A 144,179-nucleotide genomic window follows, 5' to 3' on the forward strand; every position below is an offset into this window, starting at 1 on the left:
TTGCAATTGCAATGAAATGTTCTATTCTAAAGTTGTAGAGAAGTAAACTGGACTCTCCTCTTGTTGCAAACAAAGATATTAATATTCCCATTGTAGGGTTGTTGTGAGGATTAATGAGTTGGTACATATTTAGAACAGTGTCTGCCAATAGAAAGGGCTCTGCAAATGTTAGATATTTTTTATTAATTTTAATGTCATGGTTTGAGCATGCTTTTAGACTAGCTTTTCAATCTTTTTCTAATTTCTCATATAGACAAGCATATATATAGTTTTTGCATAAATGCATACATGTTATCTCACACGTAAAATTATATATTATTTAGATAAGTATTTTAAAACTTTTGCTTAGCTTCTCTTCCCTCTCTTTCCTCCTTTGCACCCCTCTCTGCCATGTAACTCTTGTTTGTGACTTGATATGTACTTTTACATTGTCCCCCTTGCTCACATAATCATATATACACATTTTACACTTACACACATGTATAAGGGAAGTTTTGGTATTGTTTGTTTTATGAGCATTGCATAATGTATACTTTTTGCATCTCTATTTTTCATGTAAAGCTTAACTGTACAGAAATCTTTTATAAGTGCATATTTAGCTCTAATGAGTCTAACTCCTTGGAACTGCTGCCTAATAATCCATGGTGTGGATGAGCTGTTACCTATTCAGACATTCCCTATTGATTGGCATTGACTTTGATCCCTGTCCCCTCTTCTTTTCTTGCTATTATAAGCACTGACATTAGGTGCGCTTTTACACATGCTCTATGTAATGTTGGTCTGGGAGAGTTGCCAAGGAGAGAGATTGCAGGGTTAAATGGCGCATGTATCTTCAATTTTTTTAATGTATGCTGCGAAATGGCTTTCCAAAATAGTTTTTACAGTTAAATTTTTCTCAGCCTGTATGAACATCCGTTTTTCCATATACCTACCACTAATAGAGATTATTGATCATTTCAATTTTTCCCAGTCTGATGGATATAAAAAAATATATATCATTGTAACTTTAATTTACATTTCCCTGACTATGATTTAATGTGAGAATATTTTCATTTGCTTGTTGTTCATTGCCCCTATGTAAATTTCCTATTTGAATCTATTTGAATTCCCTTTTTTTTGAGATGGAGTCTCTCTTTGTCGCCCAGGCTGGAGTGCAGTGGCGCGATCTCGGCTCACTGCAAGCTCCGCCTCCCGGGTTCACAGCATTCTCTTGCCTCAACCTCCCGAGTAGCTGGGACTACAGGCTCCTGCCAACACGCCCGGCTAATTTTTTCGTATTTTTAGTAGAAACGGGGTTTCACCATGTTAGCCAGGATGGTCTCCATCTCCTGACCTCGTGATCCGCCCGCCTCAGCCTACCAAAGTGCTGAGATTGTAGGTGTGAGCCACCACGCCCGGCCTTGAATTCTTTATTCTTTTTATCCATTTGTTTATTGTCTTTGTTTTTGTCAATTTGTAAAACACAACAAATCTAAACAAAAAACCCAACTGTTGTTGACGTCACAAATATTTCCAAACCTATCATTAGTCTACTGACCTTGTTGTGGAATCTTTCTTTTAACAAAAAAGTTTTAAATTCTTATATGATCAAGTAAGTCTGTCTTTTCTTTTCTTTAATATTATTATATTTTAAGTTCTAGGTTACATGGGCACAACGTGCAGGTTTGTTATGTATGTACACATGTGCTATGTTGGTGTGCTGTACCCATTAACTTGTCATTTACCGTAGATATATCTCCTAGTGCTATCCCTCCCCCCTCCACCCACCCCAGTCTGTCTTTTCTTTTATATCTTCTCTATTTGGACAAGAAAGCCTCTTCCCACCTATAGATTATACATATATGTATATATGATATGCTAGATTTTCTTGAAGTGTTTTTTGTGGTTGTCTTTAATCCAGAAGGCATTTCTTTTTGTACGTGGCATAAATTGGGATTTGTTAAAAAATCAGTTGAGTAGCTAGTTGTGCCATAATCAATCAAATACATATATAAATGTGTATGTATATATGTATTCATACATGTATGTGAATTTCCGTATATGTACATGGATATATCCATATGTGTGTGTATATGTATATCCATGTATGTATGGATATGGAATATACTTTCACTGGAAAAGACTGGTTCAGTTTGAGAAGAAGGTGTTGAGTATGGTGTCACAGGATCAAAATATTTGAAAAAGAGAATTAGGAAACTAAGGTTAATTTGGAATCTATAATTGCACGTAACTTTCTTCCCCTCCATTAAGATTCAAATCTCTCAGACTCCTGAATCAAATGGCTGGTGGAGCCCATAAGTAGTAGTAGAAGTCAGTGAAACTAAATAGAGGATCAATAATTGTATATGCACATACATATATCAATATATGTATATATACACACATACATGTATGTATGTGGAAATGTATAAATGTATATATATTTATACATATATAGAGAATAAACATATACATATATGGAGATTATAGATACACATAAAGAGATTATATATACCATATATGGATACACATATGATACATGTATATCTCTAGATGTACATACCAGATATATATTTATATACATCTAGAGATATACATACCATACTTGTGGAAATATATATATGGGGTGTGTGTGTATGTGCGCATATAGTAAACACATATAGATATATACATATACACACCATATGTATGGATGCATGGATATACATGATATATATGTGTGTATATCTATAATCTCCATATATGTATGTGTTTATCTTCAATATATACATATAGTCCTGGCATGGCATGGCGGCTCATGCCTGTAATGCCAGCACTTTGGGAGGCTGAGGCAGGCGAATCACTTGAGGCCAAGAGTTCAAGACCAGCGTGGCCAACATGGTGAAACCCCGTCTCTACTAAAAATACAAAAATTAGCTGAACCTGGTGGCGCATGACTGTATTCCCAGCTACTTGAAAGGCTGAGACATGAGAATTGCTTGAACCCGGGAGTCAAAGTTTGCATTGAGCCGAGATCATGCCACTGAACTCCAGCTTGGGCAACACAATGAGACTCTGTCTCAAAAAGAAAAAAATATGTATAGATATATATCTGTGTATACACTTCCACATACATGCAGGAATGTGTGTATATACACATTCATATATATGTGTGTATATAGACATTCATATATATATGTGTGTGTGTGTATATACAATTATTGATCCTCTAGTTTCACTGACTTCTGCTACTACTTATGGGCTCTATCAGCTTTTTGATTCAGGAGTCTACGAGAGACTTGAATTGGTTGTAGAGGGGAAGAAAACTGTGAGCAATTGAAGATTCTAAATTAACCTTAGCTTCCAAATTCTCTCTTTCAAATATTTTGATCCTGTGACATTATACTCACCCTCAAAGTGAGCCACAGTCTTTTCCAGTGGATGCATCTCTTGTATCACTTAATAGGACTAGCCATTGGAGAAGTTTCTTTGTGTTCAGTTAGATACAAAAGACTCCATGCATCTCATGGCCATGTACTCTTTCTGTAGTAAGTAGCTAGAGAAAGCAGCAGGGTACCATGTTGCTTATCAGAGAAGATAAGAATAAGTTAACACATCCATATTCTCTCCCCTCATTTCTTTTGCTCAAATGAAATTTGATATTTTGATAACTGAGACACAATTTTACTTATATCTGTACTAAAATTTGAATATCAGTTATGGGGATTTGCTAGCAATTATGCCAGCAAAATAGTAGAATTACATCCATGCATATCAAAAAAGCACAACTGACATATTTAGAAACATCTCTGATCAATCCAGTTCATTTCAACCTGAATTCTATTTAAAGTCATGGAAATAAAAAAGCAAGACACAACAATTTAATTGTTTAATCTGCAATGTGATGTTCAGTAATGATTCTCCTTCATCCTAGGACGACACATTTCATACGCGTAAGTGACTAAAGGTCAGTGACTCTTTGTGGATTTTCTCTTTGGTGACCTTTACAGAAAGTCTAAGGGAAAGTTCTAACTCAGTTCATTCTACCTCCCCCACTCACTGCTCTAAAAGAAGTATTGGGGAGGTATCATTTCTACAAATCAAGTTCTGACTCAGTGCCAAAAAATTTTTAAGGAACAGAATTCTATATGCAGATTGCCTAGCCCAAGACAACTTTATAGTCACCAGGACATTTTTTTTTTTTTTTTGGAGGTGGGAGGTTGCAGTTCACTGTTAAATTTTATTGTATATAAAAGGTAGCCTTTTTTCTTTTTTTTTTTTTTCTGTACTTAAGAATGCAGATTTGCTTTTCTTCATCACATAAACTTTTGGAATCATAGAATTTTAGGATTGTAAGGGACATTATAATGTAGCCAACATTAGAAATCAGCTACTTTAAACTCTTGCTAAATGCTCCCACTCCCCAACCCTGCTCCTCAACCTGACAGAGAATACTGTTATATTATTTATTTTACTATTTTTTTTTTCCTGTAGCTGAGAATTTATTTAGGGAAGGCAAGATTCTGTGAATGCCTGAACTCTGTTTCATGTCCTACTTCTGTCTTCCTCTGCACTTTGTTTAAATGACTTTGCCAGGAGGACTTTCCAGAGGTGGAGTTTTGTTCTTGAACACATGTGAGAACCCATTCGTGCCCTACATTCTGGGGGGAGGTGATTTCGGGGGGGATTTTTTTTGCTCATGGAAGAAAAGTATATGAGCACATTTTTTTCTGCTGGGCACAGCTGGTAGTTCCCTACTGACTGGTGTTTGTTTTGAAGTCACGTGGCAAAGGGGGTTTCTGCCAATGTTTACTCATTACACATTCAAATATGACACCCTGACGCGCATTCACAGTAGAACTTTAATGTTGCTATCCAATTCTTTTGCCAGAAACGGAAAGTTTATTCCCAGAGTGAAAGTTGCTCTCTTTGCAAATGCAGAAGGTTTAGTGCTCAACAGTCACATTTGAAAATTGTTGATTTTTAAATATTGAATTTGTTTAATTATTTAATTTTTACGTGATTTAAGAGGACTGCTTGGCTCATTATACCTAAAATACTTCTTCTCCAGTACCGCATTTATTAAAGAATAACTTTATGCTACAAGGAAGGGAGGCTGACAACCACTTTATACATTACTACCCTGATAGAACTGAAATAATTTTATGCCTATCTGGGGCCCTTCCCTGTAAAAGGATGATACACCCCTGCCATATTGCATGTGGGCAATTCTGTGACTTGCTTTGGCCAATGAACTAAGGGTGAAAGCTACTTTCTATCAGAAGCCCTAGGAGCCAGCGCGAAGTCCATCAGTTGCACTTTTCACACTGCCACATGACTAACACTGATCCAGATAGAGGCTGTTCTGTCAGCTAAGTCCTGGACTAAACACAAAGCAGACCAAACCCATAGCAGACAAGGAACATGAACAAGAAATCAACCTTTATTATAGTGAGCTCCTGAGATCTGAAGGACATTTGTTACTGCAATACAACGTAGCTCATTCTGACCAATGAAGATTGTACATTGGAAAGAGCAGAAAGATCCTAAGATAAATCCTGGTTCTGCCATTAAATAATGATGTGAACGTGGACATTTGGAAAGTACTAATGACTTTGACAACTTGAACCTCAGTTTCCTCTTGTGAGAAATGGACATGATAACCATTCCCTTCCTGATCATACAGAATGGTATGGGGCTAAAATGGCATCATATATGTTATAAATAGTACACTGGAAAGAACTATTACCTATATAAAAGTAAGGCACTACAATTATAATTTTCTCTTTTAGTGAGTTGCATGTACTGATATTCACCTCTTTTCAACTTTCTAGTAAATACATGTTCTGAAATGTATCTTCGTTATACAATTTTAGAAGTAGTCAAACACAGGTAGTCATACTTTCCCAAGAATGGCACTTCTGACTACAGTGGACCATTCGTTTTTAAAAATCCAGCTTTGAGATGAATGAATACATGTGGAGTGCTGCTGAGACATATGAACACTTGCCCGGCCAGGCCAATCTGCCTGATCATCTTCTCTGAGCCATGAGCATATCATGTTCTGGCCAAACTGCTTTTGTGTTCTGAAAGAACGAGAATACTGTTATATTATTTATTTTACCAGAAGAATTAGATAGTGAAAAGAGCATTAGCTTTAGAAACAGACAGACTTAGCACATAGTAGTCACTCAATAAATATTTGTTGAATAAATAAACAAGTCAGTTCAAAGCTCACCAACAATTTCTAACAGTGTGATCTTGTGCAAGATATTTAACCTCTCTGAGTGTCAACTTTCTTATAATTCCCACCTCAAAAAGCTTTTTTTCTTTAAAGATTAAGGAAATGGTAGATGTACAAGGTCTATCAAAGTACCTAGTACAGATTGAATAAATGTGGAACTTTAGTTAATTAGCCATGTTCTTTTCTGGAGTGGGTGACAAATTTATAGAAAAAAAGAGTGGGCTTTAGGGCTTGTTTGCAGGGCTTCTTTGGTGAATGAAGTCTCTAGATTCCTTCTGAGAAAATCAATAGCATTTTGACAAGACTATACCTTCTTTGCCACAGAAGCAATACTATATAAGTGCACCCGAGGAAAGCATTTCAAATGCTTTTGATACACAAAAGCTTCAAGGACCCTGTCTTTGAAAAGCTTTCCTAACAAAAGGAACCACACAGCCTCCCATTGCCTGGTTTCTAGATTGGTTTTCCATCTCCTCTCAACCGTACTGCCTTTATCTCTCAGTTCCTGTATCTGCCTCTTTAATATAGTTGCAGGTGCTTGAAAGACCCTTCTGCAGGTGTTTCTTAGTATCAAACTTAGGAATTCATATGAGCAACAAAAAGGCAGATGGCAAACTTTTAACTGATCTGCATCAACAAAGGGAGAAGAGAAGAAGCATTGGCCGGAAGCCTGTTATATACCTGCTGCTTTTCCAGATATTTATCATTTCATTTAATCCTCACAGCAGCTCTATGAGATTCATGACTTTATTTATTTATTTTTGCTGTGGTGATTTTAAAATGAGGATAACAAAATACAAAGAAGTTTAGTCCAAGGTCACATAACCAGGAAGTGGCATAGCTGGGAGTTGAATGCCAGTCTGTTTTTTTCCAAAACCATGGTCTTTTCCTCACATTACCCTTCCTCACTGTTTACTGACTATTCACTACCTCAATGCATGATGCGACAAAGACATCTGACTGCTTGCTGTGTTGTGGAGAGAGCCTTCAGAGCCAGGGCACCTGGGTTCTTGCACCGATAATGTCGTTTACTAATTATGTGGCCTTGGGCAGGTTACTTATCATCTCTGAACTGCAAGGCCTTCATTAGTAAAAAGAGAAAAATTACCTCTTTCAAGGCAATGTCATTGTGAGAACGAAAGACAGTATATGTAGAGTGCCTGGCACAGGGGAGACATTCAATTAATGGAATTTACTGATATTACTATTATTGTTACCCTTAATAAATGAATCCCTGAATAGGATGACCAATTTGACATAGCTGTACCTAATAAGTGTCCAATAGGTGAAATAGATATCATGCATATTTGAAAGGAGGTGCAAGCAGGGAGATTGTTTTCTTGTTAGAGTAAAGTAACTGGGACGAGACTGAAACTTAATTACTAGACACTGTAAAGTCCACCAGGGCAGAGATTGGGCCTGCATTTCTTTTTCTTAGCATTGTCCTTCTAGGACCTAGGACAATGGGTAGCAAGCACAAAGTAGGTGTTCAATAGAAGTGTGTTGATTGAATGAATGGAAGTTTGCTCTTAAAGGACGGATTTTGAAGAAGTATGAAGGAGGCTGAAGGGAATGCAAAAGGTAACTTAAAAAGGTAGGGTGGTGATATGGTTTGGCCATGTCACCATCCAAATCTCATCGTGAAATCTCACCTGTTGTGGGAGGTACCCAGTGGGAGGTAATTTAATCATGGGGGCAGGTCTTTCCTGTGCTGTTCTCGTGATAGCAAATAAGCCTCATGAGATCTGATGGTTTTATAAAGGGGAGTTTCCCTGCACAACCTCTCTTATTTTGTCTGCTGCCATGTGAGATGTGCCTTTCACCTTCCACCATGATTGGGAGGCCTTCCCAGACATGTGGAAGAGCAAGTATGTTAAACCTCTTTATTTTGTAAATTGCCCAGTCTTGGGTATGTCTTTTTCAGCAGCGTGAACACGGACTAATACAGATGGTCAGAAAACATAGCATTTACAGGAGACAAAAGTGAAACAATATGGCTGGAGAAAGGTATGGTTGTATAAGTAAATTGGGAGGTCATGGAAAATGGGAGTTTCAAATACAGCCTGCCAAGTGTGCGAAGGAAGCATAATTCAATAATCCATCAATGCAGAGACCAGTGGTTGTCCTTATTATAAATTAGTTATAGTACTAGCTCATCTACTTATTGTGGGAATTAAATATTACAGGTAAAAAGCCTGGCATAGAGCCTGGCACATAGCAGGCACTCAGAAAATTAGTTTTTACTAATGTCAACTTATTATTTTTACTTATGATGACATTTCAGTGAGTGATGTGAGCAGAAGGCACATTGTGGAGATTGGAGAAACAGACCAGAAAGACCATGGATGCTGATATTTATCAAGAACCTATAAGTATAAAGTACTGTCCAGGCCATCCAGAGCACACAGAAATAAAACTTCCTCCTACTCTTTCTTATAATACCAAGATGGCCCTCAAGGACCTTGTTGCCGTGTGTAGAGTTAAGGTCTGAGCAAAGGATATACTATTAATAGCCAGTTTCATAAGTTGATCTTGGGGGCCTATTCCCATGACATCTCCCGACCCATCAGTTTCTCTTTTGCACCCAGCTGCCATCCTAGGGATAAAAATGGGAGTAGAAACAGGTAGGGCCTGGCCTTTATCCAAATGTGTCTGAGTTACCTAAAGTAACTATTTAAATTATGTGATCAATTTGAGATTACAAGATTGGACTAAAATTTATTTCGGTATTTTTCCTGTCGGTAGCAGGTCTTGTGAGGAGGAACAGAGAAGTTGTAGACTAAATAAAGAACAGTTTTGGAACAAATGTTCTCTGCATAGTTGAGTATTACCTTAGCTATTTTATGACCCACCATGTGAGTATTTCAATAACTATAATACAAAGTAGAAAGTGATAAACACAGAGTACATACATGCCGTGGGAATCCAGAGGAATTATTTCAGCTAATTCAGGAAAGGCTTTTTGGAGGAGACAGAACTGGAGCTGTTTTTCTCTTCAATGTTTGACTTTGAAAAATTTAAAACATACAGAACAATGAGAACAAAGCATCAAATGAACACCCACATACCCTTCAATGAGATTCAACATTTAGTAATCTCTTGGTATATTTGGGGTCCCTCTCACTATACAAATATATATATTTGTACATATAAGATACAAATGTTATAATTTTCGGTACCATTTGGAAATAAGTTGCAGACGCCATGACACTTTGTTTCTAAATACTTCAGAGTGCTTTTTTTTTTTTAAATGAACAGTGACTTTCTCCTATGCAACCACAACATCATTATCATAATCACCAAAGAAAATTGAGGAACCATGACCAGAGTTAGATTTTGAAGAAAGGTAGAGTTTGGATTTTTGATGACAGTGTTAAGTGCCTCGTGGGTGGAGGACACAGGATGCTTCCAGGCACGGATATAGGGGCCTACTTTAATCCCTCCATTTGATGGGAAACTGCTGTAGACCAGAAAGCTGAAGTTATTTGCTAAAGTTTGGAAAGAGCTGGGACCAGAAACCACATTTCCTGATTCCTTTTGCATTGCTCCTCACTACCCTCCTCTTCCGGCACGGCACTAAATTTAGAATAGGACACTCTTGGTTTCTACACAGCAGAATCTTTAACTCAATCTCAGTTTAGAAGACATTTTATATGGCACCTTTCTGCGTGCCTTTCCAAGATGTTGGCAATTCGAATCCTGCCAGTTCTCCTGGAAGATCAAGGTTTAAACAGGGGACAAGTAGAAGTAGGAATGACTAAAAGCACAAGTCATCGAAAAAGCCAGGTGAAATGTTCCAGGTCACCCCCCGAAAAGTAGCACTGTTACTTGCTCTGACTTCCACGTTCTCACCCCGTGACCTTTATGCCCTGAGTCCCCCTCCCTCTCATTTTGCTTCCCTCTGCAAGAGAAGAGGAGCCAGCAGACGCAGGGATATGGCTGAGCTGTGAATCAGGACACTGTACGCGGGTATGTCTCCACTCCTGATGCTCCCTGTGACTTTAGACAGTGATTCTCACCTGGGGCGATTTTGCCTTGGCCATTTCTGAAAACACTAGGCTGTCACACCTGAAGGGCTGCTATTGTCATCTGCTTGGTAGAAGCCAGGGATGCTGCTAAACGTCCTACAGTACCCAAGACGGCTCCCCACCCTAAAGAATCACACAGTCCAAACTATCAATAGCACTGAGGTTAAGACACCGATTTAGACAAATCATTCATTTTCTTCAGGCTTTAACATCCTCACTGTGACATGGGAACACTCAGGTTGGCTTGGTGGTTTCCAATCTTGAGCATGCTTTAGAATCTCCTGGGATACTTGTTTAAAAAAATGCAGTTTACAACCAGGCACGGTGGCTCACGACTGTAGTCCCAGCACTTTGGGAGGCTGAGGTGGGTGGATCACTTGAGGTCGGTAGTTTGAGACCCGCCTGGCCAACATGGTGAAACCCTGTCTCTACTAAACATACAAATATTAGCCAGGCATAGTGGCATACACCTGTAATCCCAGCTACTAGGGAGGCTGAGGCAGTAGGATCACTTGAACCCAGGAGGTGGAGCTTGCAGTGAGCCAAGATCGCGCCAGTGAGCTCTAGCCTGGGTGACAAAGTAAGACTCTGTCTAAAAAAAAATACAATAAATAAATAAATAAAGGTTACTGATCCCATCTTTAGGGATTCCATCGATGGGAGGCAGAGTCCACATACCTTGAGAAGTGCTACATACACTATGGTTTCTCTGTTCCTTCTCAGCCCTCTCATTTTCTAATTCTGAAAATGCTGATAAGTAAAAAATTGTACTTAGAGTTCCTGCCTGAACACAGGATGAATATAGAAACAGGAAGTCATAATCCTCTTTAGGCTCTCACACATACATATACCTCCACTCTCCTGGGCCCACACAGAGTGGCCAGGGGTTCATGTGCTGAGACTGGAGGCCAGCTCTTTTTGACCTTCCTTTGAAGCCTATGAGCCCACCGATACCTGGTGTGAATAATTCTGTAGACATCAGTTATTCTGGAACATGTGATGTGATAGAACAGCGGGACACAACTGACACTACTTTAAATTCAAGTGTCAGCTCTGCAAGCATCTTCATTTCAGCAGAGGTACTTTGTAATGCAAAGCCATCATCTGGCATTTTCAGGTTTGGATTGGCTGGTTTACAGAGCATCAACAAATAAAGCACAGACATGTTTGATTGTTTGTTGCTTATCGGATTTGGAAAGGAAAAGATGGAACAAAAATGTCATTTTTGGGGAAGGGCAAGGTTGGGTGTATTGCTACTGCCAGCAAAAGCATGACTCCATGTGTACTGATAGCCACTGAACATTGAACACATTCAATGTGTCAGATGAGGTGCTTATGTGGCAGTGCTTAAATTTCATAGAGACCTACAAGAAAGAAATTATTTTTTCATTTTCCAGATCAAAAGACTAAGGTTCAGAGAGATTTAGTAACTTGCCCAAGATCATACTATTAATAAGTGGCAGAGTCTACTTATTAACCCAGCTGTGTTTGATTCCAAAGCTCATCCTCTTGTAAATATGTTTAAGTTCCTTATAAATTCTGGATATTAGACTTTTGTCTATAGAAATTTTCTCCCATTCTGTAGGTTGCCTGTTTACTCTGATGATAATTTCTTTTGCTGTGCAGAAGCCCTTTAGTTTAATTAGATCCCATTTGTCAATTTTGGCTTTTGTTGCAATTGCTTTTGGTGTTCTTGTCATGAAGTCTTTGTCCATGCCTACATCCTGAATGGTATTGCCTAGGTTTTCTTCTAGAGTTTTTATAGTTTTGGGTTTTACATTTAAGGACACTACCTTAGACAAATCTAAATCCATTTAAGTCTTTAATCCATCTTGAATTAATTTTTGTATAAGGTGTAAGGAAGGGGTCCAGTTTCAGTTTTCTGCATATGACTAGCCAGTTTTCCCAGCACCATTTACTGAATAGGAGACTCTTTCCCCATTGCTTGTTTTTGACAGGTTTGTTGAAGATCAGATGGTTGCAGATGTTTGGTGTTATTTCTGAGGTCCCTGTTCTGCTCCATTGGTCTATATGTCTGTTTTGGTACCAGTACCATGCTGTTTTGGTTACTATATCCTTATAGTATAGTTTGAAGTAAGGTAGCATGATGCCTCCAACTTTGTTCTTTTGCTTAGGATTGTCTTGGCTATATGGAGTCTTCTCTAATTCCATATGAAATTTAAAATAGTTTTTTTCTAATTCTGTGAAGAATGTCAATGGTAGTTTGATGGGAATAGCATTGAATTTATAAATTACTTCAGGTAGTATGGCCATCCACCCCATGTAAAAGTGGGCAAAGGATATGAACGGACACTTCTCATAAGAAGACATTTACATGGCCAAAAATCATGAGAAAAAGCTCAACATCACTGATCATTTTGAAATCCAAATCAAAACCACAATGAGATACCATCTCATTGCCAATCAGAATGGCGATTATTAAAAAGTCAGGAAACAATAGATGCTGGTGAGGCTGTGGAAAAATAGGAATACTTACACTGTTCATGGGAATGTAAATTAGTTCAACCATTGTGGAAGACAGTATGGTGATTTCTCAAGGATCTAGAACCAGAAATACCATTTGACCCAGCAATACCATTACTGGGTTTATACCCAAAAGAATACAAATCATTCTACTCTAAAGACACATGCACACATATGTTTATTGCAGCACTATTTACAATAGCAAAGACATGGAACCAACCCAAATGCCCGTCAGTGATAGACTGGATAAAGAAAATGTGGTACATACACTTCATGGAATACTATGCAGCCATAAAAAGGAACGAGATCATGTTCTTTGCAGGGACATGGATAAAGCTGGAGGCTGTCTTCCTTAGCAAACCGACACAGGAACAGAAAACCAAATACTGCATGTTCTCACTCGTAAGTAGGAGCTGAATGATGAGAACACATGGACACAGGGAGGCGAACAACACACACCAGGGTCTGTTGGGGGTGAAGGATGAGGGGTGGGAACTTAAAGGATGGGTCAATAAGTACGGCAAACCACCATGGCACGTGTATACCTATGTAACAAACCTGCAAGTTGTGCACATGTATCCTGTTGTTTTTTTTTTTTCTTTTAGAAGGAATACAGAAAAAAAAAGTAAAAAAAATAAAAAATAAAAACTAACTCAGAAAAAAAAAAAAAAAAGCTCATCCTCTGTCATTATTTCTAAATTGCTCCTGTGAGTATTGGAGTTGACCTTGGAAGGGCAGAGACAGGGAAAGTAGAGGTCATAAGACATAAATAGCTTCACATGTGGTCTGTCCCTGCAGCCTCTCTGTGTGTATGTTCCTGGGCTTGATTTTTGTTTGGAACTTATTTGGTTATTTCGGGGTAAGATGAAATGTTTATTTATTTAGTCATTCCTTAAATATCCAAACTTCCTTCCCAATATTAGTATCTTCTAAGAAAGGAGAATATTACAATTTTTTAGATAGATGCATTTATTTTTCAAAGATCCCTCATCAGAATTACTGAGTTACACTTTCTGGGTCTAGATTTTTTGATGTTTTATTTTGTTTTTGGTCTATCATATCCAACACTTCCACTAACAGGGTCATTATTCTTTCTTTCAGTTAAGACATTTTCTCTAGAAAGCTTCAGTCTAAATGTAAACATGTTACCTGGAAGTGGTGACATGGTGAGTCATTGCCTCTGTCAATATTCCGGTGTACGCAGGTATCAGATCATGTCTTGTGAGAAAGAAACCCATACTAGGCATAGAAAGATGTAAAGATACATTTGGGAGAACTCCACCCATTTTACCCAACACTTGGTAAAGAGACAGAATTTAGGTGGGTCCTTCAGTGGGACTTCAGTACTTCAGTACTCTTGGTACTAAGAAAATGGGGATTGGATTTTGGAAATGTTCAAATAAATACTAAAGAGGTTGATTAGAAGGGGATGCTGATGGTGACTTTCTTTTATTAAAATAGGTTGATGGCAAGGTCATTACAATATGTTTTAAAGGGATTTAATACTAAAAATTAAAGTTTTATCTCTGACTTGTTAGGTGCACTTTTTAAAAAAATATGAAAGTCACAGCCTTTAATACGGTTTTGCCACTGAAAGGATAATAGCAAACTTCGCGTGCTTTCTCATCAAATGGATCTTCCTTTTTGCAAATAAGCATGTATTCACTATTGGCTACAACATACTTTTTAGTTAAAACAGTTAATGCTGAGGCTTTTGTTATTTTCTTTCTTGTATTTAGAATCTTTAAACTGACAGTTCATTCCTTTCTGCCTTTATGTTCATATCTCTGTAATAGCACTCACCATGTCTTATTGCAATTTATCAGCTGTGCATTTGCTTCAAAATACGGTGAGGAATTTCTCAGGAACAGAAACTGGGTACCACTGAGCTTTGTATACTCACTGAACCGAGTGGAAAAAGCATTTAACAAATGGATCACCTGACCAAATGAATGCATTTACTTTCCAGTATAAACCACGCCTTGCTTTGGTAGGGTCTTATTAGCAACAAACCTATTAGAAACACAAATCAAAATGTCTCCTGTCTGTATACGAAGTAATGCCATTGATCTGCTGTTAGTGTGGAATGACAATACAAAGTGGGGTGATTCACCAGGGGCCGTCATGGATTAGTAGAGATTAAGCTACACATCTAATGCAGGTTTCTTATAGTCACATGCTTTTCTGACCATATCTTTTACTATTTTAGGACTGGATCTTTAATTTTTCATTTCTTTATTTTGAATATAAAGACAAAATATGTTTATTGTAGAAAAGTAGAAAATAAAGACATCTATCAGTTAGAGTTCTTTGGCTCTAAGTAACAGAAACCAATAAGAGATAGTCAAAAAAGAAAATTTGTGTATTTACTTTTTAGATAAATGGTCTTGCTCTGTCACTCAGTGCAGTGGCACAATCACAGCTCCCTATAACCTTGAACTTCTGGTCCCAAGCTATCCTCCCATCTCAGCCTCATGAATAGCTAGGACTGACTACAGGTGTGTGCCACCACACCTGGCTAATTAAAAAAACAAATTCCTTTTTGTAGACATGGAGTCTCGCTGTGTTGACCAGGCTGTTCGCAAACTCCTGGCCTCAAGCAATTCTCCCACCTCAGCCTCCCAAAGTGTTAGGATTACAGACATGAACCACTGTGTCCAGCTCAAAAAAGAAAATATATTAAAAGGTTATAAGAGTGTTTCCTATCCAGAATGAACAGGAGACCAGAGGATCAGTTTAGAAATAGGACAAAAAGAAGGGCAGCTCTAGCCATCAATATAGTAAAAACTTGACTGCCTAGTTCAGGTGCAATAGGATTGAATGAAATCTATCATTTGTGTGTGTGTGTCCCAGTGTAGCTCAGCTAAAAAGTCTTATTAGCTCATATTAGGATGCAGCAAGCTCTTTGGCTTATAAGCAAAAAGATCTGGATAAGGAACTGCCAGAGATCCTTTTCAACTTCGCTTACAAGGAGCAAAGAACCTCAATTATTATCATCAAGATCCATAAGTGAGGAAGAAGTGATTCTCTAAAAGGAAATTGGAGGTACTAGCAGAGAGCAGAAATGAGCTGGTAGAGGGAAAAAGAGGATTATTTAAACTATAATTATGATATCACATAATGATACATTTAGTGTTTTTTGTTTTCTTTCCAGACTTTATTCTAATCATAAGAACCAGATTAGGATCTTAATATACATAGTTTTATGTCTTGCTTAAAAAATTTCAATATATGTCATGAGCATTTTTCCCATTAAACATACATCAAAATTATCCTTTCTATTAAGCAGTGTAAAATGTCATCTTTTGGCATTTCATCATACATGGAACTACTCTCTAGAAAGATATTTTGGCTATTGTCAGCTTTCTACTGTTGTAACACAAGGACAAGGTAACATAGTGGAACAAAATGGGCTTTGGTGACTGGGAGAATTGTATTTAAATTCCAGCTTTACTGTTCCCCAGTTAAGTGCTCTTAGGTGAAATGTCTAACTGCTAAGTCTCAGTTTTCTTATTATAAAATGGGGGTAATAACTCAGACCTTACGGAGTTGGATATGCTGAGTTTGAAGTGATTGTGGGGTATTCGAGCATATACGGATTGGGGCAAGAGTTCTAGACAGGAGGTACAGTTTTTTAAAAAATCTGATTTTAGGGGACATTTGAAGTCCTAAGAGAGGAGGAAATCAGGTAGGAAGAGAGAGTAAAGAGAGAAGGGCCATGAACCACGAATTCAAAGTAACCTGAGCCATAGGACAATAAACAAATGGTAGAGGGCTGAAAGGGAAATCGTGAAAATAGTGTGATGAAGTCAAGGATGTTGCTTTAAGAAGAGAACCGAGAGGGAATAGTCAGAGAGGTACAAATAGGAAGAAGAGTTGGTAAGCGGGTCAAGATTGGAAGAAGAGACACCATCTGATACAACAGTGAGGTACAGTAATGCAAGGGCTGAAAATGGCCACTCGATTTGGCATTTAAGAGGCCTTTTGTTTCCTCAACTGGGAGAGTTTCCACAGGGTGGAGGGCCAGAAGCTAGAGAAGAACATACTCTAATTGTAGAGTATGCTTTTAAAAAGTTTATGTAAACAAGGAAGAAGAAAGGATGGAGAGAAGCTAGAGAGGATTAAAGAAAATTTTTATTTTTGAATGATGTAAGAAATTTTGAATGATGTAACAAAGTTTTAGGCTGGGTGGTGGGAGGGGTGATAAGAAGACAGTGAAGAGGAAAAGATTATAGACGTGAGAAAGAGGGAGGAATTCACTCATTTGTTCATTTCTGCATTAGTTTATTTATTTAACAAACTAGAAGAAAGTGCTTACCATGCATTAAGAACTGTTCTACACCCTGTGTATATACAGCAATGACCAAGGCAAGTTAGGGTGCTGTTTTCTTTCTCTCTTTTTTTTGGAAACAGGGTCTCACATTGTCACCCACACTGGAGTGCAGTGGCACAATCTTGACTCACTGCAGCCTCAACCTCCTGGGCTCAAACAATCCTGCCACCTCAGCCTCTTGAGTAGCTGGGACTAGAGGCATGCACCACCATGCCTGGCTAATTTTCATAGATATATATCTCTCTTTTTTGTGGAGATGGAGTTTCATTCACTATGTTGCCCAAGCTGGTCTTGAACTTCTGAGTTCAAGCGACACATCTGACTTGGTCTCCCAAAGTGCTAGGTTACAGGCAGGAGCCAACATGCCTAGCTGGGTGCTGCTTTCGTTGGAGGGTATGTTCTAGCAGGAGAAAACAAACAACAACAACCAAAATAACAAAAACACGGTAATGACACCATGAAGGTAACTAAGAAAAAAAATGCGAAAAATAAAAAGTGTACACAGGGCATCAACATAGATTGACTCTTTTGTAATGAATGGCTTATTTAGGTTGGATGTTCAAGGATGGCCTGTCTGAGGGGTCGATATTAACAGTGAGGACTATATGACAAGACAGAGACAGTCATGCAAAGATCAGTAGGAAGAGACTCCAAGTGATGGGAGGGGATAGTGCAATGACTCGAAGATGAGCTTGGCATGCCTGGAGAGGGTAACAGATAAAGAAAAGAGTTGGAGATGTGATTGGAAAGGAAGGAAGCTGCCACATCCTAAAGGATTGGTAGGCCATGGCTTATTCTGAATGGCATTAGAAGCCATCAGAACAAAGTAATATGATTACATTTATGTTTTATAAGGAGCATTGCGGCTGTGGTGAGAAGATATTGTAGGAGGGAGGAGCAGAAGATGGGGCTAGTTAAGAAGGTATCACTGTAGTCAAAACAAGTAATGATGTGGCTTGGACTAGAGTGGAAATGATGACAAACCAGGCTGTATTTCAGAGCAGAGTCAAAGGACATGCTTATGGATTGGATGTGAAGATGCAGCACCTGAGAGAAAAGAGGAATCAAGAAGGGCTCCTTGCTGGGGGACTTGAGTGGATGGCAGATGATTTTCTTGAGATGGGGAAGAGTTGGTGGGAGGGATGTGAAAATAGGAGTTCTATCCTGCACATAGTACGGGGGATGATTAATGGCTAAATGAGTGCAGAAACATGTTTAATGCCAACCTTATCTCTTTTGCAGTTGTAACTACAAGTCTCTGGGTTATTGAAAGCATGTAAAAACAGTTCAGAATATCCACTTTGTGACCTCACTCACTTTCCTGTGCTTATTTGCCTATCCCTCTGCTCTCTGGTTTCATACTCTAGCTTCTGACTCAGCTGCCTGGTTCTAGAAAATTATTTATCCTTTTTTTTTTTTTCTTAAATATATCTATCTTTGAGACAGGGTCTCACTTTGTTGCCCTGGCTGAAGTGCAGTGGTGCAATCTTGGCTCACTGCAGTCTCAACTTCCTCGGTCTCAACTGACCCTCCCATTTCAGCCTCCTGAGTAACTGGGACTACAGGTCTGTGCTATTACATGCAGCTAATTTTTAAATTTTTTGTAGGGACTGGGTCTCACTACATTGCCAAAGCTGGTCTCAAACTTCTGGGCTCAAGCACTCCTCCTGCCTGGGCCTCCTAAAGTACTGTGTAAGCCACAGAACCCAGCCTATCCTTTTTCTGATTTGTTACTCAGGTTCTTATCTGAGTATCAGCTCTGCACACTCCTTTGGTCTCAGCTTTAGCCTTGACTTCAAGATACTCTATCACAGTGGTCCTCAACCACCAGGCCATGGACAGTTACTGGTCTGCGGCCTGTTAGAAACTGGGCTACACAGCAGGAGGTGAATGGCAGGTGAGTGAGTGAAGCTTCATTGTATTTACAGCTGTTCCTCATTGCTCACATTACCGCCTGAGCTCTGCCACCTGTCAGGTCAGTGGCAGCATTAGATTCCCATAGGAGGGTGAACACTATTGTGAACTATGCATGTGAGGGATCTCAGTTGAACACTTCTTATGAGAATCTAATGCCTGATGATCTGTCACTGTCTCCCATCACCCTCAGATGGGACCATCTAGTTGAAGGAAAACAAGCTCAGGGCTCCCACTGATTCTACATTATGGTGAGTTGTTTAATTATTGATATTTCATTATATATTACAATGTAATAATAATAGACATAAAATGTACAATAAATATACTGTGGTTGAATCATCCCCGAACCATTCCCCCAACCCTCCCCCAGTCTATGGGAAAATTATCTTCCATAAAACAGGTCCCTGGTGCCAAAAAGATTGGTGACCGCTGCTCCATCAGATATCACCAGGTGTTTTTTATTCTGTTTCACCATTCCATAGACCCAGATCCCAAAACCATTGCTCTTCAGTACCCCTTCCTTCTCAACCAATGGGAGAAGAATTCAGCTACTTAGACTCCTTTAAAATACTGGGAAAATTCAGACAATAGTTTACACATTCTGTGATTGTTATTATTCTTTAAATCCTTCTTTGTTATAAGTATCAATTTATACTAATTCCTTGTTAGGAATTTTTATAAAAATATCTGCATTAAGGTGTTCATTACGCTGGATGCTGACACCTTCATATTCTAAGCCACCATCTTTTCTTACTTGAACCTTTGAAAAACCTCCTAACTAGTTTCTCTTTGTCCGACCATTTCATTCTCCACAGCATAGCAGGTAATCTCTACAACATGAACTTGATCCTGGCTAGTCTTCTGCTTGTGGTTCTCCATTACTTAGGATACAGCCTGCTAAGACTTGCATGCCTTAGAAGAAACATTGGCAATCTCCAAATGGCCCCTCGTGCTCTCTACATTTTCCTGCCTTTCTTGTAGTTAGCTGGGACTTTGTGGCTATTTCTGGCAAGCAAGGGATGAAATGAATGTGTTAATTTTGAACCTACACATGTAAGAGGTGGTGTGTCACTTCCACACATTGTCTTCACCTGCTGTGGGGATCTTGAAAGCCACATGTTGAGATGGCAATATCAAAACATCGTGGGATCCTGGGTGTCTCAGTTACATCATGGAGAAGAACTGCCCTAGAATATCACCTGACCTGCATTAGAGTTTATTTGACAGAGAAATAAACTTGTGTTTGTTGAGTCAGCAACCTTTAAGGTTTCATTCCTGCAGTACAACCCAGCCTACTTGGCTAATGCACATGGCTAACACAGCCCCACAGGCTCGAACTCCAGCCCATCTCTCTAGCTTGTTTGACTCTTCAGGCGTGCAAGACACTTTCACTTCCTCCAAGTTGCCATGTTTTCTCCTGCCTCTGGTTATTTCCCAATCGCTGGGCAATGTCTGCCTCTTCCCCTGCTACTTCCGACACATGCATTTTGGCTCAATTTTACTCATCCTTAAAGTCACAGGCTAACTATCACTTCCTCAGGGAAGCCTCTGTAACCACCTTCCTTCCATAGCTTCCCATCCTCTTGTTCATTACACAGCATTGCAATTGTATTTAAACAAATGTTTGTCCTGCTAGACTATTGGCTTTGCCAAGGTCCAGACACTGTCCTCCATGGTTTTATTTTAAATAGGATTAGAAGCTATTGAAAGGAAATAATAAGATTATATTCATGTTTCAAAAGGATCATCTGACTGCTGTGTGCCACTGGATTGCCAGCCCCTACTTACATTTAATAAAGGCTCAATAAATATTTGTTGAATGATGAAATGGTTGAATAAATGAATGGACGATTAGCAGGAATAAATAAAGGCAAATAGGGAAAAGATTATAAAAAGGGGAGATGTAGTAATGGACAAGATCCAGCTTGTGCAGCAATTATGGTTGGTCTAGGTTGGGGGCATTCTGGGTAGCCATGTGAAATACTGATTATAGCTGGATCTTCTGATCTTTGCTCTGTGATACCACCTGAATTATTTGAATAAAAATTAAAGTTTTCCTCCTTAAGAGTTCTTGATGGCTTTCTGTTGCATGTGGAGTAAAGTTCAAACACCTTAGCAGGAAGTATGTGTCAGTTAAAGGCTGGCCCCTACTTTTCATTATCTCCTACCACCTTCTTCTCTCCATTCCGTCATCCTGTCTAAGACGTGTGAAGCTTCCTTCCATCTTGCTTACCTAGCCAACCCTTACTTGTATTTTAAGACTCAGCTAAAATATCACCTCCTCTGTAAAGACACTTTCAAGTCTGCTGGTGTTAGCCACTCAGCATTTGGGGTTCCAATAATGCTGCATCTGCAGTTCTTATGTAGCACTTAGAACATAATTATTTGTTTATATGTGTGCCACTCTTACTGAGAAGTGAGCTCCTCTGAATAGGGGCTATGTGTAACTTATGTATTTTCTCCTATTACAGCGTTTAGTCAAAAAAGAACTCTGTGACTGCTTGCTGAGTGAATTAACGAATAAATGAATGAATAGCCTTTGAAGAAACAAAGCTGGAATATTACAATAGATGCAATTTCTAGTTTTGCTCTTTGTTTTAAAATATGTTTTCTTTTTTTTAACAGGCAAAAGTCTCTATATTGCTCAGGCTGGAGTGAGTGGCTAGTCACAGGCATGATTATAGCACTCTACAGCCTCAAACTCCTGGGTTTATGGGGTCTTCCTGCTGCAGCCTGCAGAGTTGCTGGGATTGTAAGCATGGGCCACTGTTCCCAGCCAATATTTTCTTTTCTTGAATGAGTACATAGGCAATGGGAGTTGAGGTTGCAAAAGGGAAAAACAACTTCTTTTAAACAATTATTTTTGCTTTTAGATTTTCTCTTAGGACTGGCTAGGTTTCAAATGCCAAATAATATGGACAGCATATTTTATATTCCATGGCTATTTATGGCTTGGTAGCAAAATCTTAATACAGAATACACATACCTTTGATTTGAGATACTTAGAAAATAGCATTTTCTAATTATCTGAAAATCAATGCTCTGGATATATTTTTAAATTTGAGCTTTTCTTCCAAAAGTTTCTTTTTTTTTTTTTTTTTTTCTGGGACACATAGAATAAACTTTTTCAATGTTGGGAATGGAGTGAGTTTAATTTACATTAATCTTTTCTTCAAACTTTTAAAGGTTTTTTTTTGAATTGTTATTATTTTTTAATTTTCTACAGACATTCAGCCTTGAGCACTGGGAAAATTCCATTTCCCGTTCCCTGTTGAGAATATGATGGTGAAAAGTTATTAGTCTTGACAACTCTCCAGGATTTTGTCACTGACTTGGGATATTAGGCTGATAAAAACCCACGCCTCTCAGGAGTAGGTTGATTCTGAAGAAGAACCTATGGAAATGCTTGCGTAAACACCCAGTGCTGGGGCCAGTTGCTTATATGGTGTGTCTATTTCATACCTCTATAGACTCTGACTGATGAATGCTTCGCCCATCCCTTTACCCTACAGGACTGAGACAATTCTGAAAGGTTAGCTGCCCCAGCATTGGAGCAGAATGCCTAGGAATAAACAATGCTGGAGGCAGACCATGTGGAGCTTAGAATCTCTAGAGGGGTTTGAAAATTTTTGAAGGAGAAAGATATTTTTTTCTCCTTTCAGATCTGTCTAGGGATTCAGCAGGATCCCCACAAAGTGGACATAAAGATGTTAGTAGGAACAGAAGGTTGCTGGTTTCATTCTCCGTGATCTAGAACTGCCAGCTCCTGAAATATGCCACTTTGACCTGGCTAAAAGATTTCCAACATAATCTCCAGGGCCGTCAAGAACAATTTATGTGCGTGTGTGCATGCCTGTGTGTATGTGTACATGTGTTTTCTTACATACACATTTTCATCCCTCAGGGACAATTGTGTTTGGGCTTACAGATATAAAGGTCTGTTTTTCCTCTGTCAGGTTTTGGGTTTTGTTGTACTCAGCAGGCCTTTTGTCTAAAGCATTGACACCTTAATGAAAAACAAAAGGTAGATTCATCAAAAGAGACAAGATTACTCGAATCATAAATGGAGAACATCAGGGAGGCTAGCAACAATAATAATAATAAATTGCAGCTATTGTCCACAGAAACTTGCTTTTCTAAGGTACTTTTGATAATTACCTGTCAATGTTTTGGTTTTAACACCCTCTCCTTGAATTGATGGAGTCTATTTATATCATATGAAATTCTTGTATTTGCCTCTTGAAGTACATTCTGTTCCCAGGCATGAATAGGGTTAGGGTTATTCTCTTCTTCTAGGAGGGGAAAGTGGCATTGTTGAATTTGATACATGTACGCAATGTACACATTGCTTTCTGGTGGAAGGGAAGCAAAACAAAACAACAAATAAATATCAGCCTGGCCAGATGTAATGGCTCATGCCTTTAATCCCAGCACTTTGGGAGACTGAGAGAGAAGTATTGCCTGAGTATAGGAGTTTGAGACCAGCCTGGGCAACATAGCAAGATCCAGTCTCTAAAAATAATAATAATAATAATAATAATAATAATTAACTGGGCATGGGGGCACACACTTGTAGTCCCAGCTACTTGGGAGGTTGAGGCAGAGGATTGCTTGATTACAGGCATTACAGTGAGCTATGATCGTGCCACTGCACTCCAGCCTGGGCAGCAAAGCAAAATTCTGTGTCAAAACCAAACCAAACCGAAACAACAACAACAAAAACCAGCCTCAGTAGACAAGCAAACGAAGAGAATGGAAGCTTGGATGGTTTAAGGGCAAGTTGTGTTTCTGTTTCCAGCACAATGCATTTGTTTCCCTGTCCGAAGTTGTCTAACATAGGTTATGTCTAACTCAGTTTTTCTGTCAGAGGATGTCTTAAAGTTTAAATGAAATATCAGTATAGGGAACAAGGCAGTTGGGAAAAATGAGTCAGTGAAAATCTATGTTAGTAATATAGGAACTTCAGAGATGATAATTTGTGTTCATTTAAAGAGTGTCCTAATATTAACAACTTAATTTAATAAAACCATAAGCATCTAAAAAGCATGGATGGCCCATTGGTTTAGTCCTTCTCTGTGACTTAATTCATAGAAATGAAAATAGGGGCTGGGTGCAGTGGCTCACGCCTGTAATCCCAGCACCTTGGCAGGCCGAGGCAGGCAGATCACCTGAGGTCAGGAGTTTGAGACCAGCCTGGCCAACATAGTGAGATTCTGTCTCTACTGACAAATACAAAACAAAACAAAAGAAATTAGCTGGGCGTGGTGGTGGGTGCCTGTAGTCCCAGCTACTCAGGAGGCTGAGGCAGAGAATCACTTGAACCCAGGAGATGGAGGTTGTAGTGAGCCGAGATTGTGCCACTGCTCTCCAGTCTGGGTGACAGAATGAGACTCTGTCTCAAAAAGAAAAAAAAAAAAAGAGAAGAAGAAAATGGGGAGAAGTGGTTGCACAGGAGAATGTGACAGAGAACCCCTACATTTCTGTCAGAGGATGAGGGAGACTCAAATCATGAGATATATATCCTGGTACCCATTGTACTGCTGTGACTTGGAACAACTTATTTGTCTGTTCTGACACTCAATTTCCTTATTTATTAAATGAGAACATTGGGCCAAATCCTAACCAGCTCTAAATGAACTCATTTTTCAAAAGTTCATTTAAAAAGTTCTTAGCATCCCTAACTCACCACACAGTGTCTGACATAAAATTGGGGATCAAGGCCAGGAGTAGTGGCTCATGTCTGTTATCCCAGCACTTTGGAAGGCTGAGGTGGGTAGATCACATGAGCTCAGGAGTTTGAGACCAGCCTAGACAACATGGTGAAACCTCGTCTCTACAAAAAATACAAAAATTAAACTGGTGCGGTGGTGCACGCCTGTAGTCCCAGCTACTTGGGAGTCTGAAGTAGAAGAATCACTTGAGCTCAGGAGGTTGAGGCTGTAGTAAGCCATGATCAAGCTACTTCCCTCCAGCATGGGTGACAGAGCAAGACCCTGTCTCAAAAACGAAACAAAACAAATAAACAACAAAAAACCCCCATGTTTAATAAACAAACAAATGAGTGTTTCTCTTAGACATCACTTACTTGTTCAGGTCCCAGGTTCAGTCCATTAGATGCATGATCTTTCAGAATTATAAGGACTGTCTGGTAAGGATAATACGTTTAATAACTTTACCTTTTACCGATTTCTTGCTATGTGTGGAAGATAGCCTCTAAGATGGGCTCCAGTGACCACCACCTCCTGGGATTCACATCCTTGTTTAATCCCCCTCAGGAGTAGGCTGGATATGACTCACTTCTAACAAATAGAATATAGCAGAAGTGATAGGTTTTCACTTCTGAGATTAGGTTACAAAAAGATTGTAACTTCTGATTTGTTCTCTCTCTCTCTCTCTCTCTCTCTCTCAACATTTGTTCTGGGGAAAGCCAACTGCCAGCTAGTTGTGGCTAAGAAGAGACATACATGGCAGAGAACTGATGTCTCCAGACAACATTCAGCAAGGACCTGAAGTCTGCCAACAGTTACATGAGTGAGCCCGGAAGTGGATCCTTCCCTAGTTGAGCCTTGAGGTGACCACAGCCCAGGTAGACACACTGATTGCAGTCTTTGCGGAAACTCTAAACCATGCCCAGTTTTCTGACTCATAGAAACTGTGAGATAATAAATGTTTGTTGTTTTAAACTGAAAAATGATGGGGGTAATTTGCTGCACAGCTATAGAAGATAAATATATTATGTACAACAAACTGAGTTAGACAGATAATTTAAAATGCATATATAATCTAATTAAGATATACAACAAATATACCAATAACTGGCCGGGCACGGTAGCTCACGCCTGTAATCCCAACACTTTGGGAGGCCGAGGCGGGCGGATCACGAGGTCAGGAGATAGAGACCATCCTGGCTAACACGGTGAAACCCCGTCTCTATTAAAAATACAAAAAATTAGCTGGGCGTGGTGGTGGGTGCCTGTAGTCCCAGCTACTCAGGAGGCTGAGGCAGGAGAATGGCATGAACCCGGGAGGCAGAGTTTGCAGTGAGCCAAAATTGTGCCACTGTACTCCAGCCTGTGTGACAGAGCAAGACTCCATCTCAAAAAACAAACAAACAAATAAACAAACAAAAACTATTATGTACAGTTGTAGTAATCATAATAACCAGTTTCTACAGAGAGCTTATGGTCTGCCCCAAGCTGATAAATATCTATATCCATCTCTCTATATATATATCAATTTATTCCTCACAATAACACTGTGAAGTACATGACATGACTATCACCATTATACAGATGAAGAAATAGAGTTGCAGAAAGGGTAAAGTCACACATCTAGTAAAGGCAGTAAATGTCTGATGTTTGATTAAAAGTTTAAACTCACTTTCCCAGTTTCTATTCATAGAAATAAAAATGAGGGGGCTGGTTGCACAGAACAATGTGGCAGAGAACCCCAACATTTCCATCAGAGGACAAGGGAGCCCCGAATCAGGAGATACGTGTCCTGGTACGAGCTATGCTACTGTGTAGCTTAGGACAACTCGGTTGTCTGCTCTGGGACTCAAGTTCCTTATTTATTCAATGAGAACATTGGGCCAGATCCTATCCAGCTCTAAATGCTTGTTACCACTAAGTTGCACTGTACCTGTAAATGAGACAAGGAAAGTATCATGAAATGATAAGAGGTTCAAAAGGAGTGATTGCATCCAGTTTGAGAGATAAGAACAGTACCTTATAAAGGAGGTGAATTGTAGATAGGGAGAATTAAGCTTAGTGAAATGGAAATAACATCATAAATAGAGTTCCCTGTTGAGGGAATCACAGAGAAAGCCCAGAGGAAGGAAAAATAAGCATGTGATTGAAATAGGTCGTCATGCAATCTGTTAGTCACATTACTCTGTCCATTGGTGTAGCCAGGCCCAGGAGGAATGGGATACAGAATGGCGTAATTATCCTGGGGCCAAATTAGTCAGGAAAGTCTTACTAGTGGGAGAGCAGTATTTAGGTGAAGTTGTCATGTGACTGGTCCTTGCTTATCCCTTATGCTTTTTCTCCTAAGTCTTGAATTCATGTCTTCTCTTCTCTGCCTTCTAATTCTATCTTATATTCATTCCATTGTCTCTTCAAGGTGAGACCCGCCACTTCATCTAATGTCTCCATTCCTATAGCCCTTGGAAGGCAACAGATAAAACAGAAAAATACCCAGGCTTCCAAATATAGTATAAAAATATGATTTCTGGACATATGAATACCTACCTGATATTCCATCAAGGTGGTCAAGTCTCATATTTTAAACAATTAGGATTTTCTCAAATGGTCACTCAGTGATTCTACAAAGGTACGCCTCAGCTTGAAGGAGATGGTATGTTACCGGCTCTTCTCCTGTGTTAGCTAGTTAATGCAATTGCTAGAATTTTCCAGAACCTTGTATTTTATATTTTGTTAATTCTGTATAGTCATCACTCAAACTTCTCCTGACATTTATTCATTTCGTTGATAATCCTCTCCTTACTTACTAGTGCCTGCTTATTGCATGCTATTCAGCTCACCTTTACCCAGCATAAACTGAGTGAAGCTCATGAGCCTGCAGAACGAGAGGAGACTGCAACTTCTTATTTTCTTGCCCAGTGTGGTCTGGCTGCTAAAGGGGTTTCAAGGCTCTCATTCTATTTGACAATCTTGACTCTCAAGAGTTCAATTTGGATGCAGTGTCTCATTTTTAGAGGTGTTACATTTGCATAATGTTACAACTGGGGATATCAGTAGCTCAGGTAAATCAAATAAGTTTGCACCTCTGCACAAATGAAAATTTGCTCCCTTTCCCCAGGCTCCCATCATCCTGTTATAACCATTCCTTTGGCTCTGGCTTTTTTCAGGCCTCCTCGCCATATTGCATCTCATGCTCAGAAATAACTGGCTCTGTAGTCATTTCCTGCTCCACCTGTGTGTGCCTTCCATAGAAATACGTGGTTTGTTAGCTATAGTGGTGGCGAAAGGCAGGAGCTTCAGCTTCAGGTGACCTGGGCTCAAATCCTATTTCTGCACCACACAAAGCCCAGCCACCGCCATCTCCTGCATGGCCAGCTGCAGTAGCCTCCTAGCTGGCTTCCCTGTACTCTTTCCCACCTCTAATTTTTCTCTCCATACAGTGGACAGGATAATCACTTCAAACAATTTACTACTTTTTAGCCTGTAGTCCCAGCTACTAGGGAGGCTGAGGCAGGAGAATGGCATGAACCCTGGAGGTGGAGGTTGCAGTGAGCTGAGATCATGCCACTGCACTCCAGCCTGGGCAAGACAGCAAGACTCCGTCTCAAAAAAAAAAAATTACTTTCTCATAGTGACTTTGAGAATGCATAAATATAGTTAAAAAAATAAAATTCAAAAGTGAGCACAATGATAAGTAGGTCTCTCTACTAAATCAGCCCTTTATTCCCCAGGGACCTCTTCCTATAAGCAACCACATTTACAAGTTGATTGTATATTTTTCAGAAATAGTTTATTTATATACATATATGTATAAGATATATAATATGCATTTCTGATAATTCATTTCTTCTATATAGGAATGCTTTTAATATATAGACTTCATCATAACATACAACAAAAGCTCTCCATTAACCTGAGATAAATGTCCAACATTTTTAACGTGGGCTTCAAGCTCCTGCATAATCTGACCCCTCTCTGGCCATGCAAACTTATCTCACATCATTCTCTTTATTTTCTGTTTTTCACACTGGCCTTATGTTAGATACTCAAACTTTTAATCTGATCACCTAAGATTCTTTGCACATGTTTTTCTGTTTGACCAAAGTAGTTTTCTCTTTGACATGGAAAGTGTGGTTGCCTCTTCCATATATATCACATCTATGCTTAGCAGCCATATGTTTGGATGAAATGGATCCACCCTAGGATATGAAAGTATACAAATTTCATTTTCCTTACCACATTGATTGGTTTAGGAATCCACTGGTTAGAAGGATTGGTTTGGGGGTGGTTTAATCAGCATAGAAAGGGAAATCTGTCTGAATGTGAACAAAAAAGCTCTAGTTGTTATTGGTAGACATATCGTGATAGAAACCAAAGGACTGAAACCGACATATAATTTGGAAGGACAGTTAGAGTCTCTAAGAAAGAAAGCCAGAGCTTTGATCAAACTGCATCTGACACTGTTCTTAGCGACAAATAAATACCTTTTAGTGTTTTTAAAGCATATTTGCATTGTTACAGCATCCTGATATACTTCTCCTTTCTTGTATTTGGCTAACTCTTACCCAGTCTCCAAGCCTATGGTGGTGGGCGCCTGTAGTCCCAGCTACCAGGGATGCTGAGGCAGGAGAATGGCATGAATCCGGAAGGCGGAGCTTGCAGTGAGCAGAGATCACGCCACTGCGCTCCAGCCTGGGCGACAGAGGGAGACTTTGTCTCAAAAAAAAATTACTTTCTCATAGTGACTTTCTCTGACTTTCTTAGACTAAGTTGGTCTTTCTCTCATTGATTTTCCTTGCCTTGAGGCCTTTTTCTCCTACATACTTGCCACAATTGTATTGAATGATTATTTTTTAATGTTTTTCTCCCCCAGTAGACTGTACATTAAGTGGAGTTGGGGCCATGTCTGTCTGGTTCACTGCTCTAACCCCAGGTTCTGGCATGTACCGCACACTTATCAATTGTTCAATAAATATTTGTTGGATGCAAAAATGAATAAATGGTAGAATTTATTATGGATAACTTGATTTTTCACAATGATTTGTAAATGAAAGTTAAAAATGTGCCTATAGATTGAACGATAGCTTTTCATTATTTTGTTTGGTTTTGTTTTGGTAGAGACAGGGCTTCACCATGTTGCCCAGCCTGGTCTTGAACTCCTGGGCTCCAGTAATCTGCCTGCCTCAGTCTCTCAAAGTTCTGGGATTACAGGCGTGAGCCACTGCACCCAACCTGAACTATAGTTTTTTAGTCTTTGGTCTGACTCAAGCAGACTATCCTGAGCGCCCAATATAGTTTACTAGCTGAAATCCACTTTCTATTATTGAATCTCTGTGGAGAGGAGGTGTGGGTGACAGTTAAGAGCACCACTGCAGTGCAGATCAGAATCCTGGATAAGAAACCTGGACCTCCCACATACTGGGTTTCTGGCTTGGGACAAGTTACTGAACTTCTTCAAGCCTCAGTTTCTTTATTTTTAAAGTGCAGATTATAATGATATTTGCTTCCCAGGTTCATGGTGAAGATTAAATAATGTAATACATGAAATATGCCTATCTCAATAATAAGTACTCACATACAGTATTTTTATCATATAGTAAATACAATAATAAATAGATTACATAATAATACTTAATACACATAGCTACTGGCTATAACAATTGAACCTCAGTTTCCAGCATTACACAATGAGATTTCTCTTAACTCTACTCCAGGGCTTTGAAAGACTTTACTTATGAATGATTTAATATATATAGAATTGACTGAATGTTGGATTTTTAATGATTTCTGCTTGATTCAGATTCTTGTGTAACCGCATGATTTTGAACAGCTACTGTTCTTCGAAAAAGAAAGTGGATTTAAAGGAGTATTTATATTGATTTATTGTTGGTTGTTGAAATGTAAATAGCCCTGAATGTGCCACTCACTGGGAAAGGACAGTGCTTTTCATAATGGACAAAATAGCCTTGTTTCACTTTAATAACCTGCTTGTGGTCAAACCAGTCATGGGATTCCTTCCACACAGCGGAATGCCTGCTATTGTCATTTACATATCAATGAGCAGACATGTCTCTGCTCATTGCTATTATACAGCACTGCCATTTCCCTAACTTGGAGACTATGCTGAGTTTCTATGTGAAATGCACATGTCTTTTTCTTTCATCCAGACACGCATATTCCAAGCATAGGCAACAGCTGCTGAGGCAGATACGCAACTTATCTATTGTGTATCTGTAGAAGTTGGAAGGGTAAGGAATACATTGCCCACCCCCAGAATCTTATGGATCTATATGTGTATATTTATTTTACAGAACTATGCTGTGAACAATCTTTCTGAGTTTCAAAGTTGTGTGCAGTAGATGCGTAGGCTTAAATGAGAAAAAAAGAATCCCAGCTTTGCTTACACAGGAAACTCTGACATTAAAATTCAGAGGAAAGAACCCCCAAAACTTGTTTCCTCTGCTTATTGCCTCATTCCCACCAATGCATTTTCCCAGAGTTAGAAATAGCCCTTCCATTTCACCGAGTTGGAAGTAAATGGCAGATTAGTCTCTCCCTTAGGGGCCACTGAGGGAATTGAGGTTGAATGCAGAGTGTGTGATTCTAGACTGATGCCCAAGGCAGCACAGAAAGTGAGGACTGCTAACCCAGGGATCAACTCTAGCCCTCTCTAATGAGTGCTAGCATCATGCTTTCAATAATCTTTTTAGGTGACCTTAATCGCCGCTGCTGAATTAAACACTGGTTTCGCCTCAGAGCCCGGATTTGGGCATGGATTTTTTACTCAGACAAGTTCAGGGGGAATACAAAGCTGAGGAAACAAAGTCTCTGTCACCTTATCATGTCAGTTGCAGCCATCCTCCATACTGTGAAAGAACTGATTTGGGTAAATACCTATGTGTTCCCAGATTTTTAAATTGAAAATTGGTTATCGAGATTGTACTCATCCTTAGAAAAACTGTGAGGAACACACACTTATACCCCTACCCCCCACATCTATATGAAATAATATTGACCATGCTTGTTATTTACTTGGTACTGTTCTAGATTATATCTAGAAATTAAATCATCTCTCTCTTTCTCTCCCTCTGTCTCTTTGGATGGAGTCTCACGTTCTTGAACAGGCTGGAGTGCAGTGGCGTCATCTTGGCCCACTGCAACCTCTGCCCCCTGAATTCAAATGATTCTTTTGCCTCAGCCACTGGAGTAGCTGGGACTACAGGTGTGCATCATCATGTTTGGCTAATTTTTGTATTTTTAGTGGAGATGGGGTTTCATCATGTTGCCCAGGCTGATCTCGAACTCCTGAGCTCAAGCGATCCACCTGCCTCAGCCTCCCAAAGTGCTGGGATTACAGGTTGTGAGCCACTGCCCCTGGCCTAAATCTTATAACTCTCTTCTTCAGCAATACAATGAGGCACATACTATTATTATCTAATTTTTCTGTTCATCATCTGAGGCAAGGAAAGGTCCAGTAATTTACCCATAGCAGGAGCATAAATGTGAAATGCACATATCTATCTCCTTCATGCAGAGATACATATACTAACAGGAGGCAACCGCTGTTGAGGCAGTTAGCCAACTTCTCTATCATGTATTTGTAGAAGTTGTGATGGTATGAGATAAATTGCCCACCCCTACTGTCTTACTTAGAGATAGTATAAGGTGGAGATATTAATGATAAGAATAAAAATTAGCATCAACTGCGTGCTTCCTAGGCCAGGCCAGCACTCTTCTGGGGGCTTTATGTGTATTATCTTATTCCTCACAAGGCCCAAGGAGAGAGTTATTCTGATGCTCATTTCAGGGCAACAATATCTAAGGCAGACAGAAGTTAAATACTTTGCACTGAGTCATACATCTAGGAAGGAGGAGAGTAGGAATTTGAACTCCTGAATTTGTGTGCTTAACCACTAATCAGTAGTTCCTTTGGATGGTAAAATGCTTCCTCTAGGCCTCTGGGAGAATGGTACGGGTTTCCACAGTGTGCTGGAAGCCAAGGATATGAACTAACCTATCAAGTTGCTTCTTTCTCTGCCAAACCTCAGGATCTTCCCAGTCGCTCCTTTCATATCTCCATGCCTCCGTCCCACGCTTTCCTTTCCAGTGTTCCATTTCTTTAAGAGCTGGCTTGAGCTTGTTGGCAAAGGGCTTGTTGGCTATTTCATAACCACAGATAGTGAGAGCAAATGAGTTAATATGTTCCAGATACTTACATATTTTTGGAATAGAATCTAACCAATATAATCACAACTTATTATCCTTCACAGGCAACAATCATTCTTTTATTCATTCAATAAACATTGAGTGACTGTGATGGCCTGAGCACTGTGCTAGGTCTGCATTAGCATTTGTGACAGGAGCATTTTGGAAATGCCGTGCCCCATTCATTGGAGTGACTCTAAGGTGGAATCCACAGGCACATTGGCAAGCCGGCTTTTTGGCCCCTCTCAAGTCTCGTTAACTCAATGGCGATTGACTCTGCTTATTTCAATGGCTGGTCTCGCTGGCACCACTGCTGAAAAAAGTGACAGAATTTAATTCCATTGTAAAAAAAAAAAAGAAAAAGAAGACTGCTCATCTGGGGTTAGATGAATGTTTTTCAGATATAGAGGATGCCATTTTTCTGACTGGGAATGTAAAATGTATGTAATAGAACTTAAGTGACCTGTAATTCAGCTTCACAAGAGAAGTTTACATTGGTTTCTATGATGGGATTGGGACAATGTCTTTGTAGTTGTTATTATTTTGGTCAGGATTTTTAAATAACTGGGTTTTTCTTTTGTCTGTTTCTTGCCGGTTAGCAAATCTATTTCTTCGGCCAGGCCTTGCCACTGCTGCACTGTTGTTTTATTTTCTCTAATAGAACCTTGTCCTTACAGGTCAGACAGGATGACCATCATCGCAAGCACTTTGTCCTCTCTGACTTCAAAACAACCAATTTATGATGACACGGACAAGTCAGAAGACTCAGAGCTAAAACGAGAAGGATTTTGTAGATCTAATGAAGGCTCTGTCAGGCCTCATTTGGATCTAGTTAATGAGGATCTGATTGAATTTGCCATCTTCATAACATCATGAGGTCTTCTGGGCCAGTAAACGATTTCCCTTATTTTTCTGCACAGAAACAAGGATGAGGGCAAGTTGTCAGTGTAAGCATTTGTGTGTCATAAGTTGTCAGACATCATGCATTTGGTGGATGATTTGCTATGTCATCTCAGAGAGGTCGTTTAATCTTCTTGTGTTTTAGTTGTTTACATCTGTGAAAGCATAATTACACATACGGGGCTTCCAAGGAAAGTGTTATTAGTGAAAATATGTAAGGTGTATTAATTTGAGGGGCTTTTGCAAAAGAGCTTTGCATCACTTTTTGCTAGACAAAGTGTCACCTTGAGGCGGTATAGAAATTAGACGGCAAGATAGTCTGAGAAAAAGTGCTTGCCAAGGAAACATCAGCTCTGAAGGAAGGGAGGGGTCATTCCTGGTGTTCCATGCATTTGGAGGTGACTTCTGACAGGGCTTGTTGGTATAGTAGTTTCTCTGAGGGAAAACCTGAAATCATAAGAACACCATTTGGGAGCCAAAATTCAATGTATCCACAATTAAAAAAGACAAATACTTATACGCTCAGCTTCAGATTATGAATTACCAGTAACATCTTGATGGTTTTGTTCTTCTGCTTTGAGGGGACTTTGGCGCTGAACAACACCCAAAACTCTGCTTTTCACAGGCAGCACATCAAAAACGGCAAGCCTGGAAGATGTTATTAGTCCCTAAAGATGTGCAGGTTAGCGCACTCTGGTTTCACTGTACTCTCTTATGATCCGGTAGCCTCAGATCCCCCAGACCAGGCATACTTTTATAAATACATACAGAACCAATCAATATTTATTTTTGGGTCACTAAAACTATTCTAGCAAATTCCTTGACAAGGTCCCTAGATGACAATACATCTGAAACCAAAGAATAGTTTTGCTTTCACAACTTCCATTTCCGATATTTTAAAACACTGATTTCAAACCTTTTCATATATAACAAGTGAGACTCGGCGGGGAACCCTGTATTTCACCTTGCTGCTTACCCACTCTCCTCGTCCTTCCTCCACCCGCTTGAAACTGCAAGCATGAGTTCTGTTGCTTTCATCTGTGTGAATTTCCCATTGGCAGTGCCCCAACTCTCAGAATCGTTCTGTTTCCCCCAAGGGAATCACCAGATGTTCCTTGTGTGATTGATGTACCGTGTGCTGTTCGCCTTTGCTTGGGCTTGTCCACGTGTCCTCCAAAAATGTAAACAGAGGCGCTGCAACTGTGCCTCAAAGTGGCAGGCAGGGCGTCAAGTCTGTAACAAAACCAAACAAATGCAGGAAATGTTGCTCCTTCCCGCAGTATGTGCAGGAGGGTCTCTCTCGTGATGCAGTTCTAGCTGTGATATCTGAACAAGGTGGGTTCTATGGTGTAAAAAGTCACTTGTTAAGTGCTGTGACAATTTGTCAATCTGTGTTACTTCACACTGAAAAAAATTCCCAGCAATGTCATTTCTGCCAGTATCACGGGGAAATAGTTATGTGGTTAAAGCTTTAAAAGCTAAGTTCACTGCGTATTGTTTATAATAGTTCAAAAGTAGAATGGAATTAAATGTGTAACAAGAATTTGGTTAAAAAAATCATGATATGTATCTGTTTATATCTCTCTCTTCCAGGTTTATCTATTTTTACCATTTAAAATGAGGGTGTAAAACAGTGGCTTTAAAAATTTTTGATTGTAGGCACCCTTGGGGAGCTTAATATAAGTTGTGAACCATCTCCCCAGAAAAATCTCCATATGCTCAACATTTTCATGTAATATAAAGAGATTTCAACAGAAATTTGTCTATCACTCAAAAGTTAAGAACTCCTAGTATTAAGAATTTAGTAGAAATAATATTTAATAATTTGGATATATGGAGTAGTGGAACAAGCAAGTTATAAAAATATGATTCAGCCAGGGGCAGTGGTTCATACCTGTAATCCCAGCACTTTGGTTGGCCAAGGCGAGAGGATCACTTGAGTCCAGGAGTTTGATAACAGCCTGGGCAGACTCTGTCTCTATTTTAAGAAAAGAACTAGGTGTGGTGGCATGCACCTGTAGTCCCACATACTCTGGAGGCTGAAGTGGGAGGACTGCTTGAGCCCAGAAGGTCAAGGCTGCAGGAAGCCACTGTACTCCAGCCTGAGAAACAGAGCCTGCCCCATGCCTCAAAAAAAAAAAAAAAAAAAAAAAAAAAAGAAAGAAAGAAAGAAAGAAAAGAGTATGAGAGTATAATCACATTTCTGTAAAAATAACCCCACCATCTATAATTTTAAAAAAAGGACTTTGAAAGGCTGAACATGGGGATGCTAATGATGGCTTCTCTCGGGGGGTGATATGTTTTCTCTGCAAATCTTTTTTTCTCTTTCCCTTCCTCCCTCCCTCCTTTCTTCTTCTCTTTCTTCATTCGTGTCTCCCTCTCTCCCTTCTTCTTCTCCTTGTTTTCCCTTATTTGTATCTTCTAACTTTTCTACAATTAAACATAAACTGCCTTTATGAAAAGAAATATGTCACATAAGTTGCTTTTAATTAAACAAAAATGCTGTAATCAGCTTTGGCAAGTATGTTAGAACATCTGGGGACATTTCCAGCACCCCGCTTCATTCACCACATGGTGAAACACTAGGAAGAAGTCACATTAGGATGAAGGGACACTATTTCTGAGTGAGATGTGGTTAGGGCCATACAAAAATAAAGCAGTTTGATAGATATCTTTTCAACATAAAATACAGATAAAACATATTTAAAAGATTCAAAATGAATCAGAACAAATACATGCCCAAACCATACGTGATGACCAAAAAGGACCAGTCTACAGGTAGACTTTAGCTTGACATCAAGAATAACAGTATTTCTATTCTTGGAACATCCTTTGGTGGTACCTATGGCAAGTCAACATCTTAAGGGGTTATGAATCCAATATTCCTATTTCTATCACCTTAGAAGGGAGAACTTGTTCCATCTTTGCAGGCCTTGTTCTCTCAGTTCAAAGGTGAAGTTTATATTTTATCTGTTCCTTGGCAAGTATCTTTAAGAAAACAAAAGTTTTGGACTGCAAGTATACCTGCTTGGCATTCATGCTCTTTTTCTTGAGTAACAGGCCCCCCTCATCTTCTTCGTGTCACTCCCTTCTCCCTTTTTCAATTCTGTGGGTTTAGTGTGACTGGCATCACCTTCCAGCTCCAGATTGAGCACATGACTCAAACTTGGTCAGTTTGAATTCTCCCTCTCTCTCTTCCTCTCTGCCTCTCTGCCACAGTGATTGGTTCAGAGATGGATGGGCATATGATCCAATAAATGAGTTATAGAGAGCGAGCCAAGATTTCTCAGGTAGAAAAATATAAGTGTAGAATTGTTCTGAAAAAAGGCTGCAGAAGAATGAAGGCAAAACAGCAAAGCAGAGGCACAAGATGGAAGAAGGTGGGGGAAAAAGGGTCAGGTGAGCATCAAGACCTGGGGCTTCATTTCAGCACCCAGGTCCATATGTGCCTGAACCCAACTTGCCATTGAAGTTTTCAATCATGTGGGGCAACAATTTTCCTCTTTTGTTTAAGTAGTTTGACTGAGATCAGTTTTACTTACAGTCAATTGAGTCCTGATTAATATACTGATTAAGTAATAATAATAACACTTATTGAGTATGTCCTAAGTGACAAACCTTACATACATCCTTTATATGCATTCTCTTATTTAATTATCATAATGGTTATTTTAAAAAAGGAAACAGGTTCAGAAAGGTTAATTCACTTTCTTAAGATCCCTTGGTGGGTAGAAGTAGATCCAGATGACAACCAGATATGTCTGATTCTAAAACTCCATGCTCAACCAGCTATCAACTAAGCAGTGATACCTGATGGAAATTAGGCCTGACAGCTCCTGGATTGTACATCTCAAGACTTCATTTTTAACTGCAATTTACAAAGAGACTCACTGAAGACAAGAAATGAGTATTTACTAAGCATGGACACTTTTAGGCGTTAAACTTACTTTATTTCCTTGTTAGTACCTCCTTTCATTATTATTATTTTTTGCTTTCTGAGACTAGACAATGTTTAACGGAAGAATCCCAACCAGCTTCTGTGTCTTCATTCAGTTTGGTGGAAACCAATTTACCTGATGCAAATTAATTTAATCTATAACTGCCTGGGGGCTCACTTCAGCTGTAAACAAGTAGACCAGGAGATTAAGCATGGCTCCTTTAAGAATCAAGGAAGAACTAAAGTACACTCCCACTGACAGTGTAAAAGTGTTCCTATTTCTCCACATCCTCTCCAGCATCTGTTTTTCCTGACTTTTTAATGATCACCATTCTAACTGGTGTGACATGGTATCTCATTGTGGTTTTGATTTACATTTCTCTAATGATCAGTGATAATGAGCTTTTTTTCATAGGTTTGTTGGCCGCATAAATGTCCTCTTTGGAGAAGTGTCTGTTCATATCCTTTGCCCGCTTTTTGGTGGGGTTGTTTTTCTCTTGTAAATTTGTTTAAATTCCTTGTAGATTTTGGATATTAGCTCTTTGTCAGATGGATAGGTTGCAAAAATTTTCTCCCACTCTGTAGATTGCCTGTTCAACCATTGTGGAAGACAGTGTGATGATTCCTCAAGGATCTAGAACCAGAAATACCATTTGATCCAGCAATCCGATTACTGGGTATATACCCAAAGGATTATAAATCATTCTACTATAAAGACACATGCACATGTATGTTTATTGCAGCACTATTCACAATAGCAAAGACTTGGAACCAACCCAAATGCCCATCAATGATAGACTGGATAAAGAAAATGTGGTACATATACAGCATGGAATACTATGTAAACATAAAAAGGATGAGTTCATGTCCTTTGCAGGGACATGGATGAAGCTGGAAACCATCATTCTCAGCCAACTAACACAGGAACAGAAAACCAAATTCCACATGTTCTCACTCATAAGTGAGAATTGAACAATGAGAGCACATGGACACAGGAAGGGGAACATCACACACTGAGGCCTGCCAGTGGGTGGGGGTGCCAGGGGAGGGAGAGCATCAGGAGAAACACCTAATGTAGATGACAGGTTGATGGGTGCAACAAACCAGCATGGCACGTGTATACCTATGTAACAAACCTGCACGTTCTGCACAGGTATCCCAGAACTTAAAGTATAATAATTTAACAAAACAATATAGGAAGAGTGCCAGGGCTACTTTGGTGGTATGTTGTTACCAACCCAGAGTGAGCTTTCTGTTTGTTAATAACATGAAAATAAAGAGGTTTATCAGTTTTGCACTCTCCTTTCTCAGGCAGGGTTTTCTTAACCCTTCATAGAACAGAAGCGTTCTCTCTTGAAGATTGAAGAAAAAGGTAAACACTTGCCTGGAAAATATGGTTTTTGACTCTAGCTTTGAGGTTCGTGTGCTGTACTCAGAACATCCTGTTCTTCTCAACTGACTGTGATGTGGTAGATAGCAGTCCCTCCCAGGCTGTTAACAGCTGAGCTCATTTTTCATAGATGCTGCTCAGTGAGGCTGAGGAAATGGGCCACTGCTGCTTCCTCCTTTGTCACTCTTACCGTTAAGGATGAGTACTCCCGGTTGCTTTGAGAATGCACTTGCCATCTTCTCTTAAATTAGGTCTTTAATTCCTTTGAGATATTTGGCAAACTTAGATATTACTGGAAGCTTAGTGAGTGGGAAAGAAGTCTCAAAAAATCATTTGTTTAGCATAGGAGAAAGCTACTCTGTTGAACTCTGCTCTGATGGAGTCAGGAAAGGAAGAGTGGTTTCTGGGAAAACGTGTAATAAAGCCTGATACTGAGAAAAGACAGCATTAGTAAAGTCATCCAGCTTTTTAGGAACTGGGATTTCTGACTTCTCATTGGCCCCTTCAGTAAGAGCTGAAGAAGTGGCTTTTTGTGCAATAGATTTGTTAACTTCCAAATAAACCTGTGTTTAGTAATCACATCTATCACAAACACACAAATGTAATAAGGAAAAAAGTTTCATTTCTGTGGTCAGGAAGCTGATGCAAAATTATTCCATTGCATTTGGAGATTATAAAGACATAAGTGGAATAGGGATGACTTCTGCTGGTCACCAGCAAAGGAAGATGTTTCTCTTCTGCCTCCTCTGCTGTGTTGCAAAGTCTCCGCTTTGTCATCTAGCAGATGGACAACAGTGGTGTCTGTTTTTGGACGGCATTTGCTGGAGAACATAAGGTATGTCCTGTGACTCTGCTTCTCATTGGGCAGTTCCAAAACTTGCCTTAGCATTGGAATAATGAAAGTGCTTTAATAAGAATAGTGAGATCCTTTGTCAAACACAGACCGACTGAAAAGAAACACAGAAGAATAAGGCCTGGCCATCTATAATTTTACACAGGTTAGTCATGCTATAATTAACCGGGGAGTCACTACTCTTGTCTTGCCTCATTGGGCTGGATAAATTAATCAATCAAATTAGCAACTCTTGCCATGCCTCCATCAGGATGTACAGACACGACTCCAGGGCAGGCCAGTCTTCAACTAGGAGCAGTGGGTAGAGAATGGAAGGTGGCAATTAGAAGGATATGCCAAGGCTGAGCCAATGTGAGGAGCACTGAGGCATCATATTGGAAGGCTCAATATAAGATGAAAAGGATTCCTGGGATGTTTGTCTGCACGGATTTTAAAGACTGGGTTGTTAAAAGAACAGAGAGTGGCAAAGCCCACTTTGCTTCATTCAAGTTAATCAAAATATCTCATTTCCATCTGGTCATAATGCTCACCATTTTTATGGTAATCATCATGGTCAGCAATCAGAGATGTATGTTAGAACCCCATTCCTTCCAAACAGAGATGTGAAACAGAGGAAATCTAAATCAGATATTTCAATGCAACATGTATGTCGGTGGTAGCGTAGTCTCCCTTTTACACCTAAGAGAGCACATCACATGCCCGTTGACTCATTCCATCATTTAATTAACCATCATTTATGGTTGAGCAGAACCAATACTAATCAGGCATGGTGCCACATAGTGGGGAACAAACAAACATCATCTTTGCCCTCTAGATGGTCACAGATCCATGGACACATAAGAAATGATGGAAGAGAGAGAAGGGTCAGCTCTCATTGGGGAGAAGAAGGTGTGCTAGGAGAACTTCCTAGAGAAGGTGATGCCTGAACAAGGTGTTTAAGAATAAAACAGAGATTCACCTGGGAAATGAGCACAGTCTTCTCAGACAGAGGCAATAGCTTGCACAAAGGCACAGAGTGGCCTGGTGGGCCTGGAGAAGTCTGTGTAATTCGCTATGACAGTGTGAGAGGGAAAAGTGGTGGGATGTGATCTGCTGATTTGGCAGCATCCAAATCATGCAGGGTCTTGAATGTTTCTGCTTCTGTTCTAAGGTAAAGAACTTGGCACAATCCAAAGACCTGAGCCCATAAACACACAGCAGAGGAGAACAGAGGCTGCTCAGTTGAAGACACAGAGGAGTATCAACTAAGTCTTGCTTTCATTTTGCACACACCTTGAGACTGGGTTTGTAGGAGTCTGCCTCTCAGAGAAACCGGGTATAATAATATGGCAACTCATAACTTTTAGAGAACTGCTATACATTTTTCCTTGACTGCAGAATAGATTTTGAAAAAATGAATACCATTTCCAGCTTCAATTTTAAGATGCCTTAATTTGAGAGACCATTAGTCATGAAGGTGTTTCCATAGCAAATGTGTGTGGGATGTCCTAGCTTTGCTGGCAACGGTTCAAGGGAACTTATATCATTAAATTGGGATGAGGCCTGGCTTGATGGTTAGAAAATTCATGGCACTCTTCCCATAGCACACGAGGCCTCCATTTAAGGGCAAGATAAAGGAAAGGCAAAGACCAAGAGGAGAAATGCTGGAATGAAAACAAGTGAAAAAGGGAAGATAAAAATGGAAATCACAGTTCAGTGTGAATAATAGGAATGCAAATGGTACTACTAAAATAGGAAGGAACATTACTTTTCAAAAAGGCAAAGCAAAGGAAAATTGTAGTAGCAAAAGCATTTTGCATGGTAAAATTGTATACTGTGTATGCCTCTAAGAAGCAAAGCCACCTACTCTAATTTTTCCCAGCTCGATGCTGTGAATTTGGTGAGTCATTTTATGAAGGTTTACTATAAAGCCCCAATCTGCATATTTTTAAAAATAATACACTTGGATTAAATCTTCTTTTTTCCCAGCAGCTGCCTACTAATTGTCCCATTTTATAGACAACATTTTTCACCTGGTCTAGTAAGTAACACACTTTAAAAAAAAAATCAATAAGTTTATGGAATAATCCCTAGGGCTTACTGCTAAGTAAGAAAAAGTCATGGTGAAAAAAATGTGTCTACCTTATCAAAGAATCTGAATACAAATTTGCTTATGCTAAAAACAATTGCAGGAAAAGATTATTTATGGAGGACGGTGGAAACCGGGTGGTGGGGGACAGGATTCACAGCTAGATGTGTCTGAATCTATTTTGTTTTTGTTTGGAATTCAAAAACATATAAATGTTTAACACGGCCATAAAAAATCATCTTGAAACAAAGCAGTCTCTGAAATTTGAAAGCAAAATGACGTGAATGAACCTGAGTCTGAAATTAGTGGCATACTCACATAGAGGAATTATTTCAAATGATACAGTAAGTAGATATTGCCTAAGAAAAAGAATTGTCAATTTTAAATTGTTTTCTAAAGTTATTATTGATGATAGTGTTGTTACTGTTTTCATCTGCCTGCCTGCCTTCCTGCTTTCCTTCTTTCCTTCCTTCCTTCCCTTCCTCCCTCCCTCCCTCCCTCTCTTTCTCTTCTCTCCTCTCACTCTCTCGTACTTTTTTTTTTTTTTTTTTTTTTTTTTTTTTTTTTTTTTTTTTTTTTTTTTTTGAGACGGAGTCTTGCTCTGTCGCCCAGGCTGGAGTGCAGTGGCGCTATCTCGGCTCACTGCAAGCTCCGCCTCCCGGGTTTACGCCATTCTCCTGCCTCAGCCTCCCGAGTAGCTGGGACTACAGGCGCCCGCCACCTCGCCCGGCTAATTTTTTTTGTATTTTTAGTAGAGACGGGGTTTCATTGTGTTAGCCAGGATGGTCTCGATCTCCTGACCTCGTGATCCGCCCGTCTCGGCCTCCCAAAGTGCTGGGATTACAGGCTTGAGCCACCGCGCCCGGCCTCTCTCGTACTTTTTGAGACTGTTGTGTGTATTATGGGATAAAGCAAGTGAAATTATGTTGGTATCAGGAACTAGGGTTTTTGGTATGGAAGAAAGGTAATTCAGTTTTAAGAGAAAAAACGTTTAAGTAAAAACCTTGTAGTCTCGGCCACCTGTAGTGGCCCACACCTATAATCCCAACACTTTGGGAGGCTAAGGTGGGAGGATTGTTTGAGCCCACGAGTTTGGGACTAGCCTAGGCAACACAGCAAGACCCCATTTCTACAAAATATATATATATATATATATTTTTAATGGCTGGGCATGGTAGTACATGCCTGTAGTTCCAGCTACTCAGAAGGCCAAGGCAGAAAGATCTCTTGAGCCCAGGATTTCAAGGTTGCAGTGAGCTGTAATTGGGCCACTGCACTCCAGCCTAGGTGATGGCCAGAACCTGTCTCAGAAAACAAAACAAAGACAAAAAGAAACCTTCTAGTCTTTAAATTATATTGTAAAAAGAAACCTTCTTGTCTTTATATTGTCATTATTAATTGAAATTGTGATGTATTTTAATGTAAAAATATAAATTCCCTGGCTCTATTGACCGAAAAGACTTAGAAATAATGACAAGGTAGGTAAAATGAATATCCTTGAGTTCATTTACTAGGTTCAAAGTCTAGTGCTCAGACTGTGAGCACTGAAAGGAACCTGGGATCCTTGAGCGAGAACTGATCACAGATCTGGGGCAGGAATCGTGTAATGTGAACCTGGAATAATTTATCATACTGAAGGGCAAGAGAGCTAGCAGTGACTTTTGGGGCTATGTCTAAAATACTCTGGAGCCAGCTAGGGAAGGCTTTTTCAAGGCAAAGATGAGATGATGTGAGCCTCAATAAAATAATAACTACAAGAATTAAAACAATCAACTATGTTTTAACCTATAGTGGTACCAAAACATACACACACACACACGCACATATGATTGAACAGTTAGCAATATTGTGTAGTTATTGTTAATCACTTCTAATTACGATAATGAATTGTGCTTAGATTTAAGGAAAAGTTCTTATTTCTGATATATCTATATCAGATATATTCATCTTTATACATATTCATTCATATATATTCATTTCATCTTCATATATAAATTCGTGTATATCTTCATGTATACATATACATATGAAGATATACACAAAGAGGAAATGATGTGATTGCTTGGTTTTGCTTCAAAATAATCCAGTGGTGTGGAGGGGAATGGAATTAGATGGGAGTATAAATAAAACAAGTTTGACCATGAATTGATAATTATTGAAGCAGAGTACATGGAGTTTATTATATTCTTTTTTCTTTTTTGAATTTTGAAATTTCAAAATATATTTGAAATTTTTCATATAAAAAGTTTTAAATAAATAAATTGCTTTGCTCCTCTCTCCCTGTAACCTGATGAGCCTGCTTTCCAATGTATTTTCATGCCTCCGTGGGAAGTACTCAGTAAATGTTTGCAAGTATTCACACTGCTGTTGTTGAAGGTATTTCTCTAGCATTATTGAAGATTCTCATTGGGGATGAAAATTGAAAAGACAGAGAAATGAATTCTAGGTGTTATTCAAGTCACTTAGTGGGTAACTCCTTTTGGACAGTTAGGAGCTTTCAGACTGAAACATTTGATGTTTGGAGTTCTAAAAGAGACTCCAGTGTCAAAGCGAAAGATAGTAGCCTTCTTATCTAGGAGTAATACTTCTATGAACCACAAAGAAACAAAGTTTCTTAACTCAACTGGTCATGAAAATTGGCATGATGTGGTCTCATGACTGATTACATCCTCAACTGCAGGAAGACTCAATTGCTAATTATTTTACCATAAGGCAGTTGAGCTCATGACTATCTTTGTTCAGTACGTATTCGTAATTCTTTACCAGAAAACTCAATGCTTCAATGCACTGCTTTAAGTCACTCTGAGATATTTGCTGTCATTCTGAAAGTTTTAATGTGTATAATCTTTCATTTATGTGGTACCTTTTCTTATATTATTGATATTTTCACTCTCAATTTATTTTTTCTGAAACAATAATTCAGATTTCTGATCTCCTGTGTATAATCCTATAATTGTGTGTGTGTGTGTGTGTGTGTGTGTGTGTGTGTGTTTTACCCCCGTTTGTTGTACTTTCCATCTCTATTATTTCTATCTAATTTCTGGGCAATTTCTATAACTTTATGTTTCTAATTCTATCGACTTAAAAAATTCTGTTCAGTCAGAAAGAACCCTTTTATACATTTCTCATGGTCTTTAAAAAAATAACATCTTATTCTTGTTTGATTTGTTTTGTGGATATAACATCTTTTTCTATTTCACTGAGGTTATAATATTTATCGATTGATTTATATTTAGGGAGTACAAGTGCAAGTTTCTCACATGCATAGACTGCATAGTGGTGAAGTCTGGGCTTTCAGTGTACCCATCACCCGAATAGTGAACATCATACCCAACATGCAGTTCTGCAACCCTCGCCCCTCCTACCCTCCCACTGTTTGGAGTCTCCAATGTCTATTATTTCCCTCTGTATGTCCATGTGTACCCATTGTTTAGCTCCCACGTATAAGTGAGAACATACGGTATGTAACTTTCTGAGTTATTCACTGAGGATAATGGCCTTCAGTTCCATCCATGTTGCTGCAAAAGACATGATTTTACTCTTTTTTATGACTGAGTAGTATTCCATGCCATATATATAGAAAACATATATAGTTTATATATTTATATAAAAATGCATTTTATACATATATATATCCAGTAGCACTGGTCATAAACAAGTCATTCAAGAAGACTGTGTGTATACATACATATAACTTTATTCAATCCTCCGTTGGTGGATACTTAGGTTGATTCCATATTTTGCTGTTGTGAATAGTGCTATGATAAACGTATGAGTGTAGGTATCTTTTTATATATAATGATTTTTTCCTTTCGGGTAGATACCCAATAGTGAAATTGCTGGACTAAATGAAAGTACTATTTTTAGTTCTTTGAGAAAACGCTATAATGTTTTCCATGAAGGTTGTACTCATTTACATTCCCACCAATAGTGTATAAGCATTCCCCGAAAATGTAACTTTTTAAGAGTTTTCTTCTGCCCTTTGAATTACCTCTTTTCCCTCCAAGTTATTTTATTTATTTATTCATTTATTTACGTATTTATTTATGTCTTTGCTTTTCATGTTGGTGGCATCCTTTACTATCTGGTAATCTTTGGTTGACTCTTCACAATAAGAATGATACTGGAAGTAGCTGATCAAATGCTCTGTGTATGAGGCTGAGTCTTATTGACTGCTGAGTTTTCCAGTAACTAACAGTAGAAAGTCATTTACTGGGGGCCTCCAAGGATTATATGGCATAGGTATCATTCATTCAGAGAGGTACCGGGACTGTCAGAATGCACTGGTCATAAACAAGTCATTCAAGAAGACTGTGTGTACAGGCTGAATTCAAACTCGACAGCAGTTCTGTCTCTTAGACAGGATGGTTTCCTCAGAGAGAACTTCTCTAGTCTCCTGTCTTGGATGAAATAGGAATAATAATCCCGCTGTCAAATTTGGTGGGGTCTGGGAGGCTTTTTTTTTTTTTTTTTTAATGTGTCCATGGATTGTTGCCCAGGCTGGAATGCAGTGGTATGAACATGGCTCACTGCAGCCTCAACCTTTTGGGCTCAAGCAATACTCCCACCTCAGCCTCCCAAGTAGCCGAGACTATAGGTACACACCATCACAGTGGCTGATTTTTTTTTTTTCTTAAATTTTTAGTAGAGATGGGGTCTCACTATGTTGCCCAGACTCATCTCTAACTCCTGGGCTCAAGACATCTTCCCATCTCAGCCTCCCAAAGTGTTGGGATTACAGGCATGAGCCAACATGCCTGGCTACCAGGAGCTCTTTCCGTAGGATTTCATTTAATCTATTAGCTGCGCTTCCTGTTCCTGGAGCTCAGAGCTTCTCATATTTAATTTCTCCAGAATCATTACTTTTCTGTCTTCTCAGTTTAGTTAGAGGTAATCACCTAGATATTGGAATAAGGGAGGACACTTGGGGGTCTGATTGCTTTTTATTTAGTCAGACTTCCTTCTTTTTTGTGGGGGGGGGCACGGACAGGATCTGGCTCTGTTGCCCAGGCTGGAGTACAGTCAGTGGTGAGATCTTGGCTCATTGCAACCTCTACCTTTCCGGCTCAAATGATCTTCCTACCTCAGCCCTCCCTAGTAGCTGGGACCTCAAGCGCATGCCACCACGCCTGGCTAATTTTTGTATTTTTGGTAGAGACGGGCGTTCGCCATGTTGCCCACTCTGTTCTCAAACTCCTGAGTTCAAGTGATCCACCCACTTCAGCCTCCCAAAGTGCTGGGATTACAGTAGTCAAACTTCCTTCTAAGAGTTCATTCTTCAGTTTCACCCTTTACCCTCACCTTCAGAGATACTCAGAACCTCCAATTCCTAAGTCATTCTGGGTTTCTTTTGCACAAGTTGTCTTGCTTCCTGTTGGCGTGACTCTCTTCAGGCATAAAATTTAGCCTTTTCAGATTCAGCAAATCAGTTACCACTTACCCAGCTGCTTTCTTTATTCTTTCTTTTCTTTTTTCTTTTCTTTTCTTTTTTTTTTACACACCTCATTTACTATCATTTCCTTTCCCATTCTTTTAGCTTTTGTTGGTTTAAAATGCCTCTTTGTATGTGTGTGCATACCTGTGTACAAGTTTAATTTACTTTTAAGTTTTTAGTAGCACTCTAAAATAAAATGAAGTAAATATGTAGACTTAATCCATTAAGATTAACCAGAAGTTTTACTTTTAAATCCTTAAAATATGCCCTACTATAATTAGTTTTTGACTACAGTTAGAGTTCATCAGCATTTATATGTACACATCCAACACATGTAGCTCCTGTCCTCATATCTAAAATAAAAGCTGAAATTAAATAAAAAAGATATACACTTAACAATATATTTTATTTTTTTTCTTACCATGCTTTCTTATATCCCACATTTTCTTTATCTTGTAATCTTAGTTTAGTTAATGTACATATTTGAATAACTTGTTCATATTTTAGTAGGAATTGATTCAGATTACAGGAGCTTATCTGCAGTGATTGTGGGAACAGGACAGGGCATTCTGCTAGGAGGTTTCAGCTGGTCTCAAGGGTATCACTAGCTACCTGTGACAATGAATTGTCCCATCTCTTTGGTCTCAGAGCTCATGAACATCTGTTTTAGCCTGAAGGCAATTGCTGCTCTCTTTTGCTCAGCTTAGTCAGGAGGTGGGGGGTTGACTGACCAGCCTAGTCCCTCTAAATGCACTGCCCCAGTTAATCACCATGACAATTGCTCCTTGACCTCCCAAAGCTGCCTGAAGTTCCCATAAGCACTCTCATCTCTGCACTCTCTCTCTCCTATGTGTTTTTTTCTGGTCTTCTTTTTACGAAGAATTCAATCCTATCTGCTCTATATCTTTTATAAATATCTCAACATTTTTGATGTTGACACCACCCTTGTTTTCTAGTGCTGTTATGAATGCATTTATTTATTTGATCATATCAGAGTAACTGAAGTGGGAAAGAACAGGTGTTCAGTTTGCCATTCTGCTCCTATTTTGAGACACACATACCCCCCACATGCAAACACACACACACACACACACATATTTAAACATAGTGTCCCTGCTAACCAACTTGTCTGCTATTGTTTGTTTACAAACGAAAATTTGATTTGGTCTTCCTTTCTTCCTTTGGTCTTGCCTTAAAAAAAAAAATCTGTTTATTCTTCTTTTTGTTTAGGATAATCCAACCTGTAGGTAAAAGTCTGTCTTTTTAGTCAGCCACAGATAAAAATCCAACAACAAAATCCTAGGTCTGATATTCGTTTACTGTGAATACTCTGCCAAGTGGCGAAGAATGCATTTCCAGTATAGATTCCCCACTGGTGCTAAAGTCATCTGCAAAGACATAGTCATATGAAAGAGAGCCAAAAACCTACAATGAAGTTAGTGTTGTGCATAACAATTTTCTTTAAATGTACTTATCTTAAAAGGACTCTGTATGTTCCTTCAGGGAGATGGAGACTTTCTCTTCCCACAGTTTTAATTGGCAGTCACCCCATTTTCTGGAACTGCATTATGAAACTTCTTGTTCAATACTTTCATCAATACAAAGAAAAATTAACACTTTATTAGAAAGTTATGTTTTCTATAAAGTATATGATTTTAAAAGAGGTGTTTCCATACTCATTCAGGTAAATTGGTCTCATTTATGGTCAACAATTACTGCTTCCACCATGAATTCCATCTCTGAAGTTAAAATGTAAAGCCTAAGAATATAAGCTAACTTATGACATTTTATTTTAGGGATTTCCAATATTAGAGTTAAGGGTAGAGTTAGTATTATTGCCTTGTATGTAATAAATGCATGTCATAAAATATGGTTTACTGAATTCATGCAATCCTTTTAGATTGAAGGAATGATGACTCTTCTTTCACTCCCTATAAGGAAACATATTCATAGTTGCAATATCATTGCTCATGTGAATTCAGGAAAACTGATCACTATATAGACAACAGTATTTTGTAAAAAAATAAACAAAAAGGAATATTTACATATCTAATGTCTTTAACAACTTGAAGTCTGTATATCTGACTTTTGGGTTCTCAGCTAGACCATGTTTCTCTTAATCGCGATTCATGTTCTGATACAGGTGTGATTCATGTGTACTTTTAGATGTTAGCTGGGGCCTCTTTTACTGAGCATATTATGGTCATGACAGATGTCTCTGTCCTTGGAACATATGTTAAGTCTTATCTAGATTTTGGGGCAAATAATAAAAGTGAGAACTAAAAGGCACAGGGAATTCTGTTGCCACAAGAGATTTCCAAGGCAAGTTATTCCATGTTTTTTATTGTTTACATGAGAAAACTTAGCCCTAGGAAAAAAATCCCTTAAAATTAAATCCCTTAAAATTCCACAACTGGCTAGCATTAGCCATGAACCATAGAAGTGTATATCACTGGTAGGTGGAGTAGGTTTTTCTGCATCTGTCACTCCTGTTCCTGCCTCAAGCCAGATGATTCAAGTTAGGCTGATGCCAAATTTCAAGACATCTAAAAATATTATCAGCTCTAGAATGTGGATAATACGTATTAAATATCTGCTTTACTTTTGAAGAAATTTACACTTAAAATTTATTTTTCTCCTTTTCTTTTTTTCTTAATCAACTATAGCTGAGCTTATGCTATTTGAGTATATAAAATAAATTAAGTTGCTATGGTAAATCTTTAATAACCACAGTATGGAGAGTACATGAATTGGATAAAAATGTTTCTTGCCAAAGAACAAACCCAGTAATATAATATTTATCATGAGTTCTTGAAAGAGTTTTGGTCTGTTAAACTTGGGTATTTATGTTTAAAAGCTAAACTATTTTCTAGGTAAAATCAAACATTCCCACAAGTACACAGTGAAGTAACTTAAGTAATCAACTGTGCTTTGTGTAAAAGCCATTTCTAGAGGTTCAATTAATGAAGAACAGATTTTTTTGTTTGTTTGTTTGCCATATAATACTTGTAGTGGAAGGCTAGATTACTATATAGTTAATATGTTGCCTAAAGCATATTATTTTATTGTTGTGTGTGTGTGAGAGAGAAAGAGTTTAAAAGCAAATCACTACCTCTTTGGTAAATTAGTACTCATGAAAAAAAGTAAAGGGTCTCATTTCAGCTTGGTTTGGAGGAAAGAGCACTGAATTATAAAACTTGAGTTCCCCTTCTAACTCTCACGTTCCTACTTGTTTGATGCTAAGAAAGTCATTCGCTTTCTCAGAATCTCGGTTTCCTCATCTGTAAAATGAAAGAGAATGAAATTCCATTTCAAAACCCCTTCCCAGCCCTGAAGTTTCATAATTCTCTTCAATGAAATAAGTATTCTTACTTTGCTGATCCTAGATATTGTTTAGTAACAATAAGTGTCAGAATGATTTGTTACCGCATTTTCTTCTTGGAAAGAAATGCATGAGAAAGTATTCTGTCTTGCAGGACACATCCTATATTTAGAAATATTTTTTCCTTCATCAACCTAGCAAGCTTTATCTTCTTGGGGATTATTGGCAACTTTTTGGTTATTATAACTAAAATTTCAATTAGACCTCTTTACCAGAATCAGTACACTATATAATAAAGATTTTTAATTGACTTTTTCTCCAAGAGGAATATAACAGTTTATACTCACCTATATATTTCTGTAATTGTTTGATTATCTATCTTCATAACAGACTATGGGTCCCATGAAGCAGGGATTATTTCTGCTTAGTTCACAGTTTAACCCTAGAGCTTAGCATAGAGCATGGCATCTAGTATGTGCTCAATGAAGAAAGACATTTGGTTGAATCTCCCCCACAGAAATACAAAAGAAGAAGGTGTTCATGATAGTTCAGAGGGAAATAGAAAATCTAGATGAAATGGGTAAATTCCTGGAAACATACAACCTCCCAAAATTGAATCAGGATAAACATCAAGACCTTGCACAGACCAATATCAAGTTCTGAAATTGAATCAGTAATAAAACACTTACCAACTAACAAAAAGCCCCAGACCAGCCACAGTCAAGACAAATTCTACCAGATGTACAAAGAAGAGTGCGTACTAATTACACTGAAACTATTCCAAAAAAATCAAGGAGGAGAGATTCCTTCCTAACTCATTCTACTAAGCCAGCATCACCCTGGTAACAAAATCTGGCAAAGATGCAACAAATAGAGAAAACGACAGGCCTATATCCTGATGAACATAGACACAATAGTCCTCTACAAAATACTAGCAAACTGAATCCAACTGCACACCAAAAAGTTAATTGACCATGATCAGGTAGGCTTTATTGCTGGGATGCAAGGTTGGTTCGACATAAACAAATCATTAAACACGATTTACCACATAAACAGAATTAAAAACCAAAACCATATGATCATCTCAATAGGTAAAGAGACAGCCTTTGATAAAATCCAATATTCTTTCATGATAAAAACTCTCAAGAAACCAGGCATCAAAGGAACATACCTCAAAATAATAAGAGGCATTTATGAAAATCCCACAGTGCACTTCATATTGGATGGGCAAAAGCTGGAAGCATTCCCCTTGAGAACTGGAACAAGATAAGGACGCCCACTCTCACCATTCATATTCAACATAGTACTAGAAGTCCTATCCAGAGTGATCAAGCAAGAGAAATAAATAAAAGGCTTCTAAATAGGCAAAGAAAAAGTCAAACTCTCTTTGCTGACAATATGACTCTATACTTAAAGAACCCCAAAGACTCCGCTAAAGGGCTCCTGAAACTGGAAAATAACTACAGTAAAGTTTTAGGAAACAAAATCAACGTACAAAAATCAGTAGCATTTTTAAACACCAATAACTTTCAGGCTGAGAGCCAAATCAAGAACACAATCCCATTTACAATAGCTATAAATATGCTTAGGGATACATCTAACCAAGGAGGTGCAAGATCTCCGTAAGGAGAACTATAAAATACTGTTGAAAGAAATTATAAATGACACACACAAATGAAAAAACATTCCATGCTCATGGATTGGAAGGACCAGTGTCATTAAGATAGCCACACTGCCTAAAGTAACTTACAGATTCAGTGCTATTCTTATCATCCACCAATGTAAGTTTTCACAGACTTAGAAAAAACTATTCTGATTCATATGGAACCAAAAAGCCAAAGCAATCCTAGGCAAAACAAACAAACAACAAACAACAAAAACAAAAACAAAGCAAAGCTGGGGTAATGGAGGCATCACATTACCTGACTTCAAACTATGCTAAAAGCCACAGTAACCCAAACAGCATGTTACTGGAATAAAAATAGGCACATAGAACAATGAAACTGATAGAAATAAAGCCACACACCTACAGCCATCTGATCTTTGACATAGTTGACAAAAACAAACAATGGGGAAAGGACTCCTTATGAAATAAATAGTGTTGGAATACCTGGCTAGTCATATGGAAAACAATGAAACTGGACCCATACCTTTTGCCATATACAAAAATTAACTGAAGGTAGGTTAAAGATTTAAATATAAGACCTCAAACTGTAAGAATTCTAGGCCAGGCACAGTGACTCACACCTGTTATCCCAGCACTTTGGGAGGCTGAGGCTGGCGGATCATGAGGTCAGGAGATCGAGACCATCCTGGCTAACATGGTGAGACACTGTCTCTAAAAATTAGCCAGGAGTGGTGGCATGTGCCTGTAGTCCCAGCTACTCAGGAGGCCGAGGGAGGAGAATGGCATGAACCCAGGAAGCGGAGCTTGCAGTGAGCCGAGATTGCACCAGTGCACCCCAGCCTGGGTGACAGAGTGAGACTCTATCTCAAAAAATAATAATAATAAATAAATACATACATACATACATACATACATACATAAAATAAAAAAAGAATTACAGAAGAAAATCCAGGAAACAACATTCTGGATATGGGCCTTGGGGAAGAATTTATGACTAAGTCCTCAAAAGCAATTGCCACAAAAACAAAAATTGACAAGTCGGACCTAATTAAACTAACTTTTGGACAGCAAAATAAACTATTAACAGAGTTAACAGGCAACCTACCGAATGGGAGAAAATATTTGTAAATTAAATATCTGACAAAAGTGTAATATCCAGAATCTATAAGGAATTTATATAACTCAATAAGCAAAAAATAAATAACCCTATCGAAATGGGCAAAAGACATGGACGCTTTTCAAAAATGTCATATAAGTGGCCAACAGACATGAAAAAATGCTCAACAGCACTCATTATCAGAGAAATGCAAATTAAAACCACAATGAGACACCATCTCACACCAGTCAGAGTGGCTATTACTAAAAAATCAAAAAACAGCAGATGCTGGCGAGGCTGTGGGAAAAAGGGAGTACTTACACACTGTTAGTGGGAATGTAAATTAGTTCAGCCACTGTGGAAAGCAGTTTGGAGATTTCTCAAAGAACTTAAAATAGAACTGCCATTCAACCCAGTAATCCCATTACTAGATGCATATCCAAATGAAAATAAATAGTTGTACCCAAAAGACACAGGCACTCATATGTTGATCACAGCACTGTTCACAATAGCAAAGACATGGAGTCAACTTAGCTGCCCATCAACAGTGAATTGAAAAGAAATTGTGGTACATATATACCATGGAATACTATGCAGCCATAAAGAAGAAACAAAATCATGCCCTTTGCAGCAACATGGACGCAGCTGGAGGCTGTCATCCTGAACTAATGAACACAGAAACAGAAAACCAAATAACATGTATTCTCAGTTATAAGTCAGAGCTAAACATTAGGTACTTATGGACATAAAGATGGCCACAATGGACACCGGGGGCTACAAGAGAGGGGAGGAAGGTGGGCAGGAGTTGAAAAACTACCTGTTGGGTACTATGCTGACTACCTGGGTGATGAGATCAATTGTACTCCAAACCTCAGCATCACATAATATTCCCAGGAAACAAATCTGCACACATAACCCCTGCATCTAAAATAAGAGTTGGAATTATAAAAAAGGAAAGGAAATTTGGTTGAGTAGACTGACTGGAATGGTTCTACACCTGATGACATGTATCATCTTGAAATCATCCAAGAAAATTTCCATAAAGAACATGTGTGAGTCATGTGCAGGCTTTCTGTTATCTGGAATATACCACTGATGAGGAAGCACGTTCTTAGCTGTTTTTGCAGAAGTTTTGCTATTTGCTGTCTGTAGACAAAGGTTGTTTGTAAACCAGCGTCAAGCAGCCAATTTGGGATGCCTCCTTCACCACCTCCTTGCAAACTTTTATGACTCTCCATATTGATCCTTAACCTCATTTTGTTGAAGTCCTTGATCAAGCATCCTGACTCATCATCCTCTGCAAAGGCTCACATCGACAATCCAGAGCAAGGCCAGAATCAGGACAAAACTCATGGATGCTGGATGTGCCAACCGAGGCCATACTGGCAAGAAGGGACAGTGTGGACAGAGCTGTGTTTGCTACAAGCTGAGGTATCATGGCTGAATGATGTGGCAGCTCGTTTAGATGGGAGGTTTTGATTATTTTTATTTTTTGAGACAGGGTCTCTGTCATCCAGGCTGGAGTGCAGTGATGCGATCACGGCTCACTGCAGCCTTCACCTCCCTAGCTCAGTTGCTTCTTCCACCTCAGCCTCCTGGGTAGCTGGGACTACAGATGCATGCCACCACACCTGGCTAATTTTTGTGTATTTTTTGTAGAGGCAGGGTTTCACTATGTTGCCCAGGCTGGTCTTGAACTCCTGGGCTCAAGTGATCCTCCTGCCTTGGCCTCCCAAACTGCTGGTATTACAGGCTCAAGCCACTGTGCACAGTCAATTGTCTTTATAATGTTCCCTTGCAAATCATACCTGTAACAGTTGAAGCATGAATGCTATATGAAGATCAATACAATGATACTTGTTTGAAGAATTTTGCAAGGATTAGGGTACAGATGAAAAAAAATCACAATCTTCCTTTTTTTCTTCCTGTTTTATTTCCTCCTTCCTTTTATTCCTCCCTCATTTCCTCCCTCCCTCTTTCCTTCCACTTTTCCTTCCTGCCTTTATACCTTCCTGCCTTCTTTCATTCTTCCATTCATTTTGCATCGAGTCGGGCTGCTATAGTGAAAGAGCTTGGGTTCGAGTCAGGCAGTTATCATTTAGAATCTTGACTTTGCCATTTTCTGTGAAATACTTTCGCCTCTCTGAGGCTCAGTTTCCTCATATGGCAAAAGGCAGATAGCAATACTTACATCACAGGGTTGTAGTGAGGCTTAAGTCATGTAATAACTATAAATATTAACTAATAAATATTAACTACTATTTATTAAACACCAAATACATGCATTACCTAATTTAATCTCTATAGTAACTTTGCAGGCAAAGTGCACGGTACATGGTTTCACCACATACAGGTAACATAAATAACAGGGCGATGGAAATAGTGTGTGCTCTCTGTTACTGGGAATGTCTTCTGAGTAAGTGTGTACTTATTTAATTGTCAGGTGTCATTGTTCTTGCCATTCGCCTCCACAGTTCTCACCACCAGAGTGAAATGGGTCATTTATTCATGTAATCATTCAACGCATGTTTCTTGAGTACCTGCTATGTATCAGGTGTTGTGTGTGTATTACGAAGGGGAAAAATGAGGAATAAGGAATGAGACACAGTTCCTAACTTCAAAGGGGTTGTAATTTAGGAGGAGTTACAGATAAATAAACTAACAACTATAACGAAGTAAAATGAGACTTTTGACAGCAGGCAATAGAGAGTGAAGGTTTTAGGAGGGGCCACTCATTTCAATTTGGAAGTTCAGGGAGGATTCCCTGCAAGAAATCATATCTGTGCTGAGAGCCGAGGGGTAAATAAATGGGAATTTGAGGTTGGAGTGTGTTCTAAGAAACTACATGTGTGAAGGTACTAAGATGAGATGGACTAGGAAACATGAGAGAACCAAAAGCGGTTCATTCTGGTATTTAAAGAGACACGTGGTGACAATTGAGTAATACAATAACGGTGGCTATTATTATTGTTTATAGAGCATGAACTATTTCTAGCACCCTGTTATCCGTGTTACCTGTATGTGGTAAAACCACGTATCATGCACTTTGCTTGCAAAGTTACTATAACGATTAAATTAGATAATGCACACATTTGGTGCTTAATAAATAGTAGCGAATGTCATTATATTACTTGGGACTGCTAAATCCCAATGAAATCATCATCATCATCAATAATACATTAGCTATATTACAGATGGGACTGCTGAATCATGAAAGGTGTGGGACTCACGGAGTAGGGATTGTCTAATCTCAGGTTACCTTTGAGCTATTTAGAGTTCTTGGTCTCTCTCCTCCTCAGCCTGGCTTTGGAATAAGAGCCCCACCATGCTGCTGCCCCCTGGACTCCTGATCTGAGCTGGCATATAGCTGTGTTGCTAACTCCTGATTCTTGTACAATCTCCTGAGTTGTGTTCTTGGTCCTGAAAGAGAAAGGCTTATCTTCCTCATAAGAAGGCTAGATATTCTTGATCAGTTGGCTGCCTTTAAATATCATCCCTACTTTACTCTGAGGAGTATGAGGCTATGGGGCAAGGAGGCTTTGATCAGGGGATTCTTCTGGCTAGCACCTTGCAGTCTGGAAGGCCTTTTCGGCAGGCCCAGCCATCAGAGGCCACCCTCGTCCAGAAGCAAATCTCACACTACTTGCCTCTCTGAATCCCAATGCCTTCTGGAAGGCCAAGGCAAACCAGACTCTGTCACATGATAACCTAATTTCCATTTCACTTTTCTTGAAAGTGGAAAGAGAAATGATATATTGATCAACAAGCTATGTGGAAGACTGATTCATTTATTGACTTACAGATAGTTTACCTTTGAGCTTGTGCTACAGAAAGGACTATGCTTGTAGCTAGGCCTGCCATAGAGTGCTGAGAAAAGTCTGAGATGTGCCCGAGGTTCAGAGACGGGAAAGCACAAAGCCAGTTGGCACCAAATCCCTCTCTGCTCACCTCTCTTTTGTGTGGACAGTCAAATGCTGATGAACTCTGAAAAAGGTGACCATATAATTTTACTGTCCAAATCCAGACATTTTTGAGAACAAAATGGCTTGCTATTAATTAGTGTACTGGGACAGCTGGCGTGAACTGGGAATGTTTCAGACAAACCCAGTCATATGGTGGTCCTAACCATGAACTCTCTGCTGATCAAATGACCACTCCCTAGTTAGTGGTGTCTATATTTGAGGGGAGAAGCTGGAGCCAAGTCATTTCTGGTATTTTTTTCCATGCTCCCAAAAGCAATTTTTGGAAGAGTCTCCATTTTGTGAGATCCTCGTGTTTCTGAAAGATCAATATTAGCCATTTTAATACAAGATAATGGTTTCTCTTTGAAGCAAAGGAATGGACTGGTAAAAACAGAAAATTTGAAGGGAAAGATAATCCTAAAAAGGAAACCCGCAGCTGTGTCTTCTGGCAGCTTATAATCCTTTATTAATTAGAATATAGAGGCTAAGATGTTATTATTTTTAAAGTGTTGGCCCAGGAGTTATCTACCGTACATTATTAGCTTTGATGTTATAAGACTGTATGGATGCGGATGATTACTTTTGCTGTTATTGTTTGTTCAGAGAGGTGACAAAAAAAGAAAATCTCTCACATTCGACCAACACACAAGAAGCTTAGAAGGCACTTTTTTAATTGATGGAGCTGTTTTCTTCTAAACATGTTTCTTGGTAAAATATCAGTTTGCTGTGAAGTCAACACCATCACAGCAGCAGTATTTTTCTCCACCTCAAATTAAGCAGGTTGGAGGAGAATTTGATGATCAAATGTTCCTTTACTTTGCATTTCTTCCCCTATTATAATAATATTAAAAGCCACCATCTTTAGCACTTACTCTGTTGCAGAGGCTCTCAATTCAGAATGATCCTGTCCCTCCGTGAGCGACTGGCAATGTCTGCGCACAATTTTGCTCATCATGGCTGGGGGTGGGGTGCCATTGGCCTCTAGTGGTTAGAGGCCAGGGATGTTGCTAAACATCCCATAGGGTACAGGACAGCCCCCACCCCCCCAAGCAAATTAATTATTTGGCTCCAAATGTTAGTGGTGTCAAAGCTGAGAAACTGCTCTGTAGTATCCTAATCATTAATTTATTTATCTCACTTTTTTCAAAAAAAATTGAGAACGTACTAGGTGCTAGGCACTGTAATGCTGAGGATATAGCAGTGAACAAAATAGGAAATCTTGTTTCTTACTCTTGTTTGGTTTGCATTGTGTTACGAGAGATAGATAATAACCAAGATAAATCACTAAAATACTGAGTATGTTAGAAAGTTACAAGTGCTACGGGGAAAAGTAAAGCTGGGAAGAGAACAGCAAATGTCAGCAGGGAATCACCGAAATCCTCACATCATTCATTAAGGTGGGTGTATTTATCACTATTTGTGGATGAAAAAACTGAGTTTTAGAGAGGTCAAGTGTTGGTCAAGGGGGACGCTGCTAATTAGGGATAAGGCTGGGATTTGACTTTGAAAGTGTGTGACTCCTTAGGGTCTAAAGCAGCAGCCCCCAACCTTTTCGGCATCAGGGACCAATTTCATGGGAGTTTTTCCATGGACCGGGGTGGGAGATGGTTTTGGGATGATTCAAGCACACTACATTTATTGTGCACTTTATTTCTATTAGTATTACATTGTAACATATAATGAAATATTAATAATTATACAACTCACCATAATGTAGAATCAGCGGGAGCCCTGACACCTTGCTTTCCTGCAACTAGACGGTCCCATCCGGAGGTGATGGGAAACAATGGCAGATCATCCGGCGTTAAATTCTCATAAGGTGCGCGCAACCTAGACCCTTCGCATGCGCAGCTCACAATAGGGTTCACACTCCTATTAGAATCTAATGCTGCCACTGACGTGATAGGAGGAGGCTCTCCGGCGGTAATGCGGCAATTGAAAGCATCTGTAACTACAGAAGGAGCTTCCTGTGCTCACCTGCTGCTCCCCTCCTGCTGTGTGGCCTGGTTCCTAACAGGCCGTGGACTGGGACTGGGGGCTGAGGACTCCTAGTCTAAAGTGTTCTTTCCGCTGTGCCATTTTATATATGATCATCAGAAACCAGGATTGTCTTTCTTCCTTTTGATGAAATTCTCCTTTCTTAACTCACAGATAACCGTATCCTTCCCCACCCAAAGCATTCATTTCTAACATCTGTGTTTCTGCTGGTCATAATATTCCCAGGTTATATTCATTTTCTAGCTTTATTACTATCTTTAAACTTGCCCAAAGCTCTCTACCATTTAAAAAAAGAAATAAAAAAAGTTCCCACCTTCATTCCACATGTCCCTCTGGCTATAGCCACTCTCTTTCCTTCCTGTCATAGTTAAACTTCTTAAAAAGATGCTCCAGGCCGGGCGCGGTGGCTCACGCCTGTAATCCCAGCACTTTGGGAGGCCGAGGGCGGGGGGGGGGGGTGGGGGGGGGTGGATCACCTGAGGTCGGGAGTTCGAGACCAGCTTGAACAACATGGAGAAACCCCGTTTCCACTAAAAATACAAAAAATTAGGCGGGTGTGGTGGTGCATGCCTGTAATCCTAGCTACTCAGGAGGCTGAGGCAGAAGAATTGTTTAAACCTGGAAGGTGGAGGTTGCGGTGAGCCGAGATCACACCATAGCATTCCAGCCTGGGCCACAAGAGTGAAACTCCCTCTCCAAAAAAGAAAAAAAAAAAAATGCTCCATACCAGCCACTTCTACCCCTGACCGAATTTACTTGTAATATAGGATCTCTGTACTCTTATTCCATGCAAATTGTTCTCTCAGGAGCCATCAGCGACCCTGAAACTCTGCTTTTACAGGCTGTGTTCTGTGGGTCTGCCCTTTCTCACTTGGCCCCCTCCCATGTTCTTCCTTTCCCTGTGTCTGATTAGCTTCTCTGGTTCCTTACACCTTTTAGCTCTCTGGGATTTCCTTCCTCCAGGGAGCCTTCATGGATTTCTCTGCTCTTTCAGCAATTTATTGACCCATGTCCTCCAGGATCCTGTCCTCAGCTTTCTTTCTTTTCAACCATGGCTTGAACAGATTTGTCATTTAGAGCCATCCCAGAGATACATGACATTCTTTGTAATCTGCTGAGATGCAATGTGATTTATATGTGAGGAGAGTAGGATGTGCAGCATGAGGACCAGCTTTGATGGGTGATTCAGATTGCTCAACTCAATTAAATAAGTGTTACAGAGTGGACCCCCGACCCCTGCCAACACCCTTGACAATGATAAGAGCACCTTAGCTGGTCCCTTTAGTGCAAATTTTAGCTCTACCCTTTATTTTTGTCATGTTCATCTTTCCAAAAGGCAAACCTAATCATGATCTAGCTTCTAGCCCCTTCGTTGTTCACAACATAACCTGTTTATACCCATGTTTTTGTGCCAAGCACAGCCTGCCATCTACCTGGAATGCCTTCCCCTCCACAATCCACCAGTCTTACTTCACAGTGTTGATCTTGGGAAGTCCAACTCATTCTGTAAGGCTCAACCTTAAGCATCACTTTTCCCCCTGTTCCCAGATTTCTAGGCAGTTTCATCTCATATATGCCCCCACTGCCTCCCACATTCAATTAGGTTGTGCATTCCTTCAGGGCATTGAGAGGGAGACTCAAGAACAAAATTTTAATTCTCAAGTAAGCTGCTCTGCCCAGCATTTATCTTGTTTTTTTTTGTTTGTTTGTTTTTGTTTGTTTGTTTGTTTTAAAGCTTTCCCACTCTCAATTCAAAAATTTTAAATTTTGGACAATAATTTGCTGTGTGACTCTGTATATTTTACTTAACCTCTCTGAGCTGTCATTTTATCAACTCAAATTCCATCAAATAATGTTCTTCTTTTAACTCAAAGAAAATATAAACAGTTCGATTTCTCTAAAGGAAAAGATGTCATAAACCAAGATGAAACAACTTGTCATTCATTGAAGAAGACTGTCCATAATTCTTTTGTTATGAACCATATCGTTCAGAACCCAACAGTGTATAAATATTTCCAAAGAATAATGTTTCCCCTTTTGCATCTTTAAAACTTGAAGCCATGAATAATGTTAAATAAAATTTGCCATATAATTTTTCCTGTGCGTGTATGACATCACAATTTGACTTCTTGAATTTCTCCTTAAAGTTTTGAAAGACTTCAGATTTGTCTTTTGCTGTTCTTCTTAGCTTTTTTTTTTTTTTCTCCTAAAGTGAAAGGAAAGTTTCATGTCAAAAGACTGAGGAGATAAAAGTTTAAAATTAGATGTCCTTGACCTTGATCCAAAGCTTCCTTAGATAATCAGTGGCACTTACTGTCACAACTTGGAGAAGAGAAATGAAGCAATAGAGAAGGAGAAGTTAGAGAAAAGGGATATTAGATGTGAATGACAGTTACCTTCATTCACTTTATGAATTGTTGTAGGATTAAAAGTTGTAGAATTAACATCATTTTTTAAAAATATCATTTTGGTGGGACGGGTAAATATGTGACAATATTGTTAGGAGAAAATGATGCAAAGAAAGAGTTTCAGTCGGGCTTTCATTCACACTTTAGTGTCCTTGACACTTTCATGGAATATTTCGATGTGTGGAGAACTGATGCTTAGATACTAGGGGAGGAATGAGTATGGAGAGAGAGAGAACTAGAGTTTATTGATGTTATCACCTGTGCTATGTGTTCATGTTATTTCATTTACTCTCTTTAACAGCTCTGTGAAGTATATTTACCTACTTTTATTTTAAGCAAACCAGAGCTTGCTACAGTTAGTGGTAAATAGAGCCAAAATTCAAACCTGGAGTTTTCAATCAGGTGCAGCGGGCCATGCTTGTAATCTCAGGAATTTGGGAGGCCGAGGCGGATGGATCACTTGATCCCAGAAGTTTGAGACCAGCCTGGGCAACATAGTTAGATCTTGACTCTACGAAAAAATTAGAAAACCATCTGTGTGTGATGGTGCATTCACGTAGTCCCAGCTACTCAGGAGGCTGAGGTGGGAGGATTGCTTGAGCCCAGGATGTCAAAGTTGCAGTGAACTGATTGTACCACTGCACTCCAGCCTTGGGGACAGAGTGAGGCCCTGTCTCAAAAGCAAACAAACAAACAAGAAAACGCAAAAACCTAGGATTTTCTGACTCAGACATTATACCACACTCATGTCCTATTATGTAGAAAATACATGTCCTAACCACAAGCAGTTTATAAATCCAGAAAAGGAATGCAAATCGCTAAAAAGGGCAGAGGTGGTAGACCCTACATGTATCCTATGTACTGTGCACATAACTTCATCTAAGTGATTATGAACGTTTGGCCTCACGGCATGTAGGGCACCCGCTTTGAATTGTTTTTCCCTGGACAGTAATACAGACACAGAGAGGCACTATTTTGCTAACATGTTTTTTAATTTTCCCCCAGTAGATAATATAACATGTTACACAGATTTTTATGCTATTCAGAATCAAACCCTCATTTGCCATGCAAATTTGGCAAGATAGTTAATCTTGATCATACACAATTTCCACTTGTAAAATAGAGGTGATGATGATGATGTCTATCTTATGGGGTTGCTATAAGATGCCTCTTTAAGGCGCTTGCATCATGCTCAGCTCTCTAAAATGCTAGTTATGATGATTTGCTGCAGCCATTGTTGTTGACATGTGTTTTAATACTTCTTGATGCATTTTGGAGACCTTTGGTGGGAGGTCTGGCTGTAACACTAGATAGAGCTGCTTCACTCACTGACCAGTGGTGCTGGTCAGTCTGATATGTGCCCCAAAGTGCTAAGTAATTGGGTGTGGGGAGGAGAGAGGCCACGGTTGGAGTGATACTGGAAAGAAGAAACCAAGTGTTTTACTAAAAGTGCTTTGAAAAATTGAGTCAAGGGAATGGCAGGAATCTACAGGGAAAAGTAGAAAAACGGTGAGATGGGAGACGAATATTGGCTTCTTTCCAATTAAAGAGTTCCTGGGACAATGGTCACAATGTTTGCCTGTTAACAGGGAATTTTCTTCTGAAAGACTAACCTCAAAAACACAAATCGCAAAATGGTGGCACATGTTTGCTCTTCCTTATTTCATTCTTTAATGGAATACATTTAAAAAAGAAGTCGTTTCACGTAAACCTGATTAACTCTGAAGAGAGCCATAATCCATCCAAACCAATCCAAATGAAGGAATAATCAGCTCTTATTATTCAAAATGGTTCTCAGTTAATTTATTGCACTGCACTAAATATTAAGCTGTTAGGCTCCACATTGCTTTTTCCACGTTAGATTAAATAGCTTATTGCTGCTGGAGCTTATTTCATATTGCATACAATTTGGATATATTACATTGGCGTAGATATTAGTCTATTATAAGAGACAGGCGTAAATACTTCATTGATAGGATCTCTCCGTTTGGAAAACGGTAAGGGAGAAGAAGAAATGCAAACAAGAGTAATGAACAGAGGGGATTTATGTGCATTGCCTGAGGGGTTGGTTCTGCTGCAGGTGACAGCTGGTTGCCACACACGGGGGCCAGGCACCTTGGAGAAACGTAACATTTCCAGTGGGAAGAAAATCCAAAGAGAGTTTATGTTCTTTTTCAGGAAAGTGTTGACATTTTAATTACTTTCTGTTTTCTTTGGAGCTACATTTGAGAACTGGAAACAAGTTAGAAAAATAAGAATTGGCTTTATTAGAAATAAGATGAATTGACATGCAGGCAGGAACTGGAGAAAGTCCAGGTTCAGCTCTTAACAAACTGAAGTCTCCAGCAGTATCCAGAGAGCCAAGAAAACTAGTCGTTGAAAAACTAACCAGAAGAACTACTCAGGGCTTATCATCTTGGAGACCAGACTGTGCCTGAGAGCAATCTAATCTTTTCTGGCCTTGGGGCCTCTGTACTTCACTCTTTAATTTTTTTGCTTTAGACTTTGGTCTTTGGTGAACTAGGGTAAGGCTAAGTAGTACAGGAATGCAAAGCAAAAAGAAAATAATCAGGGAGAATTGGAATGAGTTGGGGAAACTGGGAGGTTTAGAATTATTTAGTTTTGAAGATAATCTGATATTTTTGGTATTTCATAAAAGAAAACTGCCTGTGGAAGTGAGGGTGGAGCCAGAGTAAATGACTTTGGAAGATAAGATATATTTGCACCTTCTCTACCTGGACCTGGAGTTGCCTGGGACTGATAAACACTTAGCCAATCCAGTGTGTCTACCAGCACTAGCATATTCCAGGGTTCACAAATCCAAAAATAGTAACTCATTTGCAGATTGAACATTTTTTTCTTTTTTAAAAACAAAAAATCCAAAATCTTCCACCAGCATCTTTGTGGTGCCTGAAAGGGTGACTCCTGTGGACATAGGTTCTCTTTGTCCCTTACCCACCATCCCAGCATTGCTATGCTGTAGGAATAGTGCAAAAACTCTCTCATTTCAGACCAGTCAATTCAGCAATAAGTAGGTCAAACTGAGTCCCCACAAATTATCTAACAGCCACCGTGTGTCTTGTGATTTAAATATACTATTTAAAATTTCAGAAAAACCTATAAGGAGATATTATCTCTACTGTAGATATTGTTATTTCTGTTTAATAAATGAGCAAACAGGCTTTGGCAGTTTAAGTAAATTTACAAGTTACATATAAACTTTTATTGTAAAAGATTTCAAATATATACAAGAGAAGATGAATAAATGAACATCCATGCTTATTTCACTTGTTCAGGGTCAATTTTGTCAGTCACCATCTACTCCCCCCATTATTTTTTTTATTTATTTTTACTTTTTACTTAAATATTTCAAAAATTGACACATAATAATGTATGGGGTACATAGTGGTGCTGTGATACATATAACATATAGTGATCCTATCGGGGTAATTAGCACATTCATCATCTCAAACATTTATCATTTCATTTCATTGGAAGCCTTCAGTGCCTTTCTTCTAGCTGTTTAAACTATATAATATGTTATTGTTGGCAATTGACATCCGACAGTGCCACAGAATACTAGAACTTATTCTGTCTACTTAGCTGTCTACTTAGTACTTAGCTATACAAATTTCTCCCTATCCTCCTTCTTCCCCTTTCTCTTCCCAGCCTCTATCATCCTCTATTCTATTTTTCACTTCTATGAGATCAGCCTTTTTTTAGCTTCCACATTTGAGTGAGAACATGTGGTGTTTAACTTTCTGTTCCTGGCTAATTTCACTTAAAATAATGTCTTCCAGTTTCATCCATGTTGCCATGAATGAAAAGAGTTCATTGTTTTTAAAGGCTGAATAGTATTCCATTATGTATATATACCACATTTCCTTTCTATTCTTTTACTTTTTGAGACAGGGTCTTTCCCTGTTACCAAGGCTGGAGTGCAGTGGCATGATCATGGCTTTCTGAAGCCTCCAGCTCCTGGATTCAAGCAATCCTCCTTCCTCAGCCTCTTGAGTAGCTGGGACTACAGTAGACTGGACCATCATGACTGGCTTTTTTTTTTTCTTCTGTACGGATGGGGTCTTTCTATGCTGCCTAGGCTGGTTTTGAAATCCTGGCCTAATGTAATCCTTTCACCTCAGTCTCCCAAAGTGTTAGGATTATAGGCTTGAGCCACTGAGCCCAGCCTACCACATTCTCTTCATCCATTCATCTGTTGTTAGACACTTAAATTGATTCCATATCTTCGTTATTGAGAATAGTGCTTCTGGGGGTGCAGATGTCTCTTGGATACACTGATTTTCTTTCCTTTGTATGATTGCCAGTAGGGGGATAGCTGGATCAAATGATAGTTCTATTTGTAGATTTTTGAGGAAAGTTCATGCATTTCTCTACAGTGGCTGTACTAGTTTACATTCCCACCAACAGTGTATAAGAGTTTCCTGCACTCCACCCTGGGCGACAGAGCAAGACTCCGTCTCAAAAAAAAAAAAAAAAAAAAAAAGAGTTTCCTTAGTTTTGCAGCTTCACCAGCATTTGTTATTTTTTGTCTTTTTGAAAACAACCATCTTAATTGGGGCGAGATGATACCTCATTGTGGTTTTGATTTGCATTTCCCTAGTGGTTATGTTGGGTATTTTTTCATGCATTTTTTGGCCATTCGTGTGTCTTCTTTTGAGAAATGTCTGTTCAGATCATTTGTCCATTTTAAAATCAGATTTTTTATTTTCTGTTGAGATGTTTGAGATTCTTGTATATTCTAGATATTAATACCCTTTGGATGAGTAGTTTGCAAATATTTTCTACTATTCTGGGGGTTATCTTTTCACTCTATTGATTATTTTCTTTGCTATGCAGAAGCTTTTTAGTTATAATCTCATTTTGTTTTTGCTTTTGTTGTGTGTGCTTTTGAGGTCTTATTTATAAAATCGTTTCCAGGCTGGGCACAGCGGCTCATGTCTGTAATCCTAGCACTTGAGTCCAGGAGTTCAAGGCCAGCTTGGGCAACATGGTGAAACCTCGTCTCTAAAAAAAAAAAAAAAAAAAAAAAAAATTATTTTCCCAAAACAATGTCTTGAAGTGTTTCTCCTATGTCTTCTTCTAGTAATTTTATAATTTCAGGTCTTACATTTAAGTCTTTGATCCATTTTGAGTTGATTTTTGTGTAGGATGATATATGGGGGTCTAATTTCATTCTCTTGTATGTGGGTACCCAGTTTTTCCATCACCATTTGTGGAAGTGACTGTCCTTTCTCCAGTGTATGTCCTTGACACCTTTGTCAGGAATCAGTTGACTGTAGATATATGGATTAATTTTGGGTTCCCTATTCTGCTCCACTGGTCTACGTATGTGATTATCATGTTGCTTTTTTACTACAGCTTTGTAATCTATTGTATATTTTAAAGTCTGGTGTCTCCAGGTTTTTTTTTTTTTTTTTTTTTTTGCTTACGATTGTTTTGGTTGAGGTCTTGTGTGGTTCCATACAATATTTAGGATTGTTTTTTCTGTTTTCGTGAAGAATGTTATTGGTATTTTGATAGGGATTGTGTTAAATGTGTAGATTGCTTTGGGTAGTTTGGTCATTTCAACAATATTAATTCTTCCCATCTGTGAACACGGGATGTTTTTCAATTTGTTTGTATTCTCTTCAATTTCTTTCATTAGTGTGTTGCAGTTTTCCTTGTAGAGACTTTTTACCTCCTTGGTTAAATTTATTCATAAGTATTTAATTTTATTTTGTAGCTGTTGTAGATGGGATTGCCTTCTTGATTTCTAATTCATTGTTTGTGTATAGAAATGCTACTGATTTTCACATATTGATTTTGTATCCTGTAACTTTACTGAATTTGTTTATCAGTTCTAAGAGTTTTTTGGTGGAGTCTAGGTTTTTCTATATGTAAGATCATGTCTTGTGGAAACAGGGACAATTTGAATTTCTTCTTTCTTATTTGGATTCCCTTTATTTCTTTTTCTACCCTAATTGTTCTGGCTAGGATTTCCAGTACCATATCACATAAGAGTAATGAAAATGGGCCTCTTTTTCCTGTTCCAGTTCTTACTTTCAGCTATTCCCCACTCAATTTGATGTTAGCTGTGAGTTGGTCACATGTGGTCTTTATTGTTTGGAGGTACCTTCCTTCTATACCTAATTATTGAGAGTTTTTATTATGAAGGGGTGTTGAGTTTTTTCAAATGTTTTTTCTGCATCTATTGCAATGATCATATGGTTTTTGTCCTTCATTCTGTTAATAGGATGTATCATTTTTATTAATTTGCATATGTTGAACCATCCTTGCATCCCTGGGATTAATCCCATTTGATCATGGTGTATTATCTTTTTGATGTATTGTTGAATTCTGTTTATCATATTTTGTTGCAGATTTTTATGTCTCTGTTCATCAGGGATATTGGCTTGTAATTTTCTTTTTGTGGATGTGTTCCTGTTTGGTTTTGGTATCAGGGTTATGCTGGTCTCATGAAATGAGTAAGAAAGAACTCCCTTTGCATCAATTTTTTTGAAAAGTTTGAGAGAATTGGTATTAATTCTTCTGTAAGACTTTGGTAGAATTCAGCAGTGGAATCATCTGGTCCTGGAGTTGTTGTTGTTGTTGTTGGGAGACTTTTGTTTACCTTTTTGAAAAGTCAACTTTTTTGTGGTTGATTTTTAAAATTGTGTTTTCTTAGTCTCAATTTTATTAATTTCTGTTCTGATCTTTATAATTTCCTTCTACTAATTTTAGGTTTGACTTGTTCTTGCTTTTCTAGTTTCTTGAGATGCATCATTAGGTTATTTATTTGAAATGTTTCTAATTTTTTGAGGTAGGTATTTATTGTATAAACTTGTCTTAAAACTGCTTTTGCTGTGTTGCATAGGTTTTGGGATGTTGTATTTCAATTTTCATTTGTTTCAAGGAATTTTCTAATTTCATTTTTAATTTCTTCCTTCATCTATTAGTTAAGAGTAGGTTGTTTAATTTCCATGCATTCATATAGTTTCAAGTGTTCCTCTTGTTACTGATTTCTAGTTGCATTCTGTTATGGTCAGATAAGATACTTGGTATAATTTAATTTAAAAAATATTTTTTGAGACTTGTTTTGAGTCTTAATATATAGGCACTACAGGAGAATTCCATGTACTGATGAAAAGAATGTGTATTCTGTAACTGTTGGATGATATGTTTTGTAAATGTCTGTCAGGTCCATCTGGTTTATGGCGCAGTTTAAATCTGATGTTTTTTGTTGATTTTCTGTCTAGATGATCTGCCCAATGCTAAGTGAATTGTTGAAGTCCCCAACTATTGTATTGGGATTTATTTCTTTGTTCAGGTCTAATAATATTTGCTTTATATATCTGGGTGCTCCAGTGTGGGGTGCATATATATTTACAATTGTTTTATTGTCTTGCTGAATTAATTCTTTTGCTATTATGTAACATTCTTGCTTGTCTCTTTTTACAGCTTTTGACTAGAAGTCTATTTTGTCTGATATAAGTATAGCTGCTCCTGCTTCCTTTTGGTTTCCATTTACTTGCAATATCTTTTTCTACTCGTTCACTTTCAACCTGTGTAACCCTTTACAGATAAGATGAATTTCTTGTATGCAGCATATAGTTGGGTCTTTTTCCCATTATTTTGAGGCAAAGCTCTAAGCATTAATTTCTTTTTATCTATATATCTTTCAGTTTGGGTCTCTAAGAGATAGGGATTCTTTAAAACAAAATATCATTATTATACCTAAAAACATTAATTACTAATATCAATAAATATGCAGTCAGTATACACATATCTCCAATTATCTTATCATCTAGTTTTTTAACAGCCAAATCCAGATATAAACAAGGTTCATAATTTATTATTATCTGATATATTTCTAGGGTCTGTTTTAACCTTAGGCTCCATCTTCATCTCTGCTTTGTTTTCTTGATCCCTTTTTTTCCTTTTTCTTGGTCTCATTGGAGCAATGAGATTGTTTTAACTGAAGATTTTCTAATAATTTGAATTTTCTTGATTCCATCGCTAATGTGTTCTCAAACATATTCATCATCTTGTACGACGTACTTCTTGTAAATTCACAGTGATGGCTAGAGATCAGATTCTGCTTCCATGGTTTTGGCCACTTCACAAATAGTGGCATATATTTCCATAAGTGGAAATGTGTATGTGTGAAATGTTAACAACAATTGAAGATTTTTGCCTGGATTAATCAATTTGGTAACTATTGCAAAGTGGTAATATCTTAATTTTATGATTTTAAAATATTGACTTTATTTTTTAGAGCAGTTTTAGGTTTGCAGCAAAGTTGAGTGGAAAATATGCAAAATTCCCATATACCCCCAGCTCCCACCCATGCATAGCTTCCTTCATTATTGATATTCCTCACTAGAGTGGTAAGCTGTTTACAATTGATGGGTGTATACATTATTATCACCCAAAGTCCATCCTTTCTTTGGGTTCACGCTTGATGTTATACATTCCATAGGTTTTGACAAATACAAAATAACATGTATCCACTAACGATTCATTCTTCATTTATTCTCTGGGGTATTTCTGTAAGGAGAAACTTCTCCCCCTCCCCATTTCCTATTTGTATCTAAAGTAACAAAACCCAGGATCAATGTTTTGTTCTTTACCTCATCTACCAGTTTGCAGAATAATGAGTTGGTTTTCTCCTCTAAATAAACATTAGTTGTTGTTTCTGTTAAGACCACTAAGACCTCACATATTTAAACATATTTGATGTGTTCCAATGCTCTATTATATGTGTGTATATATACAGCTATATATGTGTCTGTACATACATACACATATCCATATATGTTTACACACATATCCTAATAACTTGATGGTAAACTCATAGGTCACCAATGTTTATAAATCTACTTTGTTGTCTAGTTTTAAACAAAGTAATCCATAAAACAATTAAAAATTTAATTTTAGAACGGTATTTTCTATTTAGTAGTTCTCATAGAGACTCCTCTGATTCTCTGAGGATGGTAGAAAACCTTGCTTTGTTGCTAAAAAAGAGAAGCAGCTCTCTCTCTCTCTCTACGTATATATATATATATCTTTATATATATATATATCTTTATACACACACACACACAAAAGAACAAGAAGGAAGGGGAGAAAGAAAAGAGGAAGTAAAGAAAAAAAGAGTAAGCAAATGAGTATTAAAAGACAAGTCAGTTAATTAATGGCTATTGCACAATTTGGGAAAATTATTGTAGTTAATTTATTTATATGGTCTTGTGTGACATTATTGGAAAGTAGTTAAGCTTGAGTGCTTGAGATTCAGACTGCTTGGGTCAAATCTCTAGGTCTGATACTTCCTAGTGGTGTCAGTGTGGGCAAGTTACTTCTCTTTGGCTGATCCTCCTCAATAGTACAAGAAGGATACAAAGCAGAATTTTGTAAGGATAAGATAAATGAATACATATAAAATGCTTAGACTGCTCATAGGAAATGGTCAATAAATGTTAGTTTATTTTGTTTTCATTGTTGTGATGATGATGATGATGATGATGTGGTATCGATATGCAGATGGCAAAGCAGTATCTTTCTGGACAAAAAAGAAGAGCAAAATGATATTTGTTAGGTGACTACTATGAGCAGGTACTACACTAGCACCTGCTTTGTATTCTCTAATATATTTTTAATTTTAGTTAAATTATCAACATTTTTAATTTATCAACATTATTATTTATTATTTATTTTGGCATAGTAGCTAGAATAGGGAAGGGATACAATATTACCTTTTCTTAAATTGAGTGCTATTATTAGGTGTATTTGACCTGTATTAGGTATTGCTATATCTGCAAAGAACTTATAAGATGAAGTACTCTTCTAACATACAGAACTGGCAAAGAATGGAAATTTAAAATTCTATAAGAAAAGCTTAAATGAAAAAATCCCAGCAAAGGTGATCATGTACGAATGTGGATAGTGAGGCACTCATGAATCACATAATTCTAGTACTGCCCATGGTAAATTCATATCATTATTCACCAAAGTATTTTTTCCTCTGCACAGGAAAAGAAAGAAATAAAAGCGAGACAATTTCTGCATCACTCCCTAGAACCACGGAAATGATTTTAATTACCAATTCATCTGTTGGCAGACTCTTCTGGCAGATGTACCTGCAACTTGGAAAGATAACAAATGAACCAATTCCTTACTCCAGAGTTGACACTGATAGTGCTTACTGAATTTGCTCTCAGAAAAGAATCCTGGGCAACAATACATCTGGCACTCTGCTCGAGGAATTTGTCATGTCATTGACATGTTCAGCCTCCATTGTCCACACCACCCCGACAGCAGGTCCTTTATATTTCAAAGAAATTGCAGCCTGAATTAATATAATTAGAATGTAACTGCTATTCACTGCAGAAACTCCTTATTTCCAGGAGTGAAGATCTGATAGCATGTCTGTACTTAAAATCTTTCCCATGATGGTTGGAGGGGAGCAAGCAGATAATAAAATGACAGAATATATGCTATTTCACAGACTTTTTGAAGTATTAGCTAATGGAAATATAGGGGGAGAAGAAAACTGTTCTACCCTTGGCATGTATAAATAGAAACATCTTTTAAGTTTACTTGCCTTTATAGTACTTCCACAAAATATGTTCTAAAGAGTATCTAAACTCAGAGAAATAAATTAAATCAGAAAGATTACCTATCTCCAAAAAGTATGCAATGAAGCATGAAGTAGAGTGGCTAATTCATAGACAGAATTACAGATTTAAGAGATGGTTGAATAACTTCAGTCATTTTTCCCTGCTTCCCTTTGAACAGTTGATGTCACCAACTAAGCAATTGTCACCAAGTTAATAACTTGGATGCTGGATTTTTGAATTTTATTCTTTGTTAGCATTCTGTTTCTACAAATACTTGATTATTGATATAGTGGAAACTGACATTGGCATCTTTCTTTTGAAAATAAGATTGATTCACATTCTTTCAAATAAGTTAACATTCTCACTGGGAATGATTCATTTGAGGGAGAACAATGGCCTGGCATATCAATGTATAGGCTGGTGCTTATGGCCTCTTCTCTGAAGAATATAATGTTTATCCTTGTACATGTTATAGACTGTTTGTATCCTTCTGAAATGTATATGTTGAAGCCCTAATTCCCAGGGTAATGGTATTTGGATATGCAGCCTTTAGGTAATTAGATTTAGGAGTCTTGAGGGTGGAGCTCTCATGATGGAATTAGTGTCCTTGTAAGAAGAGGAAACAAAGATCAGAGTGCTTGCTCTCTCTTTCTCTTTCTCTCTCCCTCTCTCTCTCTCTCCCCCTCCTCTCTGAGCCCTGCCTCCAGACCTCCGACTATGTGAAGATACAGTGGGAAGATGACTGTCCACAAGACAGGAAGAGAGCCCTCATTGAGAAACCAAATTGGCCAGTATCTTGATCTTGGATTTCTCAGCCTCAAGAACCCTGAGAAATAAATGTCTGTTGTTCAAGCCACCCAGTCTATGGTATTTTGTGATGGCAGCCCCAGCTGACCAAGATAGTGCATTTGATATTGCATATGAATTTAATGAGCATTGAGAAGAGCTAATGTTTTTCATTTTTTCCCCTTAGAAGCATCTATTGATCTTCATCTGAAATTACGTCAGAAACTACAATAATAGAAATAAAGATAATGGGCTAGGTAGTGTAAGAACAGGGCTAAGGTTATGTAAGCGAGAGACAGTTTCAAGAGATGAATTTCAGTAGCCTTTAAAATTTTAAATCAAATACACTTTATAAACCAAATGCATTATGTTAAGGAGCTGTAGACATCGGTTTCTCCTTATAAAGATTGCATATACATTTAGTTACCATCTTGGACAAGTCAGGAATGATTCCTTTCTTCCAAGTTGTGCTGTGGAATATCTTCTTTGTCTCCCTCAACATAGAGGAACTATCCACCATTTTCCATTAAATAGCCTATAATTAGGTGTGTTTCAGAATCACTTGTATGTATGTACGTGGTGGTTGGATGTGGGTGGATTGGGAAGGACTTGTTAAAATGCCCATGCCTGAATTCCTCCCAGATCCACTAAATCAGAATTTTCAGCTGTAGTGCCCAAATTATCTAAGTTAAAAACCACTCCAAGAGCTTCTGATACATACCAGACTTGACATCCATAGACCAATGTTCTCATTCATTGATACACATATTCAAGTTTACTACCTAGGCAGATCTTTCTATAGGTTATATATGTGAGTTTAAAAATGGGTACATTTAATTTTTGTAAATGGAAATCCATTTAAGACATTTTGGGCCAATGGTTTTGAGGAGAGCCCATTAGAATAACAGCTGGGCTACCCAATTTCCTCATTGCACACCTTCCTTCTGCCTTTGCCATAGGTTGCTTAGTTTCCCAGTCTGCCTGTCGAGTCTGAGTTAGAAAGAAAAATGGGTATCTCACAGTTCCTAGCAATTTACTTTGCAAAAGAATGCAGTAGAGATTTATATTTTAATGTAAAAAAATCCTTTGAGTAAATAGTTTTCCCTCTTTCCAATATATTTTCTTATTATTCTGTATATTTAATAATGGGATTATATGTTATAAACACATGCTAAGACATCCAAATATATGCACAGATGGAAAATATCAAGCTTGCAGGAAAGGTCCATCCCCCAAACACAATTTTAAGGGGTTTTGCCTTTGTTTTCTCTAAGGAATACGAAAGTCAGACTTGAACAAAGGAGGTTTAGGGAATTCTGTTGCTAGTCTCCTAATTTCCACCAAATGCTAATTCTGATGTTGTCTTTTTGATTTTTAGTGGCCTTTAGAGAATTCTAGGGGTGGGGGGTGGGTAGGAAGTGGATTGAGGATGCGGGAGAGTTCCTATCTGATGTCTGACCAATGAATTGTTAGATAAACTAGTCATGTAGAAAACAGCTTGATTTAGCCAAGAGAGATAATAGTGACTCCCAGGATCCAGCCCGCCCTGTAACAACCCAGAGGACTTCTTTCCTGAGGTTTACAGAATACATTGATTGGTGAATCAAGTAGATGTAGTAAATATGTAAAAATTATATTCTCCAAATTTTTTTAAATTGTAAAATAAGCGCATAGTTTTGGAAGACTATATGGGGAAAAAGTAATGCAGAGGAAAAAAAAAGAAGGGAGAAAATATGGGCCAAGGTGCTGCTTTCAGAATCAGACACATGTGGATTAGATTTCAGTATTAGTTGCTGTATGTCTTTGGGCAGTTATTTCACATTTCTAAACCAAGGTTGTCATCTGTTAAATGGGAACAATATCGCTCTCACATGGCTATGGTAAGGGTTTGCTGAAGTATTTATTTTACAGTCTGTAAAAGGATTTAAGAAAAATGCCTGATGTCCAGTAGCTGTCAACACAATACATCTGAGATAATAGTATTGTTATTGCTGGCAGCAGAGTGTGGTAGTTACTAACTATTTTTTTCTGGGTATGCAGTCTTAACTTTGAACGCCTTTTGATTTGAGGCAGAATTACTGCTATTGGAATTTCTAGCACTAAGTCTACATGATATTTTTAAGAATTTGTTGAGATCTCTTAAATTATTACCATTATCAAGAAATAGATTTGCTATGTCTGTTTTCTTGATTTATTAACTGAAATTCCGTAATCCTTGCCTTAAGCTTATAAGCATTCTTCTTAGTTTGATTTTTAAAATACCCTCAGAAACCATTAATGTTCACAAGAAAGTAAGAAATCTTTGCAATAATATTTCATTGTATCATCAGATGTTTTCTTTCCTGAAAAACCAATGAAGAATGGCAGTTTTATATGTAAAACAGTAGTTAGCCTTTATACGGATGACATTTTCCTAAAAGCCTAGAAAAATTTCACATTTGCAGAAAAATACTCTGTTCCCAGATTAAATCTGAGTAAAATTCAAATCTATATTAACATCTCATTACTTTTTGAAAAAAGTGAATGCCACATTTAATGGAAAATGCTCACTGTCTGTCCTCACTGCTTTTGTGGGCTTCTTAGCAAGGTCGTCCTGGGATCCAGGAGGGCTGGACCACAGCTACATCCTTGTTAAAACAGTCACCCGGCGTGAATGTTGGCCTTTAGTTTTTCCTTCCTTTCCCCTCTCCCATCCCTACATTGTTTCAGCTGCCAGCTCCCTAATATTTTTTTCTGAAGCAAGGGAAAGGGAAGGGCAAAAATGACTTTGAAAGAATAACATTTCTTTCTATGGACTTAAATAGAACATTCAACACAAAACATCCTGTGTTTTCTTTTAGTTGATGACACACTGACTGTAGGAATGAGTGAACTAAAAACCAGGGCTTGATTTTCAAATGGGGGTTATTTTAGTTGCATACTACCTGATCAAGGGAAAGTTGTTAAACTATTTTAAATTATAACCTGTTCGTTTCTCCTCTGTACTCCTGATCTCCTTATCTTGCTGTGCGTTTCTTTTCTCCATTTTACATATCACCTTCTAATGTGTGTTTATTATGTTTTTTGTTCATTTTCCCACTCTCCTGCCTATGACAGAAGTCCATGAGAGCAAGCAGCTTTATCCATTTTGCTCACTGTTGGATTCCCTGTTTTAAAAATATCACCTGGCCCAACATAGGTGCTCAATAAATATTTGCAGCATGAATTAATGAAATAGTTTCTTTCTCAGTGTCTTTTTCTATACAATTATGGTGAAAATAACTGGTACAAATAAGGTACAAAAACATCTTATAAATATGTGCTTATACCTAGTAGATACACTTGAAAGTACAGCTCTGCTGGGAGTGTACATATCTTAGTTGGTGAAGAAGAGATATTAAAAGAGTTAGATTAAAAAGAAGCACCTTGTCACTCTCTATTCTCTTATTTACTCTGCTTTATTTTTCTTCGAACCCTGACTCCTAACACCCAACATAATATATTTATTTGCTTATTGTCTACTTCCTCATACTAGAATGTAAGCTTTTTAAGGACAGGTTCTTGTGTGTTTTGTTAACTTTTATAGCCCCATTGCTTGGATTCATGCCTGATACGGAGTAAGCACCCAACACATATTTGTTGAATGAACAAATGTATGTTTGAATGAGTGTGTTTGTTTTAGACTGTATTCATGCCTGCCTCTGGCTCCATATACAGACTCTTTGGAATGATTGTTCACTAAGACCTTAGTACTGTTGAGGTGGATGATGGGTGGGGAGATAAAGGGAAGAAGATGACCAAGATTATACTAATATTTGTAAACTTTTTCATTAATTGTGAAAAAGATGCCCCACTCATTATATATGTGTGGTATAGTATGAGCCTATGGACAGTGGTTTGGGTCCTGAAACATCCACCTATTTTCAGAATACACTAAAATTATTTCTTAATTTCTTGATGTCACATTTTCATTATTAGTAAAATTAAAACAATGTTTCCTTACCCAGGGCTACAATGGGAGAACAGAGAGGGACTGACACATAGAAGTTTGTCAGTAAATGTCAGCTATCATCGTCATCATCATCATCATTATCAACATCATCATCATTATCAACATCATCATCCAAGGGTTGGTGAACTATAGCTGGTGGGCCAAATCTGGCATGTGGTATACTTTTATAAATAAAGTTTTATTGAACACAGTGCATTAATTTTCTTATTGTCTCTGGCTGCTTTTATATTACAACAGCAGAATTGAGTCATGCCTTGCAAATCCTAAAACATTTGCCCTCTCATCCTTGATAGAAAAAGTTTGGAAACTTTTATCTAGAAAGTGGTCTAGCAAAGTGTGGTTCATGGACGAGTTTGACCTGCAAACTACTTGTTATTGGTTCATGACAAGGTGAGTACAGAAATTATGAGTAACTATTTAGAAACTTTTATAACAATTTAAGAATGCTGCTGACATCTTAAGTGTATTATTTTGACATCTAAGTGCATGATTTTGGTTCATACAAAAGTGTTGATTCGTGACAGATTGGAAATTTAAGAAAAAGAAAACCTGGCCTTTTCCACTGGAATAGAGGTGGGTGTTTTGTAATGGGATTTTGTTGTATTGGTGACTTAGTAAGACATATTCACGTGGCTTCAGATGGAAACATCTGGGGGCCCATCAGGTGGGAGTGACAAACATATCCTGAGACTGCAAGTGACCTGGGAAGGTTGATGAGCATGCACATTAATAACGTCACACAAATGGATTTTATGCAGATGGATGGGCCAGCCACAGTTCACTTATCAGCTAATACAGTTGTAATGTGTTGCTTCATATCTGAGAGAAGGCAGCACCTTAGGATATTATGTGTGTCTCACTTACATACATAAATGAATTCCCTTTAGGGGTAGAAATAGATGAATTTTAAGTCAATAAGTCATCTCTCAATAGTAAGCCAAAAACTTTCCTGGAAATCTAGCAAAACAACAGTTCTATGACCAGCCTTATGTTTTGTTGCATGTGTGCATAAAAAATGCAGATTGACTCTTTCCTTTTCTGTTTTAGAATTGGTTCCACACAGTAACGCCTGCCAGAAAAAACAGACAAACTCTGAGGAGCAACAATGCCTATTATGTGTGGAGTAGAAGCTGCCAGACTTTGATTACTGGCCAGACATTAACCCCTTTGGTGTCTTAGGAGGGAAAATGCCAAGTCTGAATCCAGACATTTCCAGGACTTTACAGTCCTTCATGGTGTGAGACCAGGTGATTTATAATGACTTGCACAAAAAAAACAACAACAAAAAAACAACAAAAAAAACGACTACTGGGAGAAGGAAGTGCAAGTCAAAGGCCACATCTCCTTGCTTCCTGAATTCTGCCATGATTCATTCCAGCAAGCGGACACAGACCTGATCACCTCTGCTTTTCCCTTTGTTAGCCTGCCTGGTCATGGATGAGAAGCACGCAGCTCTTGCTACCTTCCTGTGGTGGTTTGGATCCTGAAACATCCACCCATTTTCAGAATAAACTAAAATAATTTCTTAATTTCTTGAGGTCACATTTGCATTATTTGTAAAATTAAAACAATGTTACCTAACCCATGGCTATTGTGGGAGAGTAGAGAGGGACTGACACATAGAAGCTGGTCAGTAAATGTTAGCTATCATCGTCATCATCATCATCATTATCAACATCATCATCCAAGGGTTGGATGATGTTTTTCTGTTTTTGCCCAGGTGTCAGAAGGAGGGTGGCAAATTTGGCACGCAAGAGGGAAACCTATGTGCTTCATGAGGTCATTGCTTACAGTACAACCACTAAAAGAGCATTGCCTGCAAACTCTTTTGTGATCAGTTTCTTCCCTTCTCTCATATACCCTCTGTAGGTCCACTGATTGCATTTTGAGAGCTCAGAGAAGCAGAGAGCAATGCAATTTGTCATGGAAGGATGATTATGTATATGCACTGTCGTGTATGTATATACAGTATGTGTATATATGCATATGTATATATAGTATGTGTATTTCATTTGTTCTTTTACCATATCCTTCAATATGTATTTATTGATAATTTATTATGAGAGGCTGATAATATCAAGTTAATTATAATTAATTATAATAATAGCTACCATTAATTATGAACATATTGCATATCAACATTATGCCAAATACTTTACATACATATATTTCAGTTACCTAAAAAACTTTATGAAATAGCCCCATTTTATACATTAGTAAATCGAGTTCCAGAAAACTCAAGGGCATGCAGCTAGTTAATGTCAGAGCTAGGATTCGCATTCAGATCTGTCTGATGCAAAACCCATTTCCTTATTCACTTTGTTAAATTGCCTTCCCAAAGATGAATAACATGATACAAAGGCATTTACCTACTTTATTGGAATTCATTCTGGTTGGCGAGAAAGGCATATGATGCAGAACATAAAAGGCTATAATATAGCTATATACAAACTACCATGATTAACTCATTCTCTTATGGGGTGGGAGAAGTGGGAGAGGATAGAAGAAGGCCTCATAGGGCAAGTCGTGGTCGAGCTATGCCTCTGGGGTGTGGGATATTCACTCAGCAGAGAGAGAAAAGGTAGGGGCTGCAGAGGAGAAAGAGAGAGAGAGGGAGGGAGGCATATTGGGAGGGAGGGAGAGAGAGACTTCAGCTGGGTGTGACTTTGTTTTGTAGGACAAGATGTAGACTTGTTCAGGTGCAAAGGAGACATCTGTAGCTAGTTAGTGGGAAGTTCTTCAAGGCTGTTTCTCCACTGACCAAGCCCATATATTTTTCCTCTTTGTTCTCCTTTAGCTATTTCCATGCCTAACTCAAAGGAGTCACAGGGAGAAAGTGAGCTCAGCCCGGGTAAATTGGAGGTTGTGATGACTTCTAGGAAGCCTCAGTAAAGAGAAACAAAGACAACACTGGCCTGCTGCTCTCTGCAATGGTGGGACCCTTGTGGGATAACTGTTTTAGGAATGAAGGTGTCTAGCCTCTCTAGAAACGAAAATGTAAGTTTGGCTGTGGTTGAGTATTGAATGGAGGCAAAAAGAAACTGACATATTTGCTCCTTTTCAATTGTTTGTTTCACCCTGAGGGGCATGGCTGCCTAATTTTTTTCTCCAGAGATAGGTGGACAGATAAAGACAGGAAAGTAACATCCACAGACTGCCCTCTGTGAAGGTGACAGTGATGAAGGGAATGCGTGATCTGAACACTGGTAAATAAAGTGACCGCATATTTCCCTAGCCAGGAGAGCAATCTGGCTCAAAAGAAAGGAGAACAATGACATTACTCCCAGGCTGCTCCTAAGCCTTTGGCTATTCTGTTCAGTACAAATAAAAAGCAGTGAACATAGCTGTGACCCGCCTTGTTGGCAACCACAGTGTCAAAATTCTTTGGGGCTTCACTTTGAGAAATTGAGATCTACCTACCTTAACCCTGGGGGGTTAAGCTTACAGACTGGAATGACAACTGAACTATTCATTTGCAGTAATTCTGGATTTTGTGCATATTTTAAAAAGGAATACCAGTCTTGCCTATATTCATTACAAAGTCCTCCCAGCTTTCAAATCTTCCAATACAATGTCTCTTCTCTAGTCTTTTAAGCACATCCTGTGACTGGATATGATTATGGGAGATTTACATGCATCCTTGTCTATTGTATCAAAAGATCAGGGAATAAAATGCCCATCATTAAAATCCCAAAGTGATTGGATTGGCATGAGAAATGGGGATGGGGCTGGCATGGGAGAGAGGGTTCTGACTCTGAGATTTCATGAAATGCAAAACAATAGGACAGCTGCTCTTCCATAAACAGATTATTATTATTATTTCTACCTAGACAGCTTGATAGCAGCCATTATCTTCTTTCTGGGTGTCTTATCAAGTTCCGGCTGTGTGCAGCATGGGTGATAAGGAATGAGAAATGTCACCCATGGGATTGCCAAGGATTATTTCTATGCACTGCTGTTCAGCAACAGCCAATCCCTCAGAACTGAGAAGTAGTCCCATTGTTCACGCTGGGCAGTTGCTATTCTGACTATCCCAAGAAAGCAGAAAAGGGATGTAGTTGCCATTGTGCAAAAGATTGATATTTCATTACTCTCAGCTAAAGTTCAAGCAGTCTTGATTTTGAAAAGCAGAATCATCATGAAATATCTTTGAAGAGAGAGAAGACAAGGGAAGAAAAGAAGAATGAAATGAGTTCAGAGCTTTTTAGAACTGTGAGAGAGTGCGAAAAAAGAAAGGTGTAATACTTTCAAACAGTCGAAGTTAAAATGCCAGGCATCTAAGCCTCAGCGAAACTGAGCAGCATCACATCACCATGACTTGTGGTCCAGCTGTTTATTGCAAAGATTCCATCCTGCATTACTCACCAGAAAATAGTTAGCTTTGCATCTGGCATTATTTTAATAAAAAAAAAGTTAACTTACTAGATTTCTGTTTGTCTGTGTTTCATACAAGATTCTTGAATGAAAATAATCTGTTGATATTTAACATTTTTCCTTTCCTTCTCGATGAGAAAATAAACGTTTTATTATACATGCAGATGTGCTGGCTAAATATTTCAGGAAAAAAAAAAATCTCTTCATTGTATCTCAGCTTTCCAGTATCTCAGCTTTCCAACCTTGTATCTTCCTAGAGAAAAGACTTCATTAGAAAAAAATTAAAACTAAAGTGTATGACTAACCTGTACTGTATTCATAGAGAATTCCCCACAAAGTGTTCAGAGTGCTTTAGTCTTCTTTATACACGGTTTTAGGGTCATGCTGATATTATAATGTAAGCTGCTTGGAAATGAGCCAAGTCAAATTTTTCCAACATTTTAAATCACTATTCTGAAATTGGAATTTCAAATGAATAAAATGCTTTGCTCTTAAACCAACGACTTCAGAAATGAGATCCTAGTCAGGAATTATTACAATAGGAAGTGAGAGGAGGTTGGGAAGGTAAAGAGCAAAAGGAGGGCACAGAGGGAGAAAGGAGGATGCAGGAAAAGAGGAAGGAGCTTTGACTTCCCTGTGAAGTGTGAGTTCCAGGAGGGCAAGAATTTTCCCTTTATGTTTGTATAACACCTCATATAGAGTAAACACTCAGGAGATATTTGTTAAATGAATTAGTGAGAGAGGCAGAGAAAAAATGGTTTTGGTGTTAAGATATGCAACGGAACATTCCCCTAACAAAATACATTATTTTAGTTTTTCAGCCCTTAAACATTTTTACTAGGAGACAAAGAGATTCTCCAACTTTAATACACATATTAATTATCTGAGAGCTTGTAAAAAAATCCAGATTCTGATTCAATAGGTCTGGGATAGGCTCTGAGATTCTGCATTTCTATCAAGCTCTCAAGGGATGTGGATGCTATTGGCTCACAGAGTACGCTCTGAGTAAAAATGTGTTGGAGTAGCGCATGGGGTACTGGGCTGGGAGTCATGAGCTCTGAGTTCTAATCTCTGGCACGAACCATCTGTGCTTTTAAGCTAAGTGATTCGCTTTCCTAGTCTCAGTCTCCCCATGTAGCTAATGACTGGTGGGATCTACATAATTTCTAGAGTTCTTACAACCTTATTATTTTGAAATTTAAGAAGAAAAGAAAGAACTTAGAGAATGTCCAGGTTAACTCGGTCTCCTGAAATCCTAGTGAGGCAAAATCACTCCCTTCCAAAGTTGCACAGGGTATTTGTTCTGTGTGAATTGTGCTACAGCGGATTCCCTGGTTTCTAGTAGAGTAATTTTTCCACTCCCATTTCTTTTGTCGTTATTATTTCTTATGGAATACTTAGAATTTGTCTGATGCTATGCTAGGTGCTGGGAATACCAAGATGCATTAGAAATACATTATTATGATTTATTACCAAATTCCTTGCTTGAGTAACATGCTGAAGACGACAACTAATCCCTGCAAATGCATAACAAGTGTGCTGACATTAGGGTTCCCCCTTCCATGATATAAAAATGGCTACAGTAGAATGTTTGCAATGACAACCCGAATTCTCCAATTCTTCTCATATCCATCCATTCCCTTTTCTAAGTGATTTTGCACCTTATCATATCAAAAAGTGGAATTTCTTTCCCCAGTCCTTGACTCTGGACTGGTCTGTGATTTGCTTTTACCAATAGAATGCAGTGGAAGGGACAACATGCCAGCTCTACGCCCAGGTCTTCAGAGGCTATACTCACTTTTATTACTTCTCTCAGGATCCTGCTGCTGCCATAAAAGCAACCTGAGGTAGCCTCCTGGAGGATGAATGCTCACAAGTGACCTCTTGTCCCAGAGGAGGCCAACTTAGAGCAGCCTACACCTAACCATCCACAAGTATGTGTGAAAGCACAACCAAGAGCAACAGAGCTGCTTACTCAAGCCACAGCTGAGCACCGATGCACAAGGGAGCTCAGATGAGACCAGAACTGCTCAGCTGAGCCATAAACTTGTGAGTGATAGTAGACTTGTGAAGCCACTTAGTTTTGAGAGGCTTTGTTTTGCAGCATAGCTAAGTGGTATGATGGCCTTCTGGACACAAAGCCTTACCTGAAATAAATGGTTCTAGTTTGAGTTCTCCCTGGAAGATAGTATGTGAGATGTTGTGGGAGTGGCACTGATTTGCTGCTTCTTCCATATTTCTGAGATGCTTTTCACTTAAAAAGGAGGGGAACTAGCTCATACTATCTAGTTTGAGATATGGACAGTGAAGAAAGATAAGGACAGCGAAGTTAAGTTTAGAGACTAAAGCTCAAGGTAACATACATGTTTATTTCTTTTATTAAAGGAAGCATAAAAGAGCCATGGTCTGAGATCACAAAAGAAAATGAACGCTTTAGTGTTGGCTTTGCCATGTATGTTATCTTGAGCTTCAGAGTTATTCTTGGTAAACAAACATAACTGGCTGCCTGCCTGTTTTCCTTCAAAGATGGTATGAGAGTGAACAGATATAATACATATAAAAATTCCCTGTAAACTCTTAAGTGGTACACAAATATAACTTCTTTTGAACATTATACTATATTTTGTTTTCACATAATAGCATCCAGTATTTATTGAGAACTCATAACTCTCTTTATAAGTATAATAATAGCTATGACATATGCATTTTATAGTTTTCAGGTTGCTTTTATATAAATTATCTCTCTTTGATTCTTCAATGATGCCCTGAAAAACATATTTATATTTTCTCATTTTCCAGATGCAGAATCTCTGCTGTCTTCTATGTGGTAGGATTTATAAAGCTGAGATAATGGGCAGGTTTTGTTAAGATAGGAGCCCCGTCATGTTGGGGTTTAACAGTCAAAGTTGGTGAATAAATCAGATCTCTGTCTTTTATAATCTTGTTTAAACTCAATCTAGCATTGTAATTTTTAAATTTATCCCAATTCTTCTCATAACAGTTATTGTCTATGAGGTGTCATTATTTTCTTTCCCAAGATACATATATTTTTAATTTTTATTTTTATTTTAGATACAGGAGATACATGTGAAGGTTTGTTACATGGGAATTTTGTGTGTTGCTGAGTACCCAACAGGTAGTTTTTCACCCTTTTTTCCTTTTTTCCTCCCCCCTCAGAAGTCCATGATGTCTATTCTCATATTTGTGTTCATGTGTACTCATTGTTTGGCTCCCACTTATAAGTGAGAATATGCAATATTAGGCTTTCTGTTTCTTCATTAATTTGCTTAGGATTATGGATTCCAATTGCATCCATGTTGCAGCAAAGGACGTGAGTTCCTTTTTTACGGCTGCATAGTATTCCTTGGTGTATATGTACCACCTTTTCTTTACTCAGTCTACCATTGATGGGAACCTGGGTTGACCCCATGTTTTTGCTATTGTGACTAGCACAGCAGTGAACATACAGTAATCAAACCAGCATGGTACTGGTACAAAAACAGACATACAGACCAATAGAACAGAATAGAAAACTCAGAAATAAAGCCACACACCTATAATGATTTGTCTTCAACAAGACCAACAAAAATAATGGGGAAAGGACTCACTATTCAATAAATGGTTCTGGGATATTGGCTAGCCCTGTGCAGAAGATTGAAGCTGGACTCCTACCTTTTATAAGATACAAAAATTAACTCAAAATGGATGAAAGATTTAAACAGAAGATCTCAAAATATAAAAATCCTAGAAGACAACTTAGGAAATACTATTCTTTTTTTTTTTTTTTTTAATTTATTTATTATTATTATACTTTAAGTTGTAGGGTACATGTGCATAACGTGCAGGTTTGTTACATATGTATACTTGTGCCTTGTTGGTGTGCTGCACCCATCAACTCGTCATTTACATCAGGTATAACTCCCAAAGCAATCCCTCCCCCCTCCCGCCTCCCCCCTCCCCCCTCCCCATGATAGGCCCCGGTGTGTGATGTTCCCCTTCCTGAGTCCAAGTGATTTCATTGTTCAGTTCCCACCTATGAGTGAGAACATGCGGTGTTTGGTTTTCTGTTCTTGTGATAGTTTGCTAAGAATGATGGTTTCCAGCTGCATCCATGTCCCTACAAAGGACACAAACTCATCCTTTTTTATGGCTGCATAGTATTCCATGGTGTATATGTGCCACATTTTCTTAATCCAATCTGTCACTGATGGACATTTGGGTTGATTCCAAGTCTTTGCTATTGTGAATAGTGCCGCAATAAACATACATGTGCATGTGTCTTTATAGCAGCATAATTTATAATCCTTTGGGTATATACCCAGTAATGGGATGGCTGGGTCATATGGTACATCTAGTTCTAGATCCTTGAGGAATCGCCATACTGTTTTCCATAATGGTTGAACTAGTTTACAATCCCACCAACAGTGTAAAAGTGTTCCTATTTCTCCACATCCTCTCCAGCACCTGTTGTTTCCTGACTTTTTAATGATCGCCATTCTAACTGGTGTGAGATGGTATCTCATTGTGGTTTTGATTTGCATTTCTCTGATGGCCAGTGATGATGAGCATTTTTTCATGTGTCTGTTGGCTGTATGAATGTCTTCTTTTGAGAAATGTCTGTTCATATCCTTTGCCCACTTTTTGATGGTGTTGTTTGTTTTTTTCTTGTAAATTTGTTTGAGTTCTTTGTAGGTTCTGGATATTAGCCCTTTGTCAGATGAGTAGATTGCAAAAATTTTCTCCCATTCTGTAGGTTGCCTGTTCACTCTGATGGTAGTTTCTTTTGCTGTGCAGAAGCTCTTTAGTTTAATGAGATCCCATTTGTCAATTTTGGCTTTTGCTGCCGTTGCTTTTGGTGTTTTAGACATGAAGTCTTTGCCCATGCCTATGTCCTGAATGGTACTACATAGGTTTTCCTCTAGGATTTTTATGGTATTAGGTCTAACATTTAAGTCTCTAATCCATCTTGAATTAATTTTCATATAAGGAGTAAGGAAAGGATCCAGTTTCAGCTTTCTACTTACGGCTAGCCAATTTTCCCAACACCATTTATTAAATAGGGAATCCTTTCCCCATTTCTTGTTTCTCTCAGGTTTGTCAAAGATCAGATGGCTGTAGATGTGTGGTATTATTTCTGAGGACTCTGTTCTGTTCCATTGGTCTATATCTCTGTTTTGGTACCAGTACCATGCTGTTTTGGTTACTGTAGCCTTGTAGTATAGTTTGAAGTCAGGTAGCGTGATGCCTCCAGCTTTGTTCTTTTGACTTAGGATTGTCTTGGAGATGCAGGCTCTTTTTTGGTTCCATATGAACTTTAAAGCAGTTTTTTCCAATTCTGTGAAAATCACAAGCATTCTTATACACCAGTAACAGACAAACAGAGAGCCAAATCAGGAATGAACTTCCATTCACAATTGCTTCAAAGAGAATAAAATACCTAGGAATCCAACTTACAAGGGATGTAAAGGACCTCTTCAAGGAGAACTACAAACCACTGCTCAGTGAAATAAAAGAGGACACAAACAAATGGAAGAACATACCATGCTCATGGATAGGAAGAATCAATATCGTGAAAATGGCCATACTGCCCAAGGTAATTTATAGATTCAATGCCATCCCCATCAAGGAAATACTATTCTTGATATTGGCCTTGGTAAATAATTTTTGGTTAAGTCCCCAAAAGCAATTGCAACAAAAACAAAAATTGACGAGTGGGATTTAATTAAACTAAAGAGCTTCTGCACAGCAAAATAAACTATCAACACAGTAAACAGACAACCTATAGAGTAGGAGAACATATTTGCAAACTATGCATCTGAAAAAGGCCTAATATGTAGAATCTATAGGGAACTTGAACGAATCAACAAGCAAAAAACAAATTAACCCCATTAAACAATGGGAAAATGATACGAACAGACATTTCTCAAAAGAAGACATATAAGCAGTCCATGAATATATGAAAATAAGCTAATTGTTACTAATCATCAGAGAAATGCAAATTAAACCACAATGAGGTACCATCTCACACCAGTCAGAATGCTATTATTAAAAAATCAAAAAACAACAGATGCTGGCGAGGCTGCAGAGAAAAGGGGATACTCGTACACCGTTGGTGGGAATGTAAGTTAGTTCAGCCTTTATGGAAACCAGTTTGGAGTTTTCTCAAAGTATTTAAAGCAGAGCTACCATTTGACCCAGCAATCCCATTACTGGGTATATAGCCAAAGAAAATAAATAATTCTATCAAAACATTTTTAAAATGAGAAAAAGATAACGGTTACTCTGAAATTGCATGTTGGCTTGGTATTTATATTCTTTTTTGTTTGCTTGTTTTGTTTTATTTCCAGAGAGCCAGCTTTTCATATAATTTATATTCTTAAGCAATCAGAATTTTTATTTGATGATGTTAATGGACTAAACATATAATTAAATTATTATCATCAGAGGCTTGAGCCAAGAAGTTTTATTTATAAGTATGCAGTTGCCTTGGCTGATGATATAGAGACTGGGCTTGGACAATTTTTATCTGAAATATGTACAATGGCCTAAGTATTTGGTGAATATTATCTGGCTCCAACCAGTGATTTAAGTTTCATCCAACAGTCAAAATAAGTCTTGTAAGCAGAGCATTTCCTCTGTTCTACTTAATTTTAAGAGTTGTGCTTATTTTGAGCCTATCTTATAACTGGGCCAGTGGCAAAACATTTTGGTAGTGTGAAAGACAGTTACTATTGTGACAATATTATAACAGCTGCCATTGATCGAGAGCTTATTACATGAAAGCCAGCACTCTAAGTGTCTTGTTCCCTTAAGTCCTTTAATTCTCCTAAGAACCCATTGAGATGGGGTCTATTATTATTATCGCCATTTAACAGACAAGGGAACTGAGTCACAGAAACATCAAATAAATTGCCCAAAGTCACACAGCGAGTAAATGCCAGAGGTGGATTTAGCTCAGGTAAATTGAGTAGAAAATTTCTCTACTGTACGGCACTATTTTACTTGTACTTTCAGCCTTTAAGTCAGATATCAAGAAAAATTATCTGTATTTTTCTTGTCATAGCAGTGCTGCATCATCAAAAATTGCGTATTTTCACAAGTGGTCTAGGTACTATAAACTCCCTTACAGAAATCTAGTAATCTAATATCAGTCTCCAGTAAGTTATTTCCCTGTGTATTAGACATATCAAAGGATGTAAAAGAAATAGGAGAAGTAATCCCTTTTAATGGACCTGAAGATTTACAAGAGTAGATGATCTTTTGGGGAGGTTAACTCTATCCTTTTAACCTCTCCAGATTAAGTTAAGGTTATGCTGGAGAGGCAATTCATAGTAACACTTGAATTTACTTCAATTTAAGCCATTATCATCCAGATTTTAGCTAGGTCTTTATCTCAGTTTGTTTGTGCTATTATAACAGAATATCTGAGGTTGGGTAATTTATAAAGAACAGACACTTATTTCTCTTAGTTCTGGAGGCTGGCAAGTCTAAAATGACTAGGATGCCAGAAGGTTGGATGTCTAATAAGAACTCGGTCTTCATTTCCACATTTTTTTTCTTTTTTACTTTTTTTTTTTTTTTTTGAGACAGGGTCTCATTCTGTCACCCAGGCTGGAGTGTAGTGGTGTGATCTCGGCTCACTGCAGCCTCCACCTCGCAGGCTCAAGTGATTCTCCTGCCTCAGCCTCCTGAGTAACTGGGACAACACACGGGTGCCACCATGCCTGGCTAATTTTGTATTTTTTTTTTTGTAGAGATGGGGTTTCACCATGTTGGCCAGGCTGGTCTCGAACTCCTGAGCTCAAGTGATCCACCTGCCTCAGTCTCTCAAAGTGCTGGGATTACAGTCGTGAGCCACTGCACCCTGCCACCATGATGATGCTTTGAATGCTGCATCCTGTGTATGCGCGCGCGTGTGTGTGTGTGCGCATGCGTGTGTGTGCGTGTGCGTGTGTGTGTGCGTGTGTGTGCATGGGTAAGAGAGGAATGCTGTCTTTTGCATGGCAGAAGAGCAGAAGCAGGTGAACCCACTCCTGAAAGTCGTTTTTATTGCAGAATGAATTCATTCACTCGGGCAGAGCCCTCATGACATAAACACGTCCCATTATGCCCTACCTCCCAACACTGTTGCATTGGGGATTAAGTTTCTAACATGAATTTTGGAGGGGACAAACATTCAAATCATAGCAGTCTGTCACTGCTTGAGACACATGTAGACTTGCCTCTAATTCCTATTTCTCAACTTGAGAGAGCTATAGGCCCTCTGCATACCTTCCAGGACTCATAATCTTACTGTCCTTCATCTCATGGCAGATAAGTGGTCTCTGTTTGTTACCACATTCGCTCAGATGTAGAACCCAATCCTTTTACACATATGCACAAGAAATCCAATCTACATCAATAATGAATTAGATTATGTGCCACAAAAATTTATATGGTGAGGTCCTAACCCCTGGTACCTCAGAATGTGACCCTATTTGGAAATAGGGTTGTTGCAGATATAAATAGTTAAGATGAGGTCATACTGGGATAATGTGGGCCTCTAAACCAGTATGAAAGTTGTCTTTATACAAAGAGGAAATATAAACAGAGACACAGGGAGAATGCCACAGGAAGATGAAGCAGGGATCAGTGATGCTTTCATACAGCAAGGGATGTCAAAGATTGCCGGGAAACCATCAGATGCTAGAAGAGAGGTATGGAACACATCCTTCCCTCACCACTCTCAGAAGGACCCCACCCTGTCAACACTTTGATCTTGAACTTTTGCCCTCCAGAACTGTGGCAATACATTTTTGTTGTTGAAGACATTCAGTTTGTGGTACTTTGCTATGGCAGCCCTAACAAATAAATACAATGTCAAACTTTTCCCACGTTGGGTAGATTTTACTGAAGACATTTGTGGGAAGGCATGTCACAGGGAGAAACACATCACACAGCCCACAGCACTCCCTCAGTTAAATTGCCCCACATCTCCCTTCACCCTCTCTTCTCATCTCCTCCATTCTGGATTAACCCCTGAATATTCAGATCAAATTTATCTCACTGTTTTTTCAGAGTAGCTTTTCTCTTCCATTGAAGTTGTGACAGCAACCAATATCCATGTCCTTGGGTTCTGCTTCTAGCACAGACATTAACCAAACAACAAATCCGACACAGTCTATTCACTGAGAGAGATGCCTGTGCCACGTGTCACAGTAAAAACATTTTTTAGATGGCTTGCTCTCAAATCTTGGCTCTGTTATTTACTAGCCACATGAACTCAAGTAAGTTACTATACCTCTTGACAATCAGGATTATACGAAGGAAAATACATTGTTCTACCAAAAAGACAGATGCAGTTGTATGTTCATTACAGCACTATTCACAATATCAAAGACATGGAATCAACCCAGGTGTCCATCAGCTCTGGACTGAATAAAGAAAATGTGCTACATATTCACCACAGAATACTATGCAGCCATAAAAAAAGAACAAAATCACGTCCTTTGCAGCAACATGGATACAGCTGGAGGCCATTATCCTGAGCAAACTAATACAGAAACAGAAAACCAAATATTACATGTTCTCACTTACAAGTGAGAGCTAAACACTGGGTATGCACGGATGTAAAGATAATAACAATAGACAGTGGAGATTACTAGAGAGGAAGTAGAGGAGGGGTCCAAGGGTTGAAAAACTACTCTTTGGGTACTATGCTCACTACCTGGGTGATGGATTCATTTGTATGCCAAACCTTAGCATCGTGCAATATACCTTTCTAACAACTGGCACATGTACCCCCGATTCTAAAAGAAAAGTTTTTTTTGAGATGGAGTCTCATTCTGTGGCCCAGGCTGTAGTGCAGTGGTGTGATCTTGGCTCACTCCAACCTCTGCCTCCTGGGTTCAAGTGATTTCCCTGCCTCAGCCTCCCAAGTATCTGGGATTACAGGCTCCTGCCATCACACCTGGCTAATTTTTATATTTTTAGTAGAGATGGGGTTTCACCATGTTGGCCAGGCTAGTCTTGAACTCCTGATCTCAGGGGATCCACCCGCCTTGGCCTCCCAAAGTGCTGGAATTACAAGCATGGGCCACCGTGCCTGGCCTTAAAATAAAAGTTTTTTAAACAGGAAATGACAGTACTCCATCACACCCATCTTATGTTCAGTGCTCCCAAAAGCAGGCTCTGAGACAGACCATTGTGTGTGGATGGCTCACTGGGGAAGCTTCTGAGAAATAGCATTGTAACAGGGTGAGAGGAGCAGGATGGGGAAGAGAAATTGAGCTGTGATGCAGGTGCAACAGAGGCCTCAGCCCACCATGGAAGCTGATGGGATGGCCCTTTAGAGAGCGGTCTCATAATAAGGCAAGGAAGCTGAGGCTTTGTCCCCTGTCACCCACAACAACTAGTCATTGGAAGTGGACTACCTGCAGTGAGGGCTCATAACCTTGAATGAGGCAGTTCCTTTGACTGAAAGCAACTTCCGGAGAGCAAATCAGCTCTGAGTGGTCATTCGCCAACACTGTCTTAAATAGCTGGGAAAATAAGGGTCTTGATCCTGTGGTCAGTTTTGGGGTGACACATCACAGAACTTGCTACAGGATTATTGTGAGCATGAAATGAGTTAATATACAAAATATGCTTGGAACAGCACATGGCTTGTTGTAAGTACTGTGTACATGAGAGCTGTCACTAGACTCAAGGTCTGTGGTAGCAACACTTAGGAAATAATTTCATATGGATTTTGATCCTTATAAAGCCTCTATAGATGAGTGAAGTAAGTAATCTACAATTCTTTATATGAAAAAATTTAGGCTCAGAGCAGTAAATGGCTTGTCCAATACCACCTAGTTAGTAGGGACTAGGTTTCTCCTGTTTTCAATTTTTCCTCTTTACTTGTTCCACAACTAACTTTTCAAGTCACAGGTGCCCATATGTAAGCTCAGCTTCATCAGTCCTAATTTTAGGATAGATTGCTTAAGGATTTACAGTGCTCTAGTCTAACAGCAAGATGAAGCATCAAGGATCTTGCACCTGCCTGCCTTGGCCCTATCTTGAGCATATTAAAGTTACAAAGGTAGCTTGTGAAAGTGAAGGCATTTCACCAGGGAAGGTTGACCAGCTGACTGTAATAGCCCTCATGACACAGCCTTTACTTTAGCAGGTTCTGCTATATGTTGTCTGTTTGGCCCTCCACTTCTGATGCTGTGTTTTCTGAAAGTAGAGTAAATGTTCAGGGAAATAGCACACTAAACAAACAAAAAGACTGGTGCTTAGGCAGAATCCTACTTTATTATTGTTATGTAATGGCCTTTATTTTCCCAACAGTCTTATAGAAAAATTAAAGATGGTACAGCGAATTCCCACATACTTCACACCCAGCTTCCCCTATTATTAATATCTTACCTCAGGGTGGCACATTTGTTACAATCAATGAACCAATATTGATACATTAACATTAATGAAAGTCCATACTTTATTCAGAGAATCCTATTTTAGTACATTACCAAAATACTTGAATGCCTAGAGCCTCCCTATAAGCAAACTAATCAGACATTTATCTGGTAAGCATAAATTAGAATAAAGAGAGTTGGTTGATCTTAAGAAATACACCTCAACTAAAATAACTAGAGGCTCTTTTCTCCACTATAGGGGTACCAGTGAAGCTTTCCCTGATGTTTTTGCCTGGTAACGGAAGGCTTCTCTCCCCTGATTAGCATTGCATAGTCCCTGGTAGTCTCTGTCTCTGGGACTCTGATTTTTCTGTGTGCCATGGTTGACCAACTACCCTTTTAAGATTATCACATTAATAACTCTAATGAGTTTACAGGGAAGGTCTACTCTGGCCAGATGGTCATGTTGCCTCCTTGGAGAGATTTTGCATATTTCTGTGCTGATTTCATAGCTTAACTTTCTGAGGGCAATAGTCTACCCCCTATTTAGAGAGGCAGCAGAGTAAGCAGAGTGTTTAGAGCTCAGGCTCTGACATTGGGCTGTCTGGGCTTACATCTCAGCCTACCTTTTGCTAACAGTGTGACCTGGGACAAGTTGCTTGAACGTGATGTGCCTCAGCTTCTTTATCTGCACAATGGAGGTGTGTGGGCAGCAGGGGTTGATGCTCATTCAGCTTTTCATTCATGTTGTTTGTCTTCTAGGTGTTAAGATACTACAAACAAATAACCAACTCTGTCCAAATCAATAAGAACGCTAAAGATTAACTCTGCAAATGTAGGCAGTTTCAGAAAAGTAGACCAAAATTGAATGGACCTAATGAAATGATGGTAGGAAAATAATAAAATTATTTGCAGTTTTTATTTAATTAAGTAAGCTGTTTTGCATTTCAATATTAATGCAAGAACTTTAGGCTGAATGCCTCCTGTCTTCAAACAGGGCCACAAGTGAATTTGAGAGAGAACCCAGGGACAGATGGCAGGGATGGAGGTGGGAGTGGAGGAGTGACACTATACACTCAGTCTTGCCTGATGTATTAAACTTTGATGTGACAACACCCAGGCCAGATATTCTGAGCATTTAGCACACTTCTGAATATCCTGGCTAGTCTTGAAGTACACTCTTTTCCTTTCCTTTTTCTCTTCCCAACATCTCTGCTTTACTGCCCATGTACTGAAACACTGAAACACACCCAGTCAGATGTCAGACCAGACTTTCTCAGGCTCTAAAATTACCAACATGCCATTGATTAAAACCCTCTCTTGAAGCCCATCCAAGAAGTCCAACTCAGGGAGTTAGAAATAAGGATGTGATTCTCTTTATAGACTGACATGTAAATTATGAACTTGTCTTTTAATGAAAGACATTTTAATATTTTATTTCTAAGTCTGGCAAGATATAATAACTTCAGGATGGGAAGTAAGTGCCACTCCCCACTCCTGAAGCCATGACAGGCATTGTTAATCCATCTCTGCACTCCCTGTCATTGGTCCTGGTCTTGGCCTCAGAGTAGTTTACAACATGGTGCTACAGGTAGCAACTACCACTTGGTTGGAGTAGGCTTGAAATTTAAACTCCTTGCCATCTTTGCACTATATGACACTCTGTTTTAACTTACTACATATGTAAGTAACAGCAAGATACGGATGCTTTGTCCTATGCATATGATATACCTTAAAAAATTTTAAATTATAAAAAACATTAAGTCTGCATAATTATCTGTGCTTGGGTAAACCAAGATAAAGCACTATTTTAACATCAGAAACTTTATCAGAGAATGTCAAGGACTACCATTTTATGGATTTCAGGAAATGGTAGCTAATTAGCTTTGGTGTTTGGCAAGGCAATGGGTAGTTTTAAGACAGAGAAATGGTTTTAAAAAAGTGGATGGGGCAGGAGGCATTGCAGAGAAAGGCATGAGGGATGAAATAAGGTCATTCTCCCTTCCCCTTTAAACAGCTTCTCTGTGTGTTTCTCTCTCTCTATCTGTCTATCTCTTTCTCACTCTCTCATACATACAAAATAAGACAATTGCATTCAGTATCTATGATGGTGAAGTATGCCTTGCATATGGGGAGACTCTTCAATCATCAGTTTCATTAGTGTAAAATTATGTTTTGAGGTTTTATGAGAAAAGGCAGAATTGGAAAGTTTCAAAGGATTTTGGAATTAAAGACCTTTTGTGTGAATCTTGGTGCCGCCATTGGTACTTGCCTATAGAAATAAGGGAAAATAATGAACCATCATGGCGTCTTAGTTTCCTCAGTAAAATGGCTGAGATGGTAATAATACCTATCGTTCAAGATTTCATGAGCACTAAATGACTGAACTTTTCTGACAACACTTTAAATCAGTAAAGTGCTAACAAACATGGGCTGTTCTTGATGAATGATATGTGGAGAACTTATAAAAACATAAAACACACAGTATCTATTGCTGTTCATCAATGTTATTATGAACATACATTTTTAATCTTGAGTTTAAGTTTTAAAATACAAAACTTTCTATATTTTCTGTTTTTAAATAGAGGAAATATTGTTGAACTTAGGTAATGCTTTGTAATATTTCTATTTCCTCTAATTTTTCTGGATATTGATAACTTTATATATTGATTAATGTAGATTCAGCAGCAGCTTCTATTAGACCTTTATCCACAGGTATGAAAAGCACAGTGGTCACTACTGGTTGACCCATGTGTGGGGCAGTTATATGTGACATTCTATCAACTTCAGGAAACTGTGCAGTACCTTATCTCCAGGTTTGTCTAAAATTGAATTTGGATTTCCACTTGGTGCTTTTGTGGTCCAGCAGTCATCAAATAAACTACAATCTATTTAATATTTAGTTTAGGCTAGTGAGCTGAATTGACCAAACACTCAAAATCCTCCCACAGAAAAACCAGGTTCCTCACTGAATTCTCTCTCAGTTAGTTTTTCCTTGGAATATTTGTTAACACAATTGACTTTCACTGCCTGTACTAATAAAAACAGAGCTCAGGTGCAGATTATCCAAAGTGAATGCGATCAGTCGCAAGAAGCTACTTGAAGGTACATAGAGATAGAATTGAGAAAGAGCTTTTCCAGCCTTTTAGAAGGGTCCTCACTAATATGGTTAGGATCTGTGTCCCTGTCCAAATCTCTTATTCAATTAGTAATCCTCAGTGTTGGAGGTGGAGCCTGGTAGGAGAAGATTTGATCATGGGGGTGGTTTCTCATGGTTTAACACCATTCCTCTTTATTCTGTTGTCACAATAGTGAGCTCTCGTGAGATCTGGTTGTTTAAGAGTATGTAGTGCCTCCTCCCCTCCTCTCTTGCTCCTGCTCCGGCCATGTAAGACGCGCCTCACTACCTGTTCACCTTCTGCCATGATTGTAAGTTCCCTGAGGCATCCCCGGAAACTGATGCCATTATGCTTTCTGTATAGCCTGCAGAACTGCGAGCCAATTAAATCCATTTTCTTTATAAATTACCCAGTCTCAGATAGTTCTTTATAGCAGTGTGAGAATGGACTAATACAGAAAATTGGTACCAAGGGGTGGGGCACTGCTACCTGAAAATGTGGAAGTAACTTTGGAACTGGGTAGTGAGCAGAGGTTGGAAGAGTTTGGAGGTCTCAGAAGAAGACAGAAAGATGAGAGAAAATTTTGAACTTCTTAGAGACTTGTTGAACGGTTGTGATCAAAATTATAGTAATATGGACGATGAAGTCCAGGCTGAGGAAGTCTCAGATGGAAATGAGGAACTTATTCGGTACTGGAGAGAAGGTCTCTTTTGTTATGCTTTAGTGAATAACTTGGTGGCATTATGCTCATGCCCTACAGATTTGTGGAACTTCGAACTTGATAATGATGATTTATGGTATCTAGTGGAAGAAATTTCTAAACAGCAAACCATTCAAGATGTGTCCTGGCTGTTTTTAACTGCCTGTGCTCATATGTGTGAGCAAAAAAAAAATAACCTAAAACTGCAACTTACGTTTAAAAGGGAAGCAAAGCATAAAAGTCTTGAAAAATTTCAGCCTGGCCATGTGGTAGTAAAGAAAAGCTCATTCAGGAGGGAAATTAAAGCAAGCTGCAAAAAATTTGCATAAGTAAAAAGGAGCCAAGCGCTGATGGCCAAGGCAATGGGGAGAAACCTTTGTAGGCATTTCAGAGAACTTCATGGCAACCCCACCCATCACAGGTACAGAGGCCTAGGAGGGAAGAATGGTTTCATGGGCCAGGCCCAGGGTCCTGATGCCCTGAACACTGGTCCCTGCATCCTAGCCACTCCAGCTCCAGTTGTGGCTAAAAGGAATCCAGGAAGCACAGGCCACTGCTTCAGAGGGTGCAAGCCCTAAATCTTGGCAGCTTCCACATGGTGTTAAGCCTGCAGGTGTGCAGAGTACAAGAGTTGAGGCTTGGGAGCCTCTGCCTAGATTTCTGAGGATATATGGAAGAGCATGGATGTCCAGGCAGAAGCCTGCTGCAGGGGTAGAGCCCTCATGGAGGACCTCTACTAAGGTAGTGTAAAGGGGAATGTGGGGTTGGAGCCACACAGAATTCCCACTGGGGCACTGCTTAGTGGAGCTGTGAGAAAAGGGCTACCATCCTCCAGACCCTAGAATGGTACATCCACTGGCAGCTTGCACCCTGTGCCTGGAAAAGCTGCAGACACTCAACACCAGCCTATGAGAGCAGCCATGGGAACAGACACCTGCAAAGCCACCAGGGTGAAGCTGCCCAAGGCCTTGAATCAGAGTTCTGTGGACATGAGACATGGAGTCAAAGGAAACTATTTTGGAGTTTTGAGATTTAATGACTCCCCTACTGGGTTTCAGACTTGTATGGTGCCTGTGCTACTTTCTTTTGGAACGGGAATATTTACCCAATGCCTGTGCCCCCAATGTATCTTGGAAGTAACTAACTTGTTTTTCAATTTTTACAGGCTCATAGGTGGAAGGAACTAGTCTTGTCTCAGATTAGACTTTGGATTTTGGACTTTGGACTTGTGAGTTAATGCTGAAATGAGTTCAGACTTTGGGGGATTACTGGGAGGGCATAATTGATTTTGCAATGTGAGAAAAATAAAAGATTTGGGAGGGACCAGGGACAGAATGACATGATTTGGATCTGTGTTCCTGCCCATATCTCGAATGTTTAATTGTAATCCCCATTGTTGGAGGTGGGGCCTCATGGGAGGTGATTGGATCATGGGGGTGGTTTCTCATGGCTTAACACCATTCCCCTTGGTGCTGTCATTGTGATAGTGGATTCTTGTGAGATTTGGCTGTTTAAAAGTGTGTAGCAACTGCCCCCTCTCTCTCTTTCTCCTGCTCTGGCCATGTAAGATGTGCCTGCTTCCCCTTCACCTTCCACCATGATTGTAAGTTTCCTGAGGCCTCCTCAGAAACTGATGCCACTATGCTACCTCTACAGCCTGAAGAACTATGAGCCAATTAAACTTAATTTCTTTATAAATTACCCAGTCTCAGGTGTTTCTTTATTTCAGTGCAAGAATGAACTAATTTACTCACCAAAAATATCCTTTCCCTGAGAACCAAGGAGACTGCCTTCTTCCTTTCCCAAGAACATCTTCATTATTTTGCTGATAGATCCTAGTTCTACCCATATTTATCACTGACATCACATCATGATTTTTGTGGTGTGCCAGTTAACACCCTGCTTGCACTTCTTAACCACATTGAGCCATTATAAGACTGGCTTTAGACTAGTGCTCCCCAGGAATAACCCCTGGAGTTCCTTAGGGTTGAATTCTATTATGCTTCAGTATGTGGCCAGAGTATTGAAAGTCAAGCAAATTGTGCTGGTACCAGAGATAAGGAAGCATCTCTACTTTTTGTCTTCCTCTGTAGATTTTTCCCAGAAGTAAAACTCAGATGACTAGGACAAGCCGTGGTGAGAGAAGCCATTGGCTGCCATCTGTAGTGTGTTGAAGGCACACAGTCACTTGTTAAAGGCAGTGAGTGTTCACAGCTGACCTCCGCTTCGATGGGTTAGCCTTCTCCTCTTCCAGTTTCAATGCACCCCATTTTGTGGACCTAGATTAGCATATAGTGGCTAAAATAATATAAGGACTGTTTCTGTGCTTTAGTGCTTTTTGATTTTGTGCTTTTCATCCTAAAGGAACAGGAGAAAATTAGAACGAGAAGTGATAGGTTTGAGCACTTATATTTTCCATCCCCACATTCAGCTTCTTTCCTGCTTCTGGGTCCATAATGAGAATGGAAAATATTATTTCCCATGTCAATGACAAATGGCACCTCAGAGTTCAGCTGCTTCCCATCACACTGAGTGTGCAGATTTACATCTCCGTTAAGCAAAAAGGAAGCTTATTTGGACTACTATCTATTTATTTTCATTGTATTTTAATAAATGTTTACTATTTACAAAGTGTACACAGAAAGGTAACTACTTTCTCCTGCCATTAGCTATGCAAGACAATAGCAACAGGAATTTTGGAGGAAGATTTGCTTCTAAATGGAAAATTCAGTTGCAAATACAGGAGAGGTGGAATTCAACATTGTGAACAGTCGGTAAATTATGTATGTCATCATACCCTGCACAAATGACTGGCACTGCTCTAAATCTTGAAAACCATGCACATAGCTCCCCAGGCTTCCTGCATATTCCAAAATGTGCCAAGCAGACTTCTGCAACAGGACCTTCCCCACACTCTTCCCACTACCTGGAATACTTGCCATCCAACTATTTCTCTGCATAACCCCTTCTCTGTTCTTTTTTTTTTTTTTTTTTTTTTTCAGTTCACTCTTTTTTTTTCTGATTTCTGTTAGAATATCACATTAGTAGATCAGCTGCTTCTAAGTAGTTTTTGTCAAATGGCAACTTCCTATCATCCCTAATCGTTCTCTTTTCCTCTTACTCTGTTAATGCTTCTTCTTGGTGTAGGTTGTCACCTGCCATATTATGCATGTATTGGCTAATCCATTTCAGTCTCCTCTTACTGGAACGTAGCTCTTTTGTTCTCTGCCAAAGTCCGAGAGTCTAAAACACTGCCTGGTCCGTCACAGGTACTGAGTAATATTTGTTGCACGAATGGATAAATGCAGCCTGGAGGGATTGTTTCACCAGCTCACAAGTCAAGGTTTATGTATGACACGGCTCTGGGTCTGTGGCCAAAGAAATTAATAGTAGTTGGCCGGGCGCGGTGGCTCAAGCCTGTAATCCCAGCACTTTGGGAGGCCGAGACGGGCGGATCGCGAGGTCAGGAGATCGAGACCATCCTGGCTAACATCGTGAAACCCTGTCTCTACTAAAAATACAAAAAACTAGCCGGGCGAGGTGGTGGGCGCCTGTAGTCCCAGCTACTCCGGAGGCTGAGGCAGGAGAATGGCGTAAACCCGGGAGGCGGAGCTTGCAGTGAGCTGAGATCCGGCCACTGCACTCCAGCCCGGGCTACAGAGCAAGACTCCGTCTCAAAATAAAAAAAAAAAAAAAAAAAAAAAAAAAAAAAAAGAAATTAATAGTAGTCATAGCTACAATTTATCAAGTGGTTAGCCTATCATTTTCTGGTTACTTTTTACATTGTATCATTTTATCTTTATAGAAACCTTATAAATAGGAGTTTTAGGGAATAGGAGCGAAAGGAAGATCAGCTAGGTCTAAACAAAGTGGCCAAAGCCACACAGCTAGTAAGAGGGTAAGCCATGTCACTAAGACACATCCTTGTGACTCCAAAGTCAAGATTTATGCCATTTCACCAGGCTACCTGTCATAATAAGAGCAAGAAGAACAGAATGTTATACTAATTACTCAGCAAAGCTCAGCTTAGCGAGCACTGGCTAATTGTGAATTTAGCCAACTAGCTAACTAGTTAACAAAGATCTGGCTTTGAATCCTAGTTCTGCCCTAGAAAAGCATAAGGCATCAAGTAGTTCTCTCTTTAAAATCAACTTATTTGAATATGATCAATTGATCAAGAAAAATGACTTCATTGTGGTATAATTTATATACAATAAAATATACCCAACTAAATTGTACAATTTTAAAGAGTTTTGACAAATCTATACACTGTGTAACCACCAACACAACTAAGATGTAAAACATTTCATAAAAGATATAAAATCTTTCCATCATCCCCAAAAGTTCTCTCATGCCCCTTCACAAACTCTTGCCACCTCATCCCCTCAAGACCCAACTACTCTTATGCTTTCGATCTCTGTAACTTGCATTCTTTAGAACTTCACGTAAGTAGAATCAGATAGTATGTACTCTTTGTACTGTCTCTTCTGCTGAGCATAATGCTTTTAAGACACATCCATGTTGTGTGCACTACTAGTTCATTCTTTTTTATTGCTGAATGTATTCAATTATATGAAATTTAGTTATCTATTCTCCTGTTGATGGACATTTGATTGTTTTCAGTTTAGGCTGTTACAAGCAAAGCTGCTGTGAACATTTGTATGCAATTCTTTGCGTGGATATAAGTTTTTATTTCTCTTGGGTGAATACTTAAGAAGGGAATGACGAGGTTGCCCATGTAAACATGGTAAGTCCGTGTTTAACTTTATTAAAAAACGCCAAAATGTTTTCAAAAATAGTTTTGCCATTGAGACATCTCTTAGCATTGAGTTGCTCATCTGTAAAACAGAGATATTTGACTAGACGATCTCTAAATTCTCTTTCAATGACTTTTGGCTCTAGGGCCTGCTGCTGTGTTGGATTACTGACTCTTGTCTGTCTTGAGTTGCTACACTTTATTATTTTTCTTTTTTCTTTCTTTCATGTATCTTGATTGCTGTACCTCTGTCTTGTTCCTGTTAATGTCAATGAAAATGATGATGATAGTAGAAAGCTATGTGTCAAGCACAATGCTAAATATTTCACCGATTTTTCTCTCTTAGTCTTCACATAAGCATTTGCAGTAGATACTATTTTTATATAATCTCTCTTAATGATAAAGAAACTGAAGCTGAGAAAAGTTAAGTAACTCCCCCAAGTCAACAAATCTATTAACAGGTAGAGTTGCAAAGCAAAGTCAGGCCTGCCTGGATTGCTTCTAAATTACTGATTTCTTGACCCTTGCTCTGATATCCTAGTTCCTATTTCTTCATATTTTTATATGACCCTAGGACCTGCCTGACTGTTTTCTGAATATACTTCACCTTCCGAGTGTTGTTCACCAGTTTTCCTTTCATACCGTGGCATGACATCAGTGTTCAATGACCCAGCAATTTTCCAGAAGGTAACAAAAAAGGCAATTTAGAGAGTGAGGACAGCTTAAGATCATCTTACTTATGCCAGGTCCATTAAGTTTTCATTAACAGTCAGAATGGGGTTTCTTAAATCAGCATAATGCCAGTAAGCATTGCTTTCCAAAAAAAAAAAAAAAATGCTTAACTAATAGGTTACCTTGTCGACATTTTATCTGAATCTAGAGAGCCCAGTCGTTTGAAATCATCATAGAGGTCATTGCCAATTTTACACTGAACAATCCCTCTTCTCATCAAGTGGTGAAATTTCCGTGCTAGCTTTTTGCAGGAATCAGAACTTGTTACTGGCTCTTCATGCTTTTCTCCGCAGTCATCATTAGGCATAACATAGACTCAGATGCTGAGTATTATCATTTAGATTAGTAAAGTATTGTGTGAATATCCTGAACATTTCCCATTTAATTATGTTTCGGTATAGTTTTACTAGGCAAAAGTCAAGACTGTATCAATCTCATGGCTCGCATACCACTATAATACCTATGCTATGTTATGTGGCTTGTGAGAGAACCATTTCTTACCTCCACAATATTTATAGTGCTAATCAACCATTACCATTAGAAAAAAAACAAGAACATAAATTGGCTTTAAAAAATCCTGATGAGAGTTCTGAAATTCTTTTCCCTGAGATAACCTCTGTTCCACTCTTTACTTAGAGTCTTGAGGAGTTAACCTAAACTCTAACTCCTCCATGAGCCTATTGTATTTAATTTTCACTGTTTTTATTATTTGAATTTCTAGATCATTTATAGTCATCCTGGATATTTTAAATTTAATTTTCTGTTGTGTTTTGTCACTTGTGTTTCACTCACAGGGAGGCATTGTGGCATAAAGGAAGAATATGAAACATTAAATTCCGAGAAATATTGGCTTTACCACTAAAAAGCAATGTGACTCTGGGTACGTTTCATATATTCTATGGGTCTCAATTACTTCATTAAAAAAAAAGATAGTGGTCCTCGCAAATTATGGTGGCAAAGCTGTCTCATAAGGTTCTTGTCAGCAACAAATGACAAAATGTATGAAAATTTTAAATTCTTTAAGACAGAGCAATGTCTTATGCCTCTGAACATATTGCATCCTCTCGTTCATTTAATAAAAATTTATTTAGTACTTACTATGTATTAAACGGTGCACTTGGTACTAGGAATACAGTAAAGAACAAATCAACTGTCCCTCTCCTTGTGGACTTGTGGTTTAGCAGAGGACACAGAAATGTGGTAAATCCAAATGATGACATGGTTTCACAAATATTTGAAACATCAGGGAGTTCTCCATACAGTTACTAAAATCAAGGATGCAGAACAAATTTGTTCCCAAGCTTTTGCTGGAGAACAGAAAAATCATACTGATGATGGTGTCTCCTCCCTCTCCCTGACTTTTGTGTTTGTACATACTTCTTTTTCGTATGCTTTATGAATATTTTGTAACCAAATAAACAGAGGCATGTTCTAGACATAATCTAGATTCTCTCTTGTTACAAACATGTTCCAATTATAATTATTTCGAAGCATTTTGTGGTAAGAAATCTCATATTTAAGAGTCAACGTTTTAGAGTTTTTGGAGTTATTTGGCCATTTTGGCAATCCGAAACTTTCTGATTGGCTGACATTATCACTGCTATCTCTATAATTACAGGCATGCACCATTTAATGATGGGGATACATTCTGAGAAATGCCTTGTTAGGCAATTTTATCATTAGGTTGATATCACAGAGCATACTTTTACAAAACTAGATGGTATGGTCTACTACACACCTAGGCTATACGGTATACCTTGTTTCTCCTAGGCTACAGACCTGAGCAGCATGTTACTGCGCTGAATATAGTGGGCAATTATAACACAACAGTGAGTATTTGTATATCTAAGTATAGAAAATGTACAGTAAAAATATGTTATTATAATCTTATGGGACCACTTTCACATAGGTTGTCCATTGTTGACCAAAATGTTGTTAATGTGGCACACGTCTGTATTATCAAATATTATTTGAGTGTCTACTGTGGGTTAAGCACTGTACTATGTACCTAGGATAATTCTGTAATGAAGAAACATAATTTAAATAGGGAATTAATATGTGTATATTTAATTGAAAAGATGTAATGCAGGGCAAATCTATATCTGGTAAGGTAAGGCTGAAACAACTAAAATTATGAGATAAAATATAAAATGCTTTCATAAAAGCATTGAAAAATCTAACATGACATAATAAGACATTATTTAAGAGCTAGAATTTAGAGAGGTGAGCAGATCATTGCTTCAGCTTTGAGGACCTTTGCAAACTTACATTAAATAAATTAACTTAAATTAGCTGTCAAATATAGCTGTGAGTTTGAAGGGTTCATAGACTAGAGGAAAACAGAAGCAAAATTCAGTGCCTGCCAAAGGTTGCCAAAGTAGTAATAAACATGGTAGTATCTGATTCCTTTCCTAGGGTACCAGATTTGGGCACCACCACATATGGTGTGGGGCAGATTGGCCAATAGAAGTCAAGTGAAGTCAGATGCCCAAGATGTAACTAAAGGTAAACCAAAGTGCTTGTTGTAGGGAGAGAAGGAAATTTCAGCATGAAGCAGTGGACTCAACCAAGTGCTCAGACCAGAGGGAGCAGTATCAGAATGGAGAGCAGGAGGCAGAACCTAGAATTTTGTAGTAGGGGTTTGAGCAGCTGGATCTTACATAAGGTTAATGAGCCAGACTGAACATATAATACAAATCAATAATGACAGAAAGCATTATTCCACATGTGAGACTTTTATTGCAATCAATGTTTGCTAAAAAATTAAATTTGAGCCCCACTTCACAATCCCATCCTGCAATTCCATCCATACCAAAGAGTTAAATGTAAAATGTCCAGCTATTGAGGAGGAGGAGGAGGAAGAGAAGGAGGAGGAGGAGGAGGAGGAAGAAGAAGAAGAAGAAGGAGAAGAAGAAGAAAGAGAAGAAGAAGAAGAAGAAGAAGAAGAAGAAGAAGAAGAAGAAGAAGAAGAAGAAGAAGAAGAAGAAGAAGAAGAAGAAGGAGAAGAAGAAGGAGGAGGAGGAGGAGGAGGAGGAAAAGAAGAAGGAAGAAGAAGAAGAGGAGAAGAAGAGAAGAAGAAGAGAAGAAGAAGAGGAAAAGCTGAAGAAGAGAAGAAGAAGAAAAGAAGAGAAGAAGAGAAGAAGAAGAAAAAGAAGAAGAAGGAGGAGGAGGAGGAGGAAGAGGAGGAGGAGGGGGAGAAGAAAGAAGAAGAAGAAGCTGCTCAAATAAACATATTATCTTGTATGTATCTCTGGAACAGAAAAGATTTTCTACCTTTAAAAGCAATGGTAAATCTCAAGAAGCAATGCTTAAGAGAAGTAATATTATCAAATGCGTATCAAATTTTTTGAAAGGCAAAAAGTTAGAAATGAATTTGCTATAAATATAATCAAGCATTAATATTTTAGTACAAAAAGAACACTATATTTAAATTAAAATATTAAGATCTTAATAGGTAGGGAACATAGAAGGATAATTAATAAAGTAGATATGAGTAGATAATAAATGAAAAAGATTAATAACATAATCATACTAGGGAATATTTACTATGTACAAGGAGCCATGCTATGTACTTTATACATATTATTTAATTTAATCCCCAAAATCCTAAAAGCTCGATTCTATTATAAGTCCTGGTTTATAGATGAATAAATAGGTAGAAATGAGTCAGGGGGCCTTAGGGCTGAGTTTTACTTCTCAATTCCTTTTGTATTGATTAAATTTAGCCTGTTGTTATTTTCGTTAGCCTCATCAAGGAGAGTGTCAATAAATATTTATTGTTCATGGTAATATATAGAAGCAGCCGCAGACTCACTTGACTTGTACAGTATTACATATAGCAAATTCTAACATACTAGAGTGGATGTGAACAAATAAGGAAACATTTCACATTATTGAATTAGAATACAATATTATTAAAATGTCAAGCTTTCTTATGTAATTTGCAGGGTTTGTTAAAAATCCTACAAAATCTTATTACGAAAATTATTCTAAAATTTCTTTGGACTTTAGGAAAAAAGTTAGTAAAAAATTTACAGAGGTAATACAAGAGAAATTCTTTTATTGTGTCTTTAAGCTTTTAAAAAATATACTCTTGTATCTTTTAAAGCATTTTGAAAAGTTGTGTCCATATTACCTTTCTTTTTAGTTTTTCAAGGCCAAGAATTTGATTTTCAATTAACTTTATAGAGGTCTATATGCATTTTGAAGATTTAGTAAATGTATTTGATGGAAAATAACTTAAGAAGATTTTGTTTATTGAAGCTGAGGGAAAAAAAATAAGACTTGCAAACCAATTGATTCCAACATCTGTCATGTTTGGACAGAGTGTTTAAACAACAGTTTGAATACAAATTGAGTTTTGGCTGGAAAACAAGTTCTTATTTTAGAGATGGTTTACTTCAAAAACATTTTGAGGATAAATGTTTTTTTACCTTTTCCAAACATTTATGCTAATTCAAGCATGGGCAAGTTTAAAAGCAGAAAGGAGAAAAGTCTTGGAAAAGGAAGAATTGAAGATACTAGTGAGACAATTGGGCCCCTATGATCCCAGCATGAAGCCTTGTGCATTTGATTTCTCCTTTCCCTCCACCACTCTTGTCAAATCCGTCAACCAGTCTTAGGAATTGTCTACAGTGTCTCCCAAGTTGTCCCCGTTTCCTCCTAGTTGCATTGCTAGCATTGCAATGCAGTCCTTGACCTTTTTACTCCCAGATTATTATACTAATTTATTATTCCATTTCCCTATTTCTGGATTATCTTACCTTCCATCTGTTGCCAACTGACCACTGGATACATTTTCTTAAAGGATCACTTTCTCCATATCACTCCCCTTCACAGAATTTTCATTGTTTTCTTATTGTCTCTCAATTTGAGTCCTTTAGCTGATAGGAGACTTTCACATCTGATTGGCAACTGCACAACATGGTCTAATTTGTCTGTTTCTCTGGCCTTGTTTCTAACATTCCTGGATGCTGAGACGTACCTATTTGTGGCCTACTTACTATTCTCCAAGTGCATTTTAACTCCCCTGACTGCATGATTTTGTTCAGGTAATTATCAGTTTTCTCAAATTTGGTTTTCCATTTTTATAATATATTGTGTGAAGGTAGAGGGATTGTCATAAAGTTTGTCTAGATTTTTAGGCCAAAGTGTTGCATTTCCTCTCCCCATCTACTTCAAATAGACTCGGGACCAGGAAAGCCAATGGCCTAACACTATGTCTAAGGTAAAAGCCTGAGAAACTGGGGGCTGCTGGTGCAAGTTCTGGAGACCAAAGGCCAGAGAATGTGGAGTTCTGATGTTCAAGAGCAAGAGAAGAATGGTGTCACAGCTTCACAAGAGAGAGCGAATGAGAATTTGCTTTTCCTCTACCTTTTAGTTCTATCTAAGGCCTCAGCTGACTGTATGGTTTCTGCCCACATTGGATGAGTGTGGGTTTTGCTTACTAAGTCCACTGATTGAAATGCCAGTCTCCAGAAATACTATCATCAACATACTCAAAATTAATGTTCCATCAGCTATCTGGGTATCTCTTAACTCAGTCAAGTTGATACCTAAAATTAACCATCACATGGGCCTACTAAGAACTCTCTCATACTTTTAAAAATAATAAGTAGGCATAGATAGGAAAATAAATGATAATATTGCATATTTAGTTAGATCAGAAACACTTTCTGGCTCTAGTCAGAGTGTAGAAAGCTAGAATGTTGCTTCCACCTTAACAATAACGAAAAGCCACATAATCTTCAAAATCATACATTTTCTTGACCTCATCAGAGAATTGATAACACAAGGAAACTAATTAGCCAAAAATCTGAAGAAATACAGGCACTTCCAAGGAGAAGTAGGGATGTGAGTACTGGTTCACCTGGGCACTGGCTTACCTGGGCACTGGTTTACCTGGGGCAGAGTGAGGGAAGAAGACTGATTTGTTACAAAAGTGAATAAAAAATTTCAGATACATTTTTGATTGAATTATTAAAAGACAACGGTGGCTTCCTGGGTGTATAGAACCCATGGGTGCTGCAGATGCAAGAGGAGTTTGTGTTTGTGCACATGTTCCTCTCCATAGACTACACGGTGCACCCTTGAGAAAGATGGAGAACAGGGCAGGAGCTTAAAAACACTTTCTCTTTGATACCAAGTTGGCAGTGGGTGGAGTGCAGCAACCATTGTGGAAAACACATGACACTTGGTTCTGATCCTTCCCTCATATCTTTCCTACAGGAAAAAAGCCTTCTATCTTTGGGGGGAAGAACAGAAAACCCTATTGCTCCAACTGCACAGTTAAGATTTATTGCAGCTGATCAGGTACCAGAAAAAAGAAATTCTTCATCACTGGGGGAAGAGCAGAAACCCACCCTCTACCCAGATCTACCCAGATCATTAGAAATCTCCTTTTGTTGGAGAGTCGTAGGATCACTGAGAAAGCCCTATACCCAAGACCTGGAGACCTAGGACCCACCTAAGAGACAGGATGAACCAGCACAAGAGAAAACTTCCCTCTATCATTCAAACATCAGGTTAGCAAATGTCAAATAACATGTCACAACAGTGTGCCACTGTGGCTGCAGCAAAGAATCAAGAAAGACCCTTTCAGGGGCACAGTGTCTCAAGAAAGCCTAAAACAGGGGCTGGATGCGGTGGCGCAGGGGCCGGGCGCAGTGGCTCAAGCCTGTAATCCCAGCACTTTGAGAGACCAAGGCTGGCGGATCACCTGAGGTCCGGATCACCTGAGTCCGGAGTTCAAGACCATCCTGGACAACATGGTGAAACCCAGTCTCTACTACAAATACAAAAAATTAGCTGGGCATGGTGGCGGATACCTGTAATCCCGGCTACTCAGGAGGTTGAGGCAGGAGAATTGCTTGAACACGGGAGGCAGAGGTTGCGAGCCGAGATCATGCAGTTGCACTCCAGCCTGGGCAACAAGAGCAAAACTCTGTCTTGGGGAAAAAAAAAAAAAAAGCCTAAAGCTGAGGTTGAAAGTGGTTAGAACATTGAGAGAAACTCTACTCTAAGCACAAGGTAATATGAAAGGAATTTGAAACTGCTGGTGCACTGAGGGTAATCAGAGCAACACCACAACCCAACCCCAGCTCAGCTTCGGACTAGATTGACTCATCAACTAAAAATCACAGGAAAAACCAAGGTAACAAAGATGATGATTGCCTTTGACAGGATTATCAGTAGACTAGACATAGACAAGAAAAGGATTCATAAACTTGACAATATGTTAGTAGAAATTACTCAAAGTAAGAGATATAAGAGTTAAAAAATACTAAAATTTTTAAAAAGAACATCTGAGAGCTGCGGGACAATATCAAATAGTCTAGTACCTACATAATGGGTATCTTAGGAGAAGAAAGAGAGAAGAAAAATTTGAAGATTAAGAATTACAGTAGATTTCTCATCTGAAACTATAGAAGCCAAGAGACAGTAGAGTAACATCTTTAAATTGGCAGGGAGAAAAAAAAAACCCTGTTAATCCAGAATTTTTCACCCAGCAAAATATCTTCCATTATTTAAGGGATAAATAGTGACATTTTCAGACAAACAAAAACTGAATTAATTCCCATGAAAACTACATTACAAAAAAAGTGTTAAAGAATGTCTTTCAGATAGAAAGGTTTTAACACCACATAGAAACTTGGATCTATATAGAGGAAGAGTGCTGAAAATAGTAAAAATATATTTTAATATAAAAAATTATTTTTAATTATTTTAATCACCAAGAGATAATGGTTTGTTTAAAGCAAAAGTAGTGGCAATCTATTCTGGGTATGTAGTGTATGTAAAAGTGAAATATCTGATAATACTAGCATGAATAACGGAAGGGAGAAGTTGGTAGTATACTGTCGTAAGTTTATTACACTACAAGCAAAGTATTATAATATTATTTTAAGCTAGACTATGATTTATTGAAGAGTTATATTTTAAACCTTATGACAACCACTGTTTTTTAAAAAAATTTTACTTTAATTTCTGGGATACAAGTGCAGAACATGCAGGTTTGTCACATAGGTATACATGAGCCATGGTGAGTTGCTGCAGCTATCAACCCATCATCTAGATTTTAAGCCTCACACGAATTAGGTATTTGTTCTTATGCTCTCTCTCGCCCTTCCCCTAACCCCCTGATAAACCCCAGTGTGTGACGTTCCTCTCCCTGTGTCAATACATTCTCATTGTTCGGCTCCCAATTGTGAGTGAGAATATGCAGTGTTTGGTTTTCTGTTCATGTGTTAGTTTGCTGAGAATGATGGCTTCCAGCTTTATCCATCTCCCTGCTAAGGACATGAACTCATTCTTTTTAATGGCTGCATAGTATTCCATGGTGTATACATGCTACATTTTCTTTATCCAGTCTGTCATTGATGGACATTTGGGTTGGTTCCAAGTCTTTGCTATTGCATGTAGTGCTGCAATAAACATATGTGTGCATGTGTCTTTATAGCTGAATTATTTATAATCCTTTGGGTATATACCCAGTAATGGGATGACTGGATCAAATGGTATTTCTTGTTCTATATCCTTGAGGAATAGCCACACTGTCTTCCACAGTGGCTGAACTAATTTACACTCCCACGAACCGTGTAAAAGTGTTCCTATTTCTCCACATCCTCTCCAGCATCTGTTGTTTCCTGACTTTTTAATGATTGCCATTCTAACTGGCATGAGATGGTATCTCATTGTGGTTTTGATTTGCATTTCTCTAATAACCAGTGATGATGAGCTTTTTTTCACATGTTTGTTGGCTGCATGCATGTCTTCTCTTGAAAAGTGTCTGTTCATATGCTTCACCCAATTTTGATATGGTTGTTTTTTTTTTTTTTCTTGTAAATTTGTTTGAATTTTTTGTAGGTTCTGGATATTAGACCTTTGTCAGATGGGTAGATTGCAAAAATTTCCTCCCATTCTGCAGCTTGCCTGTTTATGATAGTTTGTTTTTGTTTGTTTGTTTGTTTGCTTTGAAGAAGCTCTTTAGTTTAATTAGATCCCATTTGTCAATAAAAACTTGTTTTAAAGTTTAAATCATAATAAGATAAAAATACAGGCATATCTTGAAGATATTCTGGATTCAGTTCCAGACCACAGCAAAAAGCAACAACGAAAAGAATATCACAATAAAGTGAGTCACGAAATTTTTTGGCTTCTCAGTGAACTTAAAAGTTATGTTTACACTACACTGTAGTCTATTAAGCATGCAATAGCATTTTTTTCTTAAAAGGCAGTGTACATCCCTTAATTTAAAAAATACTTTCTGGCTAAAAAACACTAATGATTATCTGAGCTTTCAGCAAATCATAGTCTATGCTGGTGGAGGGTTTTACCTCAATGATGATGGCTGCTAAATGATCAGGATGGTGGTTGCTGGAGGTTGGGGTGACTGTGACATTTCTTAAAATAAGACAACAGTAAAGTTTGCTGCATCGATTCACTCTTGCTTTCATGAAAGATTTCTCTGTAGCCTGTGATGGTGGTTGATAGCATTTTACTCATAGTAGAACTTCTTTCAAAGTTTAAGTCAATCTTAAACCTTGCCACTGCTTTATCAACTAAGTTTATGTAACACTGTAAATCCTATGTTGTCATTTCAACAATGTTCACAACATCTTCCCCAGAAGTAGTTTCCTTCTCAAGAAATCACTTTCTTCACTCACATGAGTTGCAACTCCTCATCCATTCCAGTTTTACCATGAAATTGCAGCAATTCAGTTGCATCTTCAGACTCCTCTTCTAATTCTAATTCTCTTGTTCTTTCCTCCACATCTGCAGTTACTTCCTCAACTCAAGTCATGAATCCCTCAGAGTTATCCATGAGAGCTGGAGTCAGCTTTTTCAAACACCTGTTCATATTGATATTTGACTTTCTTCCATGAATTATGAGTGTTCTTAATGGCATCTAGAATGGTGAATCATTTCCAGAGGATTTTCAATGTACTTTGCTCAGATTCATTAAAGGAGTCACTATCTATGTCAACAATAACCTTATGAAACATATTTTTTTTTGGCTTTTTCAAGAGATAGGATCTCCCCTCTATCACCCAGCCTGAAGTACAGTGGCGTAATTATAGCTCACTGAAGTCTTGAACTACTGGGCTCAAGCAATCCTTCTGCTTCAGCCTACCAAGTAGCTGGGACCATAGGCATGTGCCACTGTGCCGGGATAATTTTTTTTTTAATTTTTTGTACAGATGTTGCCCAGGCTGGTTTCAAACTCCTGGCCCCAAGCAATCCTCCCACCTCTGCCCCCAAAGGAAAGGTGGCATGAACCACCACATGTGGCCTTGAAACGTATTTCTTAAGTAATAATACTTAAAAGTCAAAATTACTCTTTGACTCATGGATTGTAGAATGAATATTGTATTAGCAGGCATGAAAATAACATTACTTTCCATGTACATCTCCATCGGAGCTCTTGGGTGACCAGGTGTGTTGTCAATGATCAGCAATATTTTGAAAGGAGTCTTTTTTTTTTTTTTTTTTCCTGAGCAATAGGTCTCAACAGATGGCTTAAAATATTTCAGTAAGTCATGATGTAAACAGATGTACTGTCATCCAGACTTTGTTGTTTTATTTATAGAACACAGAAAGAGTCAATTTAGCATGATTTTTACAGGCAAAAGAATTTTTGAAATGGTAAATGAGCACTGGTTTCAACTCAAAAAGTTACTAACTGTGTCAATCCCTAACAATAGAGTAAACCTGTCCTTTGGAGATTTGAAGTCAGGCATTGACTTTTCCTCTCTAGTTATGAAAGTCCTATAAGGCATTTCTTCTAATATAAGGCTGTTTCATCTGCATTGAAAATCTATTGTTTAGTGTAGCCACCTTCATCAATGATCTTAGCTAGATCTTCTGGATCACTTGCTGCAAATTCTCCATCAAGCACTTACTACTTCACCTTGTGCTTTTATGTTATGGAGGTAGCTTCTTTCCTTAAATCTCATGAAGCAACCTCTTCTAGCTTACTAATTTTCTTCTGCAACTTCCTCATCTCTTTCAGGCTTCATAAAATTGCAGAGAGTTAGAGCTTTGCTCTAGATTAGGCTTTAGTTTAAGGGAAAGGTGTGACTGGTTTGATCTCATATCCAGACCACTAAAACTCTCCCTATCAGCAATAAGACTGTTTTTCTTTCTTATCATTCATATGTTCACTGGAATAGCACTTGGAATTTTCTTGAAGAACTTTTCCTTTCCCTTTACAACTTGACTGTTTGGCACAAGAGACTTCGCTTTTGGCCTGTTGCAGCTTTCCACATGCTTTTCTCAGTAAGGCTAATCATTTCTAGCTTTTGATTTACAGTGAGAGCTGTGTGACTCTTCCTTTCACTTAAATATTTAGAGGAGATTGTAGGTTTATTAACTGGCCTAATTTCCATATTGTTGTGTCTCAGGCAATAGGGAGGTCCAAGGCGAGGGAGAGAGATGGTAGAATAGCCAGTTGGTGCAGCAATCAGAACACATACAATATTTACCCACTGTGTTTGCTGTCAGATTGGTGTGGTTTACAGTGCCCCAAAACAATTACAATAGCAACAGCAAAAATCACCAATCACAGATTACCCATAACAGATATGACAATAAGGAAAAAGGTTTAAATATTTTGAGAATTATGAAAACGTGACACAGAGATATGAAGTGAGCAAATGCTCTTTGAAAAATGGTGCCAATCGACTTGTGGGGAGAAGGGTTGCCACAAAGCTTCAATTAGTAAAAAATGCAGTATCTGTGAAGCACAACAGAGCAAGGTGAATAAAAAGAGGTATGCTTGTGTTCTCTTTCTGGTTACCCCACTCTATTCAGTATGATGTTATTGTCATTCTCTTTTAAAATTTGATTTCATTTACATATTGCTTTTCTTTTTATAGTCTCTTTTTAGACCTATCCGCAATAGTTTCATATTATAGAGATTTTTAAGAACTACATACACATTTTTACCTTGCCATTCTGTACAAATGAAATGCAGATTTACATTTGAACAAAAAACAAAAGAGGACAAAAACAGAGTTATATCACAATTATGCTAAAAACTACATTACTTATCTGAGTTAGAGGATGCAAGAGATAAAGAAAACTGGTTTAAATATGAAACTTGAAAAATGATAATGCCAGTGGAAAACATCTTTGCAATATTCCCCTCCTGTGAGCACATGTACAAATTTGATTTGCAATAGAAGCAGCAGACGTTTTGAACAAGGAAAGAAATTAATATGTACAAACACATGATCTATGATACATCAAAGACTGGAAAAACCACATGCTTATTCTAATAAAATATAGTATCAACATAAAATAAGAAGTGATTATTGATAATCTTAGGGCAGAAAGAGATGAAAGCAATGTTCAAATAAGGTTTTCTTTTGGTCTTTCTATATCTATATTCATTATGCCTCAATTTTAATAAAGTACACATAAAAAGTAGAGCCAAAATTTGGCAATAAACTATGCACTCTCTATTTATCCCCCTGGGTCACCTTAGAATGATCTGTTGTTTTGATGGTCAACAGGAAACATTTGTTTATCTAAACCTGGCAAATACATGTAGAGGATTTGCAGTTAGATTGGATTTGAATGTAGGCTTGTGCAAGTTCCTTAACATTCTTGAACTTTATCTTCAAATGGGGCAAATATTTAGAGATTTTGCTGGATTCATTGGTAAACACAGGTAGAACACCAAGTAAGGGATTGCATTTATCAATTATTCATTGGTAAATACAGATAGAACACCAAGTAAGATGCTCAACATTTAGTACATGATAGGGATTAATCTTATCAAGAAAGCAGTGTGGTGGAAATAACCTGGATTGAAAGACTGGACAATTTTTTTTTTTCTGCTCCTGATTCTGAAGGAACCGCAAGTGACTTGTGCTACCCCTCTGGCCTTCAATTTCCTCCTCTCTAAGATGAGGAAGTTGGAATATCAGCTAGTTAAACATTTTTATAGTAAACAAACCCTTTGTGCAAATGTAATCTTAGACAAAAGGTAAGTGTTTGAAACTTGTAAAGGCAGTGCTGGTGGAATCAAGCTAAAGAAGTGGAGCAGGAGCCAAACTTTCCCTCTCCCTATTGCCTGGAGCTGCTTGAGGCACCACAGAGGACGTCTTGGATTCAGCAGAGGATAGGAATAAGTGATTGCCAAGAAGCTTTGGAACAAGTCTCTCTGCTCTCTTGATGTTTGCATAGTGTGTTAGCTGGATGATTTTTCATTAAGTCAATTATTTATTGCATCTCTCTTAGAAGGGTCCCAAACAGTAGTCTTACAACAAAAGCAATAGACTTTTAATGATTAAAAAACTTTAGTGACCCAATTCATTGCTCTGAACTCATGATATTAAAGATTGAGTCAATTTGTCATAACAGATTGGCGCATATATGTGCTTCTAGTCAGGTCGCATACAAGTATGTTGGGCCTCTCTATTGCCTGAGACACAACAATATGGAAATTAGGCCAATTAATAAACCTACATTGCCCTCTAAGTGTTTAAGTGAAAGGAAGGTCCCATACAAAATATCGTAACTGGTAACTTGAGGACAATATGCACATCTGTTTTTACTTGTCATTTAATTTCCATCAGATAGGTGTCATCAGCTTCATACTAGTCAAAATAGAACGCCCAAAGGTTAATTAATAATTTTGTGGAATATCATCACTTCTAAATTAGATTTAATTAACTGTATACTAGGTTCTGTTCTCATTTTATCTTCAAATAACCCTTTGCAGGAGGTATCATTATTGTCATTTTATAGATGTAGAAAATGTAACTCGAGTTGAAGGAACTTACCTGAAATCACAAAGGGCTATTAAGTGGCAAGGCCAATATTTGATTCAGAGTCCTATTTTTTTTTTTTTTTTAAGACAGCCTCCTTTTTTTTTTTTTTTTTTTTTCTTTAAGACAGAGTCTCACTTGGCCACCTAGGCTAGAGAGCAGTGGCACAATCTCAGTTCACTGCAACCTCTGCCTCCCAGGCTCAAGCGCTTCTCCCACCCCGGCCTCTTGAGTAGCTGGGACTATAGGTGCCTGCCACCACACCTGGGTAATATTTGTAGTTTAGTAGAGATGGGGTTTCACTATGTTTGCCAGGCTGGTCTTGAACTCCCGACATCAAAGTGATCCGCCCGCCTCAGCCTCCCAAAGTGCTGGGATTACAGGCATTACAGGAATTACACTGCACTCAGCCAGAGCCTAGGTTTCTTGATGACATATTCAGTTCTTTTTTTTTGCTAAGCTGTGAGAGCCAGTGGAAATTCAGACAGAACAATGCACAAGCTTTTCTTTATTGAGAATTTCAAGTAGTTCAGAGAAACTTTCTGAATCGTCTGATGACACACAGTTAATAAGTATTCAGGCTGGCCTGGATTTTTCAAAGGCGTAATGGGTAAATATTCTTCATGTTTTAAATTGTAGTAAAAACATTTGCATTCTGATATTAATATTTATTGATTTTTTTGAGGTTCAATGAATAGTTCTCATGATAATTCCTAGATCTTTATAGAAAACCTGCATTCATAAATAACAAATTGTGTCATTATCTACATCTGTTCTCATTTTCTATAGGCTTAAAAATTCTGTATTATGGGAGCCAAAAGAAATGACTGCCAACCAGTGTATCTATTGAATTTTAGCTCATTTTCTCACTTAATTCTTTGAGAATGAAATGCTTATCCAAAATAAATAAGGGACATACTAAACTGCAATGATTAGCATGCAATGAGTGTCAGATTCCATTTTCTTATGGAAATCGAGTAAAATCCAACATTTTAGCAACACTATTGTGATGTCAGCTGTCCGATTAGGCTGTTATAACTGCAGGAGTTACTACTTTACTTAATTAATTAATTTATTTACTTTGAGGCAGAGTCTTGCTCAGTTGCCCAGACTGGAGTGCAGTGGTACAATTTTGGCTCACTACAGCCTCCACCTCCTGGGCTCAAGTGATTATTCTGCCTCAACCTTCTGAGTAGCTGGGATTGCAGATGTGCGCCATCACGCTCGGCCAATTTTTGTATTTTTAATAGAGACGAGGTTTCACTGTGTTGGCCAGGCTGGTCTTGAACTCCTTACTTCAGGTAATCCGCCCACCTCGGCCTCCCAAAGTGCTGGGATTACAGGCATGAGCCACTGTGCCCGGCCAGGAGTTACTACTTTAATATCACATTATGACCTCATTAGCTTGAACTATGTCATGGCAGTATGAAAATGAGCAATTTTCATGTTTTAAAAGAGACAATATGAACTTTTCCCGCTGCTTGAACTTGTTTTATGTGTGTGTGTCAGAGTACGGGTGGTGACAGAGGACATATGGAGCAAAGTTATGTTTTAAAGTAATAATAAGTTGCTTTTGAAAAGTGTGTATATTCAGAACTAAAATCTAAGGTGTATTTTAAAAATAAAAAACAAGATGAGTCCTTTTATATTATTATTATTATTATTATTATTAATTATTATTGTATACCCTTTGTTAGCTGCCTGAAATTTTTTTCTGGAGCAAAATGAACCAGAAATAAGCAAGCAAGCAAACTGAAAAATGCACTACTACTTTATAACCTCAAAATTACATTTACCTACTGAAGCCATATTAAAAGTATATTTTTAATGGATGAATGAAGTGTTATCATCTTTTAACTAGTGGCAAAATGCCCTTTTTAAAATTTGGCAAACATATTCTGTTTTTATTATAACTTCAAGCTGCACAGTGCAATTTCGAAAGCACTTTAACATGTATTAGTATTATTTCAACTTCAAATAACCTTAGAATGTGGTCAGAGCAACTATCCATATATTTGTTTCGCAGATGAGGAAATTGGGTTTTGACTTTCCCTAGGTCACACAGATTCATTTTTATTGTTTGTTCTCTATATGATCTTGAAAAAAAATGACTGCTCTATACCTCAGTTTGACCTCTATAAAATGAGAATAACAAGTAGATCTGTCTTGCAAGATTGTCATGGGAAATAAATGAGATAAACCATCACAAAATCTTAGTACAGTGCCTGAAACATGGTAAACATCTGTAAATGTTAACTGTTGCTATTCTTATAGCTTTTTTAGAAAATTGGGAAAGATAATTATAGAAAAGCATAGAGACTTCTATAATACCATATATTATGAATACTTCTATGATATCTACATAATGTTAAAGGTCAACATGTTTCCTTTAGATTCATTTATTTGCTCATAATTGCTTTTTGTTCTCTTCACTCATGGGATTCATTTTGTTCCTTGCCAATGTGTATCCTCTAGCAGTTCTTTCATGAAGGCCTGTGAGTCACAGAGATGCTTACGCTTTGTGCATCTGAGACATTCCCTATTTCTGCTTTCATTCCTAAATGATGATTTTGCAGAGAGGAGACTGTGGTTGTGGCCAGTGAAGAATCTTATGTCCATCTGTCTTTTTTCTCTAATAGCTTTTAGAATCCTGTAGTTATCCTTGCTACTTTACACTTTCATTATTATATAATGCATCAACGTAGGGACTTACCTTTATTTATTTTGTTTGATAATAGGCAATCTTCTTTTTTTTTCCTTTTGCCTAGGCTGGAGTGCAGTGTTGTGCTCTTGGCTCACTGCAACCTCCAGCTCCTGGGTTCAAGTGATTCTCCCGCCTCAGCCTCTCCACTATTGGGGTTACAGGTGCCCACCACCATGTCCGGCTAATATTTATATTTTTAGTAGAAACGGGGGTTTCACCATGTTAGCCAGGTTGATCTCGAACTCCTGACCTCAAGTGTTCCACCCGCCTTGGTCTCCCAAAGTGCTGGGATTACAGGTGTGAGCCAGGGCACCCTGCTAAGCAATCACATTGAATTGGACATTACATATTTATCAAAGTTAATACTGCTTAAAATGTTATTTTTCCACCATCTCCTCTATTATTTTCCTCTGGAACTCCTGTTAAATATATTTTTAGAACTTCTCATTCTATACTTCATATCTCTTAACATCTCAAGAATGTTTTCCCATCACTTAATTTTTTAGCGAAATATTTCACCTGCATTTTGGGTGACTTCGTCTGATCTGTTTTTACATATTCTTTATCTGTACTTGCTCTAATTTTTATTTTTAGAATTTCTATTTTGCTCTTTAAAATCTGCTTATTCTTTTTTTATAAAATAATTTATTGTTTTTGATTATCTCCTACTTTTTCTTTATTTTCTTGAATGTTTAAACATACTCATTTTAAAATTGCATTCTCTTTGTAGTAATCGGAGTTTCCTTGGATGTAATCCATTCCCTTTTCTTTCTTTTATTTATTTATTTATTTTTTCTTTTTTTTGAGATGGAGTCTCGCTCTGTCACCCAGGCTGGAGTGCAGTGGCGAGATCTCGGCTCACTGCAAGCTCTGCCTCCCGGGTTTACGCCATTCTCCTGCCTCAGCCTCCCCAGTAGCTGGGACTACAGGTGTCCGCCACCATGCCCTACTAATTTTTTGTATTTTTAGTAGAGATGGGGTTTCACCCTGTTAGCCAGGATGGTCTCGATTTCCTGACCTCGTGATCTGCCTGCCTTGGCCTCCCAAAGTGCTGGGATTACAGGCGTGAACCACTGCGCACAGCCAATTTGTTCCCTTTTCTTTTCTTCTGATTCTCTCCCATTTGGTTTCCTTTTGGTTTCATAGGTTCTCTCTGTGAGCACATTTTGGAATGGATAATGTTACTATGTGTGTTCTGAGTGGTGTAGACTTTCTGTCTACCCCCAAGGAACTTCAGATTAGTATGAAGAGAATGCAATCTTAAAATGAGTGTGTTTAAATATTCAAGGAAATTAAGAAATAATAGAAAATAACGTACAAACAATAAATTATCTTAAAAAGAAAGGCTAAGCAGATATTAAAGGGCCAAATAGAAATCTTGAGTACCTCTATGGAGCCCTGGGAAAGGCAAGAGCCTCATTTCAGTGTTTGCTCAAGTTCTGGGCTTGGAATTTTCATACTCTTTGAATCCATATAGGAATTCAGGTCCCGTAATGGGTACAGGTTTAAGGCTGCAGGGTTTAGCAACTGACTCTGTTTTTTTATTCATGGCTTCAAATGGGCCAGTCTTGTTTACTATGAGAGAAAAAAAGAGGAAGTAAAAAGGAAAGAGCCTATTAGAATACTGCAACCTTGTATTCAGCAACATGTACCCATAACTCAGAACAGGATGTTATCATCTGTCCCCAGGAAGGCCGCATTCAGTTGAAAGCCTCAATGTTTCTGCCAGCAGTGCTTGCTTCAAAATATTCCTGGCTGTGTAAGGCTTTATCTCTGTGGGCACAGCATATCCACGGCATTTCCCTCCGGGCTGCCTTTCCTGGTGCTAGAATGGACACTTGCCTTGTGGGAATATTTTGTTCTTGCTTTAAATTTTCTTTCCCTGATGGCCAAGGTAATACATGCTTATGTTAAAAGGAAAATACAGAAAATCTCAAAGAAGTAGGGGGAAAAGTCACTTATACTCTTATTGCAGTAATATTCTGATATATATCCTACAGGCCTTTTGGCCTCTATTTTTATCCTTTTCATAATTGAGATAATACTAAAAATACTTTTTAAAAAAATCTACTTTTGTTGCTTACAACTATAGTAAATCATTTAATGAGGTGTGATGTTAAGGGTTCTAAAAGGCCTTCTTCACTAAAACCTTTACTGCCATTGGCTTGTTAAGGATTTCTGAAATTCTGGTATTGGATGTTCATTTCTTTAGATCTAATAGACAGTTGTCAGTTGCTTTACTGGTGAAGTAAACCAGAGTGATCAGCCATTAATACTTTATCAATCATTGATGGCTTCTGTAGCTTCGTAGATTGCATGCTTGTTTTCCTTAGTTAGTGTGACAGGCCAACCTAGGAGAGTATAAGGTGACGCGGTGTATGGCAGAAAAGGGCAGGTGCATGCATGGGGTAGATAGATGTAGATGACGGTCCTGTGGAGTATATTAAAACATTTGCATGTAACCACTTGCTCTGAGTAGCAGTCCAAAGGCCAGGTCCATGACTTGAGGGTCATTTGGAGTTAAAAGCCTGGCTCTTTCATTTTCTAGTGGTGTGTCTGAAGTACACTGCTCAAGTCTTCGATTCTCAGTGTTTTCATGCGTAATAGGGAGTTACTGAAGCCTACTTCGAGGTCATTGCGAAAAGTAAATGAGGAAATGCAAGTGTTTGATTCATAGTAATTGTACACTAGATGTTTCCTTTTCACCCTACTTCCCCCCAGACCCTCAACAGCCCTGTTTTATTACGTAAGTACTTAGAAAAATGGGCTTTCCACAGCTCGGTCAATCAGAACGGCCTTAGCCACAGCAGGACCAACAATATGGTAATACTAAACCATGCTGATTCATATCAAGTTTCAGTACGGTTGTTCAGCTATAGTCAGCCTCTTGGCGTGGTGTACTGAGCTGGTGATAGTAAAGTACCTAGCACATCATAGGTGCAAAATAAATGTTTGTGGAATGAAGGTTTACAGACTCAACCTTCATTAGCACATAGGAATTTTATGGTCAGAAACCCCTTAGAAAGTAGTCTTTAGTTGTTTTTTATGATTATTTACATGTCGTGTATTCTTAAAAATTTTTATGAAAGCTTCTTGATAATACAAGTATATACCTTATTAAATTATTATTAAATTAAGAATAATTGAAGCTGAAATCTGAAACCATAGAAATGTAAGTTCAAAGACCCCTGTGAAGCTCTTTTCCTTACTCCCATTTCTTCAAAAACAATTTTTCAGTTTTCAGAATTATAATGTCTACCATTTTAAACTATGTGGTTATACAATTCAGCTACGAAGCTTAGTGTCTTATACAGAATTGCTAAAAGTCAGGCCCGATATTAAATTAGAAAATAAATATTCTGTAAATTAGCTTGCACATCTTGACCATTATTTAATAACGGTTTGCTGAGACTTATAAAGGAGCAGAAAAAGAAGTTGGTTTTGCGAAAGGAAATACACACAGAAACTTACTTTCATTCAGACAACCTTAATAATGTTTCATCAGAATCATTGCTCCTGGCACACAGTATAGGTGAAAGTACTTGGGATAAAAAGCCAGCATAACTGTAGGAAATTTAGTTAATCTATTAATGTAGCTCTCCCAAGGTGCTCTTCAAGTTTGTAGCATTTACATTCTGGATACTTGAGTTTTGGATACTTATATTCACCACCAAGACATACTTCCACATCCTTCCAATTGAGACTCAGGTATTTAGAGACTTTATGGGTGAGATGACATGACAAAAGTAAAAAAAAAAAAATTAGCAAAACAGTTTTGAGTACCCACTCTTTGCAGTATAAAAACATAACAGCCCTTGTTGTTCAAGAGTGTAACAACATTTTCATCAGCTGTCATTATTACAAATTGAATTACTGATGTGCTATTAACTGTTTTCATTAAGTCATGACAAATATAGGTTGTTAGTACTGTTTCAGATTGCTAACAGGGAGAGGAAAAGCATGGAGCTCTATTCCTTTGCTTTCTCCCCTGAAAATGAAGATAATAGCCGAGGCGGGCGGATCACGAGGTCAGGAGATCGAGACCATCCTGGCTAACACAATGAAACCCCGTCTCCACTAAAAATACAAAAAAATTAGCCGGGCGTGGTGGCGGCGCCTGTAGTCCCAGCTACTCGGGAGGCTGAGGCAGGAGAATGGCGGGAACCCGGGAGGCGGAGCTTGCCGTGAGCCGAGATCGCGCCACTGCACTCCAGCCTGGGCGACAGAGCGAGACTCCGCCTCAACAACAACAACAACAAAAAGCCTCCCTGCAAAATTATGGTCAGGATTAAATGGGATCACACGCGGGAAAATGCTCTGCAAACGCTAAAAGAATGGGTTCCAAAATGTGGTTCCTAGGCCAGCAGCATGGGCACCACCTGGGAACCTGCTGGGAAAGCAAATTCTTGCGCCCCCCCTCCCAGACCTGCTAAATCAGAAACTCTAGGGATGGGGCTCAGCAATCTGTGTTTTCGCTACCCCTTCAGGTGATTCCTGTGCCTGCCGAAGATTAAGAACCACTATCCTAAAGCGTTATACAAATGTCAGGCATTGCTATTCTATGATATTCAAGGACCCAAGACACCCATTGTCCCTAAAATATCTCTTCCTCACTGGCCTGTCCTCTGCCTTCAATTTGCATAAGTAATGAACAAGACTGGATCAAAAAACGATATACCCCTTTTCCTTCTCCAAAAAATCTCCAGTATTAATCGCCCCTGAATTACCTGATTAATCAACAGTACATCAGCTGGGATGAACCTTTTCCCACTACCACCCATTGTCTCTGAAATGAGACTTGAGGACTCTTAAGTGGCCACTCCTTCAGCAAGACCGCAGTAGGTCTAGGGAACAGCCGCCAAAAAGAAAGGAAGCTGGTTGGGCGCGGTGGCTCACGCCTGTAATCCCAGCACTTTGGGAGGCCGAGGCGGGCAGATCACGAGGTCAGGAGATCGAGACCATTCTGGCTAACACGGTGAAACCCCGTCTCTACTGAAAATACAAAAAACTAGCCAGGCTCAGTGGCGGGCGCCTATAGTCCCAGCTACTCGGGAGGCTGAGCCAGGAGAATGGCATGAACCCGGGAGGCGGAGCTGGCAGTGAGCCGAGATGGCGCCACTGCACTCCAGTCGGGGAGACAGAGCGAGACTCCGTCTCAAAAAAAGGAAAAAAAAAAAAAAAAAGAAAAGAAATTTACCTACTGTTAAAAGCCTCCCTCAAAACTAAAATATAAGGATGGTTTAGAGTTGACTGTTTTATGAGCGAGGTAAGATTAAAAGGGACTAGATCTTCCACCATTGTTGAGACAAAAGGTGAGGCAACAAAACAGATTTTCATCTTGCTTTCCTTGGGGTGTCATCTAAATAATGTTTGCAGGAGACTCAGGGCAACAGCCACATTTTGGAAACACACACTCTGTGTCACACACAGTGCTAAATACTTCGAGTGTGTTATCTCATTTACTTTTATTTACACACTCAAGAGGTGTGTGCTAACATGGGTCTTGTTCACTGATGAAGAAAAATGGCACAGAAAATGTAACTAATTGGCCAAGTCACACAACTGGTGCTTATCAGAGGCACAATTTGAAGACAGGTTCTAACTGCAAAGTCCACACAAGTAATTGCTCTACGTTATTGACTTTCAGAATTTAGGAATATCATCTGTCTAATCTGGAGAAACACGTCTTATAGTTGGCCACTCTCATGGTTCTTGTCGCCTTCTGTTCTTTGGAGGAATCTAAGGATTTATGGAAGTTATGTTGGTATATCAGAAGCTGGTTGGTATATATTTGGTGAGTATATATTTTGTTCTTTGTTCAGTTCCAACTTCTCTATAAATAGCCTCCCCGTAACTCCATCCATGATGTACCAGCAAAGTATTCCTGCCAGCTGTTTAATTCCATGGGGCCTTCCCTTTCTGGTCATAGTCTATTGGATCAGGAATAAGTTCCTGACAGAGATTAGGCTGGTAAGTATAGTTCTTGGAGGAAGATTTGAATCTGGGACTAAATTATAGCATTTGGGTCCCATGTAGACTAAAACACAGAGGCCACAGGGACCAATGCTCAAAGGAGAGACATTGTCTGAATTGTATTTCAGTTCTTGGTTTCAATTCCCTTTTAAAGCCCAATTTTTTAAGGATACCCTCATATCTCTACGATAAACTCCCCTTTTTCCACTTAAGTTAGGCTCAGAAACAATTGACCATCTAATTGGTTGATGGAAAACACCTGCTGACAACTCAGCAGCTCTCGCATAAGATTTTGGCACTCATGGACCATTATTTCCTGGCTGCCTGGTGGGGGTGCTTTAGGGTCCTACCAACTCCATCTCCTTATCCTTTCCTCTCTAGTAAATTTGGTTGCTTGGATGCTTGATGATATATTTGCTTATTCTTTCACCCCTCTTGGTTTATATCTACACACATGTACACACCTCTACTCTCCCTGCTCCCCACATGTTGTATGGATCTTGCCAATGGCCCCTTTATACATTTTGTCAAGTTCCAGATTCTGCAAGCTGCCAGTTATCCTCCTCAAACTTCATTACTATGAATTGTAATTCACTGCTCTGAAACAGTGAATTATCTTTTTAATGACTTACGCAGTTAAACCAAGTTGTAAAATTCAGTGCCAAATCCCTATAGTGCAAACTTTAAACATTATGATTTTTTTTTTTTTTTTTTGAGACGGAGTCTTGCTCTGTCACCCAGGCTGGAGTGCAGTGGCGAGATCTCAGCTCACCTCAAGCTCCGCCTCCCGGGTTCACGCCATTCTCCTGCCTCAGCCTCCCGAGTAGCTGGGACTACAGACGCCCGCCACCTCGCCCGGCTAGTTTTTTTGTATTTTTTAGTAGAGACGGGGTTTCACCGTGTTAGCCAGGATGGTCTCGATCTCCTGACCTCGTGATCCACCCGTCTCGGCCTCCCAAAGTGCTGGGATTACAGGCTTGAGCCACCGCGCCCGGCCTAACATTATGATTTTAAATGCTCTCCTGTTTCAATGTGTTCAGCATCCCATTAGATACTACCACTAATGTGTTCTATATCTAATTCCATAACCTCTAAAAATGGATAAATAATGTTTAAAAAAAGACTTATGGAAACTTAAAGTTGGAAGATAACCAACATTTTCCAAATGCAGGAGTCCTTGCTGCAACCCTCCTGAGTTTAAGTTATTGAACCTCTCAAACACTTTAAGCGGTGGAGAGTTGCACAGTCTTCTAAATGAGCATTTTATTCTCTTAAAATAAAACCTACCTATTTGTCATATCCAAATTTTGCTACATGAAGAACCGTAGAGTGAATATACTCCCGGTACCTATGATAGATTGGTTTCTAAATTTTCCTTTTTTTTTTTTTTTTTTTTGAGACAGAGTCTCGCTCTGTCGCCCAGGCTGGAGTGCAGTGGCCGGATCTCAGCTCACTGCAAGCTCCGCCTCCCGGGTTTATGCCGTTCTCCTGCCTCAGCCTCCCGAGTAGCTGGGACTACAGGCCTCCCCCACCTCGCCTGGCTAGTTTTTTTGTATTTTTTAGTAGAGACAGGGTTTCACTGGGTTAGCCAGGATGGTCTCGATTTCCTGACCTCGTGATCCACCCATCTCAGCCTCCCAAAGTGCTGGGATTACAGGCTTGAGCCACCGCGCCCAGCCCAATTTTCCTTTCTTAAGGTCAATAATACCAACCTCCTTCAACAGTTTTTCATTAAGTGGTTTTAAAGGGTTAGGGTCATTTGATGTCCTTTTTCTGAACAATATCTTATTTCACAGAGTCTTTTTTAAATGTGTTTAGTGTGTTCAAAATTGAACATATCATTGGCATGTGATCTGGATTCCTATCACTATGGAAGTAGATAGGGACCACATTTATTTTCCTAACACCTATATCAGCTTGTTGTCTCCTAGGATCTTTTTCACATATTATATTGTCAAGTCAAGATCCATTAACATGGTTTTAAGCAAGAAAAAAAATGTAGGATTACCATTGTGACAATAAGGTATCATTGAGAAAATTGGTCACCTTTAACTTTCCATGCACCTTTACCCACTGACTTAGCCACAGTCATCCTCATTTTCTCTCCAATTCTTTTTTTTTTCAGGTTGAGATGACCCTTCTTTTTATGAAAGTTCACTTTTCTACCCATGGAATCCATTCTTTTCTTTCTTATTGGAAGCTTGTCTTATTCTTCTTTTGCTCTTCTCTCTTACTGACTCGGCCCTCTGTGCCTCTAAGCTGTCTCAAATCTCTTCCATTACAAATGAAACAGGTTCTCTCTGGTAGCTACTACCTTATCTCTGTCCTTTCATTACTAAGTTTTCGAAGAAATGCATGCTTTCTTCTCTTTTCTGATTTAGTTTTTAAAATACACTTTAATTTGGCTTCCATCTGAACCACTCTACTGAAACTGCACCTATTGAGTCTAACAATTGGTTTGACTGTGAAATTTGCAGGTCATTTAAAAATTCTCGTCTTAATGGACTTCTGAGTTACATTTAATACTATAAATCACATCTTTTTTGAAACTCTATTTGCATGGCTTCCAAGACCCAGAACTCTTAGAGTTTTTCCCATGCCCCTCTAACCTTTCTTTCCTTCATTTTTTCCTTTTTCTCCATAAACTTCTTTTCCTTTTCTTCTGGCTTCTAAACCCTGGAGGACCCAGAGTAACATGGGATTATTTGAGTTCCTGCTCCTTAATATGACTTTGTGTTTTCATAGCTTCTCCAATATCATCTGTCACCATTTCCTGCTCTGCCTTTTAGCACTCAGAGATTTCTGTGTACACTCTACTAGTTTTCACCTCTGTATCTTTCTCATGCTGTGCCCTTTAGCCAGAATAAAACCCTTTCAACTCAAAGGTCTACTTCACTGGTACATCTTCTTCCCCCCGTCACTCTTCATTGGATGAGCTAAATGCTGCTTCTCTGTACTGTATAAATGGCCCATCCCTGCACTTTTCTTTTTACAGATCTCCCTCTTCAAGTGAACTGAATATTATGAGAAACTGGGATAAAATATTTTTCATTTTTTAAAATATCTGCATCTCTCAGCAAAGGACCTAAATGATCAACCACTGTATGGAATTTTGCTATTTATATTGGTCTATATTTTTATAAACATCATTTTGTGTTTATCTTTTATTATAGCTAGTTTTAGTCCAGCATTCCAGGCTGTTCTCTTTTTAATTTTCCACTTGACCATCAGTGCTATTCATCATCTTGCCACTCTTTCCAGTACTGGCAGATTAGATATGTGCCCTGTTACTTTTTATTCAAATCATTTACAGAAAACATTGAATAGGACTGATCCTGTGGTAGAATTCTGAAACTGGTGAGTGGTATCCTAGCATCTAATGTCTTGTTGCTCTTTTTTTTCACAACTAGCCAAAATAAAGCCATCTTTGCCAAATAGCTCAGTGGCAGATTGGGCTTATGCGTTGATTTCAGCTACTGTCTTACATCTCTTCCCTGCACAAATGTACTATTTAATGTCTTCGTTACAAGAGAATGTGAAGGAAATCTTTGATGAAAACTTGTGTTATAGCAACAGTCTCAGTCTTTCATCATTGGATAACTAGCAAAGAGTTATCAGGAGAAAGGATTATATGGGTTAAAGCAATTTTATTTTTTAATGAGGAATGTAAGAACATGGACATTTTCCATTGGTTGTATCAGAACCCCTGTATTAACAAGTGCAAAACACACTTTCTATTTACCATTATTTGCGTTAAAGAAATATATAATTACGTCTTCTGGAATTACATAAAGCATAATTTTAATGTTGGTTTCAGAAAACTAAATATTAGTAATTAATTGAGTATATCTGTGTGCCAGGAACATTTTGAGATTTTTTATGTATTATTTGTTAGTCAGAATAACTCTATGAAGGAAGTATTATTTATTTATATGTTTTACAAATGAGAAATGAAGCAGACAGAGGTTAAGTAACCTGTCCAAGATTATATAATCAGTAAATTCAAGGCTACCAGGCTCAGTTCTAGAAAATTCTCAAGTATATACTCATGTTGACACAAATTCTATCACTATTCTACCTAACAAACAGCTATGCCCTTCTTAGAAAGCAACGTCATCTCCTTCGATATAATACACCCAGTTCTCCTTGTGTGCAATTCTGTGGGTGAGTGGGCAGTGTTCTTGAGCATGGAATACAAATAAATGAAAACCCTGGTGGGTGGAGAAGCTAAAAAAATTAGTTCCTTCTGCTCATTATCTTGTAATAATTTGTTTTTGATGGGCTTAGAAGGGAATTGGGAATGAAAAAAGACCCACACCATCTTCTTTATGGTAGTCATCATCATTATTTTCAATTTGGTAGAAAATGTTCTATCCCTTTCCCAGTATATCTCCCTTGTTCCATGAATAGAAACTTGGCCTTTTAAAATTTATTAGGAAGATAGCATGGGTTTTCCCCTCCACCAGTGCCTACACCCAACTTTGCTCCTCCTTGCTGGGGAAGCAGTGAATCATATGCCTGAGGGATGGCTGGACCTGGTGGAGATCCCCATGAGACCTGCCCTTGTCTAGCTTGAGATCTTTTCTATACCGTATCTCAATCTTATTGCCAAAGAGTAAGTGAATTAGTTAGTCATGGCTTCTTCCTCCTGCTCCTGGATAGGTAACATTATTTCAGGGTACGAGGAATGTAGGACTCCCTTTGTTCAGGGGTGTAAGCTGAATTTCTAAATCCAGGGTTAAAGGTGGGACTATGACTCTTTGACTCCTCTTTCAATATTTATTGAACACCTACCATGTTCATAGACCATTCTAGGTGTTGAAGATTCCACAATGAACGAAACTAGCAGTGACTCTGCCCCCAAGGATGGTACATTCTAGTCAGGGAAGACAGACAGACAGACAAAAATATATAAAATACATCAGATAATAAAGAGAGTTGGGAAGAAGAATAAAGTAGGTAAAGGGGAATAGAGAGTGCACAGTTGGGTGGAGTGGTGCTATTTTCCATGGAGTGGTCAAGGAAATCCTCTCTGACTGTTTAAAATTTGAGCAGAGGGTGAGGAAGTGGCTACCTGGGGTAAGAATTTTTTCTTTTTTTTTACAATAGCAAAGACACAGAATCAAACCAGGTGGCCATCAACTTTGGATTTGATAAAGAAAATGTGGCACATACACACCATGGAATACTATGCAGTCATAAAAAGGAACAAAAAGGCAGCTTAATTTAGGAAGGTAGCAGTGGAGGTGTAAGCACTAACTTAAAGTTAGAAGCAATAGATACATGCCTTTTGTGGCAACATGGATGCAGCTAGAGGCCATTATCCTAAGCTAACTAACGCAAGAAACAGAAAACCAAACACTACATGTATTTGAATGGAGTTAAACATCGAGTATACATGGACATGAAGATTAGAATTGTAGACACTGAGAAATACAAGGTGGGGGAGTGAGGGAGGCAAGCAAGGGCTGAAAGACTACCTATTGTGTACCATGTTTATTACCTGGGAAGTAGAGACATTCATACTCCACACCTCAGCATCATGCAATATATCTTTGTAAGAAACCTGCACATGTACACTCTGAACCTATAATAAAAGTTGGAAATAAATAAATAAATAAATGTCTAAAAACAACAGACACTGGCAAGGCTGCCAAGAAAGAGGAATACTTATACACTGCTGGTGGGAATGTAAATTAGTCTAGTCATGTGAAAAGCAGTTTGAAGATTTCTCAAAGAGCCAAAGAACTAAGAGTTAAACTACCATTTCATCCAGCAACTCCATTACTGGGTACATACCCAAAGGAAAATAAGTCATTCTACCAAAAAGAATTTTCTAACAGCAAGTTCAGAAAACCTTGAGGCAAGCTAAAACTTGCTTTTTTATTTTTTATTTTTATTTTGGAGAGACGTAGGGAGGCCAGTGTGGCTGGAACAGAATGAGTAAAAGAGGAAAATGTAATAGTTGAGTACAGAGAGAAAGAAGAAAACAAATTCATGCAGGAGTCCAATAGCCAAAGTAAGGAATTTTAATTTTACTTGGTGAGAGATGGGAAAAAAGGATTTTGAAATGTGGGGTAACGTAATATGACTTGTCTATTGAAAAAATAATTCTTAATTTAGTGTGGAATATAGATGCCATGGGGAAATTGTGGACATAGGGAGAGTGGCCAGGAGGCTACTGTAAGAGTTTAATTAGGAGATAAAGGCAGCTTAATTGAAGGGGATAGCAGTGGAGGCTGTAAGTATTGACGTATTCTGGATGTATTTTAAAGTAAGAGGCAACAGAATTTGCAAGTAGATTGAGTATGGGGTTTGATACTGTCTATGTGGTAATTTATATTTTTATTAAGTAGTTGTTTTAAAATTTATTTTTGTTTTTAAAGTTTAAATAGACACATAATTAGAGGAGCAAAATACATCCCTGTAAGCCCAGATTCTACACTCATTTCTATTTGACACATCTGCTTTAATTTTCTCCTTTTGTGTCTGTTGAATTATTTTAAGCAATCTCATGGACAGTAAACTGGAGATTAATACAGGATATCAAAGAGGGAGAAGTGGATGGGATAGTCTGATGTTATGAGAATATGGAAAGGGGAACGATCTGGAAATTTTAATGAAGAAACAGGCAGGATAGTTATCACTCCTTTAGGTCCAATAGGTTAAATATGGTACAGAAAAATTAACCACCTTCTAAGAAGGCTGCAGGTAAAATAACTAGCAAATCTAGTTTCTGCTATACAAAAAGGTGAAGGAACTATTCAGATAAGAGACTGAGGACATATAAGATCTTGCCAATGATGGACTATGGGTAAAGAGTTTCAGGAATTGGAGAGGGAAGGGAGACGGGGACAAAATAAGAGATTATGGAGCTATGCGATGGTTAAACATGGAGGGTGAGGGTTACAATAAATGTGGTTTCCAGGCAGAAAATAGTGGCATGGTTGTGGATTTTAGAGTGCAGGGAATTCTGGGTATCAGAAACCCACCTTTCATACTTGGTGGTGGATACAGGTGGTTAAAGGAAAGATAGTTTTACTCTGAGTTCACATATCTCACTCTTAACTCCCATTGGGCGATGAGTTGATGAGGTAGCAATCTAGCTTCTTTCAAACGCATGCTAAAACAAAAACGTGACCAATACAAAAACCATACTGTAAATTGTTTTCCATATTTGTTCATTAACACATGTAGCACACTTTGGGAATCATTGCTCAATACTGCCTCTCTTTGCACCACCTTAACCGTGAATAATATTCAGGAATGTAACAAATAGAAGTAGATGTAGAGGTTACTTGCTGAACACCACCATACTGGGTATTATGAAAAATATGAAGATGAGAGAAAGATGGTTTCTCAAGGCACTTACACACTTTTGGGGAAACAGGCATGTAAGTAGTCACCTATGACAGAATTCAGAAGTAAAAGTAATATTTTGTACAAGTATAGAAATGATAAATTCCAGGAATAGGAGGAGTATAGGGCAGGGGATCTGGGAAGTTGCTATACAGGAAGTGGAATGTGACCCAATGTTTGAAGGAGGGCTGGAATATCTATAGAAAGTGAATGAGGAATGGATAGTTCAGGCAGAAGGAAGAACTTTACAAAGTTACAAAGGCACAAATGTGACTAATCTTCGTTCATCTAGTCAATAGGGTGAGAACTTCTGGGGATTATCTTTGATTCCTCCTCTCTCTCACTCTTGTGACATCTGTCATCAAATCATATTGGTAACACGTTTACAAAGTCTCTTGAATCATCCACTCTCTTCTACTCCCACTGCCATATCCTGAGTTCAAGCCTACTTTACCTTCTTTCCTCTTCCCTAGACTATTGCAACTAACTTCTCACTGGTTTACCAGCTTCTGATCTATCTTCATTCTAAGTCCTTTCAGACACTGCCTCTGGAACTCCTTGCCGCATACACAACTGTGCTATTTGCCTGCTTAGAGCACTGATGGTAAAATAGAGTTTTCAATGTCTGTCACTCAAGGCCTTTCCACATCTCACCTCAATCCCTTTTCTACTCTAATTTCTGGCCTTCCATTCTCTAAGTCACCATGTGTTTCACCTATAATAAACAATTTTGCTCCTTAAAAGATGCCTTACATTTTTTTCCCCTGAGTTTGCATCTTTGCTGAAACTACCAATCCCAGCCTTCAGAGTCTTTCCCTTTCTGTCTGCTTAATTGATCCTCTGAGGTCAAATTCAATGTTACTTCCTTCTGAGAAGCTTTTCTCAACTTCTACCCCTGTCAAAATGAATCACTCTTTAGACATTGCTTCTGCCACGTAGACCATGCTTTTTATCATAATGATTTATATTAATTCCCATTCCTCCACTGGACTGTGACCTCCTTGGAAAAAAAGGCCATGTTTTTGTTTCTCTGGGCTCACCAAAGATCCCCCTTAGGAATAGTAAATATGCCTTTTCCATTTCTGTTTCTCTTTATATTATTATTGTATAAAATCATTTTCTTTTACTTAAAGGTATACTGTCTTCTAGAATTAAAACTCTACACATTATAAACCACTTTTGTCATTAGATTCAGTCTGACATGGTGCTGAAAGCCACTGAACGTGCCTAATTATATGATGAGTTCCAAAAATTAGATCATAGCATGCCCAAGCAGGTAGTTAGTTTATCATCAGGGAAATTCATAGCCTTGACTTAACTTGTAGACATGTGAGAATATTTTTTCTTTTTGCTACACCCAGTTTTAAAAATAATGTTGTCCTTTCTAACTGGAGGGAAGCATGTCATATTTAAGAATAAATTATCTTACTCAGGCAAAAATACAAGATTGGGTTGAAGATATTTTCAGCATTCAGAAATAGGACACGAGGTCTTGGGAACTGTAACATTAAATTAGGGTAGAAATATATTAAATAGACTAAAACATAGTGTTTTATGATTGAGTGCATTTCTAGTATCTGGTCCTATGAACTCTTCAGACTGAACTAAGATTCTCATTACAGCTTAACTGAAATAATGAACTCGCTGTTGAATAAGGGGTAAGAAAGTAAATCATGATGTCTCCAGTCTTGGCCTGATTCGTTCAGCTTCTAGAAGATTTTCCTCCTTTGTCATTAGTATAAAATAATAATGGAAGGTTATATATATGAACAATGAGCCTAATAATCATTAGCTAGTTAAGTCATGTGACTTCTTGCTCTGAATGCCTTTGTAAAAACATACTTTGTTGTAACTTACAATGTGAAACCTGTAAGATTTTTAAATGAGCATTGAAACTGGCATAAGATCCAGTTTTGTGCTCTAAAATCATATACATTTTACCTGATGAAAATTCTAAAGTTTTCTCAAATTCACATTATTAAGAAATTCTTAAACAATTTTTGTGTGCACTTCCATGCCCTTCCCCGACCTAATCTCCAAACTTCTCCAGTCAGTCACCATAGCAGACACTAAACAACGTAGAAAATACATTTGCTTCCATTGAACGAATATATATGTATATATATACACACAGAGAGAACAAATATTTAAAGGCACAGAAGGATATCTGTAAAGATATTCTCCTCAGAATTATCTTGGTTTCAGAAGATACATTATTATGTTCATTAACAGGGGCACAGAAGACAGTTTGCTTTTTATAATATAAGTACAAATTGTAGAAGTATCTCAGATTGCAGAATGAGGCTATACATATATGCACTACGTTTTAGAGAAAGAATATATATTAATTTATGAAGTGGAAAGTAAATAAAAGGTAAGATAAATTTTGCTTTAACAGTTGTTATATTATTTACAAAAGTGAAGCCAAGGTTGTCATTTTTAGAAATCATGTCAGATGAAGATTAGTTAAAGGAATTGAGAATTTCATCCTGAGAAAGAGAGAACTAAAGAAAGAGACAAAAGTTTTTAATATTTAAAGATCTCCCTGGAGAAGTAGAAATAGGCCTGTTTTGTATTACACAGACTGGCTTCTGAATGCTGCAATTCCTCAGCCTACCTCTTCCTGTTAACCTTGGGGTGTGCTGCAAATTAAGACAAACCAAGTCTGGGGGAGGAAGAGGGAGTTACCAGGAAGGTGGCTGAGTGTGTGAAATCACATCAAGAGTTTTAATGATGGCCTTGCCCTTTATTCTAGTGTTTCTGCAGAATCTTATTAACAGTAGCAATGGTAACAATAACAAGACAGTAATAGCTTTATTCTTCTAAGTACTTTAGAGACTGCATGTAAAATAAATGTACCTTGACAATAAAGCAGCAGCATTCTTAGATTATTTTTATTTGTTCATTTAAAAATATCTTACCTATGAACGCAAACATATTTTCATATGAAAAAAAGACAATCCTAAGATACCGATATAACCAGGATGATTCAGTCTTTGAAACAAAAGTATGATTTCACAGAATAAATAGGGCTCTATTGAGAAAGATATAAATGGAGTCTCACAAATAAGCTGTGATTTTAATGGGTTTCATTATATTGTTCAACTAAAATTAAAAATTCGAGCAATTTTAAAAAATCACTTATCATTATTGTCTTCCCACTTCATCTTGCTCATTAGAGCTGTTTCTTTGTCATGCCAAAACCTTTTTTGAATCAGGGTGAGACATGAACCTGAATATTTTCTTGACTGTATTCTTGCTTGAGACAATGCAAGAAGTACCAAAGTAATAATATATTTTTAAATAAATATATTCATTTTATAAAATGAATGTGTATTCGTATATATACAGAGAGAGAGAGAGACAGAGAAAGAGTCTTTCAGAGCAAAGTATTCAATAGTGACAATGGTAATAAAATTATTCACAATATTGGTCTCATAGATGTTTGCTGTAAATAGGCATATGTAGAAAATCATTTAGGGGAAGGTCAAATTTACTACCAATTGATTTCTCTAGAGAGTTCTATTTATGAATGCTATTAGTTTGCATCAAAAGAAAAACTTACAGAGATCACATTATGTTTTGATAAAGGTTTTATAGTTGCTTACACAAAGGTCCTGTCCAATTTTGACAATATGTTCTTGCTAGAAATTTACTAGCAAGAGTGTAAATGTATTTTGACATACTTACTAAAATTCATTTGGATTTGATCTGCCTCTATCTGTATCCTACTGTTCCCCTTGCTATCTGATAAGCAAGCTGCAAATCTTTCTTTATCTTCCTCCCTTTCCTTCTTTTTTCTTCAATAGTTCTGTATGGAATTACAATTTTGAAATAAGTTGTTTATTGATGGTTTCCTAGACCCTGTTGCAGGTACTGCTGTACTCTACAGGATGATGTTTTACCATACTCCGTTGCAGAGTCTGTGGGATACATATCCTCTTGCATGGTTCAGGGTATTTAGTGAAGAATAGCACCTTGTCAAGGAACATAGAATTTAGAAGGACAGTTGTGATGTGTATACATGTAAACACATGCACACACTTGACCATAGTACAACATTTATAATGGCACAAGGAAAGTGTTGTAAGAGTTAGAAGAGGGAGCATTTATTTCTGACGGGCATGGTCATAAAAGCTTCATGAAGAAGGCTACATTTGAGCTCAGCTTTGAAGTATGGGTAATCTGTCAAAGAAAATGATAGGGAGGATAAAAATGTAGGTGAAGATAAATAATTTTTTAAATTAAAAGTTGTATATTTTTAGTTTTCATCTGTGGCTGCATGATTCATTTCTAATAAATTTTTCTGAGTGGCGTGAGGTAAACATTAATATTCATTCTTTTCATTTATTTATTAAGTCATTCTAAAACAACTTGTTGAGGCCGGGCGCGGTGGCTCATGCCTGTAATCCCAGCACTCTGGGAGGCTGAGATGGGCGGATCACGAGGTCAGGAGATCGAGACCATCCTGGCTAAAACGGTGAAACCCTGTCTCCACTAAAAATACACAAAAAAATTAGCCAGGCCTGGTGGCAGTTGCCTGTAGTCCCAGTTACTCAGGAGGCTGAGGCAGGAGAATGGCATGAACCTGGGAGATGGAGCCTGCAGTGAGCCGAGATAGCGCCACTGCAGTACAACCTGGGCGACAGCGCGAGACTCCGTCTCAAAACAACAACAAGAAAGAAACAACAAAAACAAAAACAAAAAACAAACAAAAAAACTTGTTGAATAGACTTTCCTTTATCTATTGAATTGTCTTGCCTGTCTTGTCAAAAATCAGTTGACTTTAAATGTATGAGTTTATTTCTGGACTCTCTTTTTTTTCCATTGATCTATTAGTCTGTGCTTGCACTCATCCTGTCTTGATTACTGTTGTCTGGTAGTAAGTCTTAAGTAGCTTTTGTCTCCACATTTGCTTTTCATTTTTAAAATCATTTTTTGGATATTTTAAATCTTTTGAATTTTCATGTAACTTTAGAATCAGTCTGTTAATTTCTATAAGAAAGAATCAGCAGTTTGCCTACTTGAATAAGCAAAGATTTTTAGACTCCATAAAGCACTAACATTAAAGAAAAAACATGATAAATTAGACTTTGTTCAGATTAAAAATCTCTGCTCACTATAAGACATTAAAAATGAAAAAGGTAAAATGCAAACAGAGAAAATCTCTGCAAAACATATATCTGACGAGGAATTTGTATTTAGATTGCATGAAGAGTCATTACACATCAATAATAAAAGGCCAAAAATCTAATAAAAATAGGAAAACATCCTGAAAGTCACAAAGTAAGATACATAAATGGACAATAAGTATATGATCAACATCACTTGTTGTTACATTAAACCACAGTGAGTTACCACTTCACCCCAACTAGAATGGCTGAAATTAAAAAGAAAATGGCAAACATAGGAACCCTCATACACTGATGGTTGGAGTGTAGGATGAAAAAACCACTTTGGAGAGCTATGATAATCTCTTATACAGTTAAACACACACATACTGCAGGACCCCCAAGTTTTGTCACTAAATATTTATCCAAAAGAAATAAAAACATGTGCCTACAAAAAAACTTGTACATAAAAATTCATAGCAACTTTATTTATAGTAGTCTCAAACTGGACACAGTCCAAGTAATCATCAACAGGAGACTAAATAAACAAATTATGATATGTTCACATGATGGGATACTACACAGCAATAAAAAAGGAAAATGCCATTGACTCATGAAAAATGTGAATGCGTTCTACAGACATTATGTTTAGCTAAAGAAGCCAAACTAAAAGAACGCATTACGTATCAATGTATTTGTACAGAATTCAGAAAAATCCAAAACTAATATACATTGAAAGAAATTGGAATAGCATTTGTGGTTGGCATTGGGGTTGATCAGAAAGGAGGACAGAGAACTTTTTAGTTACTGAAAATATTCTCTTTGGTATGGTTTGGGCCTCATGAGTGTACACATTTGTCATTTGTCAAAACTCATTGTACTATACACTTAAGCTCTCTTCATTTTAATGTATATAAACATTATACCTTAATTTAAAAGGTGTATTAAATAAAGTTTTAAGACTAAAAAAGAGAAAGAAAGCCAAATGTGCAAGTATATATCTACAGAGTGTTGGATATAGAACAGGAAACAGTGAGAGATAAAATCAGAGGGCCATCAATGTTAAAGTGTTAGATTTTTTCTTATTTTTAAATGTGCTGTCAAAGATGGCTTTCAAGGAAGGAGGGAAGTTTAAAGAACAAGCTATTCCACCAGGATGTTCCATAGACTTTGCTCCTAAATACATTTAGAATCCATCCACTTCTCTAGATCGTCATCTATTGTTTTACCCTTGGTCCACGCCACCATCATCCAACTTTTGTCCTGGCAGCTATTCTTGCTTCAGTTCGCAGATTCCTACAATCTTCCATCCTCTACACTGCAACCAGAGAGAGTGATCTTTCATTAACATAAATTTTATGACGTCAAATTTCCTGCTTAAAACACTGCAGTATCTTTTAATTGTACTTAGAAGAAAATTCAGACTTGAAGGTTTTACATTATCTGGCTCCTGCCTACCTCTCAATAGTGGTACTTTTCTACTGCTGACTGTTGACCCACTTCTAACTTAGAAGCTACTACTTTTAACTGTTGTTTTTGAGTAGAGGAAGCTGTAGTTTTTACTCTTTGCTACTCACAGGTTGGTTTTCTCAGCTTTAAGTTATGGCAAGCTGCTCTGACCAGTTGTCATCAGCTAGACCAAAGAATCTGCTGCTTTAAATTCCTAAAATTTTGAATTCTTTGATCAATTCCCTGTACTGATGGAAATGGAGTCTAGCCCCTACTTGAGAGTTTTCCTCACCCAAATGACTGTTTCAGAGACACCACTATTTTGTCAATTTTGAAATTTAGAACAAGGCCTAATTCTAGGTCTCTGCCTTGTGTTCATGGAACACTTCAGGCTAAATTTATATTTTCATGACTTTTCTTCCCTTTCTGGACTCTGTCTCATCTCCAAATTGTTAGTGGTTTTTGCTGTTCTCATTCGAGCAGCCACATGATTATGGGAACCTACAAACTGGGAGCAGAACTAGTGATTAAGATGGGGCATGTAGAGTTTGGAACAACTTATTAACTTCTGGGTGTGGCCCACACGAATCTGGCAAGCTCAGACTCATAGCATTTCTCCTTGAATTTACCCTGGGGAAGAGGCTTAGCTAGCAGTTCTTTAAAGAGTCCAGGGTTTGGTGCCAGGTGTTTTCCTTGTAAAACAGCTGACCAACTTTACACAATGCAATCAGAGTCTTGGGTTGCCTCCCACAAGGAAAAACCGGTGACCCATTTCAGTTAACACCACAGAAAACTTTCTCAGAGACCAGAAATGATCTTGGGGAACAAGGAAAGTGACTATTAATTGAATTTTGTATAATTTTTTATTGTAGAAAACTACACATAACATGAAACTTACAATTTCCACTATTTTAAAGCATACAATTCAGTAGCATTAAGAACATTCATAACATTATGCATCTATCACTGTTATTTAGTTCCAGAACTATTTCATTACATGGAAAAGAAACCTTGTACCCCGTTAAGCCATTATTTCTAACTACCCCCTCAATTAATCCCTGGAAATCACAAATCTGCTATCTGTCTCTATGAATTTGTTTATTCTGTATATTTCAAATAAATAAAACCATACACTATGCTGCCTTTTGTGTCTGCTGCTTTTACTTTTAGTGTGTTTTCAAGCTTCACTGGTGGTGTAGCATTTAACAGAACTACATTCCATTTTATGGCTGAATAATATTCTATTATATGGATATACTACGTCTTCCTTATCTGTTTATCTGTTGACGAACATTTGGGTTGTTTCTACCTTTACGCTCTTATCAGTTGTGCTACCATGAATATTATTGCAAACAGTTTTATTTGCACACCTGTTTTCAATTATTTTTGACATATGTCTAGGAGTGGACTTGCCAGGTTTTATGCTAAGTCTGTGTTTAACTTTATTGAGGCACTGCCAAACTGCTTTCTACAGTGATGGAACAGTCTTACATTCTTGTCAATCATGTATGAGAGTCAGTTTTGAAGCATTTTTGAGTATTTTATGAAGGTGCCCGTACCTATAAGTGAATCATTAAATAATATATAAATGGTAGTAAATGAAAACTGATTTGTGTTTTTAAAATCAGGTGAATTTATCTTCTCCTCCTCGATTGAATTCTCCTTCCCCTCCTCCCTCCACCAAGAGATGAGAATGGACTATGATGGCTAATTTTGAGTCAGGTCCCAGGAAGTTCTGAAAGCCACTTGCTAGGGCACCCATATATAAAAGCTTTGCCTGTGTAGTGTTTTGAAATAGTCACAGCTCAGATGTGAAGAAATATTAACATCACTTTACCTTTTCTATTACTGAGCTCTATTTAGCTCTGGCGCCCTAATTTTTGCTGCTGTTAAAAGCCTCTTAATCTTTGCACTGAAAGCTAATATGGTCTCTTCTGGTTTAAACATTTGAAACTCAGTGGAATTGTTAATTCTACTCAGAATTTAGTCATTAACTCAAAGGTCAAACTACTTACAAGGGCTGTTCTCTGTTCTCCTGGCCCTGGCCCTCCCCACTGCCTCCCTCCATCCCAGTAATTTACAATCATCATGGCCCTGGAGGTGTGTTTGGTCCACACGTCTTTGTCAGGTCCCCACTACCTCTGCTTGGTCTTTTGGTATTAACCTTGTCCTTGATATATTTGTGTTAACTGTACCAGCCAAGCCTTTAGGAATGTACCAGAATTTTCTAGCGATATCCATAGCGTTGCCCATACCCTATGAAAATAAAATGTGACTCCCCTAAACTCAGATCATAGGTTTCCTTGAATCCCCTGGACCACTCAGCATTTATGTCACTCTCTCAGTCTTTCAACCTGTGGGTGATATGTGATAAGTCCAGTGGATCTCGTAGCATTTGCCCATCATCCTATTTCCTTAGTCATGAAGTAGGGTCATTGGTTTGATGCAATGTTATGTGGGAATCCAATTTAGTGGCTGGAACTGTAAGCTCTAAACAGTAGTTCTGGTTAAAGTCTTGTAGATAGGAAATTCAATTCACATCCAGAATTTGCACTGACAATTCAAAATGAATCTTTGTTTCTTCCAGAGTAGAAGGGCTTCAATGAAGTCAACTTATAGCACTAAGTGGATTGTTGATTCCTCAATGGATGAGGCTGTATAAGGGGATCAACATTAATCACTATTGCTGACAGGTTGGACATTCAGCAGCAGCCTTGCTAAATGGAAATCCATAATTGTGGGTCAGTGCAGGGCCTTTTTCTCTGCCATCATTGTTCTACATTTACAAACACATTGCACCAGCTCTAGGATAGCAGGTAACAGAGGCTGACTGATGTCAACTGTCCAAGTTATTCTCTGTACTTGGTTGCTTGGTGTCTCCTCCTTGGAAGAAACGCTATAGTGGTGGTAACATATAATGCAAATGTAAAGATCTCTTTTCAAGCCAAAGTTCTATGCACATGCTTTGATTCTACATTTCTGATTTCTTGATCTTCTAATATTTCTTCTTCCAAGTCTCCAACTAACTAGATAAACTATTGGTTGAGCCTTTGTATATTTTATATCAGGCTACTTCTCTTTCCACATAAAGAAAATGAGGCATATTGCCTGAAGATCTGCCCATTGGGAGAATTACACCTCACAGACCTCACCTTCCAGATCATCACTTAATGGGAATGCGGTATAGCCAAAGTCCATTTTTGGCTTATAACCCATATACTGACCCACATTCATGGTCATGAGACAGCCCATCCATGAATCAAGCTTGACTTTCTTCCCCCTTCATCAGTTTGCGGTAAGAAGAATCATGAATGGAATCACCATGAGTGACATGGGTTCACCTCTTGTGCCTTACATTTGTATCTCTGGCCCTACCTTGGCTTTGATCCCAGATATTTCTCTTCCAGCATATGTTGGATAACTTCTGGAACTGTCCAATTTGGTGTGTCTGGTAGAACCCAGCTCCTATTGGGAAGTTTTGGATTTGAAATCACTTTGTGCATCATGGTCAGGCACTTAGCCTTTCCAATACCAATTATCACACTTAAGCGGTTGTTAAAAAAGGGTATAATTATCTGCTACAGACAGCATGACCTTTTTTCAGAACTCTAAAGGAGATTCTCCTATTGGGATTTGAACGTGTAATAATTTAGGTTCTGCTGAGTCAAGTGGCCCAAATGGCAAGACCATCTACATCACAGCCTAGACTTGCTGCTGGGAGAGCCATTTCTTGCCCTGGCTTCCACTCAAAGCTGGCGGCCTTTCATATCACCTAGCTTATGAGTCAGAAAAATATTCAGATATAGGCTGTCTCCAGGATTGGGACATGAATTTGGTTGAAGTGGCTCTCTTCCATTGTGAGCAATTTCTAGAAGGCTGACAGCCCTTGACTGTCAGCTGGTAGCATTCTCAGTATTTGAGGGTAATTTCAGTCCCTAAAAGGGGTAACAGCAGCACATAACAGAGTCCACTATAGCTTCAAATCAGTGGCAGTTAGACTGACTGCTAACTTATCAGTAGCAACAAAGGATGCCAGAGACAGTGGAATAAAATTAGAAATGTGCTAAAAAAATAATTGCCAAACTAATATTCTGTATTCATCCAGTATCCTTCATGAATTAGTGTAAAATAAAAAAATTTTCAGGAAGAAAAGGACAAAAGATAAAAGAATTTGCCCTCAACAACCCCTCACTAAAGCAATTAATTTTAAAGGACATATTTCAGGAAGAATTAAAATGGTCTGAAATGGGTGCAAGAAAAAATGAAGAACAAATAATAGAGTTAAAATGTGTGTAAATTTAAGTGAATATTGACTGTATGAAATAGCAATAATAATGTCATGTAGGTTTTATTTTAAAATCTCCTAACATATTGCTAATATCTGAATTATACATAATATATTTAAGTATATTTGTATACTTAAAATTTGATACTTCTTAGAAAAGCTGGAGTACAGAGTTACACGGGTATAAATTTGGGTATAAATCATGGTGCAGACACATACAGTGTCTTCTCTAAGAAAAACACGTAAACCGAGAAACAGAAAATAAACAAGAATACACAAACAAATACTAACAATTCTATGAAAATAAACAGCTGTAAATATGGACCATTACATAGAATTTCACATTCCTGCTATGGTTTTTGTGGTGATTACTTAATAACAGATGCTAAAAATTAAATAAATAAGATGCAAGGGTTGAATTGCATTATTTCTGTTTTTTTTTTTTTTTTTTAATTCCCCCTTAAGAGATCATTCTCAACCACTTGTCTAGTATATATTGATTGAAAGCCATTTGGAAATCACTCCATCTGTCAATGAAATGCAAACACCTATGTAGGGAAATGAACCAGCTGTTTAAATGCTCAGAGCTTCACTAGACAAAGACGTTCTCTTCCTTAACACAGGCTCTGTTTACACTATTCTAAAACAATGACTCATTCAGGGAAAAACTCAGTAATTCCAGGTTGTGTAAATACAACCATTATTTATAAAAAGATTTATAAGAAGGCCTGGTATTAACTACTTCCCAGTTGAGGAATTGCTAAGCGCTAGAGTTAAACTCATGTGTATCTGTGTATGTGTATTTGGTGAATTCAGAATTGTTTATATTTGTGGGCCACACTTAAAAATCAAGTTCTCCTTATTTTGCAAAATCAACTATCAAGCTCGGAAAAGATAGAAGCGTTACAAGTAGTAGCATAATTTATAACTCTAAATAGCCTATTTATATCATACAGAAATTAGCAAATATTTTTACATAAACAAAGACATACCATTGTCAATTATTCTTAATTATTTTCTCATCAAGGAAAATTGAGTGACATGTAGATTCTGAATTTTGCCTGGGATTGAATACCAGTTTCATCTCTGGTTTATTATATGGCATTGAGTAAGGCACTTCTCCTCCCTGAGCCTTGGTTTCCACATCTTTTTTTTTTTTTTCTTTTTGAGACAGAGTGTCACTCTGTCACCTAGGCTGGAGT

The 144,179-nt window shown here is 38.2% G+C and overlaps 2 long non-coding RNA genes and 1 other non-coding gene across 3 annotated transcripts; all 3 read left to right on the forward strand.

Annotated features, from left to right (window-relative positions):
* Window positions 1-35,013: 35,013 nt before the first annotated feature.
* On the forward strand, window positions 35,014-79,851 carry LOC105483790 (uncharacterized). Its single transcript, XR_011608980.1, has 3 exons — window positions 35,014-42,366; window positions 71,899-78,509; window positions 79,132-79,851. It is a non-coding gene; the product is annotated as an uncharacterized protein (transcript).
* A 63-nt stretch (window positions 79,852-79,914) lies between these two features.
* On the forward strand, window positions 79,915-81,799 carry LOC139356683 (uncharacterized). Its single transcript, XR_011608981.1, has 2 exons — window positions 79,915-80,259; window positions 81,093-81,799. It is a non-coding gene; the product is annotated as an uncharacterized lncRNA (long non-coding RNA).
* Window positions 81,800-101,232: 19,433 nt separating this feature from the next.
* On the forward strand, window positions 101,233-105,179 carry LOC105483733 (uncharacterized). Its single transcript, XR_988535.2, has 4 exons — window positions 101,233-101,580; window positions 102,164-102,276; window positions 103,116-103,201; window positions 104,092-105,179. It is a non-coding gene; the product is annotated as an uncharacterized lncRNA (long non-coding RNA).
* Window positions 105,180-144,179: the final 39,000 nt, after the last annotated feature.

This window comes from Macaca nemestrina, chromosome 10 (genome assembly GCF_043159975.1).
Source record: "Macaca nemestrina isolate mMacNem1 chromosome 10, mMacNem.hap1, whole genome shotgun sequence".
NCBI lineage: Eukaryota > Metazoa > Chordata > Mammalia > Primates > Cercopithecidae > Macaca > Macaca nemestrina.